The 144,179-nt window shown below is 41.8% G+C and overlaps 1 long non-coding RNA gene across 2 annotated transcripts; it reads left to right on the top strand.

Moving 5' to 3' along the window:
- The first annotated feature begins 66,501 nt into the window (after positions 1-66,501).
- Positions 66,502-129,954, top strand: LOC141108607 (uncharacterized). 2 transcript variants are annotated; one of them, XR_012236094.1, is made up of 3 exons: positions 66,502-66,925; positions 115,694-115,778; positions 129,283-129,954. It is a non-coding gene; the product is annotated as an uncharacterized lncRNA (long non-coding RNA). The 2 variants fall into 2 exon arrangements; XR_012236093.1 differs by lacking the exon at positions 66,502-66,925 and adding an exon at positions 66,933-68,898.
- Positions 129,955-144,179: the final 14,225 nt, after the last annotated feature.

Below are 144,179 nucleotides of genomic sequence, written 5' to 3'. Positions count from 1 at the left end.
TGAAAGCCCTCGGGCTTTTACATTGGAGAGACAGGAGCAGCTCTTTCAGGGTGCTTTGCAGGCGCTATTTTTATCGCTGTAGCGCCTGCAAATCGCCCCAGTGTGAAAGGGGTCTTAAAGACAACAGACTTACTGGCCAGATTACCAGATGAAAATAAAGGCACAGAAGCCTAAAAAAGAAAAACAAATACAGCCATCACATCGAAGAATTGGTAAGCTGCAAAATAGTAAACGTTTGCTTCTGGGTTTAATACCAATTTAAGAGCATGTGCATTAACTCCTCAGTGATGAGCCTGCATTGTATGTATTGTATTATTATATTATTATGATTATACATGATTTACATAGCGCCAACAGTTTGCACAGTGCTTTACAACATGAGGGCAGACAGTACAGTTACAATACAATACAGGAGGAATTATCTGTTGAACTAGATGGACTTGTGTATTTTTTCAACCAGACTATGTAACCCCTCAATAACCACATAAGCATTAAATCACAAAAGAATCAAAACCACTTGCCGACTAACAATCTTAAGGGCCAGTTCACACCACTGAATTGCCATCCAGATGCTCTTCAGATGCTTTTCTGCATGCACGTTTTTTATGCGTTCCAGTGCATTTTTGATGCGTTTTACAGCATTCCAGTACAGTCCAGTGCAGGAAAAATGCAACATGTATTTTTTTCTGGAACTGGAACGCACTGGAAATGCAATCAATGGTGTGAACTATGCCATTGAAAACCATATAAACTACTTTCCATGCAGAAAAAAAACACACTGGGCTGCATGTGGTGTGAACTGGCTCTCAAGTGTTTCTTTTGAGCTTGACATATGTGAACTGTATCATTAAAGAATAAAGATGGTGCATTTCTATGTCCATTATCAAAGCCACCATCAGACAGAGCAACGTGCATGTATGTAGTGTACATTAGAGAAAGCCTAGAACTGAAGTTGTGCTGTAATAATGCAAAATCTTTCTGTCTGCAATGTAATCTTCCCTGACATATTGAGTCTATGCTTTGCCTCCAGAACTCCACAGCTGTGCCCTCATTTTTTTTTTCTTGTTTCACTTCAGTTTTTCCAGCCACAGCTATTTCAGGTCACCCTGGAAAACATTTCATTGGTCAACTCTAGGCAAATTAGAGAGAAAACTGACCAAGACAAAAAACATGAGCCCAGTGGTTAGGACATGAGAGGAGAAGCTTAGGGAAATAAAAGGATAACAATGTGTAGAATAGAAAAACAAACTAAAGCAATACCTTAGCTTGTTATGATGAAGATCAAAAGCTGATCCATAGCTGTGAGACAATATTTTTGCAAAAATAAAATATACACAGTTTAATAAGTATATATTACATAGTTTATTTCCAAGACTTGAATTTGTTTTTAAAAACAGAATCAATGTTAGTATCCATATTCAGAGAACAATGGATACAATAAGTTCTCTAATTGCACAAGTTGGAGACTGTGATGCCATCTGCACCTCCACCTTCCACACCTCCACCTTCCACACCACCTCGCCCAGAGAACAACTTCATACAAGAAAATACAAGAAGTTCTCTGAATGGTGGTGGGGCAGAGCGAGCAACTGATTCCCTGTGTGCATTGTGGAGAAGAGAAGCCACCGGAGCAGCACCCCGATGTTTATGACTTTCACCATATGTAGCACAGACTATAACAGTGATTTTCAGTGGCCCTCTAGAGATATCAGAAATGGATATTTACATCTAGTTAAGCTGGAGCAATGTAAGATCGTAGTAAAGCCTACCAGCTAAAAGTGTCATTTTCATTCCAGTGATTATATTTCTTCACTCGACAGTCTTGAAATCTAAACTGCTATAGTTGTAAATATCTCCATTTTGTGAATGATCCTGAAAGTGAGCCTCTGCAAATGCAAGCCATTGCATTCCCTTATTCCACAATTATACTCTCAAAGCCCAAAGCAGATTTCCCCACAAATGTTGAATCACTGAATGGAGATTGCACAACGCAGGATCATATGACAGGACAACGCAAATCGGCCCTGGATTATAGTGAAAAACCTACTCAATCTGTCTACGATGGATTATTAAAGGTATACTAAACTGACTTTATAACTGAGATTCTGCAACAGTTGCAAAATTTCCTGGGTATCATCTGCATTTACTGATTTCATTGTTGGCTGACCTCTCGTTTATCATACTGAGTGATTTATAAACATTGTTACTATGGCAAGAAATTAGAATATTAAAGTGATCCTAAAGGCTTAGGCTCGGTTTCCACTACTGCACGATTTTGCCGCGACTTTAAGCAATGCCTGTGTATTCTTGAGGTCTATGGACCTCAAGTCGCATCAAAGTGGGACCAAAGTAGTGCAGGGACTACTTTGAAGTCGCACAGATATGAATGGTGCTCATTGGAAATCATGGGGTATGACTCGCCATGCGACTTTTTAGTCCCAAGTCGCACGAAATGTCACACTAGTGGAAATCGAGCCTTACTTTCTTTACCTAAAATAAATTAAAAAAAGGTTTATACTTACCTACCTGATTTGCGCAAAAATATTGCACAGAGCAACCCTATACCTGGAGTCCCCTGCTGGCGCTCTCTGCTTGTGCCCCCATAGCAAGTCATGCATATATGCCAGCGTGCTACTTAGTCAGGCTGTGTGCATCCACAGACACACACAACAGTTTGGCCATGACCCTCACTCCCTCCTCCAAAGGTGCAGTGCAATATGTGTCCTGTGAGAGCAGGCAAAGAGGCCAGCGGTCCTGCAGATGGGCACAACACTGGATTGAGAGAGGACTCAGGTAAGTATTTAGGATGGGGAAAGAAACAGCAAGTGGAAGGTTTTTTTACCTTAATGCATGTAATGAGTGTTGACCTGCTGTCCAGTTCTTATCTTTACACAACAGATGTCCTTGTATGGTTTATGGAGATGTTATATTGTCATTATAAGTTTTCTTTAACACTGACATTCGTTCTCTGGCTCCCCTTGATTAGCTATGGCCTTAGGGAAGCACCAAAAACAAAAAGGGGAACACCCACCTTACAGCCTTCCATTGGAGAATCCTAGTGTGTCCAAGATGGGCTCATTGTGTAATGAATGTAGCCACGCTCAGATCGAGGAATTGGAGCATAGATGCCGGGTGTACACAAGCATCTATCTCTCTATTTTCCTCTCCTTAGCTAGATAGAGTATTACCAGATGTAAAAAGACAATGAAGAATAGACACACTTCGATATGGTTTATATTATCCAAAGTATTCTCAGACTCTTTACAGAGAGAATCATTGGTGTCTATCCGTAAACGATCTGTTTGGAACAATGTAACAAATACAAGGCAAGTGATACTTGGTAGTGTAGGGACCAAAACAAACTAGATCACATAATAGTGTGTGTGTGTGTGTACACAGTATATTTGTATTAAATACTCAAAGCTTGCATCTTATATGTGAGAAAACATTTCACTGTGTGCATGCTAAATTGTCACTGAATGGTTTCAATTGTAAAAGTCACATTCACAAATTGTAAACACTTAGCATCGCACACACTTTGTGATAAATATGACCTATGAACGATTAAACAATATGGGTCTGAGAAACAAATGTTAACTGACTGGACCAGCAGTGACTTCTGACTCCTTTCAACAAGTAAATATGCACCCCCCCCCCCCCCCCAATTCTATCCAGAAACCACATTCAAATGTGCAAGTTACAGAGCTCAGTCCGTCTGCCTTCGATCTGGGGTTTTGTCCCTGGATTGCATTCTCTTGCAGCCAGACAGGGAAAGCCTTTCACAATGGCCCTGCATCGTCTTGCCAGTCAATCTCTATGCTTTCAGAAAACTCCGGTGGGACTGTATTGGGATATGAATAATTCTCTCAGAACAATTAAGGCAGCATGCTGCCAACTGTTCCTTTGTCTTTTTAAAAGGCAGCTGTACCTTTCTATAAGTTTTTAAAAATGCAAAGCTATATTGTACTAACCCCCAGCTGCTTACTTACCTTGTCATGGCCACCCTAGGTGTTTTGGAGCCTGTTCTGATGAAAATTTCACCAGCCTTGGCTGTGCCTGTGCACAGAGTCTATGGTGACTTGAATGGGGCCATATTCCAAACCGCAGATTGTTGGTATGCCGCACGATTTAGGCTAACAGGGCAGACGGGACCAGCACTAAACAGATTAAATCAGAAATTGGGTGCCACTCTGAAACTAAGGTAACCAGCTGAGAAAGGGGGTAAGTGCAGTTTAGTTTAGAGGGTGGCTTAAGTAGAAGCAGATTATTCTTTAAATTAATTTTTATGTTCAATGCTGACAAACTGTTCATCTCCTGTTCTAAAGCAAAAAATATGTAACGGTCAAAAGAATTTTATACGCCGAAACAACATAAAAAAAAAAAAAGTTATTTTTAATGCCAATTTACCACTTGCCGACCGCCTACCACATATTTACGGCGGCAGGTTGGCTCTATTGTGCGAAATCACGTACCTGTATGTAACCTTGTGTAATAGCCACTGGGTGGCGTGCACGCGCCGCTGGAGGCCTATTTGCACGCTGATTGGACACACGGGATGCCAATCAGTGGAAACTGAAGTCGGGCGGGCACCCGCGATCATTCACCAGAGAGGCAGAAGGGTGATCTCGTAAATAAGGCAGATCGCCATTCTGACAGGGAAGATGATGGAGATCCTTTGTTCCTGCTCAGCAGGATCTCTGTCTTCATCCAGTTAGAGCAACCCCCACTAAATTAGAACGCACTCCCTAGGAGCACACTTAACCCTTTGATTGCCCCGATGTTAACCCCTTCCCCGCCAGTGCCAGTAAAGTAACAGTGCATATTTCTAGCACTGATCACTGTATTGGTGTCACTGGTCCCCAAAAAAGTGCCAGTTAGGTGTCTGATTTGTCCGCCGCAATGTCGCAGTCCTGATCGCCGCCATTACTAGTAAAACAATAAATAAAAATTCCATAAATTGGAAATTGTAGATGCTATAACTTTTGCACCAACCAATCAATATACGCTTTTTGGGATTTTTTTTTAGCTGAATACATATTGCCTAAACTGATGAAGAAATTAAATTTTTTAAATTTTTTTTATTGGATGTGTTTTATAGCAGAAAGTAAAAATTGTCGCTCTTTTTTTATTCATAGTGCAAAAAAATAAAAACCGCAGACGTGATCAAATACCACCATAAGAAAACTCTACTTGTGGGGAAAAAAAGGACATCAATTTTTTTGGGTACATCAATGCATAACCGCGCAAATGTCAGTTAAAGTAACAAAGGAGCCTTATCACAAAAAATGTTGTTCTAGTCATTAAATTGGAGTTCCACCCAAAAATGGAACTTCCACTTTTTGGATTCCCCCCCCCTCCGCTGTCACATTTGGCACCTTTCAGGGGGGAGGAGGGAGCAGATACCTGTCTAATACAGGTATTTGCTCCCACTTCCTGGCATAGATCATCGCGGCGCTTGCGGTGACCTACGCCACTTCCAGCGCCTACACTCTCCTCCACCGCTGTATTCTGTGAGACACAGAACACAGCAGGGACCAGAGAGGACGCGCATGCGCAGTAAGGAACCAAGAAGTGAAGCCGAGGGTGGCGGCAGCAGCAGCCGAGAGCCGAAGGACGGATCAGCTTCGGCTGCCGACATCGCGGGCTCCCTGGACAGGTAAGTGTCCGTATATTAAAAGTCAGCAGCTGCAGAATTTGTAGCTGCTGGCTTTTCATTTTTTTTTTCAGCGGACCTCCGCTTTAAGGGCCACATCAGCATTACGTTGTATCTGTAAGATTAGATGTCCAACGCATCCCCTCCCCTTACATTAGATGTCAAGAGCCACCCTACCATCAGAAGTTGAGTCCCCCACTCTTGCTTACATCACTGTGCACCCCCCTTTCCTTATGCTGCTGGTAAGAAGCTGGATGCATTGCTTGAAAGCAGAACGTAGGGGTCTGGAGGAGGACCAGAGCGCTCCTGCAGCTGCAGAGGTGCGAGGGCCACATGAAATTGCCTGGGGGGCCGGATTCGGCCAGCGGGCCTTGTGTTTGACACTTGTGCCATAGATCAATCAGAATTTGGCCGGTCCCTTCTGAACTGGTGATTTTCAATCCTATTATGGCCTGCTTAAGAAGACTGTGTCACCTATTTTTGAAAAACAGTGAGAAATATATACGGGTTATTTTTCTTTTCACATACCGAACTACCAAACACTTAGATCCTTCCAGTATTCAGCAACATGGTGTATATCTGTGCATAGTGTACATAAAAACACATTTAGGAAATAAGGGTAAAAAAAAAAAAAAGACATGGCACCCTTCTATACAATTTGTATAAAATACTTCAAGTGCTGATAACTGATTGGCTAAGTGTTGCAGGTTTTCGTTAAAGCTTTAAGTTTGGCAGCTCTGCTCAGACTACACATGATGTCACTCCATTCTGTGTTGCTCTGCAGAAACCGCACAGTTCTGCTGCCCTGCTCTGTCCTGCTTTGACCTCTCGATGTGAATGCCTGCATACAGTAGCAGGCAGAAGTGGGACGAAGAAAAGAGTAGGCAAGGCAAACTAACTATTTTTTTTTTCTTTCCTTGTGACAGCAGCCCACTGCTCCAAACTCACAAAGTTCTCCCCATCCCAGAAATCACCTGAGATGACTCCCAATATAATTATTAAAAAGATGACAGAAACAATTGAGTACTGTCCGTGATACTTTTTTAATTTGCACGAACTTAATTTTTCAGAATAAGCTTTTGGGGGGTATGTCCTCTTCAAAGTCCGAGCATTACTAATGCAGGCCATACATGGTGGAATTTTCGAATGCATTTTATTTTGAAAATCAGAAACTTTTTCGTAGCTGGGAATCTTCTTTTCTTTCTGGCAATTGTCTTTTCTTGTGTTCTTGCACATTTCTTTTTCGATTAGGTTTCCACCACAATTCTCCCATCATTATTTAGAAAATCGTTTGTTCTTCAAAAAATTTCCAACACGCCCGAGGACTCAAATACGATGGCCACACACAAATCATCCGTTGCCACTAATGGTGCGAAATTTTAATGAAAATTCTTAGATAAGGTTTTTTAAAGAAAATTCTTTTGAGATTCAACCCTTGTATGGTATTCACTAAAAAGTTTTAGCAGAAAGTAAAAAAAAAAATCTGAAGACAAAAAAAACCAAAGACTCAGTATGTGTGGGGTGGACAGTCACAGTCATAAAACTGTTGGATAATGAGTAAAGCCTGGTACACACTATGAGTGGGTTGAACAAAAATAAACTGTCAGTTCCGGTCAGAGCCACTGTACTAACTATGCAAAGTTAGTACAGCAATCTCCCCGACTGAGCTGTTGTGTTCTGAAAGGGGGACACCCCCCCGCCAGAATGCCCCAATCAGTGTTCTCTGCCATTGGCTGAGAGGGCTGATCTGGTTTTCCAGCATGCCCAGCCAGCTTCTGTCAGACAGGATGGCATACACACAGGCCGAAAATCCATTTCTACATTCAGGCCGTTATCTTGTGTGTCAAATAGAACTATCATTCTACTTCAAAAGTTTCCCTTTCCTGAATAGTTTTGAAATTATCTTTAATAACTTAAGCTGGCCATACACGGATAAAAAAATAGTTCGATACGCCCGATCGTTCAACTTTTGAAACATTAGTGGGCACACTTCGATTCCTGAAATGCAAAGTTTTATGCCAAAAGAAAGATCCGTGATGTAGGAATTTTGTTGCGTAATCAAACGATTTTCTAAATATTAGTAGGGAAATTGATCGTAAATTGTTAAAAAACAAACAAAAAACGAACAAAAAAAAAAAACAGCACATGTGAAAATGTAACCCCGAAAGTACAAGCAACTAAAAGAAAGATTGTTCTACTTGCAGAACTATAATTTATTTTATTCATACAAATAAACAAAAAATATTGCAGTTGTTAAGAAGTGTGTTCTCCAATATGCTTATCGGAAATAAATTTACTAAACTTGAAACCATTGTCCCTGTATTGAAAAATCAGACACAAGAATGTTTTTAAAGACAAGGAAGACTGTATTGTATTGAAGGTATATTGTGAGACTAGACACCTGGCCTTAGACAAAAAATGTTACCATTTATGTCGTAATATGTCGACAAATGTGGAAAACAATTCATAGTTACATAGTAGGTGAGGTGGAAAAAAAAACAGTCCATCAAGTCCAACCTACAGTCAGGTCCATAAACATTGGGACATCAACACTTCTAAACTTTTTGGCTCTATACACCACCACAATGGATTTGAAATGAAACCAACAAGATGTGCTTTAACTGCAGACTTTCAGCTTTAATTTGAACGGTGTAGGAATTACAACAGTTTGTATATGCGCCTCCCACTTTTTAAGGGACCAAAAGTAATGGGACAGATTAACAATCATCCATCAAACTTTCACTTTTTAATACTTGGTTATAAATCCTTTGCAGTCAATTACAGCCTCAAGTCTGGAACGCATAGACATCACCAGACGCTGGGTTTCATCCCTGGTGATGCTCTGCCAGACCTCTACTACAACTGTCTTCAGTTCCTGCTTGTTCTTGGGGCATTTTCCCTTCAGTTTTGTCTTCAGCAAGTGAAATGCATGCTCAATCGAATTCAGGTCAGGTGATTGACTTGGCCATTGCATAACATTCCACTTCTTTCCCTTAAACTCTTTGGTTGCTTTCGCAGTATGCTTCGGGTCATTGTCCATCTGCACTGTGAAGCGCCGTCCAATGAGTTCTGAAACATTTTGCTGAATATGAGCAGATAATATTGCCCAAAAAACTTCAGAATTCATCCTGCTGCTTTTGTCAGCAGTCACATCATCAATAAATACAAGAGAACCAGTTCCATTGGCAGCCATACATGCCCACACCATGACACTACCACCACCATGCTTCACTGATGAGGAGCAGTTGGGCATTTTTTTCAGCTGCTCTTGAACTCTCCTCTATGTTATCTGATCGGTACATGTACACAGGCTCATTTATAGACATTTCTAGGCAGTTGAGTTCAGAAGCATTTTTTTGGAAAGCAAAAAAAATGCGTTCAAAAACGGATGTTCACAGGCATTTGAAACGCCAAAAATGCCTGTAACAGTTACTGTGTAAATGCGGTAACTCACGTTTAGCCGGGTTACTTTTATAGGCGTTTTTCATTTTTGACTATTTGCAAAAAAAAAAAAAAATGTAAAAACGCTTCAAAAATGCAAACTCGGCTAAACGTGGTACGTAAACGTGGCAAAACAGACGTTTTTAAATGTCGGTTACTATCTGTCAAGTTAAATCGTTCAGGAGAGGTTTTAAAATGTCCCATGTACATTAAGCCTAAATATTGTTGGTGTTATACAAATGCCTGTAATAATTTAAGAGCACAAAACTGTATACTGTACCAAAAACTTCAGATCGCACAAAGGTACAGATTTAACTGTTGAACTGCATTTTGTCTCTTCAACAGACAAACTCAAAATGCAGTGTAGCGGAGATAGAAGGGAGACACAGACCTTTCATTGCTTGCAATGAAAGAGTAAATTAATCTTACAGGCTGATTTAAAATGGGAAAAAATACACATTTAAAAGTGATGTCCTTCTCACTTCAGGTGTGGTGAAATGGCCACTGGCTATAGAGCCGAGTTGTAAAGTCACACTAAGGCCAACACCCAATTATGCCATATCGTATCTTCTTCAAATTCCCTGGTTCAGTTTCAGTGTTTATAGTAAGATAGACATTTAGGATACATCTTTTCTATACAAGTATATATCATGAGACAATATCCAATTGTAATGAGAAAAAAAAAAAAAATAGGATTTTTAAAACAGCTTACCTGTAAAATCCTTTTCTTGGAGTACATCATAGGACACAGAGCCTCAAGTAATTACTTGGTGGGTTATGGGCCTACCTTCAGGTGTTGACACTGGTATAACCAATACAGGAATTTGACTCACCTATATAACCCCTCCACCTTCCAGGAGTCCTCAGTTTTTGTAGCCAAGTAAAATAAGTAATATACTCTCACCCCATAAAACAGAGGTTCGGGAGCTCTATGTCCTATGATGTACTCCAAGAAAAGGATTTTACAGGTAAGCTGTTTTAAAAATCCTATTTTCTTTATCGTACACCATAGGACACAGAGCCTCAAGTAATTACTTGGTGGGATGTCCCACAGCAATGCTACTTGAGGGGAGGGAGACACAACCCGTAGGGCACCCCCAGACCTTGAGGAATTATACTGCTGCCTGCAGCACACTGCGCCCAAAGGCGATATCCTCATTCCATCTTACATCTACTTAATAAAACTTTGTAAATGTATGTACTTTAGACCAAGTTGCGGCCTTGCAGATCTGAGACATGGAGGCCTGGTGACACACTGCCCAAGAAGCACCAACCGCTCTGGTAGAGTGCGCCTTAACTTGAAAAGGGGGAATCTTTCCCCTTAAATCATAAGTTTGAATTATAACTTGCCGAATTCACTTAGCCACAGTGGATTTTGACGCTGCCTGTCCTTTCTTAGGACCCTCTGGCAGAATAAATAAGACATCAGTCTTACGAATCTGAGCAGTTTTCTTTAAATAGATCTTCACTGCTCTCACCATATCAAGACAATGTAGTGACTTTTCTTCCTTGGAAGATGGTTTTGGAAAAAACGATGGCAGGACAATATCTTCATTCAGATGAAAGCCTGAAACCACTTTTGGCAAAAAGCCTGGACGAGGGCGTAACACCACTCTGTCCTCATGAATAATCAAATATGGCTCTTTACAGGAAAGAGCAGCCAATTCTGAAACCCTCCTTGCTGAGGATATAGCAACCAAAAATATCAGCTTCCTAGTCACAAGGACTAAGGGAATATGCTGTAATGGTTCGAATGGCGGTTTTTGCAACACTGACAAAACTAAAGTCCCAAGGGCTTAAGGGTGATCTAACTGGCGGATTAATCCACATCACTCCTTGCATGAAACCCCAGACTAAAGAATGCATAGCAAGTGGTCTTTGAAATAAAATTGATAAGGCTGAGACTTGGCCCTTAATAGTACTCAGGGCCAACTTCATCTCTACGCCTTCTTGTAGAAAGGCAAGAATTCTGCCTTTAGATCCGAGGGTGCCAACCCTTGGATTCACACCAGGAAACATAAGCTTTCCAGACTCTATAATATATAGCTCTAGAAGCTGGCTTCCTATCATTAAAGTAGAAATAACTGCCCTGGAAAGCCCACGTCTTTTCAGAATGTGGGTCTCAATAGCCAGGCCGTTAAATTTAGCATTCGTAAAGTAGGATGGAATATTGGCCCCTGTGAGAGCAGGTCTGGCCTTAGTGGAAGGGACCACAGATCCTCCACTGCCATCTTTACGACCTCTGCATACCATGACCTTCTGGGCCATGCTGGTTCTGCCAGAATTACTGGTTTTCTTTCCAGCTTGATCCTGCAAAGAATTCGAGGCAGTAACTGAATAGGGGGAAATGCATAGATCAGTAAAAGCTGATCCCACAGTATCACCAACGCATCTGTTCTGCATGCGAATGGATCCTTTGTTGTGGACACAAAGTTGACTAACTTTATGTTGCACTGGATGCTAGAAGATCTACATCCGGAGGCCCCCATCCTTGACAAACAGCCCGAAACATGTCGGGGTGAATAGACCATTCCCCTGGGAATAATCTGCTGGCGGCACATGTAGTGCGCGTGCTAATTCTCTATTCCCGAAATGAAGACTGCCGATGGGCACTGAATATTTCTTTCTGCCCAAGTTAGAATATGGTTCACTTCTCTCTGCACTGAGAGATTCTTGGTGCCCCTTTTGGTGACTGATATAGGCCACAGCCGTGGCATTGACGGATTGGATCCTATCGGGACAATCCCTTAACCTGGAAGTCCAGGCTTTTAGAGCCAGACGCACTGCCCGAATCTCTAGGATGTTGATGGGCAAGGCTCTTTCGGTTCTTGAACACTGTGCTTGGACAGTTGTCTTCTCTGTCATTACCACTTTCCAGATAAGTGGTCTGAAGGATTTACCCTTTAGTACATTCTTTAGTAACCAAAAGAGGCTTTGGGACACCCTTGGGGACAGCCGCATTGGCAAGTCGAAAGCTTGGATCGTTTTGTTCCAAGCAAATAGAATACTGTTTTGCAACAGTCTCGAATGGAACTGGGCAAAGGGAACTGCTTCAAATGAAGCCACCATCCTTTCTAACAACCTCATGCAAAGGCGAATGGAGGGACCTCCTTTTGACCTGACCATCCGCACAAACTCTTTTATGGAGTTGTGGTTTTTTTTTGTTTTTTTTTTCTGGGCTGTATCTATGATCAAACCCAAATACTGCAGCCCTTTTTTAATGGAGACTTTACTAGGTTGAGAACGCAACCCAGACCATTCCAGGTAACTGGTTGTAATGCATACACCTTACTCCGCACAGCGATTGGTCTATTAGCAAATAGATTGTCTAGGTATGCCAAGACTGTTTAAGCCCTGTGCCCTTGACCTGGCTACAGGTGGGGCTAGCACTTTTGTGAACACTCGAGGTGCTGTAGATAGCCTGAAGAGCAAGGCTATAAACCTTTGGTGAGCGAGAAATATATGGACATGCAGATATGCATCCCTGATGCCGATAGGCGCCAGAAGTTTTCCTCCTTGCAGGATAGAAACTACTGACTTGATCGACTCCATAGAAAGGAGCAGATCTTCAAGAACTGATTTAGATTCTTTTAGATCTACAATAGATCTGTTGAATTTCTGTGTGTCTCTGTACAGGAAACGCATGAAAAAGGCAGTGAAAGGTTCCAAGGAACCTAAGAAAAAACAGAACTATCAGATGACTCTACTAGAGGTAGGTTGAAAGAGTCACAAATCATCTCTGTAAGAGGTTTGTACCAGCAATTTCTCAGATTGCGAATCTGAAAAAAAGTTCAACTCTAGTTGTCTCCTCTGCAGAGGAGTACTCAGTTTGCCTTTCTTCCCGATTACCTGAGGGTAATCCTTCATCCTCTACCCACTGTTCCCTTGATAAGGGATCTCAGGTGGGGGAGGGGGATCTAACATGCTTCCCATCCTTGGATAGCGGATGCGATTAAAGTCGCTAATTTTCCTTCTAGGCCCTGCAGGGAGGAGGAAAAACGCATTTTCAATCATGTATACAGGGGCTGAATATTTTCTCCTCTTAGGCTCAGTTTCCACTATTGCAACCCCAAAGTTGCGTGATTTTGCCGTGATCTTTTGCCGCCGAGAATATGTTGGGTCACGATTTTGATGCAACAGGAAACAATGCCTGTGTATTCTAGAGGTCTATGGACCTCAAGTCGCATCAAAGTGGTACCAAAGTAGTGCAGAGACTACCTTGAAGTCGCACAGATCTGAACAGTACTCCTTGGAAATCATGCCCTAGAGTCTGACGGTGGAGGCCGTCACTGCTGCCTAGAGGCAGCTGCCCCTGCGCAGGGGAAGGAATCCGTTTAAGTGACTTGTCCAAGGTCACAAGGAGCCAACGTGAGGACGAGGTCCCACGTCTTTCAAGAAGCCTCCCATGGCTACGCTGGCCGTCAGAGTAGTTAACCTGTGAGGAGTGGCTCCTTCACTAGTGAACGCCGACATGTGGATCTGAACCCATGTCTGTCAGGAAGTCTCCCATGGCTGCACTGGCCGTCAGAGTACTTAACCTGTGAGCTGTTGTGGCTTCACTTTAAAAAAAAGGACATTTAAACCTTCTACTGGACAAAGAAGCTTTACTGCTAGAAATCATTTGGATGTATTTCAACAAACCTTCCCCAATGAAAAGGGAAACTAGTCAGACACCCTTTTTTGCAAGATGCTTCGGCTGACCAACCCTTTTAACCACAGGATCCTAAGCATGTGTTTTAGCACAAGCGCAAGGCGAGACGCCTGGTGGATAGGGTCTTTCATGACATCTATGGCAAAACATAGCGCCATTGGTAGGAGGATTTTAACCAAAAAAATGCCGACTCCTTATTTGTTAGATGCTTAGGCAATTATGCATCTTTATTGATGCTGGAAATCGCAGCGTCTATTGCTGGTACTTTCCAACCTTTGTGAATTTTTCCTCCATGATAGAGAACTGAGAAACTCTTTGGAGGGAAAAAATGCTTATCCAGATGATCCCATTCAGCATAAATAAGCGCTGTAGAAAAGGTTTTGTTTTTTTAAAAACCAAAGAAGGGACCTGGACTTTCAGCTTACTCTGTTAGGAGTAGTATAAAACGTGGACTGAACCAGCTCTGTAAGAGTTTGTACCATCAATCTGTCAGATTGTAAGGTTGCATAAGGTTCATCAACTGTTTCGTCCACAGAGGAAAAATTTCCCCGTGATCACCTGAGGATAACACCTCATCCTGTGCCCACTGTTCCCTTGGAAAAAGGGGGTTTGAGGTGGGGGAGGGGGATCTAGCATGCTTCCTATCCACTTGGATGGAGAATGCGATTAAAGCCGCTAATCTTCCTTCAAAGCCCAACAGGGCAGAGGAGAATGCATCTTCAGTCACATACACAGAGGCTGAAGTGTGAGAAGCAGTTGCACCACCAATTGCTTCCAATGACTCACCCTGGCTTGCCATGTCAGGTATCTCCGGAGAGGATGACAGTGTGGAGGCATGACTGGAGTTCCCAGCGCCTGGGGGTGGAATCCTTGGTACCTTTGTGGTACACTGGAAATCAAGTGTGCTAAGCACAACAGCAGAGGCACTTTAACAAATTATGGTATTTGCTGAACAACAGTTTTAGCAAAAGAAAACAATGTCACCATAAGGATCAGCCTTTGATGCTGAGTAACATAATATTTCCTGTGCTGGAAATGCCTGTTTACACATCTTTACATGCCCAGCGCTCCTGTGTCTTAGTGTGACAGACTTCTGTCTTCAGCATATGAACTGAGAGCGTCTGTGTTGAGCCTCAGGTGAGAACCTGATTACACATAAATGTCAGCTGTTACTGCACCTCTCCAGGAGGAGAGTGGAGGGGGAGGGGAATTTTTATCAGCAGTGTTTGTTAGGCTCCTAGTTTTAAAGGAAGACTTCACTGTATACAAAAAAAAAAAAATGCAAATGGCTGGTTTTGTATGTTGATAAACTACTGCTGTAACCCCTTTAGATCACTCAGAAGAGGAACACCATCTGTTCAATTAAGAACTCCCCTCTGGCTGCAGGGACCACACCCGCTGCTATAGCCAGACACAGAGCTGCTGAAAAAGGCATCGTAATAGGTAAGTGTAATATACTCCCTCTAGAGGAGACAATTTAAGGCATACAGTTATACATTTTATACATGTATTTTTTGGAGAAAAGGGCATAGGTGGACTTTTTACAGTTCCTAGGATTCTCCCCTTACCTTATCCTCGCTGCAGGATACTGCTGATTTACCAGACAGATCCAACTTTCACCCATCACGGCGGGCAGCGTAGTTAAACCTTCAAAGACTGGGGCCCTTTTTAATAGGGGTTCCACTCCTTTGGACCTGTATAGCACCCCTCAGGAACAACTTTAGGTAATATGAAAAAGCAAAAAGAGTCCTGGATCCTAGGGTCCAGCTCTCAAAGAGAAGCTTACAAGCAAAACCTCGTTCTTCAATGCGAGGCCTGGGTACCATCCTATGGCCTCAGTGGCGAGGATGGATCCGGTTGTGGAGGTTTTTTAAATCCAGCATGGATCCCTCCCTGGAGCTCCTCAGAACACATCTTCACTCGTGACCAACACCTTAGACACTGGCAAAAAAACTGAGGACTCCTGGAAGGAGGAGAGGTTATATAGGGGAGTCAACTTCCTGTATTGGTTATACCAGTGTCAACACCTGAAGGTAGGCCCATAACCCACCAAGTAATTACTTGAGGCTCTGTGTCCTATGATGTACGATAAAGAAATATCGTATCGTCGAGAACCTCATCCACTTCACAGGCAGATTTTATATGATGTTGTACAAACTGTGTGAGAATGGCACAGGTTTATGCATTTGATATCTACATTATAAAGAGCACGATAGTCACGCTCCTGGGTGCCCATCTTACATGGGTAGCATAGGGTTGACGCCTGTCCGGTATTCACCCGTACAGTCCGGGTTTTGACACAAGTGCCCGGTTTCCAGTGTACCTGAAACCCAGACACACTTCTCTGCTGTCAGTTGGGAGGGGAAGTAGGAAAAGCGACTATTATTCAGAGGGAGGTGGGATAAGCTGCTCAATGATGAAGGGTGGGTGAGAATTGAGGGGTTTGTATGGGTGAGGCTGTTCTATACTGTGTAGGCGCTTCACCCTATGGGATACTTGGCAGCGTGATCTCTACATACTGCACCTCTCTGTGCAGAGCAGCCCCCCCCACTGCGGCTCCCGTCTGCTAGACTGCTCCTCTCATATTCTGCACCTCTGTGCAGAGCAGCTCCACCCCCCCCCGTCTTCAGCTCAAACGTCTTCCCTTCAGCCATGCTGCTCCTGTCAAGCTTGTAAGGTAAGAGAGTCTCTTGCTACTCTTATGCCCTGTACACACAGTCGGATTTTCCGATGGAGAAAGTGCGATCGGATTGTGTTGTTGGAAAATCCGATCGTGTGTGGGCTCCATCAGACTTTTTCCGTCGGAATTTCCGACACACAAAGTTTGAGAGCAGGATATAAAATTTTCCGACAACAAAATCCGATCCTTTAAATTCCGACCGTGTGTGGACAAATCCGACGCACAAAGTTCCACGCATGTTCAGAATAAATTAAGAGATGAAAGCTATTGGCTATTGCCCCGTTTATAGTCTCGACGTACGTGTTTTACGTCACCGCGTTCAGAACGATCGGATTTTCCGACAACTTTGTGCGACCGTGTGTATGCCGTGCGTAAGACAAGTTTAAGCCAGCATCCGTTGGAAAAAAGCAGATGGATTTTGTTGTCGGAATGTCCGTTTGTGTGTACAGGGCATTAGGCTATTCCCGCCTGGTTGCAAGAACTAGTATATACACTGCAACAGCAGATTCCTGACTCTTCTACACGGTGCCCAGTGTATAGTGTGTGTCCTACAGTCACCGTGCCCCCCTCCTGTCACACTGCGTCCCCCTCCTGTCTTACTAATGTAATGGGAGATATCAAAGAGGGGCTCTTGATTTAAGGAGGGCTCCTGATGTAAAGGGGCCCTTGATATGGGAGGAGTTACTGATATAAAGGGCCCCTGCTGATGTGAGGGAGGACTCTTATGTGAAGTGGGGGCTCCTGATGTAAAGGGGGACTCTGATCAAATAAGGGAACTACTGATGCTCCGTACAGAGCTCCTAATGTATAGGGTGACTCCTGATGTATAGGGAAATCCTAATGTGAAGGGGGGACTCCAGATGTAAGAGGGAATACTGATGTAGAGGGGGGATCTTGATGTAAAGGGGGAAACCTGTTGAAGGGGGACTCCTGATGTGATGAGGTGACTCCTGATCTAAAGGTGACTGATGTGAAAGGGGGGGGGATTCCTTATGTGAAGGATAGGGAAGGTGGTATTCCTGGTGTGAAGGGGAGACTCCTGAAATGAGGAAGGGACTCTGTGTGTAGGGGGGCGGTAAAATGCACTTTTGTCTATGTAAACAAAAATCCTTGCAACAGCCCTGCAGAGAACTAGTATGATGTCTGTCCAATCGCATTATCCTATAAAATATGGGTCGGTTCACCTGCAGCTGCCTGGCATATGCTCTATCTTCTCGGGGGGGAATCATACCGTTTCCTGTGCAGGAGGTTCATCATTGCTGTCCACTGAACGCACTGTGTGGAATGACAATAGTAGGAGGATGGCAGGGTTACATTGGCTAAGCCTGCACTGCACCTTCCAGACATATGGGGGGCGAGGTGCAATGTGACATGGGCTCTATACTGCTCTGTAATATTGGGGAGAGCCAGAGAAATGCAGTTACAGCTATATTATATCACAAGGTAACACAGACATATGAAGGAGTATTTACATTATTATTATTATTATTATTAATAAACAGGATTTATATAGAGCCAACAGTTTGCACAGCGCTTAACAAAATGAAGGCAAACATTACAATTAGGTACAAGAGGAATCAGAGGGCCCTGCTCGCTAGAGCTTACAATCTAGCAGAGAGGGTCAATTGATACAAAAGGTACTAGCTGTGGGGGATGAGCTGATGGAGAAAGTAAAACAGTGCATTAGTTACAAGCAGGATAAGCTTCTTTAACCACTTCAATACCAGGCACTTAGACACCTTCCCGCCCAGACCAATTTTCAGCTTTCAGCGCTGTCGCACTTTGAATGACAATTGCGCGGTCATGCTACACTGTACTCAAACAATTTTTTTTATCATTTTGTTCCCACAAATAGAGCTTTCTTTTGGTGGTATTTGATCACTTCTGCGGTTTTTATTTTTTGCGCAACAAATAAAAAAAAAACGAAAATTTTGAAAAAAAACACGTTTTTCTTTGTTTCTGTTAAAATTTTTTGGAAATAAGTACGTTTTCTTCTTCAATGACGGGCACTGATGAGGTGGCACTGACTGGTACTGATGATGGGCACTAATAGGTGGCAGTGGTATGCGTCACTGATGGGCACTCATAGGTGGCACTGATGGGCATCCGTAGGTGGCATTGATGTGCACTGATAGGCACAGATGGACACTGATGCCAATAAGGGTGGCATTGCTGGGCATCACTGCTATATAATGGTGCCAATCAGTGCCCATTTGTGGGCACTAATTGCCACAGATTGGGCACTGACTGGGCACATGTGGATGGCCATGGGGTACATACCTGGCCATCCACATGTTGCCCCCTTCCCTGGGGGTCCTAGTGGCGATCCCTGGTGGTCCAGTGTGGTGATCTGAGGGGGCTGTGCTGATAAACAATCAGCACAGACCCCCCCGTCAGGAGAGCCGCCGATCGGTCTCCTCTACTCGAGTCTGTCAGACGCGAGTGAGGAAAAGCCGATCAATGGCTCTTCCTATTGACATCATCCGCCGGAGGCTCTTTACCAAGATCGGTGGAGCGGTGTGTCAGACTGACACACCGCTCCACCGATCGCCGCGATGCGCGCTCCCGCATGGGGGTCTTTAAGGGGGGCACTGATATAAAGGACTCTCATCTAATGGGGGTCTTTAATCTAATAGGGGCGCTGATAAGGGGACTCTGTTCTAATGGGGGTTCGCTAAGGAGAGGGGAAAATATGCTGTGCACTGGTAAAGTGTTCAGGTTTAGCTTGAAGAAAAAGGTGGCAACCAGAGGGTAGCAATATAAGAATAGTGTGGGACTTTGTCAGCCTTCTTTTATCTGGGATACAACCCCTACGTGGACATTATTCCAGTGCAATACTTAACATGCGTCTTTTTCAGAAAGAAACCATAGCTTGTAGTACAAGGTGAACAAATTGCAAATTATTTCCTCAAAGTTGTCAACATAACGTTTAAAAGGGGGGGGGGGGGTCAATAAGTCCGTGAAGGAAGACACTTTTGGCCCTCAAATGGAAAGATAAATGGAATAGGATGTTTATATCCCTTCATCTAGCCATGCAGATACCTCAGTGCAAAGCCAGGTAAGATTAGGTTTATAAATGTTTAGGTACCAGTATCACCCCCTCACCCCCCTCCTATACAGTACTTGAGTTCTCACTCAATCCAGCACTGTGCCCATCTGTACTGGCTCTTCCTGCTCTCACAGGCTTTTCTGAGGAAGCGGGAGCCAGTGGATGTCAATCAAATCCTGTGAAAAGGGAGCAGGGCTAAACCACACTGTCTGTCTATGGAAGCAGGCAGTGCGGCTCAGAAGCGAGCCCGCAGGTGGTAACCAATAGGAAGTGGCTTCCTATGGGGTACTTCCAAGAAGACATGGAGCCAGGAGTGCTGGCTGGGGTTCAGAGAAGAGGAGGTTTGGGTCCGCTCTGTGCAAAACCATTGCATGGAGCAGGTAAGTACATAGTTAGTAAGGTTGAATAAAGACACCAGTCCATCCAGTTCAACCTGAGTGAGTGTGGGTGTGTGTCTACAATTATCCCTATTTTTATTTAAGGTACCCATATAGCGCTTTCAATTTACATAGCCCTCCACACATACAGCGCACACTCACATTGGTCCCGACCCTTAAGGAGCCCACAATCCAAGGTTCCCAACTCACAATTTACTAGGGCCAATTTTTGGACAGAAGTCAATTAACCTACCAGCATGTCTTGTGGGAGGAAACCAGAGTACCCAGAGGAAATCCACGCAAGCACAGGGAGAACAAGCAAACTCCAGGCAGGTAGTGTCATGGTTGGGATATGAACCAGTGACCCTTTTTACTGCTAGGTGAGAGTGCTACCCACTACACCACTGTGCCGTCCCTGAGTAGTGGATGCCGTGATAACAGATAAAATGTTTGTACATTTGACATGATTGTCCATGAGATCTCCTGGTTAAGGACAGGGATTTTTTAAGCTTACCAAGCAATATACGCTTTTTTCTTTTTTTTTTTTTTTTTTTTTACCAAAAATATGTAGTAGAATACATATTGGCATACATTTATATAAACATTTGACTTTTTTTATTTTTTATTTTTAGTTAGGGCACTAAAAACTGACCACAGGGTGGCAAACAATGAACAAGGAATTACACAAAAATGCAATTGCCAATATAAGTGCTAGAGGCAGCACACTCCCAGTCTGTTATCAGACACCACTATATTTTTAATAACAGAAGGACAATTATGTGATAGCAATTTGCAGAAGAGGTCTTAAAAAATCTGAAAACAAAAAGAGAAATGTGCATATGATGTAACATACAACTTTAGGGCAATGTTATATGGTGCAACATGTAGTGTCGGCTTAATATCCTAGGCACTTCGGGTCCTAATGTGATAGTACAGTCCCTACTAACTGCAGATGAAGCAAATTTCAGTCCCCAAAGGGCAAGAGTAATATTTGTTCAGTCATTGGCCTGATGAAAGTTTTAACAGTACAGTAACACTGTGCTCTCAAAATATATTAAAACGTTATTAAAAATGTATTAGAACCTTGCTCCAAATTGTGCAGCTTTACAACTTTACAATTAACAACACCATCACCTTCCACAATATAGTTCCAAAAGGTATTTGCCTTTTTAAATAGAAGGCGAAGTATGTCTGTCCAGCAAGAATAAATCAAGATCCAACTGGTCGGACAGCAACAGACTCACTCTTGATACTTCAGGATGTACCTCTGCTGATCAATACTGCTCCAAAGAATCATTTGCCTAACTGAAGGTACAATAGTATTGTGAGTCTGGAAATTATTTTGATTCTCTCGTTGTCCAACTAGTTAGATTTGGAGACTGTAATCCCCCTGGACAGACATTGTCCTCTAATTTAAGAGTGGAGAATACCTATGCTGTTAATTATAATTTTGCGAAGCTGCATAGTTTGAGTCATGGTTCTAATACATTTAAATACCTTTTCATGTATTCTGAGAATACGGTATTTAGTTTACAAAGAGGGAAAAGGAGTGCAGGAGTGTTTAAGTTTTATAGTGTGGGCTTCCTGGTGTTGCCATTTGTGACTGATGCTCGGCCATAATTCAAGCATGGTTCATTTTGTTGCTAATCTTAACTGAATCTTTCTTGCAATCTTCACTGCTATCTTGTGTAATTTGCCATACTAGGAATGTTCTAAATAGTGAGCCCCATCGGTCTGTCAAATCTCGTAGAATATTGGTCTTTCAGGAGGTCAAGTTCTCAAACTTGTAGATTGGGTTTGAGATGCTGTAATTTTCTGCATTCTTGTAGAAGAATACAATATTCTTCTTTGAGAAATTTTAGAAGCAATTGGCTAGGTGTTATACACACATACTGTGTCTACTGCATTCATGTGCATATCACCATAAGAATGTTGCACAAAGATGGTGGTATAATATGCGGTGCAGATTAGAAATATTTTATGAGATATCAGGATTAAAGAGTAACTCCACTTTTGTTGAGAAAAAAACATTCCCCTCTGGGTGATCAATGTACATTGCAAGGATTATAACAACCTTTGTTGCAGATTCCTACCTTTTGTTATTCTGGAGAAATCCATGTGCATTTGTGTCTCTTGGCTGAGTGAGTCTAATTGGAGTGGTTTCATAATTATCAGTCAGCTGTGGCAGCTGCAAGACACTAATGAGGAAAGCTGCTGGGCCTGCATCCCTAGACGTGTTATTGGAAATATCTCACCAAAATTTACATTTATGTTGCAGGGGATGCCTGAAATCTGACTTGTATCTTAGGCAGACTTCTAGGAGAATCAGTGAGCCAATCACACAAGCAGGAAATCATGTTTCTGGGGAGTGGTCAGTACACATTCTGTGTACAGAACAACTACATGTAGCCATATTGCTTTGCATTTATAGAGCATTAGGTGCAGATTGAAAAGGAAAGGTAATTTTTAATAACATTCAATTACAATATGACTTATATTGCAATTGTATACGCTATATTATTTTTTCTTTATTTGCTTTTCCCCACAAAAGTGGAATTACCCTTTAACTGTGGTATAGTGGAGAAGGAGCCGTCCCAAGTTTTTGGGTAAGAAGAGTAAATATAGCTGGGGATCCTGGATCTGTTGACACATTAATAACATATTCTAAAAACATTCAATTACAATATGACTTATATAGCAATTGTATACGCTATATTATTTTTTCTTTATTTGCTTTTCCCCACAAAAGTGGAATTACCCTTTAACTGTGGTATAGTGGAAAAGGAGCCGTCCCAAGTTTTTGGGTAAGAAGAGTAAATATAGCGGGGGATCCTGGATCTGTTGACACAAACAGTCTTGAATTATTAATGGCAGGCAATTCTACCAGGAAGGTGGTCAAGGTGCTCATATGTAAACCTTGTGGAACTAAAGCAAATGAACATGGAATCCAGTATTCTATGTGTGATGCCCATCATTCTGTCCCATGTACAACCATTGTCAGCTAAATAGTCTGGGATTAGCTTATCGTTTTTTCGTTTCATAGTTGGTAAGGTTGGATAAAGAAAACAGTCCATCCAGTCCAACCGGTGTGGGTGTGTGTGTGTGTATCTATGTCTCTATCACTTCCCATATCCCCGTATATTTTGTTCAATAAGATGCCTATGTAAACGTTTTTTTTTTTTTAATTAGCAACACGTCCCGCTAAAACCACCGATCTTGGGAGTTCCACATCCTTCTAACATTAAAGAGCCCTTTACATAGTTTAAAGGCTAAAACGCTTCTCGTCCAACTTCATTGAGTGGCTATGTGTTTTCTTGAGTGACCTGAGACTGAATAGTTTCCTCCCAATGTTGGAATCACCATTAAGATATTTGTATATCGCTATCATATCTCCTCTTGGGTGTCTCTTCCCCAGCTTAGAGTCAAGCTGTAGATCTCAGGGGGCTCCAGTAAAATTAGTTCCACAGTAATATCTTAACAGACTTACTGTGACAAGGAATCGCCTTAGAACAGGGGTAGGCAAACTTAAAGAGGTGGAGATCTACCTGAACAACATAGGCGAAGTCAAAGATCACTGGCCACAGTGTCGCCTCCTCACACCAGATTTAAACCTTTAATTGCCATACTACAGAGTAATAAAAGATAGAAATATGTGGCGCTAGTCTAAATTAGCCAATCATCATACCTCTCCGAAGAAATCTCAATGTTTCCTTGATGCACAACAACCAATAATATCTTCTCTCATTAGGGGGCAGCTAAATAAGCCAAAATAATAAATACCATAATCCTCACATTAAATCATCCTAATAAATAATGGGTTCCTCAATCAAACTAAGTATAAAAAAATGTGGCCAAAATTATTAAGTGATACTAGTGGGAATTCAACAAAGGTTCCTCAAGCTGTGTCATAAATAGTGCTAGATTTCCCTCACCTTGATCCATAAAAATAAAATTACAAAATACATAAATGAATAATGCTGATAAATAAATAACATGCAATAATAAATATAAAGTGCAACTCAATATCACATATGTGATGCAATAATAAATATAAAGTGCAACTCAATATCACATGTGTGAACAAAAGTGATCAAATGCAAAAAAGTGATGGTAGTGCAAAGCTGTGCATATATATAAAAAAATCAGATTCCGAACTGCACTCCAATAATCTATATATAGAGCACCTCTTCCACCTGAAAATTAATTCTTAAAATCTGAAAAACTGTGACATAAACTGTGATCAAGTCCAAAAGTAGTAATGCTTCATGCAGTGTATTTTTAAAATGTCCAACCTAATGGTTAATAATCCAGTGCCAGTAACGTGACTTTGTGCTGGATTCATTCACTTGACAAAAACTGGTGCAGCACACAGGTGTTTCCCCCAGCCTCTCACCTTAAACAGCGGCCCCCATTGGGCCAAGTCAGGCAGATAGTAAATGTTTAGCCGTGAGGGATGATGATCCAGCAGCCGTCCCCTTCCTCCAACGGATGTGCGTGGGTCAGATTTTCACTAACCAATCACCAACACTCTCACCGACCCCAAAATGAAGAAGGAGATGCTTCCATAGTGCAGTAATTTCAATAACGTTTATTGTAAAAACATAGTAACTTACATGTATAAAATGGAACTGTCAGCAGAAGTAAACCGCAGAGACAATACAAGCTTCCGGGTACGGCCGTCCCCTGGAAGCGTCGGCACCTGGCTCCTCCTACCCTGACGCGTTGCGTCACACCACGTGACTTGATAAAGTCACGTGGTGTGACGCAACACGTCAGGGTAGGAGGAGCCAGGTGCCGACGCTTCCAGGGGACGGCCGTACCCGGAAGCTTGTATTGTCTCTGCGGTTTACTTCTGCTGACAGTTCCATTTTATACATGTAAGTTACTATGTTTTTTACAATAAACGTTATTGAAATTACTGCACTATGGAAGCATCTCCTTCTTCATTTTGGGGTCGGTGAGAGTGTTGGTGATTGGTTAGTGAAAATCTGACCCACGCACATCCGTTGGAGGAAGGGGACGGCTGCTGGATCATCATCCCTCACGGCTAAACATTTACTATCTGCCTGACTTGGCCCAATGGGGGCCGCTGTTTAAGGTGAGAGGCTGGGGGAAACACCTGTGTGCTGCACCAGTTTTTGTCAAGTGAATGAATCCAGCACAAAGTCACGTTACTGGCACTGGATTATTAACCATTGGGTTGGACATTTTAAAAATACACTGCATGAAGCATTACTACTTTTGGACTTGATCACAGTTTATGTCACAGTTTTTCAGATTTTAAGAATTAATTTTCAGGCGGAAGAGGTGCTCTATATATAGATTATTGGAGTGCAGTTCGGAATCTGATTTTTTTATATATGCACAGCTTTGCACTACCATCACTTTTTTGCATTTGATCACTTTTGTTCACACATGTGATATTGAGTTGCACTTTATATTTATTATTGCATCACATATGTGATATTGAGTTGCACTTTATATTTATTATTGCATGTTATTTATCAGCATTATTCATTTATGTATTTTGTAATTTTATTTTTATGGATCAAGGTGAGGGAAATCTAGCACTATTTATGACACAGCTTGAGGAACCTTTGTTGAATTCCCACTAGTATCACTTAATAATTTTGGCCACATTTTTTTATACTTAGTTTGATTGAGGAACCCATTATTTATTAGGATGATTTAATGTGAGGATTATGGTATTTATTATTTTGGCTGATTTAGCTGCCCCCTAATGAGAGAAGATATTATTGGTTGTTGTGCATCAAGGAAACATTGAGATTTCTTCGGAGAGGTATGATGATTGGCTAATTTAGACTAGCGCCACGTATTTCTATCTTTTATTACGTTACCCCTTAGGGTGGGTGAGACCACCTCTTATGTTGGCAGCTTCTCTAATCTGTGTACCCTTGATCTTTTGAGAACGTGGTTGTGCGCATTAGTTTTCTATTATTTCATACTACAGAGTAGCAATTGCATGCAATGCATGCCAATCATGGGTTTAAATCAGGTAGTGAGAAGGCAACATATTGCCTCCTCATCACTTGTCAAACACACTCCGATCACTTTTTAGAGGAGCAGCAGTGCTGAATGAGCCCTTAGGTTCATTCGGCAGCAGAACCTTAGGGCAAAGTTGGGGGGGGTCATAAAACCCAGCTAAGTTGCAGCTTTACCACCCCTAATCCCTACCCCCTTTAGCTGCTGAGGCAGCAGCCAAAGGTGTGCACATGCCGTAGCAGGAATTAAGCCCTCTGTTGCTTTGGTGGGTGCCATAACCTACCAATCACGACCCATTCAGGTAAATTGGGCCACTCTGCAAGTGCCTCACAACTGCATGCTTCTGCTGGGTCCAAGAAGTTAAAGCAGGTGGTGAGAAAGCAACACAATACTGTCTGCTTTAACCCCTTGTTTGTTGTACTGCACAAGGTTGCAGGGCACTTGCAAAGTGGCCTCATTCACTTGTGTTTCAATATTTTTATTGATGTATTTGACAAGAAAAAATAAAAAAATTAAGATAAAGAATGCATTTCTTCCATAATATAAAATACTGAATGGGTAATAGGTCTGAACAGTTTCAAACACAAAAGAACATATAAAAAGGGCATTCTTCCAGTTAGGAATCTTCACAGTCATTACAGATTGTATACTCAATGTGGGGTGACCCCAGAACTTATTCAAAATTCTAGATTTCATTTACGAAGCACTTCCCAGGCTTATTGTACATTAAAGGACAGAGCAACTACTTATTGCATTTCAAGCTTGGGGTCAGCTCATAAACCCCAATGACTGGGGTGTTGCACCTAATAACTGTATACGTCCCTGGAAGAGGACCTATACTTTCAAGAAAAGGAAGCCACCCCCCTTGTCAAGTAGGAGGCGGTCTTGGCCTCATTCACTTGAAAGGGTAATGCCGGCAGGTGCTACACCCACCAACCATTACAAGGCGTATAACTCCTGCTGCGGCATGTGTATACCCCCCGGCCACTGCAGCTAAAGGGGGTGCGGTTTGGGCGGGGGTGATAAAAACATGTCTTAACTATGGGGTTTTACCAACCCCTAAACTGCAAATGTAAATGAACCCTTACTATTCTAAACCCCCTATTAGGCTTCTTTCACACGGATGTGCTGTGGTTTACCTGCACCGCGGGTGCAGAGCAGTACATCTGCAACTTTCCTGGGTTAGCTGCGCTTTGAAATAAATTCTATTATATTACGCAGGTGTGGTGCACTTTCTGAAAGCACACCAAAACTCCTGCATTCAGGAGTTTTGGTGTGCTTTCAAAAAGTGCACCAAACCCGCAGAATATAACAGAAGTCTATGGCTAAGTGCAGCAAACCCAAATGGAAAGCAGTTGGTACACTGCGCTGCACCCCTGGTGTTGGTAAGCCGCTGTGCATCAGCGTGAAAGCAGCCCTATACTATTATGCCCAGTGTATTGCTTCACACCGACACAAAGATCTTTTTTCATGCTGCTGGCACCATTCTGGCAACAGCTAGCTGGGATAAGATGTGCAGCTGGTATCACTCTGCATGGGACAAGAGCCAGCACTACAGAGGAGGTATTGGTTTATGCTCTTGCTCCATACTACAGCTCCAACTTTTCAAGTTGTCCCTCTGCAATCTATCAGTCACCTGTCCTCGATCTACTGGTAGATCAAGATCTACAGGTTGCTGACCCCAGCCTTAGAGCATTGAGGAAATCCACAGATCTGCAGATTCTAAAACATCTGCACACACACTCACGCAGGTGAACACCATTGTCCGTCCTTTTCTCTTTTTTATCGCCCCAGGTAAGTTCTGCTAGCATTTATGGCCCCAAAATAGCTAGACCAACATGAGAAAAGGGTGGGTCATCACTTAACTTGTCAGCTGGCAAGTCTAACATTCGTTGTGGTTTCCATCTTGATTTGCGCTGCTGAACTCAGCGCATACACGCAACACCGAGTTTTGACTTCAGGATGAATCCCTGAATTATTGTCAAAGTTTAATTTGAAGACATCGGTAGCAGCTGTTTTCTCTGCATGATCCAGCTGGAATTCAGGACGTGTTAACCCTGGCCTGATGGCATGATCTGCAGAATTCATTTCAGTTGGAACATAATGCCGTTGTTAAGGCTTGGAGGTTTTCCTAATCCTTTCTACTCGATTGCTGACAGATGTAGAAGCAGTTGGTCTGACTGTATATGTAGTCTAGAGCAGTTCTGCTATCTGTATAGAACTTGGTCATCTACATGAATGTCTAGCTCATGCAGTGAAAAAAAAAATTAGCAATTTCCACAGCTAACACAGTCAAGCCCAGGAATAGTAGGCTCAGGCTTGAGTAACAACTAGCTTTGCTAAAGATAAACCCACGTGCATTTGAGCATGGCAACCGCAACTATAGCCTTAGTGAATGCATCTGAGAAAATGTGAATCTCTTTTCATTGATGTGCAGCAAAGGAAAATTAAGTGTAGCAACGAGGTATGTTTATTGAAGGCATGAAGATATTTTTTCCAGGATTCCTATGATGATAGTATATACAGTTGGTAGCTGAGAGTCTCAGTCTTTGGTAGTTTCTGAAAACTGTCTCAGTGAGGATCTGCCTTTTATAGTGATAGGAGCTACAAAACCCAGTGACTATGATAGGTTGTTATTCATTGAAAGTACACTACCATTTGGTAAATGGTCTGTAAACCTAACTTGAAAGCCAAATGAGTGTTTTATTTCCTCTATAATATCAGACTTCTCTGTATTTTAGGTTTTTGGGCAAAATTGTCTGGCTGGAAGGCTTTCATAGCAGGAGAAGTGTGAGGCAATTTTAAGGCATCGGAGGTTGGCTTCAGAAAGCGTACCTTGTTTCTTTTGGAGCAGGTCAATGGCTTTCCCATTTATGGGTAAATATTTAACTCTGTCATTTACCTATAAGTCTTTCTCAATGAAATTCCAAGCATCTGCTCCATATTTTTTTTCAACATCATGTGTGAGCCGTGGCATCAGCAAAATTTCTTTCACCGTCATGAGTGAGCTTGTCCTTCACTTCATGATGAGGGCATGGTCTAAATTGAGTTGTAAGATATTTCTTCATTGCAACAGCAGGTGAGGGACTGTTTCTGAGGAAAATGGGAGATGTTCAATGAAACAACTGTTCAATGTCAGCTGTTGTTTCTTCTAAACCTCATAGGTACTCCTACAAGGTTGTTGGATAGATTAGGACTAATGAGATGATCATTCAAGACTATGCCTTGATACTTGGCACTGGAGTCAAACAGTATCTGATTTGCTTAGTTTCACATAGGTGATGCACTCCAGAGTGACCTTTGCAGCATAAAGGAGTAAAGTTGCAACCCAGCTGTTAGAATCCTCCTTCAAGAATACATTGTTCATTATTCTGATGAATTCCCTGTCCTCAACTGACAGAGCTATTCTATTGGCATTATGTGTAGTACAAAACATCGTGCTTCCTAAGCTGTCATCACAAAGGACAGGAGTGACATTGGGTACTTTAATGATGTCCATAGGCTTATCCTTCACTTCATGATGGGGGCATGGTCTGAATTGAGTTGTAAGCCATTTCTTAATACATGAATTTTAAAGGAGTTGATGGTTTGCACATCTTTTACGAATATACATCACCCACCCAGCCCCAGCCTAGTTCAAGTATTTGTTTATATGAGGCATGGCACATTTTATGTACTTTGAGAATGTCTTTTCCCAGCAAGACTAATATTTGAGCACTTATGTCCATAGCAGGAATCTGGCCAGCCTGAAGTAGGGGTGGTAATATGCAGTTTTCAGATTAGGAATCTTTTTACTGTTAAATCAATGATGGCAAGGAAATGTGCATATCTTCCTTGATTGTGACAATGTACCCAATAGCCCTTGTGCTGTATTGCAACCCTCCATTTTTTTTTTTTTAATCAACTGACAGACTTGCTTTAAACCTACAATGACATGCAAAGACCACACTAGTTCAAAACAATTTCAACACTTACATGTAGAGTATATGCTAACTGAGCCCTCCGTTTCCTTATTACAGGTTTTAAATTTATTAAGTTTATTATTAAACTGGTTTTAATAGAGTAATTTTGTTCTGTGCAAACAGTGGCAAGCCTCTGTATTATAGTGCTGTATCATTTACACTTGCCAGTGCACCTTTATGACGCTCACATTTTTATTAAGCTTACGCGAGATCTAAAGCATACAAACCAAAGGAATAGATCAGTTTCATCTCCTGGGACAAATTGCTCATCTAAACATCTCAGGCACAACAGGAAAAATTAGTACAATTAATTCAGAATGTGATCTATTTGTAGATTACGGGATCAAAACTGTAGAAAAGTGATTTTACTGGCATGGCTTTTTAAATGATCCCTCACTATTCTTTGTGTTCATACAGAGCAGATCAGAATATACATATCAAGCACTTGTACTTCTGTTTTGTATGAAAAGCGTGTTGTGCTTCTGTATGAATATATAGGGATATTCAATTGTAAGTTCCTCTGGGCAAGGGACTGATCCAAAAGTTATTAACTTACAGGAAAACAGAAAATAAGCAAGCATCTGATATTTTCCTTTTCAATGGATATCCTGAAAATGTAGAGAAAGGTATGTCTAAATTAAACCACTGACAAAAGGGCATCATGAAATGTTCACAGCCAGCATTCAGTACATTAAAGGAACACTGCAAGAAATTAAAGTGAAAGTTTAGTCAAAATCGAACAATAAACCTACTCTAAACCACATTCTAAGCCTAACCTTGTAAAGAAAAGCTATACTTACCTATTCTGAAGCCGCTCTGGTCCGGTCTCCAGCGGCTGCTGCTGTGTAGAGACAGAATGCTGACAATGACTGGGAAATGCCTGGGAAGAGATGTCACCCATAGAATTACTATGGGCTTCCACTGTCAGCTGTCCCTCCTTTACACAGCAACCGCCGCTGACAGCTCAGTGTGGGACAGGACTGAATCGGCTTCAGAATAGGTAAGTATAGTGATCTCTTCTTTACAGGGTTAGATAGATTGGGTTTAGAATGTGGCTGAGAGCAGGTTTAGCGTTTTGACTAAAATTCCACTTTAAGCAGCTTTCTCAATGTTAAACATGTTCATTTTGATCTTTGTCTATAAAGACTAGAACCTGGGTTCAACCTGGGAGGACCTTTCTTATAGCTGCCAACTGGTCAAAAAACAACAATATATTATTTTAGCCTAAACAATGATGGATGGATGCTTGTATAAATGCTTAGGAATATACACAGTGACAGAGTGTTGTACATTGCTAGCCATCAAAGTTTGAAGTTGAACCTAAATTATTAAAGATGCAAGTTTTTCAAACATGTTAGGTTTCTTTGTTAGTTAGAATACTGAGCTAGTCAAATAAGAGAAACTTAAAACTCCATTTTTTTTTTACAGGAAATCACAAAAATATTAATGAAGTTACCAAAGCAAATACAGGCTAGTCCCGTGGTTTCCAAGATATACATTGAGCCCTGAAACAATAAGCAGTTGGATCTTCATAGAAGTGTCAGTAAAGAAATTAAAAGAATTGGTTTAGAAAATATCTTCAGAGGAGAAGATGTCCATGACCTAAGCAAAATACTTGAGTACCACAGAGTATATGAGGGTTCACTGGGGTGAGGGATCCCAGCAAAGCATTTGGCAGTGTCCTGTACTGTACAATTAAGATATTACATTTATCTATTTCCAATACATGTAGCTGCAACGATGGCGCTCATTTCTTACAGATATGCATATGAAAAGGACTTACATGCACTTATGAAGATTTCATATTTTGGAATCATCTATCCTAGTTGTTTGATAACCAAGCAATTATCTGACAATCTCAAATGTCAGCAACAGAACCTCTCTTAAAAATGACCTTTCAATGTAAATAATCAGCCAGTGCATCTACAAAGTGTGCGAGAAGAGCAGCAAACTGTAAGCTGTGCATTACACACTAGTGAATGTGAGCTGTGCTTTTCATTACAAACTCCTGAATGCTGTGGTCTTTAAGCTGTGCTATACATTACATACACCTGACTTCTATATTCTGTAAACTGTGCTGTACATTACATATTCTTGAATGTTACACTCCGCAAGCTGTACTATACAATACTTACTCAGGATCAAAGTGTTTACTGTCTCAACAGTTGCTGGTTGTTTTATTACTTCTTTAAAATGATTATATATATATATTATATATATATATATATATTCTCAAACAATAATCCTTACACATCCACTACTTACTGGTCCTGTTAACTATATTTCAATAAATGTATTAGGGTGCTTTTCTGCCTCCTTGTAACATCCTCTGTGAGCTCCTGAACCTCCCCCCCACTCTGATTGTTTGGAAGGAGTAGTGCGCGTTACTTGCAGTCACATACACTGCTCTATACACCCTGCAAATACCATTGTCCATAGCCCCTAGTCCATCTCAGGGTGGAGCAAGAGAGGTTAGCCATGTTGCTAAATACAGTGAGAATATGGAGAACAAATCTAAAAAATTAAAACAAAACCTGTTAACAGAAAGTTGGATTATAGCAGCTTCAAGATCATTTTTTTTTTAAACCAGACTTTAGTGCCATCTTAAAGAAGGCTCTAACAAAATGATGATTATATGCCTATACTCTGTGTAGAAAAGCTTATGTAATGGGGACATTTTAAATGTTTTCTCGGCTTTTATATAACCGCCTCCCCTCTAGTCACTTTACATAAATAGCAGGACAGAAGCAGCACAGATGCGGGTGGACGTATCCGTACGTCTTAGAACATGCAATGGCACGATTTGTGATCACCGATCATTGTAACGGGTCACTATGAGCGACCCTGGTACTACGTAATCAGTTACAGTAGTATACAAGGACCCCCATCCTAGATTCTCCCAGAGGTTCTCCCCCCCGTGTATAGATTGCATTCATATTTTTGCCACCCAAATGCAAAAATATGTGATCCGTGATGTGCCGAACCCGAGTGCCCGGTAGACAACATAATGTTCGGCACTTCAGGTCTTTGTTACAGATTGGCCTCCCTGTCCTAAGAATTGAGTCCCCTACCACCAGAATCTGTCTTTCCTTTCCCTTCGCTTCCCCCCCACTCTCGCTGGAGGAGTTCTTGCCCCGGCAGCTAGGGGAGTCCCTCAGCTCCAGCAGTGCTGGTCCCTGAATGGTTTCACCAATGTCACTCCATGGAGCGTACTTATTGAGATGCTCCAGCCCTGGATCGGCCTCCCTGGCACTTCCCCCTCTATCCTTCCTGGCTGTCACACATTTACTCTTTGCTAGTGCCTACACCTCTTTGTCTCCACCCGCCTCTGTGCTGGCCCCTGCCGTGTACGTTCCTGGCTCTCCTTTAGTATGGAACGACTTCTCAGTGCTGACAGTTGCTTCCCCAGATTCAGAACCTGGGCTTCCAGGGAAACAATGCGCTTACATTTTGCACAGCAGTATTCACCCTCGATCGGATGATCAAGGAACGCATACATGCCGCAAGATGCACGAGTCGCCTCTCCACACCCGCCGGGCATCGTACCTATTAAATTTAATGAGGATTGGGGATTATACCCTGTCCAAATTACCTAACAACTAGCTTCCTGACACTAATACTCAACAAGACAATACACAGGTACTTGCAGACCTACGTGCACCCGCAGACCTACGTGCACTCGCAGAATCAGGTGTTGATGACACTTACCATACAGTGACAGTGCTTTCCATGGGATTATATTTGTATGTAAGGTATATACTGCATTTGCCCATTGTGGCCTTAAGGTGCAGAATTGCCACATACAAGCTTTCTGTTGATGATTGGGTCCTTTGATTCCTATGGACTATAGGTCCCTTTAGCGTGCAGGTGCCTATATCGGGGGTTCCAGTTTATACAGTCATCTCTGTCTCAGCTTCCAATGGGAGGGCTTTAGTGGGTTGCTGTGCTTAGGAAGGGGGTCACAGAGTACTGGTTTGGGAGGGTACAGATTACTGGGGAGATGGTGGTGTATTTTAGTATTTTAGGAGGGAGGGAGGTACTAGTATGTTGTAGGAGCTTTTTTGCTGTTTTCAATGCCCTTTTTCTTCAATAAAATATTTTTATGAGGTAGTAGCCTTTGGGTGGTCTATCCTACCCCCCCCCTTTTCTGTTTTTGTAGTATATGCACATACTGAGACACCATTCCCTTAATTGTGGGTGGAGATCAGGCTGCCAGGTCCATACCTCTCTTTTTCTGTTGAAATACTGGGAGCATATAGTCTGGTCAGAAGAGACCAAAATGTAACTCTTCGGATGCCATAATACACACAATGTTTAGAGGTCAAATGGTACTGCACATCACCCCAAAAACATCATACCAACAGTGGAGGTGGGAACATCATGGTTTGGAGCTGTTTTTCAGCATACGGTACTGGCAAACTTCATGCCATTGAAGGAAGGATGAATGGAAAAATGTACCAAGACATTCTTGATAAAAATATGCTGTTATCTACCAGGTTGATGAAGATGAAACAAGGTTGGACATTTCAGCAAGACAATGATCCCAAACACAAAGCCAAGAAAACTCTACATTGGTTTCAAAGAAGCCTCTAGAATGGCCCAGCCAATCACCTGACTTGGATCTACTAAGGGGACCAAAGTGTACCATGCAAATATTCCCCACACCATTACACCGCTACCAGGCTTGTGGTGGTGGTGTAATGGTGTGGGGGATATTTGCTTGGCACACTTTGGGCCCCTAAGTACCAATTGAGCATTGTTTAAATGCTACAACCTGAGTATTGTTGCGGACCATGTCTATCTCTTTATAGGTACATAGTCGGTAAGGCTGAAAAAAAAAAAAAAGACCAGTCCATCCAGTTCAAGGTGTGTGTGTGTGTGTGTGTGTGTGCACGTGTGTATGTCAATAGTACATCATATATCCCTGTATGTTGCGATTGTTAAGATGCCCATCTAATAGTTTTTGAAACTATTGACGCTCCCTGCTGATACCACTGCTTGCGGAAGAGAATTCCACATCCTTACCGCTCTGACAGTAGAACCCTCTAATGCAGATTACGGTTAAACCGCTTCTCTCCCAATTTCTGTGAATGGCCACGTATCTTTTTAATCCCCCTTTCACTGAAAAGTTTTTTTCACATATGCTAGGGTTACTATTGAGGTATTTGTATATAGCTATCATATTCCCTCCCAAGCATCTCCTCTCCAGAGAGAATAATTTCAAAGCTTGTAGCCTTTCAGCATAGCTGGGATCCTCTAGTTCCTTTACTAGCTTTTTGCCCTTTTCTGAACTCTTTCCAGTTACAGCACATTCTTCTTGAGGACTGGTGCCCAGAACTGGACGGAATACTCCAGATGTGGCTGGACCAGAATCTGGTAGAATGAGAGAATTATCGTTTTCTCTCTGGAGCAAATTCCCTTTTTAATGCATGCTAATATTCTGTTGGCTTTGCTTGCAGCAGATTGCCATTGCTGAGCATGTCATCTACTAGGACCCCCCCGGGGTCCTTTTCCATCCTGGCTTCCCCCAGAGGTTCTCACCCTAGTGAGTAATGTGTTTGTATTTTTAGCAACCCCCAAATCCATTACCTTACATATTTCAATTATTATTTTACTCGCTAAACTGCAACTCAATTTATAACATTTGTTGTATGTGTTTTTTCTGGATTTTTGGTTGATATTCTGTCTCAAGCATTTAAAATACACCTATGTTAAAAATATAGACACTTCATTTCTTTGTAAGTGGGCAAACTTCTGCAGGGGATCAAATTTTCCCCACTGTATCCCCATTCCCTTCTAGGTAGATTATCTGGTCTTGTTATACTGGACAAATAGATTGGCTTACTAATACAAATAGGAGAGGAGTGGCTGATCCCCTATCGAGGCTTATTCTAGTGACACTATATAAACACAGGTTAAGTTGTTTGAATAATGGGCCTGTCCTGTATTGACAGCTGATATATGCTAGATGGTGTGTGACTTCATGATATAGAATTGTAGGTTGGTCAATCCTGCTGGAGAAATGTTGGTAATAATATCTCTTGTAGACCCTTTGTATTGATCCTTCTGCACTACAGTGGTGTAATGGGTGTAGTGGGTAGCACTCTCGCCTAGCAGTAAAAAGGGTCACTGGTTCGAATCCCAACCCTGACACTACCTGCCTTGAGTTTGCATGTTCTCCCTCTGCCGGTTTCCTCCGGGTACTCCGGTTTCCTCCCACTCTCCAAAGACATGCTGGTAAGTTAATTGGCTTCTTTCTAAATTGGCCCTAGTATATGAATGTGAGTTAGGGACCTTAGATTGTAAGCTCCTTGTTAAAATGCTTCTGTGATGTAAAAAAAATGAGACAAATCATTATTTCAGAACTTTTTCCACCTTAATGCGAACTATAAACTCTACAGCTCAGTTGAAAAACAAACTAAAATCTTTTAGGGAGGGGGGGTGTAAAAATAAAAAAAAACTAAAATAATGCGGTTGCATAAGTATGCACAGCCTCTTATAACTGGGGATGTAACTGTGTTCAGAATTAAGCAATCACATTCCATCTCATATTAAATAGGAGTCAATACACACCTGCCATCATTTGAAGTGCCTCTGATTAACCCCCGATAAAGTTCAGCTGTTCCAGTAGGTCCTTCCTGACATTTTCTTAGTCGCACCCTACTGCAAATGCCATGGTCCGCAGAGAGCTTCCAAAGCATCAGAGGGATCTCATTGTTAAAAGGTATCAGTCAGGAGAAGGGTACAAAAGAGTTTCCAAGGCATTAGATATACCATGGAACACAGTGAAGATAGCCATCAAGTGGGGGAAAATATGGCACAACAGTGACATTACCAAGAACTGGACGTCCCTCCAAAATTGAGGAAACGACAAGAAGAAAACTGGTCAGGGAGGCTGCCAAGAGGCCTACAGCAACATTAAAGGAGCTGCAGGAATATCAGGCACGTACTGGCTGTGTGGTACATGTGACAACAATCTCCCGTATTCTTCATATGTCGGGGCTATGGGGTAGAGTGGCAAGACAGAAGCCTTTTCTTACCAAGAAAAACATCCAAGCCCGGCTAAATTTTGCAAAAACACATCTGAAGTCTCCCATAAGCAAGTGGGAAAATATGTTATGGTCTGATGAAACCAAGGTTGAACTTTCTGGCCATAATTCCAAAAGATATGTTTGGCGCAAAAACAACACTTCACATCACCAAAGAACACCATACCCACAGTGAAGCATCATGCTTTGGGGCTGTTTTTCTTAAGCTGGAACAGGGGCCTTAGTCAAGGTAGAGGGAATTTTGAAGAGTTCCAAATACCAGTCAATACTGGCACAAAACCTTCAGGCTTCTGCTAGAAAGCTGAACATGAAGAACAACTTCATCTTTCAGCATGACATCGACCCAAAGCATACATCCAAATCAAAATGGCTTCACCAGAAGATGATTAAAGTTTTGGAATGGCCCAGCCAGAGCCCAGACCCGAATCCGATTGAAAATCTGTGGGGTGATCTGAAGAGGGCTGTGCAAAGGAGATGCCCTCACAATCTGACAGATTTGGAGTGTTTTTGCAAAGAAGAGTCGGCAAATATTGTCAAGTCAAGATGTGACATGCTGATAGACTCATACCCAAAAAGACTGAGGGATGTAATAAAATCAAAAGTTGCTTCAACAAAGTATTAGTTTAAGGGTGTGCAAACTTATGCAACCATACTATTTTCATTTTTTAGTTTTACTTTCCTCCACCTAAAAGATTTCAGTTTGTTGTTTAACTGAGTTGTACAGTTTATAGGTCACATTAAAGCTGGAAAAAGTTCTGAAATGATTTATCTTTTTTTTACATCACAGAAACCTGACATTTTAAACAGGGGTGTGTAGACTTTTTATATCCACTGTATGTTATACACTTAAAGGGTAACTCCACTTTGGTGGGGGGAAAAAAATAGCAAATAAAGCAAAAAATAAAATAGCGCATATAATTTCGACACTAATCATTTTGTAATTGAATGTTATTAAAAATTACCTTTCCTTTTCAATCTGCAGCCAATGTAATTTTCTGAAAATACATTGCAATATGACTGCCTGGAGTTTTCTGTACACAGAGTGTGTATTGACCACCCCCAGAAACATAATTTCCTGCTTGCATGTTTGGCTCACCAATTTTCCCAGAAGTCTGCCTAAGATACAAGTCAGATTTCAGGCATCCCTTGCAACAAAAATGTAATTTTTTGAGAGATACTTTCAATAGGAACCCGTCTAAAGGGATGCTGGCTCAGCAGATTTCCTCATTAGTGCCCTGTAGCTCCACACCTGACAGTTAATTATGAGACCACTCCCATTAGACCTACTGAGAACAGAGGCACAGAGAAACATGAATGGATTTCTTCAGAGCAAAAAGGTAGGAATCTGCAACAAAGTTTGTTATAATCACCCAGCGGGGAATGTTTTTTTTTTTCTCAACAAAAGTGGAGTTACTCTTTAATCCTGATATCTCATACAATATTTCTAATCTGCACCGCATATTATACCACCATCTTTGTGCAACACTCTTATGGTGATATGCACATGAATGCAGTAGACACAGCATGTTACCTAGTTTCTTTGTTAAATGCAAATATTAAATGTAAATGTTTGTGCAAATATACAAACAATTAAACTGACAGTGCAATATGATGATGATAGCCAGTGATTGGCACCTGCAAAATAAAAAAAAAAGAGAATATATTGTACAAAACAGTGATACATCATGGTGTCCATCAAACAAACTAGAAAAACGTGAGTAGTTCCAAACAGTTGTGGGAAACTTGAAGTGAAAAAAAGTTCATAAACTGAGGGATGAATATTCTGCCTCTATGAAGGAGAGCCCCCATGAAAAGAGTATGTATGCTATGCTCCTCGAGAAGGAAACAGCCATGGATAGAGTTCACCATCCAATGTGCAACCACCACCAAAGTAATCAGTTACTCTTACTAAATGGTGTGGTGTGTGCTGGTGGTTGTTGCACATTGGATGGTGAACTCTTGCCATGGCTGTTTCCTTCCCGAGGAGCATAGCATGCTCTCTTCATGGGGCTCTCCTTCATAGCGGCAGAATCTTCATCTTCCTCCGTTTATGAACTTTTTTTCACTTCAAGTTTCCCACATCTGTTTGGACCTACTCAAGTTTTTCTAGTTTCAGTTTGATGGTCCCATGATTTATCACTGTTTTGTACATTATCATTTTTAATTATGTTGCAGGTGCCAATCACTGGCTGCTATCAAAATATTGCACTGCACGTGTCAAATCGCATGCCAAATTGGCCCGATGTGAACATGGGCTGAACCTCACTTGCCATGTAGTTGCCCAACCCATTATTTCACTTCGGTCTTCTTGTAATGTTTTTGCAGCCTGTGCAGAAGTTATTGCCCTGCTTAGCTTTGAATCATCTGCAAATATTGAGCTGTTTATCCCATCCTCTATATAGTTTATGAATAAATTAAACAGAATTGGTCCCAGGACAGATCCTTGGGGGACCCCACATACCACGCCGGACCATTCCGAGTATTCGCTATTTATCACCACCCTTTGGACCCGCCCCTGTAGCCAGTTATTTAACCACTTCAATACCAGGCACTTAGACACTACCCAAGCCAATTTTCAGCTTTCAGCGCTGTCGCAATTTGAATGACAATTGCGCAGTCATGTTACACTGTACCCAAACAAATTTTTCATCATTTTGTTCTCACAAATAGAGCTTTCTTTTGGTGGTATTTGATCACCTGTGCAATTTTTATTTTTTGCTTAACTAAAAAAAGACCTAAAATTTAGAAAAAAAAACAAGTTTTTCTTTGTTTCTGTAAAATTTTTTGTAAATAAATACATTTTCTTCTTTAATGATGGGCACCGATATGGCTGCACTGACTGGCACTGATGAGGTGGCACTGATGATGGGCACTGATAGGCACTGATGGGTGGCACTGCTGGGCATCACTGAATTCATTTGTTCCATAATGGTGCCAGTCAGTGCCCATTTGTGGGCACTGATTGGCATAGATTAGGGATTCATTTGCACATGTGGATGGCCATGGGGGATGTACCTGGCCATCCACATGTTATGTGCTTCCCTGGTTGTCCAGTGTGGGCTTCCGAGGGGGGGGGGCTGCGCTGATAAACAATCAGCACAGACCTCCCTGTCAGACGCGAGTGAGGAAAAGCCGAACAATGGCTCTTCCTGTTTACATCATGATCAGCCATGATTGAACATGGCTGACCACGTGGTAAAGAGCCTCCGGAAGGCTCTTTACCGAGTTCGGTTTAGCGGTGTGTCAGACAGACACTGCACCACCGGGCGCGTGGCAGCTGTTATCCTCGTCATATGACGCTCAGTCAGGATAACTGAACCACCGCCCGGCCGTCATTCTGCTATAGGCCAGGCGGGAAGTGGTTAATCCAGGTACATACCCTATGATCCATGCCAACAGACCTCAGTTTGTAAAGTAAATATTTGTAGGGAAATGTATGGAAAATCCAGATATACCACATCCACAGGCCTACCTTTATCTAGATGGTAGCTCACTTCCTCATAGAATGGCAACAGATTGGTCTGGCAAGAACGATCCTTCATGAAGCCAAAGCCAAAGCTAATGATATTGTTTTCATTACTAAAATATTGAATATAGTCCCTGATCATACCCTCCAGTAGCTTACAGACTACTGATGTTAGGTTGACTGGCCTGTAGTTTCCAGGGATATAGATCAGCCCCTTTTTAAATATGGGTACAAAGTTGGCTTTTCTCCATTCAGCTAGTAACTGGTAATCAGCTGGTAGTGATTCCAGTCAGTAAACTGTCCGTAAAAATTAGGAACATTCAAGCTATCACCTGACTGAGTTCCTTAACGCAGAGCACAACCCAAAAGGTGAAGCTCCGCTTGTTTTCTTGCTCCCCCCCCCCCTCAGCTGCCACATTTTGCACATTTTGGGGGGAGGGGGGGAGACGCAGGTACCTGTTTTTGACATGTACCCATCCCCACTTCCTCACCATGGCGTGTTACCTCGAAAGTTAGGCCCCCCTCCTCCTCCTCCCCCCACTGCCGTGCCAATCACAAAGCTCAGTGCAAAGCAGCAAGGCTTCACTGTCAGTGCCAACATCGCGGGATCCCTGGACAGGTAAGTGTCCTAATATTAAAAGTCATCAGCTACAGTATTTGTAGCTGCTGATTTTTAATCTTTTAGTGGGAGAGCTGGAGCCCCTTTTTAAGGACCCTCACGTGTAAGCCACCTGGTTCTGGTGATTTATTTGGGTTCAGTTTTTTTGGGTTCAAGTCTATACTGGTATACTGATACTGGCTTCTGTTAGCCACGATGGTACATTCTGTGACATTTTACGAATATAATATTACAGTCTTGCTTACTATATCCCTCTTTTTCCTTTGTGAAAACGGAGGTGAAGAATGCATTTAAAACCTTTGCCTTCTCTTTTGTAACCAAATTCCCTTCATCATCCCTTATGGGGCCAATATGTTCTGGTCTCACTTCCTTACTGTTAATAGATTTTAAAAATTTCTTGGGATTTTTTTTTACTCTCCTCTGCTATGTGCTTTTCATGGTCCATTTTAGCAGACCTTATTGCGCATGTACATTTCTTATTGCATTCTTTGTATTGTTGGAATGCCGACAGTGACCCCTCAGCCTTGTATTTTGTGAAGGCCTTTTATTTTGCATTTATATGCATTTAATTTTATCTCTTTTATACTTATTTCCCATGGGAATGCACTAGCCAATACCTTTAATATGCTCTCCCTTTAATAGCACTCCCATTTTTCTTCAGGTGTTACTTGTTCCTAGGATTTTATCCCATTTAATATCACGTAGTAAAGAGCTCAGTTTAGGGAAGTTGGCTCTTTTGAAATTCTGTGTACTTGTACTCCCCTTGTGCTTCTGTTTTCTGTGATTTATATTGAATGCAATTGACCTGTGATTGCTGTTTCCTAAGCTGGCCCATATTTCCACATCCGCGATCAGGTCTGTATTGTTTGTGATCAGTAGGTCTAGTAATGCATTCTCTCTTGTTGGTGCATTCACCAGCTGACCCATGAAATTGTCCTGCAAGACATTTAGGAAATGGCGAGCCTTTGATGAGCAGGCAGTTCCTTATGTCCAGTCGATAATTAAAATTCCCCCGTATAATGACATTGCCCTGCCTTGCTGCCATTCCTAGCTGTGATAGAAGGTCAGCCTTCTCCTCCCTCGGGTTAGGGGGCCTGTAGCAAATGCCCACTTTTACTTTCCCATTATTTTCCTCCCTTTGGAGCTTCACCCACAAGCATTCCACCTCCTCCCTAGCTCCATTAGTAATGTTGTCCCTCACGTTCACTTGTACATTATTTTTGATATACAGGCATACCCCTCCCCCTTTCCTACCCTCCCTATCCTTACCATATAGGGAATACCCCTGAATGGTTGCCAACCAATCATGTGAGCTGTCAAACCAAATTTCTGAAATTCCCACAAAATTGAAATTCTCCTCGTACATTAGCAGCTCCAGTACTCCCATTTTTTTAGATAGACTTCTAGCATTTGTGCACAAGCCTCAACATTTTTTCCCGTTGCATACTATTTCCTTGTTAGTTGTTATGAGGCTGTAATTGGGATTTGCCAACTTAACTTGTGTTTCAGTATTCTATTCACCCTACCACCAATGCCCCCCAATATTACCTGTTAATTTTTGTTCATTGCTGACTAGCACTACATCTGTAACACCTAGTTTAAAAGTCCCTCTAACTTTTCAGCCATATTCTCTCCCAACAGAGCTGCACCCTCCCCATTTATGACTACAGTGTACCCACCTTCTGAAGGCTACTTCCAGCAGGATAATGCACCATGTCACAAAACTCAAATTATCTCAAACTTATTTCTTGAACAAGACAACGAGTTCAGTGTACTCCAATGGCCTCTACAGTCACCAGATCTCAATAGAGCACATTTGGGGATGTGGTTGAACAGGGGATTCGCATCATGGGTGTGCAGCCTGACAAATCTGCAGCAACTGTGTGATGCTATCATGTCAACATGGACAAAAATAATTGAGGAATGTTTCCACACTTTGTTGAATCTATGTCACAAAGAATTAAGGCAGTTCTGAGGGGAAAAGGGGGTCCAACCCGGTACTAGTATGTGTACCTCATAAAGTGGCTGGTGAGCACCATAGTTTGTAGACTAACTTTCACACAGACTAATAAAAGAGAAGGGTGATTTGGGACTTTGAATGAAGCACTTGGCTATCAGGTAATGAAAAAATATATATATATGTTTATTGGTACATATTCACATTTTGAGTCATAACAAAATGCAGTAAATAGTATTGCTTTTATCAAAAAAAGACCAGGGAAAAGTCCAAGGAAAGATCCAAGCTCTGCTTACCGACCAGCCTGCCACCAACCAGATTAGCCTAACAGTACAGTATGCATTTAAAAAAAGGGGTTTATTTGCACAGATTTGTAAATGCATGCATATAAGCTACAGGCCCCGGCATGGCACCCTGTGATCTGTAGAGGGCAGTGGCTAATGTTTTGTACATGTATATACATTCATATTGCCCCACCAGCATGCTGTGGGTGGTGTTGGTAGGTGACCTAGACCTCTCCAAATGATAAAAGAAAATACATTGATAGATCACGATTGTAAAAGCAAGTAATCGATAGGTTGGTAGTGATAAAGTAGCATCAAAAAGGGGCTTTTTGTGTTTGGTGGGTTCTTTCCACTCATCAGGAGCCGATGCGGGGTACATATACTTGTATCTGCAATAAAGTGCATATATATGTAGTCTGATGTTTGATACAAAGAAAGAGAGGGGAAGGAAAAGGGAAAGGGGAAGAGTCCCCCCTGGTTTACTCACAAGTCAGATATAGATTCCAAATGGGGTGCTGAGAGCCAAAGATATGATGGGGGAGTCATCTCCTGGAGCTGTGACAGTGGTCAGCGGCACGAAGATAACACAAACAATGGTGAATGGATTACCATGGGAGTGGGGTCCCCATTAGAAATCAAAACTGATGCAATGTGTCTCTCAAAGGACACTCTGTAGAGAGTATTAAAATATATGGCAATGTAAAAAGTGTGTGTCTAGTGATATAGTAAGGACAAAGCCCAAAGCATGATGTCAGTAAGAGTGAACCCAGCTGAGGAATCGAAGTAGATAACATAGTAGAATGAAAACATGTAGCTCTCAGCAAAGGAGTATCTTCTTAACTAGTATACTGGGATGAAGGCACACGGCTATTTATTTCATGGTTAACCTAGTTCATGCACAGTCCCATGCATGAGTAGGTTCTTTCCCCCCCCCCCCCCTTTGGCAGAGGGATGGCCACTTGGCAGGTTGTGGGGGTTGGAAATCTTTTCAATGCATGTTTGACATACATCACAAACACCATTTTAGGTGACATTTAACAGCTTTCCTTTCCACATGGAACTGGATGCTGGAGACATTGGGGCTTTCATACATTCCCAGGAGCTACGATGCCCACCTGTAGCCTCCCCCCCCCCTCCATTTTATCCTTGCGCGGGGGCACTGGTGGGCACTCAACGTGCGACGCCACACCTTCCGCGCCATGTGCATGGCATCACTTGTGGTGCCAGCGCGCTGTTGGTCATCTGCGTACTGTATCGAGGTGGTGACTTCTTTGGCGCCACGTGCCAAGCGAATATGGCCACTCAGGCGCTTATGCCCCCCCAGCTGAGTATGGCACCGTGGCGTTAGGGAGTGGTTTAACAGGGTGACCTCACTATAAATATCACTTCCAAGTTGAACACTTCCTCTGCTTCTTGTTCTGCTTGTTATACAACACACCTGTTTGGGTCATGCTCCCTCACCTAGGATTCAGGTATCACTTGGCTACATTGTTCATTTTGGCTGTTTTGTTTTGCTTGATTTCTTGGTGCTTTTTCCTATCACGTACTCTTTTGGTGACAGATACATGTTTTCATATTATATGTTATGGTCTACTTTGATTCCTCACCTGTGTTCACTCTTACTGACACCATGCTTTGGGCTTTAGTCCTCACTATATCACTAGACATGCACTATTTACATTGACATGTTTTATTACTCTCCACAGAGTTTGAGACACACATTACATCACTTGATTTCTAATGGGGGCGTCTCTCCCATGGTAGTCCATTCACCATATAGCCGTGTGCTTCATTTAAAATCCCAAATGTCCCTTCTCTTTTATATGTACCAGGGATGGAGGCATATGACTCTACCCAGTCACTGCCTCATTAAAAGTCTCCCCCCCCCCTTCTTAACTTTCACACAGACTAAATTTATAGTGATTTGGGTTTTTTTTAGCCATAGAAATGTATCAGAATGCATTTTGAGCTAAACTTATGAAGAAAATTTTGTTATAAAAGTTTGTAAGTGAATCTAAAAAAACTTGTTTTTTTGTGGGGGGGGGGGGGGGGGGGGTGGTATTGTATGATTTGTATAGCAAAATATTTCAAATAAAAACAGTGGTGATTAAATACTACCAAAAGAAAGCTATATCGGTTTCAAAAAAATGATACAAATTTCATTTGGGTACAGTGTTACAAGACTAAAGTGTGACAGCACTGAAAAAAAACTAAAAAATGGCCTTACTGGAAGAGGGTGAAAGTGTCCAGACTTGAAGTGGTTAAAGATGAGAGTAATTACAACTAAAAGTTGTCAACTTTGTCGAACACTCCAGTGTCCTAAAAATCAAGGTTATGTGCAAAACATGTAATACAGCAATACAATTTCTTGATCAAACATATCAGATCATCAGTAGCTGGTTGTTTTCAGAGGATTTACTATCAGCCGTAGACTGATGGCAGCTCCTATAAGAAGTATTACTGTCAATACATTAACCGCTTGCCGACCGGCTCACGCTAATATACGTCGGCAGAAGGGCACATACAGGCCGATTAACGCACCTGTACGTTGCCCTTTAAGAAGCGGTTTGCCACACCCCCCCAGTTAGAATCACTCCCTAGGACACACTTAACTCCTTCACTGCCCCCTAGTGGTTAACCTCTTCACTGCCAGTCACACCCCCTTCACTGCCAGTCCAGAAATATTTAGACAGAATAAAGGTGGATTAAAGCACCTGGACCTGATGGCATCCACCCACGGATCCTAAAAGAATTGAGCTCTGTAATTTCAAAGCCATTGTATCTAATTTTTAGGGACTCATTAATGACGGGAATAGTACCACTGGAATGGCGCAGGGCGAACGTGGTGCCTATATTTAAAAAGTGATCAAAGTCTTTACCAAGTAACTATAGACCTGTTCGATGGCTTTAGTTCTGGAAAAACAGATTAAATCCAATTTGACATACTTTCTCCCTTATGCTTTGTTGAATTCTCTCTATCTCTCCCTTTTTTTCATCCTTTTTTTCTCCTATTCGATGTAACCAGCAGGTAAATAGCTGGAATGATGATGTCTATTGGGGTAGTACATATTCAGTTATAATAATATTTTTTTCTTTTTCTTTTTGGAATTACATTTTGTGGATGAGATATGCTCTATGGAATCACATCATGTAAATGAAATTCTTTTTGTGATATTTGATTACAATATTGCTTTTTTGTTTATTTTCTATTTTTGTATGACAAAATGGGTTTCCCATGTAATCTCTGCTTTCATCCATCCCGGTTTATGGTCATATCATGCACACGGCACAGGGGGCCCCCACCTTTTGGTTGGGGGCCATTTCTCCTCCCTTGCTGCTAGTGGTGCCCTTGGCGCCAATTATCAGTTTATGGGTGGAATTTCTTGTGTCGGGGGTTTTTAGTTTCTCCTTCCGAGGGTTTATTTCTTCCCGTTTTTGGGGTTTTCCCTCTGATGTCCCGGCTCTAGACTGGATATGGGTTATTTCCTTCTTACCCATCAAGTCTTACACCAAGATTGTCTTTAGAAATTAGGATCTTTCCAATCTATATATAAATTCACAATTTATTAAATTTTGGCTTCATATTTAGGCAAGAACCACTTCCTTATTGTCTGGATAAGTCCCGGGTTGTGGAGAGATGGAGTGGAGGTTAATCATACTTCCCTCGAATCCAATGTGGGGCATGATGGTATGGTACTGTCAGCAATGTATGTTCTTTTTTTCTTCTTGGTTACAGAGGATAGGGTGATAGGCGTGGCCAGTTGCCGGCCTTACTCCCCCTACGTCTTGCCGTCAACACACACTGCCCGTGCGAGCGGAGGAAATGATGTCACCACTGTCATTTGATGCGGCGTCATTTCCCGGGCAGTGCACGAGCCTGGGCCATATAAGGAGAACGCCGGGGACCCCTGAGCCGCCAGCGTCATCCTGACAACCCTCTCTCGGAGGATCAAGACAACAGGGCGCTTCTATTTTTTTTTCTGCTAAACTGAGGGACCTTCCCTATCCTTGGAGCCGGTTCTGTGGATCCTGGGCGGTTTTCATGCCCAGATGTGGGAGATACACATAGCAAGCTTGTGGTAAGCTGCAATTATTTTTGAATATATTGATTCATTCATGCATTTTTATTGGTTTTCACTAATTTGAGATTTTGTTCTCCTTGAGAAGTTCACATTTTCTTTGGGGGATTTTCATGTGATCTCCTGCATGTGGTTTTATAACCAACTTTCCCTATTGGTTGGAAGTGTGTAGTTGGTGTATATCGTTCAACCATTAAAAAACCTTTTATTTTGGGAAAGGTTCCCCTTATGTTTTTCTGGGGACCCCCCCTTTTTTTTTTCTTTTTTCTTTGTTCATTTTTTTTTTATATAATTTTTGATTTTTGCATGTTCCATTTTTTTATTAATTTTTCTTTTTCACCATCATTGTCCATGTTTATTTTTTTATATACATTTTTTGTCAGGCATGTGGAACGTACAGATATAGCTCCACATTAAATTTAGGTGTGTTTATATATATTTTTCATCTCCACCCCATAACCTATTTTTCTAAAAACTCTTTTTAGGGTTGGGACTCCCTATTTTCATCCGGAGTCGTGCAAATTTTGTTTCCTTGTATTTGAAGCATTATTCGTCACATACCTCCTGTTTGGAACGGCGCAAAAATTCCTTTCATGTAAGGTTTTTGGTATTTTTTTTTTTTTTTTTTATATGTTCATCACTTGCTATGTGTCCCTTCCACAGATTCTACGATACCGTCCTTCTCAATCTAGTCTAGCGGTGTGCCGCTTCTTTCAATTTGGTGTCTCTTTTTGGATTCTAGTATCCTGGGGGTTCTTTTGCATGACTAAAGACCTGTACGAATTGGGTGAATGCTTGATGATCCATTGGAAACCTTTTAGTCAATCACTACTATGTGAGTTTTTTTCTGTATTTCAGCATAGATTTTTATATATATGCTAAAATATATGTATATTTATATTACTGGGGCGGCACAGTGGTGTAGTGGATAGCACTCTCGCCTAGCAGTAAGAAGGGTCGCTGGTTCGAATCCCAACCACGACACTACCTGCCTGGAGTTTGCATGTTCTCCCTGTGCCTTCGTGGGTTTCCTCCGGGTACTCCGGTTTCCTCCCACACTCCAAAGACATGCTGGTAGGTTAATTGGATCCTGTCTAAATTGTCCCTAGTATGTATGAATGTAAGTTAGGGACCTTAGATTGTAAGCTCCTTGAGGGTTAGGGACTGATGTGAATGTACAATGTATATGTAAAAGTGCTGCGTAAATTGACGGCACTATATAAGTAACTGAAATAAATAAATAAATTACTCTTTGTGCCTTTCAGATAATGGCAAAAATTTATCCCTGAAGAAGATTACTAAAGTTAATTATTTTGAAACGCGTTGGATTTAATAATTTGTCATTTCTGTAACACATCACAATTGTATTTGTCTGTGCATATGTGTTTTTGTACAAATGTGTCCTTTTAAAAAAAATTTTTGTATAAATAAAAATCAATTTTTTTAATTCTTTGCTAATAATTTTGCCCTTAAAATCCCATCCATATGAGGTTCTTTTCTGTATATCTAGGGATGGTGGCAATTCTTCACACTTATCTTTGAGAGTCTATCTGTACATAGACCTGTTCGTTTAACTTCTATAGTTGGGAAGATACTGGAGCATTTAATAAAAGACCACATAGACGAGTTCTTACTGGAAAAAAACATTTTAAGCAACAGACAGCATGGGTTCATGAAAGACAGAAGTTGTCAGACAAACCTGATTTCTTTTTATGAAGAGGTAAGTAAAACCTTGGACAGAGGGGTGGCTGTGGACGTGGTATACCTGGATTTTGCAAAAGTGTTCAATACAGTTCTGCACACCCGGCTCATGTGTAAGGTAAAGTCTACAGGCTTGGAAATATCAGTTTGTAAATGGATAGAAAACTGGCTAAAAGACAGAATTCAGAGAGTAGTGGTTAATGATTCTTACTCTGAATGGTCTAAGGTTATCAGTGGTGTACCCCAAGGTTCAGTGCTGGGACCCTTACGCTTTAATATCTTTATAAATGATATTGGGTCTGGGATCAAAAGTAACATTTCTGTCTTTGCAGATGACACCATGCTATGCAGTGGAATAACGTCCTTACAGGATGTCTCCAATTTACAAGCTGACCTCAATGCCCTGTCTAATTGGGCGACTATGTGGCAGATGAGGTTTATTGTTGAGAAATGTAAAGTTATGCACTTGGAGGCTAAGAATATGCATGCATCATACATGCTAGGGGGAGTACAACTGGGGGAATCCGTAGTGGAGAAGGATCTGGGGGCTTTGGTAGATCATAAGCTCAATAATAGCATGCAATGACAAGCTGCGGTTTCCAAAGCGAGCAAAGTCCTTTCTTGTATTAAGAGAGGTATGGACTCCAGAGAGAGAGATATCATTTTGCCCCTTTTCAAATCATGAGTAAGACCTCATCTGGAATATGCAGTTCAGTTTTGGGCACCAGTTCTCAAAAAGGATATCGGGGAACTGGAGAAAGTGCAGAGAAGGGCAACCAAACTGATAAGAGGCATGGAGGAGCTCAGCTATGAGGAAAGATTAGATAAACTGAATTTGTTCACTCTTGAGAAGAGGAGAATAAGGGGGGATATGATCAACATGTTCAAATATATAAGGGGTCCATATAGTGAACTTGGTGTTGAGTTATTCACTTTACGGTCAACACAGAGGACAAGGGGGCACTCTTTACGACTGGAGGAAAAGAGATTTCATCTCCAAATACGGAAAGGTTTCTTCACAGTAAGAGCTGTGAAAATGTGGAATAGACTCCCTCCAGAGGTGGTTCTGGCCAGCTCAGTAGATTGCTTTAAGAAAGGCCTGGATACTTTCCTAAATGTACATAATATAACTGGGTACTGACATTTATAGGTAAAGTTGATCCAGGGAAAATCCGATTGCCTCTTGGGGGATCAGGAAGGAATTTTTTCCCCTGCTGTAGCAAATTGGAGCATGCTCTGCTGGGGTTTTTTGCCTTCCTTTGGATCAACAGTGGGTATAGTATTGGGTATATTGGATTGTACAATATTTTTTTTTTTTTTTTTAGGTTGAACTGGATGGACTTGTGTCTTTTTTTCAACCTGACTAACTATGTAACTATGTAACACTTACACAGTAATCAATGCATTTTTAATTGCACTGATCGCTGTATAAATGTGAATGGTCCCACAATCGTGCCAATAATGTCCGATGTGTCCTCCATAATGTCGCAGTCACAATAAAAATCGGTGATTGCCATTACTAGTAAAAAAAGAATTCTTAATAAAAATTCCATAAAAAACTTCCCCCTATTTTGTAGACGCTATAACTTTTGCGCAAACCAAACACTTATTGCGATTTTTTTACCAAAAATATGTAGAAGAATACTATTTTTTTGTTTATAGCGCAAAAAATAAAAACCGCAGAGGTGATCAAATACCACCAAAAGAAAGCTCTATTTGTGGGGGAAAAAGGACGTCAATTTTGTTTGGGAGACACGTCGCACGACCGTGCAATTGTCAGTTAAAGCGACGCAGTGCCGAATCGCAAAAAAACTTCTCTGGTCTTTGGGCAGTCAAATGGTCCGGGGCTTAAGTGGTTAAAGCAACAAGTGTCAGTTTGCAACTTGAGGGGAGAAGACCAAGTTGTCACATGACCACTAACAGGGCAATAGATAAGCTTTGGCTGGTTGTATTCACCCTATTTGTCATGGTGACCATTATCACAGAAAGATGTTGGAAATCTAAAATATTAGACTTGTCAGCAGAACAGGAGGTAAGGGTAAATAATCCATTGAAGAAACTTGTTGCAGTGACAACATTGAATGAATGCCTGGTCACTTTGTAGCGACTTCCTGCTGCTTCTTTAACCACTTCAATACAGGGCACTTATACCCCCTTCCTGCCAAGACCAATTTTCAGCTTTCAGTGCGCTCTCAATTTGAATGACAATTACTCAGTCATGTTACATTGTACCCATACAAAATTTGTATCATTTTTTCACACAAATAGAGCTCTCTTTTGCTGGTATTTAATCATTGCTGTTTTTTTTATTTTTTGCGATATAAGCGAAAAAAAGAAAACATTTAAAAAAAAACACACTTTTTTTAAGATAAAAAAAGTAATGCTAATAGGACATTTTTCTTCATAAATTTGGGGCAAAATTTACAATGCTATATATCTTTGGTAAAATAGCCCAAATTAGTGTATATTAGACTGTGTGAAAATTATAGAATCTACAAACCAATCATTGAAAATTGATCACACCTGATATACCGACGGCCTATGACTGGTTTCACACGGGCGTTCTGTTTTTTTCATTCTGTTCAGTCACGTTTTTTTCTTGTATCTGGTTACTAAGGAGGGGGTCGGGAAGCTGGCCTCCACATCCCTAACAACCGTTGAGTTAGAAAAAAAAGAAAAAAAAATTGCCGGAAAAAAGAAAAAAAAAAAAAAATGCGAAAAAATATGCATAGGGTTCCCCCCCCCCCAAATCCATACCAGACCCTTACTCGAACATGCAGCTCGGCAGGTCAGGAAAGGGAGGGAATGAGCGAGCGCCCCCCCCCTCCTGAACCATACCAGGCCGCATGCCCTCAACATGGGGGAGTGGGTGTTTTGGGGCTGGGGGGTTCTGCGGCCCCCCCCACCCCAAAGCACCTTGCCTCCATGTTGATGGGGACAAGGGCATCTTCCCGACAACCCTGGCCGGTGGTTCTCGGGGTCTGCAGGCAGGAAGCTTAATCAGAATCTGGATCCAGATCCTGCCCGCCCCCCCATGTGAATGGGTATCTGGTACATACTACCCCTACTCATTCACTAAAAAGGTAGTGAAATGTAAAAAAACCAACAAGAGCCAGTTTTTGACAATTCCTTTATTAATAGCTGTCTTCTCCCGCTGTCTCTCCTGATGCCTTCTGCTGCCGTCTCTCCCACCGCCGTCTTTTTCCTTGTCGCCAGTTACCCTCTAAAAAATGAAAAAGCCGTTGATCTTTTGTTGCCGTCTGCTGTCTGGCATCCATTATATAGCCATGGGGCGCGGCTATGCTGTGACGTCACCGGGAGAGCTCACCATTGTGACATCACAGGGGGCAGGCTCTCTAGGTGACGTCATCTGATGGCTACGCCCGTGTGAGAGGAGCCTATCTCATTTCTTGAGACCCTAACAAGCCAGGATAGTACAAATACCCCCCAAATGACCCCTTTTTGAAAAGTAGACAATTCAAGATATTTAGTAAGAGGCATGGTTTTTTTTAAGTTGTGATTTTTTTCCCACAATTCTTGGAAAAATTAATTTTTACACACAATTGTCATTAACAAGTTATTTCTCACACACAGCATATGCATACTTGCAATTACACCCCAAAATACATTCTGCTACTCCTCCTGAGTATAGCGATACCACATGTGAGACTTTTATACAGCCTGGCAACATACAGATGATGTCCAACATCCAAGTAGCACCTCCAAGCTAGAAGCATAAATTACACATCATTTCATTCCTACCTATCACACTTTTGAAGGCCCTGGAGCACCAGGACAATAGAAACACCCATAAAATTACCCAATTTTGGAAAGCAAAAGGCCAACATATATTCTATGAGGCATTATGAGTCTTTTGAACATGTCATTTTTTGCGTTCACAAGTTTTTTGGAAAACGTGGAAAGAAAATTAAAACGTATTTTTGTTTTGCACAAAGTTGTTTATATAACATTTCTAACACATAACATGTACGCAGCAAAAATTACACCCCAAAATACATTCTGCTACTCCTCCTGAATATGGCGATATCACATGTGAGACTTTTACCCAGCCTGGCCACATACAGAGGCCCAGCATCCAAATATCCACCTTCAGATGTTCTAAGAGCATAAATTTTATATATCTATTTTCATGACAACCTATTGCATTTCTGAACGCCCTTCATATTTCTAACACACAGCATGTATATACCTATTAAACCCCAAAATACATTATGCTGAGCAAAGGGTAAACAAAAGATTACCTGTGGTTTTAGTAGTGCAGTGGCCCACAGAGGGGAGAATCGGTCCAGGCAGCAGGCAGGGATGTGGTCAGCGACAGCAAAAGCAATCGTCCAGGCAGCAGGCAGGAATACTGCCCATAGTCAGTACAGGCAGCAGGCAGAGATACTGTCAGCACAGCCAAAGGATTGGTCCAGGTAGCAGGCAGAGATGTGGTCAGGAGCAGCAAAAGGAATCGTCCAGATAGAAGTACTGTCCATAGTCAAAAGCAGCAGGCAGGGATATAGTCAATACAAAGTATTGGTCCAGGCAGCAGGAAGGACAGTCCATCAAGCTTAGGGCCTCTGTCAGGAAAGAATGGGGACAGGGGTAGAGGCTTCTTCCACCCAAATCTCGTTGAAGCCCCCCGACTCCAGACCCTGTTCTGGGAACACAGAAAACCAAAAAATGGTTTCCTCTACTATTCTAAAGACCCTCACATATGTGAGACCCCTGTGTACTAAAGTAGATGGGCAAAAGATCAGTCCAAGTGGCAGGCAAAAAACATGGTCGATAAACAGGCCATGGTCGGTACAAGTGGAAGTCAGAAACGTGGTTTAAAATGGCAGGTAAAGGCATCGCCGGTAAACAGACCAGGGTCAGTTAACGTGGAAGGTAGAAACGTGGCACCAAGCAAATGATCTGAACAGGTATTTGAAACGGGGAAATGGAAGTCTGTTAAAAATAAGGGGAACAAATATCCTATGGGTGTATGATAACTTCTAAAGCATTCTCTGATGCATAGACCAGGTTGGAAGGGACATTGGGGACAATGATAACTAGTGTCTCTTCCAACTCCTCCTCTGCTGCATACACATTTCTTTTGGAGCTTTCTTCCTGATTCCATTATAGGGAAAATGTTGCTCATGAATTCGACACACTATCAGAGTGAATGCTTTCTGCATCGGGTCCTTGCTCGTAAACCAGGGCAGTGACAAAATCTTCAATATATTTGAGGTAGGTACTGGGTTGGCTTTCTGTTGACTTTTGATAGCAGACATACAAATTATACATGTCCATATGAAAGATAAAATGCAACTTTTTAATACCAGTAACGGGACTTTCAGGTTGATAAATATGGTTGTAGCATCTGGTGGTTTAAATTCACACCACTATGCGGTAGGGTCGGCTGCTGAGGATGTGACGCACTAGAGTTGGGGGGGCGGGGGGCTGACGGCGGTGGTGTGGAAGCGGGTGGCTGACTGGCCCACGATGCTGAAGATGCCATCAAGCGTAGCGTAGGGCCGTCGACCTAGGGGCCGGAGCCGTAAGCAAAACAGCTGACTCGGCAATCGCCAAGGTTAATAAGTAGGCCTGGCGCGGGCTGAGCACTCCACCCTCCCTCCCCCTGGTTGTCAGTCCGGACCTGGTCTCGGAGTGAGTCCCCCCTAAGCCTCCCTGGGCACCCCGGAGCCGCCCTCCCGCCCCGCTCAGCTCCCCGGGTATGGCCGTAGTAGAAGCGTACTTGAAGCTGCCCACTCTGCATCTCAGTTACCTCCGAGAGCAGCTGGTGGCAGCGGCGTGCTGGGAGCCAGCTCTCCTGTTCCCTTGGATTTCCACAATTTGGAGAAGCATCTGTAATAGGAAATACTGGGGAGCTTGGCCATGCTGGGTACTTCTTTGGGTTATTATAAACAGAATTTAAGGAGCTGGATGAGTGAAGATATGTATCAAGATATGTGCTAAGATCCTTCCTGCACTTTAAAAAAAAAAAAAAACTCATTACTCTAGAGGCTGGTTGTATAGATCGCAGCTAGAGGAGGCACTGGGCAGGGTAAGTGTAATTGCTTACATCCTTGAAATATTAGTGTTCCAACCCATATCCAAGGTTCCTGGAGTGAAACTTCCGATTGCTGGGACCGCACTGCTATACGACTAACGCGCTCTACGGGAGATTAGGAGGTGTAGAGCGAAGAGAAGAGAATAAGGAGAGCTGCGCAGGGGAGAGAGGAAGGGCTGGGGTGCTGGCGAGGGGGAGCGAACATGCAAGGACGCCCTCAAAGTGGGGAGGAACCAAAGAAGCCGAGAGAGAGCCTAAACTCTAACTCTATCCAGAAGTTCTTGAAAGAGGCAAATCCAGGAAGCCCAAAAAGCCCAGCGCAGGAAATCGGACAGCAGGGAGGAAAGGATAAGAAAAAAGACCCAGGGAAGAACAAAGGCGCTTATGGCGGAATATCTAGAGAAGTGAAAGATACTAGTCTTGAAGAGGAGAATATCATGGAATCACTACCAACAAAAACTGAATGTTTGCTAAGCTGGAAAACGTAATTAAATCAGAAATTCTAAATGTTAGAACCGACATGGGCTACCTGCTGAAGCGAGTGGAAACAGTGGAGGAGGTTTCTGAGCAACAAGACAGAGTAATAGCTGATTTAAAACAACAAATAAGGAATCTGCAAATGGCTCAACGGGACATACTGTATAAAATAGAAGAGCAAGAAAATCAAAGTCGCAGACAGAATTTAAGACTGCGAGGTATGGGGGGATGGGGGGGCTGGGGGGAGGGAATTTGGGTATGGGGGGGAAAGGGGGGGAGTTGGTCTTGCAGAGGCTCCATATAGGGGGTCAAAGAGCACTTGCAACACTAGAACGCAGTTCTATTTAAAGATCAGATGTCAGAGTTTACCTGTCTCACATACAATGTTAGGGGGTTGAACTCTCCCCTTAAGAGACACAAGGTGTTAAGAGAATTAGAGCAACTCAAGGCAGACGTAGTGTTTCTTCAGGAGACCCACCTCTCACAGGACACACATGTCAGATTATTTTCCAGTTGCTTCCCTAATGATTCTCCTATCAGGAGGGCCAAAAGGGGTGGCAATTGGGTTCTCAAAAAGGACCAGGTTTGCGCTCTTGGAGAGGAGCGTAGATATGGAGGGCCACTACCTCTTTTTGAAGATGAGGGTGGGTGAAAGGGTTCTTACCCTGGCAAATGTTTATTGCCCTAATAGAAATGCTATTGATTTCTTGTCTCAGGTACTGAATAAGCTGATGGATTTTAGAGCAGGGGAGGTGATCTTAGCAGGAGACCTCAATTTTTGCTTGGACCCAACGTTAGATAGCACTTCTATTTCACAGGGAGTGGGCAGGAAACTCTTAAAAAAAATAGGACAGAAATTGCATAGTTGCCATATGACCGATGCATGGAGAATACTGCACGCGAAGGATAGGGATTACACTTTCTTTTCTTCAGTCCACGGGTCGTATTCAAGGCTCGATTACTTTATGGTGGATCACTGGTTGTTAGAACATGTTAAAGATACGAAGATTGGAGTAGCCACGCTGTACGACCACTCCCCGGTCGCGATGAGGGTACGGATCCCGGGATTCCGGGTGTCCCCATTTTCATGGCGTTTAGATGAAAGGCTCATCGAGATTCCGAGTATCAAGCAGTAAGATGCGGGAAGAAATCGAGGGTTTTTTTTTTACAAATGACACCGGTGAGATTTCCGGATCAGTCTTGTGGGAGGCCTTAAAAGCATATTTAAGGGGCATTCTGATTTCATTAGGGGCCAATGTGAAAAAAGAAAATATATAAGGAGGAAAACAGAACCTTTAGAAGGAATCTATCAGCTCGAACAGCTACATAAGGCCGCCGGCGGTAATCAACTCTATCCTACACCAACTAATCATAAAAAGAGAAGAACTTAAAGACTTAATGGAGATCGATTCCAAACGTATTTTAAATAACAACTTAAAAGACAGATTTAGATGGAGTAATAAGGTGGGGAAGCATCTGGCAACAGTATTGAAAAGGAAAAGAGGGACTAACTTTATAGATAGGATTCAAAATAAAAAGGGGGTACTAAAATATACTTCCAGAGACATAGCCGAAGAATTCCTGAGTTACTTTTCATCCCTCTATAAGGTGAGGCAAGGCGGGTTAGGTACCCCGGAAAGAGAGGAAAAAATAGATGTGTTCATAAGGGAGGCAGGTTTACCAAGCCTCTCTGACAGTGATGCTGAAGAACTAGAGCGTCCGATCACCGCTGAAGAGATCATGAGGGCTTTGAAGGCATCTCCCTCTGGAAAGACTCCAGGGCCTGATGGTTTTACTTCCCATTTCTACAAAAAATTTAAGGAGCCCCTGATCCCCAAGCTTTGCCAGATTTGGAATGGGCTAGGGGGCCAGGAAGAGTTATGCGAAGGGGCACTGATGGCCTCAGTAACTCTAATACCAAAAGAAGGGAAAGATAGCTCGCTGTGTTCAAGCTATAGGCCGATAGCACTGCTCAACGCTGATATTAAATTATACGCCAAGGTATTAGCCAGTAGATTAAAGGATAAAATGTCGTACTGGGTCCATCCAGACAGGTTTTATACCAGGGAGAGAGGGGAAGGACAAGGGCGTTAGGTCGCTCCTGGTAATGTCAGTTGTTTTAAATATCAATATTGATGGTCAACAAGCATCTAAACTTAAGGAAAATTTCCATTTTCCGTGGAGCAAAAAAATCAGCTACCTGGGAGTTACATTAGCAAATTCCATAAGGAAATTTTACCTATTAAACTTCATCCCTCTCCTTGACGAGATCAAGCAGGAAACGAGAAAAAGTATGCATCTTCCGATCTCTTGGATTGGTCGAGTAAATACTGTTAAAATGACCCTGGCCCCGAAGATCCTGTACAAAATGCAGCTACTCCCAATCCCGTTAGCACAGACATTTTTTAGGGTATTGAACAATATTCTCACTAGATTCATATGGAAAAATAAGAAGCCACGGATTGCCTACAAGGTCCTGAGTAGGGATAAAGCACAGGGTGGTCTGGCTCTCCCGGGCTTAAAATATCACAGAGCGATAGTATTATCACGGGTGTTAGATTGGGGAAAGGAATCGATATATAAAAGATGGGTAAGCTTAGAAAAAAATATGAGTAACGCAAATCTTCATCAATTAATTTGGAATCCCCCATTAGGCCCAAATGCACATAACATAACACGTTACACTTTAAAGATATGGGATCAGTTACATAAGCAAAATGCCTGGGAGTTTAACTCACCATTTATTTATTTAAAAGACAAGTTTTTTCCACCAGGGTTGAGGGAAGTGGGAGGGAATTGGATAAAAAAGAATTATACACAACTGATATTATGAATAATGGTAAAATTGGCACATTTCAGGAATTAAACCTACTCAAGGACCTAATGAAAATAGACACATGGCGTTATAACCAGCTGGTGCTCTTTATTAAAAGCCTTCCTGGGCCCATTAGGGACAAGAAGAACCTCAGCTCTTTGGAGAAATTGTTTTTGAAGAACAGAGTTATAAGAAAAACAAAAGAACTATATAAAATAGTGCGGGAGGAGGGCGAAGTAGTGAAACCGTTATATTGTAACAAATGGGAATCCGAACTGGGATCTTTACCAGTGGAGTGACTTGGGAGGTCATCTTAAACGCAACACATAAATCAGCAGTAGACATGAGAATGGTAGAATCAAATTTTAAATGTTTAGCCAGATGGTACATGACACCAGATAGAACAAGATGCAACCAGAAAGTTCTGGAAACTGCTGGAGGGGATGCTCCATCAGGGGAACTATGGCACACCTTTAGTGGGAGTGCCCTATTATCAAAAAATTCTGGCAGGATGTGCTAAAGATAACACTGGAGATAACGGGTATGGAGATCAAGTAGGACCCGTGGGTGTGTTTGTTTCATGGGACGGAAGGTCATACTAGCAGGTACAATGCATCTTTAACTCCGGTACTACTCAATGCGGCCAAAAGTTTAATACCAAAAAAAGTCAAGAGGTTGAGGGCCCAAGCATTCGTGATTGGCTAGTGAGGGTCAACGAAACCTATATCTTAGAGGTGGGTGTGGCAGAATATATTAGGCTAGAGATAGAAGAGGATTCGGATGGAGTAAAGTGGGCTAAGTGGATATCCTTCAAAAAAACAGGGAGATTCGCCAAGAATTTCATGCATGCTTTACTGGGAGCAGGTCTGCAGGATGGGGGGGGGGGGGGGGTGTGTTGTGGGTTAGAGTTTGGGATTGTAAGTGGTATATTGGGGCGTAGTATTAGTAGTGGGATTTTTAAACCTTTGTAAAGAACAAATAAAGATTCCAAAAAATAAAAAATAAAATTGAATAAAAAACGCCTTGTTTCTGCTACTATGATGTGACGAGTATGAGACTGGGAAAAAATGAGCCATAAATGGTGATTTTAATCCTCTCAATGTAAACGCTGACGTAGCAAGAAAAAAAAAAAAAAAATCCACACCACTATGAATGGATTATAATCGTGGACACATTGGGGCCGTGTCTTCTGTGAATCTCCACCACTTCATGGGCAACATTTCCTCATTCCTAAGAAATGTGGATTCCCCCCCTTTGTAGCCATTTTGTGACTAAATTTTGTTGTCCTGTTTTTTTCTAGGAGGTACCACAGGCCAGAGTTTTTTCATGGTACAGGTGACGAAAAAGGGGCGTAATAATTGCCCACATTATATATATATATGATAGCCTTTTTTGAACAAAGGTATATGCCATGTCCCAGACAATTTTTCCACTGGTTCAGATATATGTTGATGGTTAAATATGAACAGCGCTGCAAACAGGTGTACTATAATATGAATAGATCCCTGAAGGACCCACATAAATGTCAGAGATGAACACTAAACACAACCTATGTGATATAGAAAATAAACAAACAATAAAGAAAAATCACAACAGTGAAATAAAGTCCAAATATAAAATCCCAATGATGTCCAATAAGGTGCAATAAAGCTAATAAATCCTTCAGATGACACCATGTAAAAGAATCCACCACCAGGTAAAATAAACGTTTACCAAAGGCAAGCTGTGAATCAACCAAAAAGACGGCTCTCCATTTTTACTCTTTTTGGGTCCTCCCTGCTGTTTGCTTATTGATCCACTGGACGGAGCCACCCTGGTCTGCCTGGTCAGTCTTTCTCCAAATTGTGAATCGTATCAGGACGGTATCACTGACTGTGCACCTGGTTTATTTACAAGCTGATTCACAGCTTGCCTTTGGTAAGCATTTATTTTACCTGGTGTATATTTGTGTATATTAATGAATTATATTATAACATTATTATGAATTTTATGGTATGTAAATAAAGTACCTTGTCTTGACCCCTGACAGGTGTCTACGTGCCTCACTCAAAGTCCCGCACTGTCTCCTTTATTTTGTCATATATACAGGGACGGAGGTATGAGACCACACCAGGTCTCTTCCTCATCTAATGTCCCAATTTTTTCCCCCCTTTCCCCCCCTTTTTTTTCAATTCAATGAGGGATGGAAGCACGTAGACCTTACAGTATTGGGCCTGACATCATCAGTCGGTATACTATATCTGTAGCTGGTTGTAATCCGGCCAGCTACTTCAATTAGTTCTTTGTCAATTTTGGTTCTTACTTTCTAATTTGTTTTATGTTTTAGACACCCACTGTGTTGATTTTTGATAACCTTTTCATTTAATTTAGATCCATCTATTTTGCTTCACATTGCGTGCTGGCAGTGTTTGTTTGATCTGGATCCTTGGGCGGTTGCCCATGTCACTTCCGGGAGCTGCAATGCACACCGCGGGATCTCCCATTTCCCCTTTTGGGAGCCTTGGCGCTGTGCATCGACGTCACGTCATGTGCAGCGTGTGCGTGGCGTCTTCTTTGCGCTGTCACGCAGCTAGTCTAATCCATCTGCGGCTCGTAGGGTTTCTCTTTTCAAGCTCTGGACGGCTCTCCGTTCTGGTGTTGGCTCCTTCCCCTTACTGAGCACGCCGTACATGGCGTTTGGGAGTGGTTGTGGCATATGGGTCCCTATAAGTCTCATTTGGAGCAGACTGTCCATCATGCGGGTCCTCCCTGACATCTTGGCGATACACTATATATCTCATACCATGGTTTCTTATGGTCGAATACCAGGTAATCTATACAAGTTTTTTTGTGCTTACAACTCCAGGTTGCTGTTATCATTTTAGCACCTAGTAGCTGGCACTAATGCTAGTTACAAATCATATATTGATATTCTCCATAGAAGTCTCCTAAGATGAGCCTATTTACCTCCCACAACTATACCTCAGGGACCATCGCTCTATGGATATTTGTCTTCTCCCTACGTGGCTATGCGGGGGCCATGCCTAACACTACCACAGCTCCCGGAAAAGATGCCCTAATGGTGGGTTTCCAGCTCTCATTTTTTGCACTGTCACATGGCGATTGTGAGTATTTTTCTGACAAGGTTAGATTCCTTGATCCACACTCCTCTTGTAATTGTGGTTTTATTGTTCATTTCTTCCTAGGCAGTGACTTTGAAACCCTTGTGTTTCGTTTCATTTCATTTCAGATATTTACATTGCTGCTCCTGAAGAGTGGATATAAATACTTCATGAAATGCTTAGAGCCTTTGTAATGCAACGTACAAAATTATCTGGTTATTATTCATATGTATAATCTTAAATGTTCATGAAGTTCAATTATTCTGCTGCAATAGGAAGTTCTCAGGTTGTGTAGGCTCAATCCCTTTCCACTGTCATGTTCAATCATGTTCCTTTTGTGTATATTTATGAATTATATTGTAACATATTTATTGATTATTATGAATTTTATGGTATGTAAATAAAGTACCTTGTCTTGACCCCTGACTGGTGTCTACGTGCCTCAAAGTCCGACACTGTCTCCTTTATTTTGTCATATATTCAGGGATGGAGGTATGAGACCACACCAGGTCTCTTCCTCATCTAAAGTCCCAATTTTTTCCCCTTTTCCCCCCCCTTTTTTTTCAATAAAGTGCATTAGGGATTCGTCCACAAAATATTTTGGTCTGGGACATACACTTCAGCAAATCGCTTGGAAATAACTTATTAGGGGGCGTAGTTTATAATTTATCATGGTTGGGATGATCTCAGGGAGGGCACTGTGAGTTGTCATTAAAATGTAGGAAGCACATACCAACCATATAATAGCGTGTCCTGGACATGACAGCAGAGTAAATCGGCATGTGGTGGATGGGGTTGGACCAGTAGGCATGCACTTAATTTTACTTTGTAAGCCCCATAATTAATGTAATGCCCAAAAACAATCCTAACTCGTCTAGTGTGAGATGTTGCCAATTAAACATACAGGCGTGGGAAGAATTAGGTTTAGAGGCAATACATTTCTCTGCAAAGAGATTTGTTTGGTTCACCATATGCTGCAACAAATCTTGTGTGAAAAACAAATAAAAATAATCTAATTGCGAAAAATTAGTAGTATTGGGCTGCACACCTGGCTGTGCGGTGAAAGGGGGGATTATAGCTGACCCTGAGCTGGCCAGCAACCATAAGGGGTTTGCCAGGGCATATGGAAGGTAGGTTTAGGCCCAGATTGTTCGGTTTGGGGTGTTATTCCAGTGCTGGTACTGGGCTCCTCTGATGCTGCTGGTGGTAGGCAGGCCTTCTGATCTTGTTCTCCTTATTCTTTCAGGAGGGACTGTTTACTCCTCTGATTCGGTCCCGTATCCACTACTCTCTACTGGCTCGAATTCCGAACCAGAATTGGATAATGAGAGCTCCCCACTGCTCTCATCATCCGACATAATAAGGATTATATATGCCTCCTCAAATGTAAAAAAATCTTTTGGACTGATGGCCTGTGTGACAGGTCACTGATGGTAGTACTGATGGCCTGTGTGACAGGGCACTGATGGCAGTACTGATGGCCTGTGTGACAGGGCACTGATGGCGGTACTGATGGGCTGTGTGACAGATCCCTGGTGACAGGTTCTCTTTATTGGACGGCATGTGGTAATTACTAATGAAACTGAAATCACCTGTGAAAAATAATGGTAGGCCTGAAAACATGACCTGTTTGGGGTACTTGAGGACTGGAGTTGAGAAACATTGACCTAAGGTACACCTAGTGCTATAAACACCACATACCTGAGGTTTAAGATTGTACCATATACTCCTATAATGGGTCAGTCCTTACATGACGACTAAAATGCTCAATGCTACATATTTGCCATTTGCTGTATATAACATGCTTTTGTAAATATAGTAAACATGAATATAACTCCTCCCCCAGAAGTTACGCATTGTTTTACCTATGTAGAAGGCCCCGCATTTATATAACTTAACATTTGTCTTGCAGCATTGGATAGGGTCTATGAAGACCCCAGAGGAGGAGACTTTGATAAAACATTACAGAGAGAAGCCAGACAGATATATAACCTAAAAGCCACTGTTCCTCCGGGTTTAAAGAGGAAGTAAAGTCTTATTTTTTAAATGTACCTATAGGTAAGCCTATAATAAAGCTTACCTGTAGGTACTGTGATATCTCCAAAACTTGCACAGTTTAGGAGATATTCAGAGTGCATGCAGCCGGTGACATCATCGGCACATGCTCTCCGAAGGTCTGGCTTATCATGCAGGACCTTCAGAGACTGTGCCGTGAACAGCGACTCCCGTGCGCATGCATGGGAGTGACGTCAATGCAGCTTCGACCACTTACAGCGCTGGAGCACATGAACCCAGAAGAAACATCGGGTAAGATGTAAGTTGTAGCGGTGTGCGGGTGACGCTGGAAGGCTTTGTGCTAAGGTAAGTATTTCATAATGAGCTAGTATGCAATGCACACTAGCTCGTTATGCCTTTGTCTAACAGGTTTTTTTTTGTTGTTTTTTGCTCTGGGTTTACAACCTCTTTAAATCTTTCAATCAAGTGCCAGGCTTTAAACCTAGTCGATGGCACTGAGGGATGACATCAATGGCCATGATTTCGGAGGTGGCCATGGTATCTCCCCTGGCTTGGCGCCATTTGTTAGATACTGTATAAGGGGGAAGCTTTCGGGGGCTTCTATAATCCAGCTCTTTGACTTAATGGCAGCAGGTTCTTGCAGCAAGTGAGATAAGGATGATTTTGGATAGATGCAGTTGGTTTTGCTTGACGGTGGCATGGCTTGATCATATAGCTCCGATTTTTTGTTTTTAAGATTGGAAGCCAGGGCTCTATACTGGGGAATTATTACCATAATTTGCTTTTCTGAGAAGCATACAACTTACTTTGCTTATGTTAACGGAGAACCCTTTAGCAGGTATTATAACATATACATTATAGCTAACCTGCTGAAGTGTTATCACCCAGGGGGCAGTCTGTCTTAAGTAGTAACTTTTTTCATTTATGTTGATGTTTTATGCCATAGTCTACGAGTTGTAAGGACTGACCCCTAATGGGAGTATATGGTACAATCTTAAAGCTCAGGTATGTGGTTTTTAAAGCACTAGGTGTACCTTAGATGATCCATTGTGGGCAGGGTCAGCCTAGTGGTTACTCGTTTTTTTGGGCCCCTCTTTACAGTACATTACTCCCCTTGGATGTAGATCTCCAGATGTTCCCATGATTAATGGATAACAATTGAGTTTTTTTTAACAGGAATTATATTTTCAGTCCATGCCATCATAGGTATACGATTGGTTAATTCGTTTTTTCTTTTCTTTTCCGCCTAGTTGCATATAACGCACAAACTGCTATGTGGCCCCATTGGATATGTGCTGTATTATATTGATACATCTATTTAGCGTGAAGTAGCCATTGGCTTCCATTAATTGATACCCCCAGCTGTTACTCTGAAGTGGCATGTGAAGTTGCTCTCTCCTGGTTCCAAGAAAAGGTCCTGAAGAAGCACTATACATCAAACGCGTTGACCTCTTGGACTTTTCAGACAAAGGAGTTATGTATAACCAAGTAGAGTATGTATCTGTATACAAAGAATTATGAGAGACCACATGCTTGGGATTTGTTTCCCTTTATTTGAATTTTTGTATGTTTTAAAGAGCTAACAAAATTGGATAAAGATTTTATATATAATTGTGTTCCCCTGGCACCAGTAAAGTTTGCTTTTTATTTTTATTTTTAATTATAATATTAGGATGTGGTACATAAGAAGGCGGCAATTTATGGAATAAGCTAGAAATCCCAAGTTTGCTAGAAAGGGTACATAATGTGCAGAGCTTTTGGTTCATCCGGAATTTTTTGTGCCTGCATAGCAAGCTGCTTGCTATGGGGGCAGACATGCGAGCTCCCTCCTGATGCTGCCTCTGTGTCCTGTGAATGCTAAGAGCTACTACAGCCTGAAAAAGCTACTACAGACTGGCACAGGGCTGGATCAAGCGAGGTATTTGGGGGGAGTAGATGGGAGGGCATACTGTTGCTGGAACATTTTTTACCTTAATGCAGGGAGAATGCATTATTGAATAGCGCTGCGTAAACTGTCGGCGCTATATAAATCCTGTATAATAATAATAATAATAATGCATTAGGGTAAAAAATAATAGGACTATTATGACTTAAAAACAAATAACACTTACATGTACAACCATTACTGAGTTCCTGAACAGAATATCGCTCACACAGTCACTGGAATGCACGCTGTGCACGTAATGACATGGAGGAACGTGATGTATTGCTATTTGCTCATGTGCTGTGTACCTATTGTGGTTGTGCAGGCTTGCTCCAATGCACAGTCTGGATGTAAATGTGATATTTTCTCAGCCTTGGCAGCTCCAAGGAAAGTAATGTGGGGGTCACAGCAACTGACCAAAAAAATTAATAAATAAAAACAGAAAAAAAAGCATGTTTATTTAATATTAAGATGTATTAATGTAAAGATAAGAGAGCAACAAACATTTACTTGGACAAGTGGATTTGTGTGATGCCTTTGTATTCTTTTTGTTTAATATATTTTTATTAAGGTTTTCATCATAGAAATTTACAGAAGAGAAAAAAAACTCAATTAGCAACGTGAAAATATACAGAAAAATCCATAGGTGCCCTAAGTACATTTAGTAATCTATCCATAAATATTAACCTGAGTTGTAATCTTTTTGAGCTACCAGTGGCAACAGAACAACCTGATAATATTAAAAACCCACAGGCCACATACAGTTACTGTATGTGACAACAGTGTCTTCTCCATGCTTACAGATTCCTCAGTACAGCTTTAATGACATAATTGGTGCAATCACTTTGATCACCCAGTTTGAGGATCATCTCCTTTAAAAGGCAGACTGGCTGGAATGATGCACAGTAGAACAGATTCTTTCACAGACACCATCAACATTGTAATGATCATTTTGATTTCGTATGTTAATCTGCACACAGGATGTATACAGAATGCAAGCAATTTTTTTTAATCACAGCTAATGTGACCTCTGGCAGTAGAAAGGTTAACCCCCTTTTTTTCTTGTACAGGTGTCATGTCTGGCTAGATAAACCTGCAACAGGAAGCAATACTTCTTAATTAAGGCTGTAACTGGAGTCTAAGCAGACACCCAAACAGCCCAAGCAGTAAGCTGCAGCCTCTGAATGGGTCATGTTTCAGCGACAGGAATAAGGGATGAGATGGGGGTAAGAATAACAAGAGGAATGGGTAACCAATGAGAAGGCTGCAATCCCCATCTAGGACTACTCCAACAAATAGCTGGCTTTCGAGTTCTGCACATGACTGCGTTTGCTCCTGTCCATCAAACTGGTCATATATAGTTCAAAGCAAGTGCAGAAGATAGGGGAGAAGATAGTGCAGTTAGCAGGCATTCCAAAAGATCTGAGTGTGTTCTTCTACCGGTTAATTCATTACAGCACACCCCAGGAAAGACATCTGCTGCCGAGGCTTCATTCACCACACCGGTTGAAGACCCTGCATCTTCATGTGAACTAGCCTGCTGGGGATTCCCTTTCCTGCTGGGTGAGTATTTCTCTTTTTCTGCTGTGTTAACTACATTAAGAGTCAGCAAGTTGGAAACTGTGGAAAAAATGAACTGTTTGCTTAACTGCACTTGCTTTCTTTGTTCTTCTAATGCCATCTGTGATCCTGTATGTATATTCTGCAGGGATACACAGCTAACACAATTATTTCTTCTGGTCAAGATTTTCTTTTCTTACTATATGTAAGATTTCATTAAATGGCATGAATCTTTATGGACATTGCAAGTTTTAAAGAACACAAAGCTGAGCTTGGTAAGAGCAAGAGTCCTGAAAGATGTAACCAAATACTCTGCTAGCCGCAGGGCTGGTTATACTAGACAGGGAGGGACTGAGCCAGACAGGGGGACGGGGACAAAGCCAAACCAACTCAATACCAGCAGTTTGTGTCCTCATAGGTGTGCACACAGGGGTCATGTGGCTTTTGTACAAGAGACAAAATGTAGCTGCAATTAGTTTAACCTCTCCTATGCCTGATGTCTACTACAGAAAAAGAAGCTGCGACTTCTGGTCACAGATTGGGACAATTTCTATATTTCTGAGCAATTTTATTTTTGATCAGCTGAAAGTTAACAATGGTGGGTATTTTAAGTAATATACGCTAAACAGAAATGTAAATAACTGCGTTCACAAAAAATGCAATAAAACAGTTAAATTATGTTTTCTTTATTGCCAACAATGCAACAATAATGTGGAAAATCAAACCAATAGCAAGCAGATTGGTACACCAGGCTTAAATATGGCTTGCCCATAGGAGAGAGAGGGGGGGCTAGTCATCCAAGGTGATGGTGGAATAAGAACAAAATGTGAATTTGCTATCATTGATTGAGACAAGAGTGAGGATTGGAGGCTAAAATACACATCAGCGGGACGTTTACACATCCGCATCTTCCAATCCTAGCCATTAGCTGAGCTGATCATCTTTTGGCCTTGACGATGGTCCATACTTGGCCCAGACATCCTTTTTCCATGTCTAAAGCTAATTTGCAAGGTATCTTACATGTGCATGGCCAATGTAAGGACAATCAAGACAACTGTAAACTCCCTACGTATTGTTAAAAGGCCATTACATCTGCAAAGCAAGACAGGGAAAGTTTACTTTGAAAACTTAGGGAACGTTAAAACACTTACAAAAGTAATAACTAATTAAAAAATATACCATTAAGCCCCCTTTGGTTTAAAAGTTTTTTTGTTTTGTTTTTTTGGAAGGGAGAGGCCCAACAAAAAGCCTGCCAGTCATCCAACCATCTTTCATTGGTCTTAGTTCGGATATAAGAGTTCTGGTCAGTTGCTTTGGGTTACTGCACCTAGAACATGACGACTGCTCTTTCCAGTGTGGTGCTTTACTAAATAAATTTTATTAGTTTTTCTTATTGTGTGCTGTACCTTACTGCCTGAGTTTTGCTCAGTAATGCCTGACAGAATGTGACCTTGCACAGCCAACCTCACTTGAACTGTTGCTTTCCGAAAAACATCTGAAAAATGTTGCCAGCAGCTGCTGCCATTAATGGCACAACTATCCACCGATTATACTTGGCAGAAGAAGAGTTAATCTGCTTAGCTGCTTGTGAACCCAGGAAAGTAAGCGTAATCACAGCAGACAAAAGAAAGCAAATCAGCAACCAATGCAAAAACTAAAAACCCTCAATGAGTAAGTAATACAGAGCGTAATGCCCCCTCGCCCAAATTTCCCCCCAGACGAAGTGAAGAGGAATGTGCTAAGTGACAGGAAATGTTCCCAAACCTGCCCACTGCCCCCCCTTCTATCCTCCTCCCCTCCAGTCGCGCCTGCTTTTGTCTACAATGATCCACACACACACACGGCTGCAGGAGTGTACGTCTGGCTTTAAGAGTCTACACAACACAGAGGGCAATGCTGCAGATTCCTGAACTCTGATGCTTTTTTTTAAATAGGCTGCTGAATAGCTGCTGATTTTGGGTCTGGCCAATCAACAGGTAAGCCATCATACCTGCTAAAAAGGTGACCTGTGAGGACTGCACCCCAAATTTCCAGGATTAGCTATACAATCTGCCAGAGCTGTAGGGGATGGGGCTTTGCTTTTAAATCTAGACTCCTGTGGTCGACTGCACCAGCTGCAGGATGTCACATGAGCGTCTGGCAGGGAAGCAGTTGAGGACATGGGGCAAATGCATGCGTAGAAATCACAGCATGTACTAGAGCCTAATGTGGGAAGGTGTGCGATAAAAAAAAAAAAAAAAAATTACAATCGGACGTCTGCAAAGCTCACGAGCATTCCCTCTACTGGGCTTCTGCTGTGATGCAGTCTAGACATATGAATACATTAAATAAAATACTACACTACATAATATATATTATTGTATACATCCTGTGCTCACAGATACTCATTGTAAAAAAAAAAAAAAAATATATATATATATATATATATATATAATTTGAGTCAAACAACATATGCAAACAGTGATCATTGGCAGACTGTACATATTATGCACACAGATCTATAGAAATAAATATATTTATATATAAATAAATGTATATAAATCCATCCTAGAAGACATAGTATAGAATTACATTATTGTAACCATATAACATATGCAGACCGTGATCAATGGCAAAGTCTGTAATGTACATAAAAATATATTATGCCCACAGATTTTATATACATATATATACACACACACGTTAGTAGACATAATATAGGACAATCAATATTTTAGCCATTGCAAAAGAAATTTTAACCGTTGCTTATTAGTTTTCTTTAAACTTGATCATTTACGTAGGCTGTTATTTTTTTGCTTGCGTGTTTGCTGTTTACATTGGTTGTACTGAATGTAACTCGTCTGGATTTCAGCTCTTCAATTGTAAACAAGCCACTGGGTTCAAATAAGGATTCTACACAATGTCTATATAATGCAGGTGCTGTATTATTCCCCTCCTTGTATCAATAATGCATATCCATAGGTTTATTTAGTACTATGTACTGCAAATTGTGGCCTGCAAGCCCTGCTGCCTCATGATGCAGTTGAAGCGACAGGCAGTTTTTTTTTTTTTTTTGCTAATGTGCTCAGTGCAGTCTGGCTGTACCCTATAGTCCTTTGCCAAGTCCCTCACGTAGCCACTGGAACAGTCTCTTTCATAGATACAGCTACCTGGATTTGAATAGAAACCAGACAGCAATTCTTCAGACCCCGCCAGCCCTCTATGCTCTGGACAATAGAGATTTGTTAGCACGCAGCCACAATCCATAGGACACAAAGCTTAAAGCACCACAGACATGGGAGGGAGGGGGGCGCTCAACAGGAAATTACAGCTTTTTTAATGCCTCAATGGCAGGTCTGCTACAGGAGGAAAGACAGCTCAGTCTGTGCAGTCTTACAGAGGTAACTTGGGGAGAATTAACCCTTTTATCCCAAGATGCCTAGACAGCCACATTCCCTTACTATTATTGTGGCTTTAACAAATCCGGCCATCCAGTTACTATTTAACACGTTCACATCATCGGAATACAAAGCCAAATTTAAAAGAAAGAAAAATCCTAGCATTCTACAAGATTCTGGATTATAAAAAAACAAAAAACACAAAAATGGCTCATTACCGACAAAAACAATTTTTAACAGAAAATGACAAAGTCGTTAACTGTCCACAAACAACAGATTTCAGTAGGATATTTACATAAGACTTTAAATGCGCTCAGCAGATATCCCCTTCAGAGCTATACTCTGAATAAAGGGAGAAATAAGCCACGAAATTCATCAGCCTTTCCAGCGAGCCAAGAATCAGATTTTAGTAGAAGTGGGTGTTCGATATTTCTCAGTATGCTAGTAACTTATTTTGTTTTCGAGCATGCGCATCATACATTTTGTGGCCTGCATACAGCTCCATTAAACCTTTTTAGGTCTTGGTCAGTATAAATAATTGGAATCCTTCACAAATTGTTTTTTGGTTCTTTTCTCAAAGATAAAAGTAGCAACCTTCAGCTACAATTATTTGCTCAGCCGTTTAATATTTTTTAGAACCAAGTGGATGCAGCCCTAAGCAGACCTAACATGTATCTTGCGTATTTATTTGACCCTGTATAGAACCTCACACCATAAAAATGTGGGCAAATGAACATATTTCCAGGACAGAGGACAAGGCATTTTTAGACTTCAGCAAAACCACATAAAGAAAAATAGAAATTAAATATGTACAGCACGTAAAGCTCTGAGTAAATTGACAGCGCTTAACAAATACCTGCAATAAATAAATAAAAATATATATTGTAGCAACTATGTAATTCCTATCGCTTGCAAAGTAGCCAAATATTTGATCAATAATGGACTTTATTATTTATCTTAAACATTCTTTTCTAGGTGTTATAGTTGGTTACACTTATAGATTTAAGGCCTAGTTTGCTGTGGAAACCAGCTACAAAGAGATGATTATTTGACACGGTCATGTGATAATACCCTTCCCTGCCACTGTGCACACACATGTGAAATTATCCTAAATTCTGGTGTGAAATTCTGCAAAGCAGATTTCTGCATTTAAAGCAGTTTCAAAGGAACATAGCAGGTCCTTTTCTATTAAATATACGATTAGGCAAATACTGGACTCTAATATTTGGCACTGCACAAATGATATACATAATATTATCTCTTAAAGTGACACTAAATGATATCCTTATGGGACCGCAGACACCAGGCCAAACCTGAAAACATGCATAACTTATCAAGAAAAACACTCCACACATAATATTTGGAACAAAATAGGCCGCAGTCTGGTTTATTGGTTTAAATCAGGATTAAACTTTATTTACTTAAATAATTTTATAAACCAAAATCATACAGAATTCACCAAAGCTCAACCCAGCCACTAAGACTCGAGCTGACCATCATCTCTTTTTAAACATACTCACATATCCCCTTTGATTACTTGACCAAAGGGACCCACCACATAAACCGGCTGCGACGGGGGGGTGGGGGTGGGGGGGTTTGGGAGGGAAGCTCTTTGCGATGACTCCTCTCTGGAGACTGGCAAAAATTCCTGTCAGGGAGCCCCTCAAATAGACCGAACCCGGTACTAAGGCTTACCTGTAGGTACTACGAATATCTCCTAAACCGTGCAGCTGGAGATGTCACTGGCGCATGCGCTCTTAAGGGACGATTTACCCATGCTGTCTCTTCAGAGCTCTGTGCCGCGGTCCGTGACTCTCGTGTGCATGCGCAGGAGTGACGTCATTGCGGCGCAGCCGGACGACGCAAACCCGGAAGGAAGACCGGGTGAAGTTGGAAGCGTCCGTCAGAGCCAACAACGCAGCAGTACAGGGCTTCGTTTTAAGTTAAGTATTTCATAATGTGCTAGTATGCAATGCATTCTAGCACATTATGCCTTTACTTTGCAGAATTTAAAAAAGAAGAAAAAAAAACAAAACAAAAACAAAACATTTGCCATGGTTTATTCCCTCTTTAGGGACCCTGTAATTAATTTTTCATTCATTTCCTACTATGTTTTTCTGTTTTGTAACATTCTCCTGACCCTTTCTTTTTCCCTTTCACTTCTGTTTGGAAGGAGCAGTGCTCACTAGTTGTGGTTGCTGCTCAATGCACTCTACAAATCCCACAGTCCTTGGTCCATCTCAGGAGCGAGCAAGAAAAGGGGGGCTACATTTCTACAAAAATTGGGGCCATAGAGAATGAACATAGCCACTCTCGAACAGAAATCAATTCGTATCAGCAAAAAAAAAAAAAAAAAAGCTTGCACTCTCAAATGAATATTAATACAATAGGATTATTAATAAAGAAGAGTGTGGCACAGATACAATCATGTAAACTTTTTGTTGTGGCATGTGGAAAGCTTCAAACTCCTAACAAGTTTTTACGGCTGACTCTCTTAAACTGTCCATAAACTGATATTATTTTGGATGGTCCAGAAGGTACCGGACGAACTTTGATCAGTGTGTGGCCTGGCCTGCTCAAAAGAAGATGCTTTAATCAAGTATGGTTGAAGGGACATGTTGGAAAAATTCCCAATGATCAGAAGCTATAGCCCCTCATCAGTGTATTCTGACAGCAGCGAATACAATATGCCAGTGTGGGGTGGGGAATTTCTCCATTAACTTGGTTGGTGTGAATGGAGGAATTTGTTCCCGACTGGAAAAAAAAAAAAGAACCATGTATGGCCAGCCTTAGAGAGATTTCCCTTCTGCTACAGTTTCAGAGCTGGGTTGCTAGAGAGGAAGTGAGGAATAATCAAAAGCAACACAGATAGCAATAAAAAAATTTTTATTAGTTGTGTAGGGGAAAGATTAGAACCTCAGTCAGATTTGTATTGCTGCCATGGGCTGAAAAGTGCAGATGGAGGAATCTTCGCTGCCAGCTATTGTATTCATACAGCTGCAACACCTCCGGCTGCTTGAATACCCAAGCAGTGACTGCATCCGATGGGATGCAGTCACTGTGCAGCTGACATTTTTTTCAATCCAAGGTTGTCGAGCCAGGTGGTGCTAGCAGGGCCGCCTGCAGTTAAAATTTTGGCTGATTTAGCAGGAATCGCCTGAAATCCAAGCAGTGCATGGCCAGCTTAAAACCAATGAATTAAAAAAACACTTCACACGAATAAAGAGGTTTCAACTTAGTGGATTTTTATTTTACAGGTCAGGATCTGGCAAGGTCCAGAAGCAGTGATCCAATACTGCTGGGCATGCAGAGCGGGCTCTCTTGTGGCAACAAAGTCTTTGTTGTTTGTACTCATCCATTTACTTTGTGCTCAGTGGAACTGCATAATTAATGATAATAAAGACAATTCATAATAAAGACAAAAACTGTCAAATCATAAAATAGGAAGATGACAATGGTATAAGAAAAATAGGTTGTAAAACACAGGAAATATATGTAATATAATACATATCTTGTTCCTGGTCAGGATCTTAGAAATTGTTTTGCGAGAGGCACAAATAGCAGTTTCCTCCTGCCTGTGCTGGCCACAGGAACAATATTCTATCATGTTTTAGGACTACAAAAAAAAAAAAACAATAGAATGTGTCTATGGCAAGCAGGACTTTTTTTATAATCGCACTTGAAACTAAGCAATGCAGTGCAATTCAACATTACGCGTTTCCAGGGTGGACCATATTAATCAATATAAAAAAACACTAACAGATAATTAATAATACATTTTTTTTCCCATAGAGCTCTACAGCGAATATCACACTGGCAACTTGTTGCCAACAGCAGAATCACTAAACTACAACTTCATTTTAGCTTATGGACATTGCTCCCTCGATGGCCAGAATTCTGTAGAATCTTGATTATTAGCAAACCGACCAGAGCCAGCAAAGGAACAATGCCACACAAGACAGTGAATGAAGTCTTCGCTATTTAGTTGCTGGTAATTTGTTGCCCTAAAAGAGTTGCTGTTTTAGAAGGAAACAGGACAGAGGTATCCAAGTCATAAACAGAGGTAGAGCTAGGAGCTATTTTCTCAAAAAAAAAGAATATATATCCACAACAATCCAACAGTTTAACAAACATACAAAACTAAAAATTCATGTTTTAATACCAACGTATCTGGGTATTATACATGTAGCCTCCTGGGAACGGGATGTATTACTTTTGTGTTTTAGGGACAAAGGCCACTCTATAAATTTCTCTGCGGCACCACCATCCTGAGACCAAATTAATTAAACCTGATTTTTTAATTTTTTTTTTTTAATTACATTTTATTGTGAGAATGCAATTAACAAGAACAAGTTAAATAAAGAAAGACAATATACAGTATGTTGGTATAAGTTGAGAGACACCTAGCAGTGCTGGGTCTAGTGGTGTACATCAACCACTTCACGACCGTAGGACGTCCTTAGGTTGGAGTGGTTGTACCGGGATGATGCCTGCGGTTTGCCACAGCCGTTTCCCTGTAAAGCATAAGTGATTTGAGTGGCTGTACAGCCACTTGAACGCTTCTGCGGGTAGCGGAATAGGGGCCCCCCCTTCCGCCTCTGCCTTTCACAGATCCGGGGAATTATGCAACCGGCAGCACTACACAGAGTGGAAATGATGTTGTTCTTCCCACTCTGTGATGCTGGAAAATGGAAACAATGAAGATTTAGTAACTTCTGGTTTTGGATCTTTGTTTACCTGGTCGTTAGTGGCCAGGAAAGCAGCCGATCCGACCAATCTGTATCTGATCAGTTGCAGTGGAGGACAGAGGTATGGAATCTAATAAATCTCAGATCGCTCCATAAAGAGGACATGACACAATCCATGCTGTCACAAGGAATGTTGTTCATCCTTTGTGATAGCAATAAAGTTAATGCAAAAAAAAAAGCGCCCCCCCCCCCCCCCCATGCAAATTCAAGTCCTGTACGCTAATGTAAACGGTGATCACACCACACTTGTGAGGTATTGTCGCAAACGTTAGAGTGAAAGCAACAATTCTAGCACAAGACCTCCTATGTATCTCTAAACTGGTAACCTGTAAAAGGTGTTTAAAGCGTCGTCTATGGAGAATTTTAAGTACTGTAGTTTGGTGCCATTCCACAGGCAGACGCAAATTTTAAAGCGTGACAAGTTAGGTTTCTATTTACTTGGTCTAACATTATCTTTTATATGTTACAGAAAAACTGGATATTCTATTTATCGTGAAATTGTATTAAAAAAAAAAAACACTGCACAAATATTCTATAGGGCCTCTTCTAAAAAAATATACATATGTAATGTTTGGGTGTTCCAAGTCATTTGCTAAGAAAAAAGTAGATTTTTACATGTATGCGAGAAGTGTCAGAATTGGCCTGGTAAGCAAGTGGTTAAGAAATATTTGAATGGATGGAGGTCTGATTAGTAAGTTGCAAGCAAAGAGAAGAAGGGGAGGCCTCAGTTTTTAGAATAACACATGTAATTCAATCTAAGAGAAGTGTGGAACGTCAATTGGAGGGAGTCTGAGTAAATACCATTTAGTATGTTGAAAGCATTGCATTATAGTTTGTCGCGTTTCTACGGGCAAGGTTTGAATGAAAGATTGCTAAATGTTGAAGAAATTTTGAACTTTGGTAATTCCTTATGCAGGGAAGTCTCCACGCATTCCATGCAAACAAAAGTAAGATTATTTAGCTAAAAAGAAAGCAATAGTAGGTGGTTCTGGGTAGATCCACTTATGTAAAATAGTCTTCCGTGCCACAAGGGATATGATAGTAATCAGTGGCTTGTAGCCCCTTGAGATTTTAATGCCTGGAAATTATTTTAATACAATCTAACGTTATGGGATAATCTAGGCTGTAGCAGACACTTACATATTACCCAGATCATTTATAGCGCCATACAGAATGACCCATCATGGGATACTTTTTGATTTACTGCTAGCAATTTGAAGTTGTACAATCAAGCCCATAGCTAGGCTGTGTGACCTGCAAGCCATAAAAACACTGACCATAGTAGTTAGGACACTTCTGGCCCCTGGCAGTGGAATGGAGATGCATCATTATTGCTGCATAACAAATACAGCACAAGTGTCCCTTTCACCCCCACATATTTTACTTATGAATTGATGGACTTTGAACTATGTAGATGCCCACTCAAAACATAGAAGGAATGACATCTGCTACAACAAACATTACATTTGTGTACATCACAGTCCCGACAATTCGTGGGGCAAAAATATGTCACTTATCTGAGGGATGCTTAAAGACTAACCGAACAGATGGCCTGATAAATTATTACTGCAAGGCACACATAACTGGGATACATTATGAAATCTGAGAATAATGTGGATCCCAACAATTTGTATGGGACACAACAGACTAATAGGTTACATGGAGTAAATCACTAATGTGTAAAAAATATTCTAATCACATAGCTGTTTTAATAGCTAAAAGCCAATAATTAATCGCAATTTTATACATCCGAATGATTATCCAAAACTGAGCAAAGTAACATTTGATTAAACAAATAAGACTTATGTTGGTGATATTTACATATTGTTTTGGCAGTAAACTTATACTTCAGCCAGAAAACATAATGATGGAGTGTCTCTACTATTCACCTTGAAATAATGAAATTTGTTCCTTTCTGCCTCAACTAGCCAAATCTCTACAGTTATTGGCCTTGAATTTGAGCGCGAGAACATGCTTAGGAATGCTTAGTTCCCCAGTTCCAACCCCACTTTATGATTCTTGTTGCCTGAAGAAGCTTCAAATTCTTAAAGTGATACTAAAATCTCATTTTATTTTTTGGTTAAAAATAACAAACATGTTAATAGTTAACCTGCTCTGTGCAGTGGTTTTGCACAAAGCAGCGCAGATCCTCCTCATCTTGGGTCCCTCGCTGGCACTCCTGGACCTTCCCTCCTGCTGAGTGCCCCCATAGGATATGGGGGCACCCGAGCTGAGCCACTGCTCTGTGTTGTCCATTCAGACACTGTGCCGCGGCTCAGCGCTGCCACCTCTCTCTCTTCATTGGTTCACAGCAGCGGGCACTAATGGCACCCGCTGCTGTGTCTCAGTCAACCAGGAAGGAGAGTCCTGGACAGTCGAGTCTATCGTGCAACATCGTTGGATTGAGATGGGGCTCGGGTAAGTATTAGGGGGCTGAGGGGGGCTGCTGCACACAGAAGGTTTTTTTATCTTAATGCATAGAATGCATTAAGATAAAAAACCTTCTGCCTTTAGAACCACTTTAAATTAAACCTGTACAGGGTGAATACAGAGGCCGCCATTGCTTACATTCTGAAATGCTGGATAACTGGTGGTTTTTTACATCAATACTTTGAGACAATGACTTGGAACGATCATGTAAATCAGACATAACTCTTAACCAGCATATTTGTTCTTAGTCAGTAACTTTCAAAGTACCAACACCAATGGATCAGCATGGCAGGCAGCAAGCAAACTAGTATTTTCATAGGAGCTCAGCAATGACAGCTTCCATACTTTCTCCCTACAGTTTTACTTTAAAGAGACCCTGTCAGTGAACTGAAGTATACTGCGCAATACTGCAGGTATGTGCATTTTATGTATTGCAGTAGTTTGCAGTCCTCTCAGTGACAGGGTCTTAATTTGTGATTAGAGTTTAATTCTACAGGTTCCTCTGAGCATGTGAGCAAAATAGAATTTTGGATCTTCTCAGCTGACATCTTTGTTTCATACATTTTGATGCTGCCCAAATATATGACAATATTTTAGTTTTATAACTTGCATTCAGTTATAAAATCAAATACAACTGAATGGATTAAGGTAACTTACCACCTGCAGTTAATATGTTTTCATATACAGTGCCTTGAAAAAAGTATCCATACCCCTTGAAAGTTTCCACATTTTGTCATGTTACAACCAAAAACATAAATGTATTTTATTGAGATTTTATGTGATAGACCAACACAAAGTGGTACTTTATTGTGACGTGGAAGAAAAATGATAAATGGGTTTCAACATTTTTTACAAGTGAATATCTGAAAAGTAGTTTCAATTAGTCACCTAATTAATAGAGTCCCCCTGTGTGTCATTTAACCTCAGTATAAATACAGCTGCTCTGTGAAGCCCTCAGAGGTTTGTTACAGAACCTTATTGAACAAATAGCTTCATGAAGGCCAGGGAACACACCAGACAGGTGAGGGATAAGTTGTGGAGAAGTTTAAAGCAGGGTTAGGTTATAAAACAGTATCCCAAGCTTTGAACATCTCACGGAGCAATGTTCAATCCATCATCCAAAAATTGAAAGCGTATGGCACAACTGCAACTTTACCAAGACCTGGTCGTCCACCTAAACGGACAGGCCGGGCAATATTTTCTCCATTAGCTCATCCCCCACAGCAATTACCCTTTTGTATAACTTGACCCTCCCTCCTATATTGTAAGCTCTAACGAGCAGGGCTCTCCGATTCCCCCCTGTATTGAATTATATTGTAATTGTACTGTCTGCCCTAATGTTGTAAAGCGCTGCGTAAACTGTTGGTGCTATATAAATCCTGTATAATAAGAGCATTAATCAGAGAAGCAGCAAAGAGGCCCATGGTAACTCTGGAGGAGGTGCAGAGATCCACAGCTCGGGTGGGAGAATCTGTCCACAGGACAACTATTAGTCATGCACTCCACAAATCTGACCTTTATGGAAGAGTGGCAAGACGAAAGCCATTGTTGTAAGAAAGCCGTAAGAATTCCCGTTTGCAGGAAGCCATGTGTGGGGACAAAGGAAACATGTGGAAGAAGGTGCTCTGGTCAGAGGAGACCAAAATTAAACTTTTTGGCCTAAAAGCAAAATGCTATGTGTGGCAGAAAACGAACACTGCACATCGCCCTGAACACACCATCCCCACAATGAAAACATGTTGTGGGGATGCTTTTTTCAGCAGGGACAGGGAAGCTGGTCAGGAGGATAGGAGGATGGTTGGAGCCAAATAGAGGGCAATCTTAGAAGAAAACCTGTTAGAGTCTACAGAAGACTTGAGACTGGGGAAGAGGTTCACCTTCCAGCAGGACAACGACCCTAAACATACAGCCAAAGCTACAATTGAATGGTTTAGATCAAGGATATGCAATTAGTGGACCTCCAGCTGTTGCAGAAGTCTACAGGTCCCATGAGGCATAGCAAAACCGACAGCCACAAGCATGATACCCAGAGGCATGATGGGACTTGTAGTTTTGCAACAGCTGGGAGTACACTAATTGCATATCCCTGGTTTAGATCAAAGCATATTAATGTGTAAGAATGGCCCAGTCAAAGTCCAAACCTAAATCCAATTGAGAATCTGTGGCAAGACTTGAAAATTGCTGTTCACAGATGTTTTCCATCCAATCTGACAGAGCTTGAGCTATTTTGCAAAGAAGAGAGTGGGCAAAAATGTTACTCTCTAGATGTGCAAAAAAGCTGGTAGAGACAAACCCAAAAAGACTAGCAGCTGTAATTGCGGCAAAAGGTGGTTCTACAAAGTATTGACTTGGGGGTGCTGATTACAAATGCACGCGACACTTTTCAGATATTTAAAAAAAAAAAAAAATTGAAAACCATTTATCATTTTCCCTCCACTTCATAATTATGTGCCACTTTGTGTTGGTTTATCACATAAAATCCCAATAAAATACATTTACATCTTTGGTTGTACAAAAATGTGGAAAATGTGGAATACTTTTTCAAGGCACTGTATGGAGCATGGATAGTGGTATGTTGTGATGTTTTGTTTAATCAAAATTGTACTAGAAAGCTGAAAAATGGTGTGTGTGTGTGGCCAGAAAAGAGAACATCTGTAAATTCGTGGTGCTGGTATGTTTAGTGTTTTATTTCTCATGTGCCATCATGTTAAAAATGCTTTAACAGCCACTAACACATTAATATAAAAAGGACATGAATGTTTGTCACACTGGATACCTACATGTCAAAGAGTGGCCAAAAACCTTGAAGGGTAATTAACATGCATGTACAATGTACCAACCCTCAAGCACCAACACAAACATGTCATATCAGCTTGGTGGAGCCTCATATTTTTTACCATTAGAAGAGAGAGGGTGATGAAATGAGCGAATGACACAATATGTGGCGCTAGTATTATTTACTCAGAAATATATATAACAAAATACAGAAAAAAACAAAAAGAGAGAGAGAGAGAGAGAGAGAGAGAGAGAGAAATAAATATAAAGTCCAAAATAAAGTGCAAGTGCTCCGTGTATTGCACACACCCTCCACCAGGTGTACCCTCACCTAAAGGGCTTTATAAATAAGTCTGTAGTTAATATCAACAGCTTGAAAGATCCTCCTGTAATTCCTTGTTCTTATGGTGGTTATTTAACTTAAATACATATCACAGATCACTTCCTCCTCCTGGTGATAGCGCAGATTGAAAGCCACTACTCCTGGTGTTTCAAAAAGCCTCCTCATTCAAATCACATGAAGAAAACAACAGAGCCGTGCAATAGCTTGATATTGTTTAAAAAGGTTTAATTGCAACTTAGACTCCACATACATTTACACTCACATTTCAATAATAAAAACAAGCTTATAGTATACTGGTATGCTGAGGGGTGATAGTGTCACCTGAAGTCCGGTTCTGCAGCCCCAGTTCACGGTGTTCACCCGTCCTGTGCCTGCTCTGCAAAACACTTCCTGCAACCTTACACGTCAGCCAATCAAGCTCCTCCTACCGGTTTCGTCACAATCTCGTGACTTCCTCTGAGATTTCTGCTTAGCAGTGTTGGCAGCTGTCACTAGTTTAGTTTAATTTTCACTTTAGATTTTAGTTTGGCAGCTTACAAGGCTTTTACCTATTTCATGAAATGAGTGGCCTTTCTGCCCTTGCTTCTTATCATAGGGAGGACCAATAACAATCAAGGCTAGTTTTCTAACTTGCAGTGCACTACAGGCAAGCCTTCCAGAAGTGATGTTAGTTCCAGGGCAGAACACATCTCAACAACAATACGCACATGCCTCTGCCAGAGCCAAGACCACTTCTAAAAAGATGAGCAAAAGCAGCCTCCAGCTTTGGATGATAGCCTTGGTAGCAAGTAGGTTACATTTTAATGTAGACTATGTTATAGATATTCTATAGGTAGTCACTAGCTACATATGATTGTTTTGTTTACCAAGAATCTCTTGTCTGCGAAAGGCTGCAAACATATTGGTTTCCTAGAAACAAATGCCCACATGCAAGGTTGCAATGATACAATGTGCATGTGGCAAAGACTTCACGCAATGAACAGCACTTTACTTTTATCTGATTCTTCCATCATCTATTTATTGAAGATGAAAAAAATTGTGTGTGCATTATATATATATATATATATATATATATATATATATATATATATATATATATATATATATATATATATATATATTTATTTATATATATTGTATGAAAACAGTTTAATTTTCATTTCAGTATCTGTCGATACACAAAAATGATTGTAATTATTGCATATACTGTGCATTTCTATACCTTTTTGCACATTTTTGTATAATGACCAAGAAACACAAGCTACTATGTAAGGGTGCCGGTAGCCCTGCATTTACATCTGAGCAAAATGTATTGCTGGTGATTTTTAAGCATTTGTTTTCAGATGTTTTAAAGACCTTTTTGCATGTACATCAACTTTTTCAACTTTTAAGAGCTTGTTTCCTGGGCTGGGCAAGGGAAGGAGAATAATTCTATAAGAGAGGTATTCTACAGGTGTGAAAAAAAAACTTGTGAAAACATGCGTACCACACGTTTAAAGGCGTTCCTATTAAATTCTATGGAGTTAAAAAATGCCTGAATACGCTCAACATTTAAAAAAAAAAAAAAAAAAAAAAAAGCTCATGTACTTTTTTGAGCTTAGGGTGCAGGTTAACTTGGCGTACAAGGTACAAGTGTGAACATGAACAATTAGAAAGAATGAAATCCTGCGCACTTAGATGTAGAGAAACAAGCAGAAAAATTATCTAGTGTGAATGGGGGCTAAGACAACGATAAACTATTAGGATTTCTGGCAATGCACGAGTTTTATTAGATTTGTTGGGTTTTCATAGACAGAGCATAATCCAGTGTGTCATTGGTGCATAATTTGTGAAATGCCAAAGGGGTATAGTCCAATTGCTCATCTGGCACATGCTTGAGGGTAACAGAGCTCAGAAGGGTAATTAGAGCAGAAATGTCAGTGAAATGCGTCAGCACCCAAAAGAACTATGAGTAACATTTACTGATATCTTAAGAATGGTCACTTTGGGCCATATCATTTCTTGCTACATTAACCTCTCTGTTTCTGATATATGTCCTAAAATGTGTTTAAATGCTAGCTGGATTGTGTTATGTTTTACTTTTACAGGCAAATTATCTGTCAGTTTGAAATACCATAAAAACTTGTTTTAAAAGGCTATTGTGAAAGTCAACCTAATATTAGGTACAGTTTAACTAATCCTAAACATACCCCCTTCCAGGTTTGAACAAATTCCAGGGGTTAGGTAGCCAAATTACAGCATGCATTTGGCACCTTACTTTAAGTAATGCTTTCCGCGTTCTTCGATAGCGTTGACGTGTCTTCTAAGGTCTACATTATTTTGACCACCCCTTTCCATCACAAGTATTTAACTGTATTTTACAGTTCACAACTTTATTGCCAAATGAAAAAAAATAACCGGACTATGTGGACCCTCCCCTCAAATTTTAACAGGAGTTGCAGTGACTGGCCACGAACACTCAGACCTAAAGCAAGAATTAATTTGATATGAAAATGAGGTAGAATGCAGACACCTAAGCAACTATGGTTCTACTAAAGCAGGCATGTCCAAAGTCCAGTCCACGTTCTGGTTTAATACGGCCCCCCTGGTAATTTGGATATATATTTTTTGTTGCCCCAAGGGTCACAAAAGATATATACCATATTTATTGGTGATGTCTCGGAGGGGACAAGGAGGGGGTGGGACGAGTGCCATTAGATTACATACAGAAGAATCTCCCGTTTACTCGGCAGCGTCTGTAAAAGGAAGTCCCATCTCCTGGGCTGCCATTGTATGACTGTTCTGTCTATCATAGAAGGTGGGAGTTTGTATTAAAGAGGCTACTGAGTAAACAGGAGATTCTCCTCTATGTAATCTGTCTGCGCTTGTCCCGCCCCCCTCCCTGTCCCCTTCTAGGCTGCAGATGGGCATGGATCAGGCTGCACTCATGGCAATGGTGAGGCTGCAGATGGGCACTGGCCCTTATTTTGCTTCACAGTTCTTTATTGAAAATTACATTTTTTTTCCTGAAACTTCCCTCTTAAAGCGAAGGTGCTTGTTATACACCGATAAATACGGTATATCCAAATAGCATGCCCAAGCTCATCCTTAGTCCTGAGCGGCGCTCGGGGATTCGTTGGGGGCCACAGAAGATATTATATATATATCCAAATAATATGCCCAAGCTCATCTCTTCACCACAAACAGCCACAAAGGCAAGAGAATTCTTGTTGGGCAGTGTATTAGTGCTTGGACGAACACAATTAGACCGAATTTTAATGGTTCAAAGAATGTCAGGCAAAATGATCGGCCCTCACGCATGTTCACTTCATCAAATCTGGGCCTCTTTGAAAAAAGTTTGGACACCCCTGTACTAAACTTTGTAAACATGTAGGCTTTGATAAAACAACCCAGATGACGATCAATGATGAGAAGCAGAGCAACCACCATTTTTAATTTTGTGTTAAGAAAAATAAAAAAAATATATACATTCTGAACCCACAAGTACAATACTTACTGGTTCAAAACTATAGAATACGTATGTAATGAACCAGCTAGCTCAGGTGCTGATTGGGGATTTTCAGTCCATGATCTGTATTCGTCGAACACAAATGAGGCATGAGGGTTGTAATTCACCCCTGGTTTCTCTATAAAGAGAACGTGCCACATCAAAAAGTTCAAATAATGAAAACATACATTCTGTCCTAACTTGCCCTCTCACACGTCACATCAGTGGTCATAGCCTATGTGCACTCCTCTCCCACACACAGTTCTTGCATCATACTGTCTGCACTTCTCTCCTGCACATACCGCCCAACACTATACCCTTTTGCACATACAGCCCATTTTCAAATGCTCTTTGTCCCTATTCTGCAGATACTGCCTGCTGCCATATCCATCAAACTCCTATCTGTACAAACTGCCTGCTGTACCCTACACAATTCTCTTCTGCATATACTGCCCACTGTTGTACAACACCTCAACTGCACATACTGCCTACCGTCATACCTTCTACAATCCTTTGCTGCACATGCCGACTTCTGTGATACCCTCTGCACTCCTTTCGTTTGCATTCTGTACACTAAAACACCTTTTTAACATTGTTCGTTATATCCCTAGCTTTGCCCATTCTAGTAAATAAAAAAAAACATGTATTAGCTTCCCTTTGACACAAACACATAAATGCCATTGGGAAAGGTGTACATACATAAATGCCTTTGCCCAGTACATATTAGATGTCCCCATGCTCCCCCGAGTTAACAGAATCATTTTAGAGCCATTGTTTTTGGATCCAACAGTTTTTCACCATTTCGTAAGCACAAATTTGTAGCTGTATATATGTGGTACTTATTTAAGCAACAGTCTTATCTTTTATGTTTAATTAAATTGAGAGATTATGTTTGCGTGAAAAGATTTTTTTTTTTGCTCAATCTGGCTACTTTTTTAGCTGAAAAAACTCTCAGGAGAACACAAGAGAGCTTTACGGCAGATTATTCACAGCAAGAGTTAGTCCTTAAAAATGATTTTAGAACATGAGCACATGGGGACTTTTCAAATCATTACGATCATTCTCATTCGCTTTATCTTATCCTCAAACTTCTTCCGTTGGCGGCTGTTTTTTTTTAGCATGGCTAACAGATGCGATAATCTCCTGTAAGTGGAAATTTAGTCAATGGTTATTCAGGTATTTAAATAATTGTAAAGTTGAACTCTGGGAAATACTCTTGAAGTAGGGCTATCCCTGTGATGGAAGGGTTAAATGCTCAGTTTGATTAGGGTACCAGGAAAAAAAAAAAAAAAAGACTTATTTACCAATACCGCTTTCCCCTGGCAGTTGACTTCTTCTCTCCGAATGCTCCGGATTGTGGGTGGCCCTCAGTGTCCTCACTTACAACCCAGGACCTTTGGTCCTGCATTGTATACAATAACATCACAGCTGAGTCAACCAGCTGTGGCACTGTAGAGTAGAGGCTTTGGGAGATCGGTTGCATGAAAGAAGAAACCTGCAAGAGCAAAGGATAAGGCAACTAAAAATGCTTTTTACCGATACCCTAAGCAAAAATTAGCATCAAATCCTTGTAGTGCAAGGGGAGCCCCATGCAAAAGTAGTAATTCAGCTTTACTATCTCTATAGATGGAGAAACTGTGGCGCAATTACTGTATTTCTCATATTTCACAGCAAAAAGGACTAAAGTCCTTTTGACTACCCCAGCTAAGTTTACCCTACTTTCCCCCTCATAACTATGACTTAGTCTTCCAGTCCACTAATCTCTCATGTAAATTTGAAGAACCTCAATCCTTTTGTTATCTTTGAAATTGCATTGCTTGATGGTACCTGCAGCTACAGGGCTTATTTTAAAGTTTAAAATATGTGATTACGTGAATGTCCCTTTCTGCTACTGTGTACCACTGTACTTTCTAAACAAGTCCTTAGTGACCATCAACAGCCTATGTTTTCCTGATCTTTTCAAAGGATTACAGGTGACATGATTAGTTTGCTTCTTGTAACCCAAGATTATTTAGCATAGCTGTGCAAGCGTCCGGGAAAAGTGACATGTCAGTGGTACTTCAGGACTGGAGTTAGGAAACACTGAAGTACCTGTAGAACATTTTGTGGAAGCTTAACTCTAGCATTGGATAGATTTGTCAATGCAGGCCAGATATACCAATATTCACATACAGAAATGTATTCACATTAACACATGTATTCACATGTAGAAATCGATCTGGTTTTGTTAACTTTTTATGCAAACCTGGAAAAGGTTAGAACATATTAGGTATTTTTGTAGTGTTATCTATACCTGTACCTTCATTACAGAAATTTCCTTTATTACTTCTGCCACTGACCACTGTTACTGGCACAAAAAAAAACAAAAAAAAAAAAACAGCCCAACAGATATTCTAACGATCCCCTGCTCTGCTTGTCTTTTCCAAAACGATCAGAAAAAAAAACCTGACAAAAAAAAAAAAAAGGGACAGAATTCTACTTTAAAAAATGTAAAATAGCCCTTAAGACATTGATTATATGTTCTCAGTCTAAAGAGAGAGTGCTTAAGCTGTGCTGCCGATTGGCTGAATTTGCGCAAAAGTCAGTCCATGAAGCTCATTCAGTTGTGATGACCAAATGCCTAGGCATAAAAGCTCCTAAGCAGTGTTAGTGGTTGGAGAGTGAAGAATAATTATAATAAAGGATTTATATAGCGCCAACATTTTGCATAGCACTTTAATTATTACAAAGCTTCTTTTTTTTTTTTTTAAACATTATTTTAAGCGAGCAGCGTAGTGCAAATTGGATGAAAGCGTTATTTTCACTATAGGTCTGTTTCTATGTGTATGTTAAGCCAAACCTTATTTTTGAAGTTTACAAAAAATTGGGGAAGGCTGAGCTTAGAGGCTGTGACAAGCGAGAGCGTGCTGTGCACATGTGCAGAGTACTGAACAAGGACATCGTTCACTTCTATGATGCTGGGGGAAAGTGTCCAATGGCTGACTTATTCAGGCAATGGGACAAGACAGAAATTTGGGAGTTTTTTGGGCAGGCTATGGTGAGAGTGCAAATGGCCTATAGGGTATGGCAGGTACATTAAAGCGGAGTTCCACACAAAAATGGAACGTCCCCTTTTCGGAACCCTCCCCCCCTCCGGTGTCACATTTGGCACCATTCAGGGGGAGGTGGGTGCAGATACCTGTCTAAGACAGGTATTTGCACCCACTTCCTGGCATAGATTCCCACGGGAGTCTACGCCTCTTCCTGTCCCTCCGCACTGTCTCTCTGGGAAACACACAGGTCCCAGGAGACAGCGGGGACCAGTTACGACGCGCAACGCAACTCGCGCATGCGCAGTAGGGAACTGGGAAGTGAAGCCGCAACGCTTCACTTCCTGATCCCCTCACCTAGGATGGCGGCAGCAGCTGCCAAGAGTCGAGCGAGTAATCGGCGTCGGCTGCCGACATCGCTGAACCCTGGGACAGGTAAGTGTCCATTTATTAAAAGTCAGCAGCTGCAGTATTTGTAGCTGCTGGCTTTTAAAAATTTTTGTTTAGGTGGACTCCTGCTTTAACGAAGATTTTTAAAAGCAGCTTATTTTATAGTACCTTACTGGGGCTTTTTGATTAAAGGTTTTTTTTTTAAACAAAGAAAAGTAAAATATGAAGAAAATAAAAACAATTTGTCACACTCCAGCCTTCGCTCTGTTATTGTCTATTATTTTTATGGGGACTGTTCCTTGAATATTTCCACATTCTGTAAATATCCTGAACATACAGGAATCCTTAATCACAGGCTCAAACTCGAAATGACTCACAATTCACCAGGGAAAGCAAGTCTTTGAAGTAAAAGAGATTGGAAGCTGTGTCAACATCTTGGTGCCCTGATTATCTATTAATAGAAAATGAAACTGTGGACACATAAGTGAAAATCGTTGGCGTATTGGTCATGATGTAGAGCTTGCAAAAAATCCCTAAAGTTTCTGAATTGTTTTGCAATAGAAATAGATCTAAGGTGCTAAAAGTAAAGAAAGGCAGGTTGTAGAGAACTAATAAAATCAGTCTATTGTAGAGAACTGTTTCTTCTATACCTACTGAGGGCTAGCAAAATAAATCAATTCATTTGTCCTCTTTGCATTTCCCAGCTATACCTAGATTTGTACAAACACCCTCTTTCTCATCAATTATTTGGGCATCCGTGGATATCTTCAACATTTGGTATCTATTTTCCTGCAATAAACCCATCCAAACTATGACAAAAACTCCACATTCGCTTATTTTCTCCATTAGCAGACATTCTTCCTTTCATGAGAACATCATTGATGCCATGTAAACAGGCTAGAAACTGAAGTGAGCACAAATCCTAAGCATGAAGTGGAAAAATAGGTGCAGCGCTATTTTTCACTTCATGACTTTGGGTTTTGTATTGTAGACTCTTGGTGCTGGCAGCTCTCCTTTCTTGATTTATTTCAAGTTTCATATATTTATTTCTAGCGCAGCGTTTGGCCTTCTGGCCTTTGTTTCCAACAAATCCTAAGCAGCCAGAGGAATTTGGGAACTGAAATTAGCTGTGGGACAAGAGAAGTACCACCGGAGAATCTTTAGTGAGATCTAGTTTTGCCAGACTAGGGGGTAGCCATACAAATATAGATTTCTCTTGTTCAGCCCACAGATTTGTCCTTCCCCGCTGACTATTGTATTCATACAGGATGCAGCCATTGTCCAGCCAACAGGACCACCTATGACTCAAATTGTGTCCCATTTACCTGATAATACCTCAGAAAAAGCAATGTAATATTATTGTTACATTTTATTTATTTGGTTCCATTTATATTCAGATACATATGCAAGGGTGACCTTTGATTTACATATGATGTCAGATAACAAAAAAAAAAGCAAGGTTGCTTTAACATTTGTTAACTCTTTGTTCATCCTAAATTATCCAAATCATCCCTAGCTATTGCCCCCCACCTAACTTTATTTTTTCCCTTTCTCCTTTTATAAAACCTAAATTTAAATTTTCCTTCATTTTGTGTTCATTTCAGATTTTGTGTCTCTAAAAAAAAATAATAATAAAAAAATAAAAAAACTTTGACTCAGGTATCAGGTGAAAGGTGACATACCCATACTCTCAGAATTCAGCGTATACACAATCCCAAGTCATTCATTTTACTTTTTGCTCCTTGCAGATTATGCATCCCTAAAGCCGGTCAAAGATGGTTTGAAACTTGGCTGGTTCAGCAGGGACCGGCCAAGATTTGAACCATCTATGGGCAGGCCGATTGTACCCAAGTCAATCCATCGATCGACTTGGGTACAACCAGCATGTTGAATTTTCACATGTAATCAATGCCAGAGGTTATAGCTGCTAGCAAAGATTGTGTTCTCCCAGCAGGGACGGCTCCACGTACCCCCTCGCCAGGAAAACACAATAGCTCTGCAGAAGGGATTCCTCATCAAAACTGACTTTGTAGATGGGGGAACAGGGCGATTTCCTTTCTATGGCATGTCTAAGGAATACCACATAAAGATCAACATTTTCCCTTGATAATTATCCTCACTATCCAGGGCCGCTGATAGAAACCATGGGGCCCCGTACAGCCTACCTGACAGGGCCCCCTTCAGCCCAACCCAACCCCACCCATGACCCCTGCCTTAAGAGTCACCAAAAGGGCTGAGATGGGTGGAAAGGGGTTAATGATGCCAAGAGGTGCCCATGTCATATTTTGTAAACTTACAATCTGTTTATGTGCATTGTATTAAAGTATGCAGCAAAGTCAGTATAACTAGCAGAAGATGGGGGGGGGGGGTCAGTAGAACAATGGACAGAGTCCCCCATTTCACAGCAGAGCCCCCCACCCCATCACAGCAGAGCCCCCTCCATCACAGCAGAGCCCCTCTCAACATCAGTCCCCATTTCAGTGGGGACCTCAGGAGGTGTTAGGATCATTTACACTTTTCTGTATGTGATGTGTCTGTGCTGGAAGGCCAGATGCAGTGTCAGTGTGCTTTTCTAATCTGTTCCCATTTGAGAGAACTCTCCTGCACATCAGCGTGTCCCTTACCTCGGAAACTCCTGTTCCAGGCTGCTAATCTTCAGAGCCAAAATTCAGACTTCTCTCCTCCAGCCAATGAGAGCAGCGGAGGGGTGTGGTCTGGGGAGAAGGCAAACTAGAAGCTCTGGACTTAATTACAGAGCTCAGCGGGGGGGTCCTGGGAGACACAAGGTGGATCAGACCTGGATTCTGCCCCCTGGAGCTAAATACAGGGTTGCTCTGGCAATGCCTGCACCCCTTTATGCTATGCCCATGGTATTAACACAAAACCCCCTAAGCTAGTGGGAGCAGCTGAGCGGGGGGTGTAAATTAGAAAGCTTTTTTTGTTTTTCTCCACTGAACTATCATTGAAGCTGCAGGCCCCCCCTCCCCCTGCTGGCCGGGCCCGGTACAAAAGGGCTGGGTGTACTGGCTTATCAGTGGCCATGTCACTATCACCATTCTTATCAGACAGGGAGAGAGAGGAATTATTCCCACTATGATATTTGTATGATTTTATTTATATATGTGTGTCTGTGTGTGTGTGTGTGTGTGTATAATGCTGGAGCAGAACATTTGCAAAAGAAGCCCATGTAAACTGCAATGATGGCATAAATAGAGGAAAGGTGTCCCCAGACCAAACTTTATTGAAACTTCCCCTTTCCCTAAGCCAATAACCACCCTTCTCTGCTTCACCTAATTGACAGTCACCATAGAAACAATCTCTTCCTTTTCTGAAATTTCTGAACTAAATAGGTGGATCGCCAACCCTAGACGAATATCACAATGCATTTGCCTACCTGATCATCCCTGCTGTCCTTGGATGCAAAAATAATATTAGTAGAGGATCCGGGGCATGGTAGAGAGATTCAATGACCATAAAAAGAATATGGATATAATAAAATATGGCTACTGCAAAACAAAAGTTCAATATTTATCAAGAAAGGGGTAGTACTGTGGAGCACCCTAGCTTCAAAAACACTAATGGATAGTTTCACTACAAAAGCTCTTGGGTTAAAATAGACAAACTTGAATAAAGTTCTATACAATATTTCATACATATCTGATCTGGAGTAGGTTGTCTGTACTGAAATTGTGAGATGTGGCTGCAGTCTCAATGGGTCATATTCACATAGGCTGGCCATACATGGTTCGCACATCAGCCAGTTCGGCAGGAACCGGCCGAGATTCAAACTGTTAATGAGCAGACTGAATGTACAAAGTTGATCAAGCGATCAACTTGGCTACAACCAGCCTGCCGAATTCTCTTGCGATTATCACTAGAGTCTGCTATAGCCACTATTGATCATCACCGTCATCTCCCCATGGGGACAGCTTCCCCAGTCCGCCCCTGTGCCGGGAGAAGACAATTGCTTGACAGGAGGGATTCCCCTGTCAGCATTGTCTGTTTTTATTAGGGGCATTGTGCAAGAAAAATTTGCACCGTGTATGGCCTGCGCCAGGTAAAAAAGTACCCATGAGGACAAGACATTTAAAAGATATGCCATCTCAACTGATTGGGTTAATGGAAAGGTCATGTCATTTTGACATTATCACTGTATATTTCCTTTAATAGAAAGGTACACTACAGGCGGTCCCCGGGTTACAAACAAGATAGGGACTGTAGGTTTGTTCTCAAGTTGAATCTGTTTGTAAGTCAGAACAGGTACATTTTTTTTTAAGTGTAGCTCCAGCCAAAAAAACTATTTTTAAGCTTTTTGGATAGCATAGGGAAGGGTTAACACCCCTGTAACATTTGTTTTGCTGTCTGTGTCCATGTTCGGAAGATTTCACCTCACTTTCTGTCCCAATGACAGAATGTTGTGGAAACAAGCCTTGGTGATAAAGCTTCAGTGAAGGTACCTTTTTCCCATAATACCTTTTACAGAAGTGACTTCCCCTTCTTAGGGGTAGATTTCCTCTCACTTCCTGTTGTCTCCCTCCATTTGCAAGTAGGAGTCGTTTGTACGTTGGATGTTTGTAACTAGGGGACTGCCTGTATATGGCCAAACATGCTTGTTGACACCAGACCATCACACCTAGATAAGCGATTTCAAAACTGTGGCAGTAATATGGCCCATCTGTGGCTATAACAGCCTCCCATCTTCAGTGAAGGTTTTTGACAATTTGGATTTTGTCTCTGGGAATTTGTCCCCATTCAGCACAAAGAGCAGCAGGTTATGGTTGAATATGTACACCTGGCTTGCAATTGGCATTCTAGTTCACCACAAAATGTATTCAATAGAGTTCAGGTCAGTGCAGGTATGTTGAGTGAATCGGAATACAAACATTTAGTGGAGGTTTCTCAAATGTGATTGCAAAAGTGGAGATAACTTTAAGCCATGCCCAATATCAAAGCAAATGCCATGTCAAATATTCTGCGCTGTGCAAAAAGTGTCCCTTCTTTTCAAATTCTAATGTTTGAATATATATATCTGTAAATGTACATAATGTTCACTGGGCTGAGCAGTGTTCTATAGTAATAGAATGAAAAGTGTATGTGGCCCGCCTCGACTACTGCAACTCCCTCCTCATTGGCTTACCTCGAAATAGGCTATCCCCACTTCAGTCCATCATGAACGCTGCTGCCAGGCTCATCCACCTCACAAACTGCTCAGTGTCTGCCATACCCCTCTGCCAATCCCTCCATTGGCTGCCACTCAGTCACCGAATTAAATTCAAGATACTAACTATAACTTACAAAGCCATCCACAACCTGGCCCCCAGCTACATCTCTAACCTAGTCTCAAAATACCAACCTAATCGTTCTCTTCGCTCCTCCCAAGACCTCCTGCTCTCAAACTCCCTTGTCACCTCATCCCATGCTCGCCTTCAGGACTTCTCCAGAGCCTCTCCCATCCTCTGGAATGCTCTACCCCAATCCGTCCAATTTTACACCCAACTCACTTGTTTATCAGCCATTCAGGCAACAGCTTGCTTTCACCCCAATAGTCCCTCTTAGCAACTGCACTGGATGCATACTGGAATCTAACTTACACTTTTGAAGGCCCCGGAGCACCAGGACAATGTTAATACCCCAAAAATGACCCCATTTTGGAAAGAAAACCACCCAACGTATAATCTATGAGGCATAAAGAGTCTTTTGAACATGTCATTTTTTTCTACAAGTTTTTGGAATATGCGTAAAGCAAATGAAAACGCATTTTTTTTTTTTTTTTACATTTTTTTTACATATTTTAATATTTCTAACAAATAGCATGTACATACCAAAAATTACACCCCAAAATAGATTCTGCTACTCCTCCTGAGTACGGCGATACCACATGTGGGAGACTTTTACACAGCCTGGCCACATAGAGACACCCAAAATGCAGGGAGCACCATCAGGTGTTCTAGGGGCATAAATGTCAAATATAATTTGACTACCTATTACACTTTTGTGAGGCACTGTAGTGGCATGGATGAGAACTGATGTGGCATGGATGAGCCATGAATGGGGATGGATGAGCCATGAATGGGGATGGATGAGCCATGAATGGGGATGGATGAGCCATGGATGGGGATGAATGAGCCATGGATGGGGATGAATGAGCCATGGATGGGGATGAATGAGCCATGGATGGGGATGAATGAGCCATGGATGGGGATGGATGGGGATGGATGAGCCATGGATGGGGATGGATGAGCCATGGATGGGGATGGATGCGCATGAATGAATATGCCTGGGTACGGCTGAGTGCGGCTGAGTATGGCTGGGATGGTTGAGCATGGATGGATGAGTAATGCGGAGTATGGGTGGATGGATGAGCATGGATGAGTATGGAAGAGTATGGATGAGTATTGCTGAGGATGGAAGGATGAGTATTGCTGAGGATGGAAGGATGAGTATTGCTGAGGATGGAAGGATGAGTATTGCTGAGGATGGATGGATGAGTATTGCTGAGGATGGATGGATGAGTATTGCTGAGGATGCATGGATGGATGGCTGGAGTTGTCACATATCAGCGCTGTGGGCACTAGACATCCAGGCCACAGCGCTGCTGCCTCTGATCTCTCTCCTCTCAGTACCGATCGATATAGAGAGGAGAGAGGTACCGGACGTGACGCCTGTTTGTTTAGTGATCACTCCGTCATTTGACGGAGCGATCACGTGTTAAACGGCCACTGTTAGCAGCCATTCACCAGGATGTGTTGGGTCCTGTGGACCCGGCGGTCACGGAAATTCCCGGGTGCGTGACCCAGGGGGAGCGATTCTGGGTGGACGTCAATGTACGCCCTCCCAGAGTTATCCAACCACGCTGCAGCTGTCATTCGGCTATAGCGCTGTCAGCAAGCGGTTAAGGCCTAGTTCACACCTATGCATTTTTAGTGCTGTTAGCATTTTGTAGCTTTGCACTACAGAACATGTTCCATAGGAAACCATGTTAAATGGACTGTAGTGCAAATCTGCAAAATGCACTAAAAATGCATAGGTGTGAACCAGGCCTTGGTGTCCAATCCCTGGATCACTCTAGCTTGCTAGGTTCTTATAAATCAGCTTTATTTGCCCATACAACAAAATAAGCAAACTGATGTAACTGAAAAAAGAGATGCTGAATAAATCACCTATAAAGTACCTTAAATTATGAAGTTTCATTTGTGCAAGAGCTAAACACAAAAAAAAAAAAAAAAAACACACACACACACACACACACACACACCTATAGCAGCACACTGCCTATATATGGACTGTCCATCTGCGCCCATCTGATCTCTTTTCCTCTAGCAAAGATGAATGTGGCTTCAACATATTTTCAATTTTCTGTTCAGTGAATATCGAGGTCAATTAGGAACGCTGTTTGCTTTCTGTACCCTAAGCAGATTAGACAGACCCCCTCCTCATCCCCATAGCATTGCCGATCTCTGTCGCCCTGACCCACATTCTGCTGAAAATCTGCTCCTGTGTGTTTCTGCATTGAAAGCTACATACAATTGGTATTCTTTAGCTTTCCTTTAGATGCTGCAATCCCTGTTACAGATCCTGGGTTAATTAATTCAATTACATCAAATATAAATTAGATACACACATAAATGGGTAAACTCATATCACATGTTGATTTTGATTTATATTGAAATGAATGACCATCGGCTGGAAAAAAAAAAAAAAAACGGCCATTAAGCTAAACCAAAAAAAAAAAAAATTCCCTAAAGCAGTGGTAGGCAACCTTGGCCCTTCAGCTGTGGTGAAACTTTCCAATGACACCATTGCAAGACCCTGACAATCACATGCATGACTTCTAGAGGCAGAGGCATGATTTGTTTTTTTGCAGTTTTCACCACAGCTTCAGTGTCAAGGTTGCCTACCCCGGCCCTAAAGGATCTCTAAATAACTCCCAGGTTAGATTCAAACATATTCTTTCATGTATTAGCAGTCATTTTTAGGTTGTGCACTTAGAAATACACTCAGCCTTACAGGCTCCTTTAGACATGCTTGGAAATTATAGATATCATGGATTCCCATTAACGCACCTATTGCTTTAAGATGCGTTATGGACGTAATTCGTACGTGTTTTTTGACATGTTTGCATCATGTTAAATGACACTTTCAAGACTCCTCTATGTGGGTTTTCTATTGTATGGGTTCTTCTACTATCATCTTGGCTAGTAACGTTTTCTAAACGCATCTCAAATGGGCTGTAAGGCAGGCCCATACACGGTTCCTTCTGAACTGGCCAAGATTTGAACCGTCTATGGGCAGGCTGTTGATCAAGCAACTTGGGTACAACCAGCATGCTGGGTTTTACCAGCAATTATCACTAGAGAAGACAATGGCCCGGCAGGAGGGGTTCCCGCATCAGCAGCGGATGCAGGAAAGAAATTTGCTCCATTTATGGCCGGCGTTATCATAGGAGTGTTTGTGACATATTTGTGGAGCAATTACATTGAAATGAATGAAGGCATTTGGGGAGCAGTAAAGCCAGCCGAATGCTACATGTCAGACGCAGCCATGTGAACAACACTGTCTGCTGCAATGCATACAATTTACACAGAGCATGGACAGATGTTTAGGAGTCTTCAAAAATGCAGATGAAACACTGGCTTTTAATGTACAATTTGCCTAAGGTAATCTACTGACCCAGCTAGAAGCAGTTCCTGTAGAAAGCTAGTACACCTTTTCCATGGCCTTGCCTCCAATATCCTGCTTATTGTGTCTAAATATGATAACACAGTGCAACAGGCCCTAGAGTATAAGCATTCGCTATACACTTATTAAAGTAACTGCCTACATAAAATTACAAATCTGCCCAAATTTAAGACTTGTTACTTTTTCTGTGCACATAATGGAAGAACCGCAAATTGTTGAAAGAAATTTTATGAGCCCACCGCAATCAATACTGCTTAAACTCAATTATCTATTTTCTCACTAACAAAATCAAGCTATATATTGCCGTAGCCATAGACATGGGTATAAAACACAAAGATTTACTACCAGAAATGTTTTTCTACTTTGATACCCATTAACAAGTGAAAGAGAACCTTCATTTGAATAGAGAACTAGGCTCATTATGGGTAAGCTGCATGGGTTGGGGTAGGGATGCACCTAATTCGGCACAGGGGTTCTACTGAGTGTAGCCATACACTACAACTTTCCCAAGTGATCCACTGGGTGTATTCAGTTGTGACAATTGGGTACTTTATTAAGAATGAGTGATCCTAAATAGAGAAATTGATCATCAGATCAGCGTTAATTTTGTCAACTAAAATACTACTAAAACTAAAACAATTCAGATGACTAAAATACGACTAAAACTAAAATGGGATTTTAGTCAAACTACGACTAAAATTTAATTGAACATTGACGTCAAAATTAACAATGCATTAGATCAAATTCATTGGAACAGGAACAGTTATAGATGGATAAAAATTTGGCTGGTCCCTGCTGAACTGGCCGAGTTTTGATCCATCTATAGCCAGCTTAAAGTGGTTCTAAAGCCTTTATGTTTTTTTTTACCTTACGGCATTCCATGCATTAAGGTATAAAAACTTTATGAGCTGCAGGACCCCTCCCCCTCTCTTGTACTTACTTGGGTCCGATCCAGCGATGTGTACAAGAGCAGCAGCTCTTACCACTGTCTCTCTCCTTACTGTGCAGATTGATAGAAGTGGGAGCCATTGGCTCCCACTGCTGTCAAGCAAATGATGTGACAAGGGAGCAAGGGGCCAGGTTGAGCCACCCAAACTGTGGACGTAGACATAGATAGGGCGACTCTGGAGCAAGCCCACATAGCGGATTTCTATGGGGGTGTTTCGTCAGATTAGGTGACCCGTCAGAATTTGTAACAGAAGTGACGTTCTGTCGCCGCCATCTGAGAAGGGGGCAAGTGGACATCTTACACCCACTGGAGTTTTGCATTTCACTTATTTTTAACAGTAAACGGTGCTTATAAGGTCAAATACAGTATTTAGAAATCCGACGGACTGTTTAGAGGTTCACTTTTAAAAGCAGCAGCAAACCTGCTGATGTCAGTCACAGGTTTGCTAATCTGACAGAACACCTCTGATTGTATAATTCAACATGTAAACAGTCAGATGGTTTTCTAAATATTGTCTTTCACCATATAAGCTCTGTTTACTGTTAAAAATAAGGCTCGATTCACACAGGGGCAACACGACTTCAACGCGACTTTGCAACGCGACTTCAACCCGACTTCAACACGACTTGTGGATCTGACTTTCAATGAACGGGGATCCGACTTGGATCCCCGCCACTGTGTTTGGTATGAATCTTTAGGGGGAACTCCGCGCCAAATTTTAAATAAAAATCCGGCATGGGTTCCCCCCCCAGGGGCATACCAGGCCCTTGGGTCCGGATCTGAGGGGAACCCCCCTACGCCGAAAGGACGGCGTGGGGGGTCCCCCCCAATCCATACCAGACCCTTATCCGAGCACGCAGCCCGGCCGGACAGGAATGGGGGTGGGGACGAGCGAGCGCCCCCCCCCTCCTGAACCGTACCAGGCCGCATGCCCTCAACATGGGGGGGTTGGTGCCTTGGGGGAGGGGGGCGCGCTGCGGCCCCCCCACCCCAAAGCACCTTGTCCCCATGTTGATGAGGACAAGGGCCTCTTCCCGACAACCCTGGCCGTTGGTTGTCGGGGTCTGCGGGTGGGGGCTTATCGGAATCCGGGAGCCCCCTTTAATAAGGGGGCCCCCAGATCCCGGCCCCCCACCCTATGAGAATGAGTATGGGGTACATCGTACCCCTACCCATTCACCTAGGGAAAAGTGTCAATTTAAAAAAAAAACACTACATAGATTTTTAAAGTATTTTATTAGACAGCTCCGGGGTCTTCTTCCGACTTCGGGGGTCTCTCCGGTTCTTCTCCGCGCTCTCCGGGTCTTCTGCCGGGCTCCTCCGCTCTCTTCTGCCGCTCTTTTGCTAAAGCGGAGGAGCCCGGTCTTCCGTCTTCTGCCCTCTTTTCTTCTGATGTTGACACGACGCTCTCTCCGGCTAGAATGCTCTCTGTGCGCTCTGCTCTGACTTATATAGGCGGTGACCCCGCCCCCTTATGCCGTCACAGTCCCTGGGCATGCTGGGACTATGACTGCATAAGGGGGCGTGGTCATTGGGCGATGACCACGCCCCTAAAACGTCACAGTCCCAGCATGCCCAGGGACTGTGATGGCATAAGGGGGCGTGGTCACCACCTATATAAGTCAGAGCGGAGCGCTCAGAGTGCATTCCAGCCCCAGAGAGCGTCGTGTCAACATCAGGAGAAAAGAGGGCAGAAGACGGAAGACCGGGCTCCTCCTCTTTAGCAAAAGAGCGGCAGAAGAGAGTGGAGGAGCCCGGCAGAAGACCCGGAGAGCGCGGAGAAGAACCGGAGAGACCCCCGAAGAGAAGAAGGCAGCAGACCGGGCTCCTCCGCTATAGCAAAAGAGCAGAAAATAGCGGAGCAGCCCGGCAGAAGACCCGGAGAGCGCGGAGAAGACCCCCGAAGACGGAAGAAGACCCCCGGAGCTGTCTAATAAAATACTTTAAAAATCTATGTAGTGTTTTTTTTTTAAATTGACACTTTTTCCCTAGGTGAATGGGTAGGGGTACGATGTACCCCATACTCATTCACATAGGGTGGGGGGCCGGGATCTGGGGGCCCCCTTATTAAAGGGGGCTCCCGGATTCCGATAAGCCCTCCGCCCGCAGACCCCGACAACCAACGGCCAGGGTTGTCGGGAAGAGGCCCTTGTCCTCATCAACATGGGGACAAGGTGCTTTGGGGTGGGGGGGCCGCAGCGCGCCCCCCTCCCCCAAGGCACCAACCCCCCCATGTTGAGGGCATGCGGCCTGGTACGGTTCAGGAGGGGGGGGGCGCTCGCTCGTCCCCACCCCCATTCCTGTCCGGCCGGGCTGCGTGCTCGGATAAGGGTCTGGTATGGATTGGGGGGGACCCCCCACGCAGTTTTTTCGGCATAGGGGGTTTCCCTCAAGGTCCATACCAGACCCAAGGGCCTGGTATGCCCCTGGAGGGGGAACCCATGCCGGATTTTTATTTAAAATTTGGCGCGGAGTTCCCCCTCAAGATCATCTGAGCACAAGTCGCATGCCGAAGTCGGATCATGCGAGACGGCGAACCGACTTCAATGATAGTCATAGGCTGAAGTCGGATCAAAGTAGTACAGGGAGTACGCTCTGAAGTCGGAGCGACCTCAGTAGTGTCTATTAAGACGCTCCCATTCACTTAAATGTGAATCTCTTTCTGGGGCGACTTGAGGGCATACAAGTCAGATCCCAAGTCGCCCCAGTGTGAACCGAGCCTAAGTGTGAAATGCAAAACTCCGGTGGGTGTAACAAGATGTCCGTTTGTCCCCTTCTCATTGTATCCTTACTGTGGAGTGTGGGCTGTAGCAAGATGGCGACGACAGAAAGCCACTTCCGTTACAAATGCTGACAGGTCACCTAATCTGACGAAACGCCGGCACTTGCGGATGAGGAGGAGACCGGAGTGCCAGCGGGGGGCCCCAGAAGGAGGAGGATCGGGACTGCTTTGTGCAAAACCAGTTCACAGAGCAGGTAAGTATAACACATTTATTATTTTAATTAAAAAATAAGGTTTAATGTTCCGTTAAGGTTTAAGCCGAAAAAAAGCGAACCACTGCTTTTAACACAGTAAAGAGGAATAGAGATAACTTGGTACCACATGGTACTTCCCTGGCTGTGGTAATAAAAGATTTTTCAATAGGATTTGCAAACTGGATAAAAAGAATGGCCAAGATATAAAAAATCTGTCGCTTTACGATTGGAAATATAATGGTTAAGCTTAATAAAAAAAAGCAAGGGCTTGTTGTTAATATTCCAAATAGCATGCTAATACCTACTGTATATGCACAGCATTATATCCTTTTCCCTAAAATGATGGGAGTGCGGTCAATGAATTTACAATACACTCTAAATTCATTGTAGACAACAGAGGGAGAAAAATCACTAGCACATGAAAAATTAAACACACATGAGAATTGCACTTTCCAAGCTGCACTACCAGAAATAACTCACAGCAGCCAGAGCAAAAAAGATGCCCCAGAGCTTAAATTCCAAAGCTTTCACAATCCACCCCCTCCCCAAACATTAACCCAGGAGGAAATAAAACTTCCTGCCATCTGCACATATTAACCCTTCTAAAACTAGGGGGGGGGGGGGGGGTTTAAGACACAGATGGCTTCCGTGCTGTCTATTCATTGCCCCTGCTTGATGCCAATAGTAGGTCAGCATTATTATTATTATAATTATACAGGATTTGTATCGCGCCAACAGTTTAAGCATTAGACTCTTCATCCCCTAATCCAAGAGTTCCTAAACTTTACTGGGCAGAATCTGCTATATCTGTGAATCAGATTATACATTTATTTTTTAATTTAGTTTTAACTATCTCAACTCGTGTACCTGTATAGTTTTTAGCGACTACAGCAATTTTTACATTTTCACTACGGGTCTGTTTATTCAGCAATCATTTTCATACAAACTAATACATACATTGTTTTTTTTTTTTTGGAAAACAAAAAAAAAAATGATTATTGATAAAAAAAAAAAATTAGAATCAATTATAATGATCAAGTAATCAACTAGAATGCATTAACACAATAACTAAAGGGAGAAAGAAGTTAATACAGGCTGTTAAAATAAGGTTAATCAGGAATTTATTTTATTTAAAAAAAATTTGTTTACCTGTTTATTTTATTTTACTTGGAAGGTGACTTTATCTGATGTCATATGCAGATGAAAAGTCACAATACCTTGTTCGATTGTATTTACTCGATGATATTTGTAGACTATTTGCAAGTGTCATTTAACACAGGAACATTTTGACAGCCACACTTTCTGTATAATACAAAACAATTCCTGACTGTCATTTTGACAGCCAGTAATGCCAGTAATAGTGTCAGTATGTCCTAAAAACTTTAACTTTTTTAGGATATATCTCCTATGTTTAAATTCTAAACATGTTCTACTTACCTGCTCTGTGCATTGGTTTTGCACAAAGCAACCCGAGCCTTCTTTTTTCAGATCCCCCTCTTGCCAAGTGTCCCCATAACAAGCCACTAGCTATGGGGCATTTGTTCGTGGTCACTTCCAAGCCACCTCTGTTTCCATAAGGCACACAGAGCACAGCTCGACACCCCCCCACACACACACTCTCTCCTCATTGGTTGTGATTGACAGCAGTAAGAGCCAATGGCTCCGACTGCTGTCTCAGCCAATGGGGAGGGAGAGAACCAGGAAAACCATTGCTCTCGTGCACATCACAGGATCAAAATTGGGCTCAGATAAGAATTTGGGCGGCTGGGGGATGCTAGAAGGTAAAAAAACCTTCAGCCTTTACAACCATTTTAATATAGTATGTCTACTACTACCAACTCTAGTCCTAAGCTGCTATCACAAGTCAATATGGCGTTACATAAAATAAAATGTGGAATTTAGGCGGTCATAAAAGGACAATCTGTTACTACCATTGTCAAGGCTGCCACGTGAATCTCAGATTTAATCCCCCCCCCCCCAATCTCCTTTGCTAAAGAGAGTGTACAAATATTTCCACACTCGGTAGAAAGGAGTTTCATCTCATACGGCTGCTCATCATTATGTACATGTTATCACGCTACCACTTGGGTGCCCCCATAGCAAGCTACTTGCTCTGGGGGCACTTGGCAGGAGCCAGGCGTGCCAGCAGGGGACCAGAGAAGAGGAGGATTGGGGCTGCTCTGTGCAAAACCGCTGCCCAGAGCAGGCAAGACATGTTTGTAATTTTAAAAAAATGTCTTATATTATTACATTAATGCAGTTTTGTTAGAGCTGACTTGTGAGCACCCCCACTGCATCTTATACTATGATAACCTCCTCATTTCCTTGCCAATAGGTCGGTTGTACACAAGTTGCCGAAGAATGCCCATACATGTATTGAAATTTGTCCAGCCCCTGCTGAACTGGCTGAATTTCGATCCAAGTATGGTCAGCTTCAGACTAAAAACTCTTCAACTCTTCATTGTAATTGGGCACAGGCAGACTTCGTTAGCTGTCCTTAGTAAACAGACAGAAGACCAACACAAACCATCTTATGCAACTGGCTTTAAAATTAAAACATTTCGAAGGCTGGGTTCAGACTTTTGTGAATTGGATGTGGGTTTCCCTGCATCCAATTTGCATGTCAAGAGATTGCGACCAGCTCTATATGGAGTCTGTTCACACATCTCCGGAGCGGCTCCAGTGCAAATTGCACAGGAGTCCTGTGCGTCTTCTGGTCCAGTTCAGGTCAGAATTCAGCCAAAAATTTGAGCTGGAAGGGTGAACGGGGATGCACTGGACCCCCAAAGTTTTTCTTTGTTTCGGTTATAAAATTTTGTTTTCGCCTTCACTGACGGGCACTGATATGCAGCACTGATGGGCACTGAGCGGCGGCTGTGATGGGCACTGACAGGTGGCTGTGATGGGCAGCACTGATGTTGAGGTACTGACAGGTTTTACTGCTGGGCACTGAGATGGGCACTGTGAGCTGTGTTTTTATGGGGCACCGACTGACAGCTTATGGGTACATTTTAAAAGGTGTTTTGGCACATCTGAGGGGGCTGTGCTGATAATCAATGTGCGGATTATCAGTACAGACCCCCCTCTGATTGGGAGAGCCGCCGATTGGCTCTCCCTGTCAGCGCAAACCGAGAAATGCCGTTTACCGGCACTTCCTGGTTCACGCGATGACCAATCACAGCTGATCACGTGGTAAGAAGCCTCTGACAGAGGCTGCTTATCACGTTCGGCGATGCGGGGTGTCACAATGACACACCGCAATCGCCGCGCGCGCCGGCATGTTGTCCTGCTAGACGTCATATGACGCCTGGTCAAGATAACAGAACCACTTCCCGGCCGTCATTCTGCATACGGCGGGCGGTAAGTGGTTAAAAAAAAAAAAATAGCCTTCATCACTTTACCTTTAGGCTGCTTTCACACTAAGGCGCTTTACAGGCACTATAGTATTAAAAATAGCGACTGTAAAGAGCCTCACCTTTCACTCCAATGTGAATGCCTGAGTGCTTTCACACTGGAGCAGTGCGCTGGCAGGACGCCCAAAAAAGTCCTGCAAGCCGCATCTTTGAGGTCCTGTAGGAGCGGTGTATACACTGCTCCTACAGCGCCCCTGCCCATTGAAATCAATGGGCAGCGGCGCCGAAGTGCTGGCAAAGCGCCACTGCAGCAGCGCTTTGCGGCCGCTTTTAACCCTTTTTTGGCCATTAGCAGGGGTTAAAAGCGACCCGCTAGCGGCCGCAAAAACTACAGTAAAGTGCCACTAAAAATAGCAGAGCTTTACCGCCGACGCCCCAGTGTGGAAGTAGCCTTAGTGTATATTTTACTGAAATTTTGCACTTCATAAACCACTGAGCTAATATCGTGCCATATAAAAAAAATTAGAACTTTACTACTTTTTCTCACTAGGTTGTCTGCTTTTAGAAATTATATAATGTTTGGGGGATTTAGGTAACCTTCAGGCCTAAAATGATGTTTCTAAACATGTGTGCAAAAAATGCAAACACAACTGTCAGTGAAAGGGTTAATGAACAAGTATTACATAAAATGTGTGCTCTATATTTATATTGACTACAATGCAAAATTAACAAATGTTTGGAGAGTTGTAAATGTTACACGGTCATTATGTCATGTCCATGTGAGAGGTGAAGACAGCAAGCATAGGGGGTAAATGACTTCACTGGAGTCTACAAGAGCTATAAGAATCAAGTGGGTGATTCATCTCAATAGCAACATCTAAACATAACAGTTTTTACCTGATAGCCAGAATTGAAATATATTTAAAAAATATAAAACATTGTATTGTTAGCACAGATCTATCAATATAAATAACATAATATAAATAACACACACACAAACACGTGCACATTATAAAATGTACACACTTTAGAGCACATACCTTTAGGCTGCTTTCATACAGAAAGAGCCAGCCGTTAGCGGTAAAGCGCTGCTCGTTTTAGCATCACTTTACTGCGGTTTAAACTCTGTTTTTGCGCCGATTTTAACCTCAAAGAAGGGGTTAAAAACTCCCATGTTGAGCCACTTCCGAAGCGCTTTTCAGATGCTGCCCATTCCTTGCCCCAAAGATGCTGCTTGCAGGACTTTTTCTAACGTTCCGCAAGCGCACCGCCCCGGGTGTGAAATCACCCATTGCAATGAATAGGAGGCAGTTTTCAGGCGCTACTTCTAGTGCTAAAACGCCTGAAAATTGCCTCAGTGTGAAAGGGGTCTAACCTAGATCCCCACCACTGACCATAGAAGCATAGGCTTGGAGTTGCCCAGTTATGGACTTATACAGAGCTATTTACTCTCTCAATGTGACAGCGATGGCACTGACACAGGGAGTGGGTGACATGCGCATCAATACTTGGAATTATAATTTTCTCTTCACTCCTAGTAGCTTAACAGAACAGCAAGTGGAATGAAGGCAAATATGAGATACTGAGGAGGAAGATTAAAGCTTAAAGATTAAAGAGTAAACCTTCACATATACCCAGTGAAGTAACTGGCCTCAGGTGATACACAGAGGTGAAACAAAACCTCCCTACATAAGTTGTACCTGATTATCTGCAGTCTTCTCTTCTCTACATCCATTCAAAGTCCAAAATTTACACAGCTTCTCTGAGCTTCTAGAAAGCAGGGACGGGGAGCTAAAGTCTTTTTTTTAGAAGAATGGGCAGCAGAGAGAAATGACACTGGGTTTAACACTGTAGAGGGATATGCTCTGTTCATATTTCACGTCTGAGGTTTAGAACCACTTTAAAGCTAACCTGTTGCTCTACTCTGCGTATACAAAATGATAGCTTTGTTATAATATACTGCACATCATTAAATTAGGACTTCTTAATCTGCACATACAATACACAGTCTTTTCATGTGGGAAAGTTAAAGAGTAAGTTAAAATGTTATCTGATTGTACAGCAATGCATACAAGTGTATTAACATCACCAGAGACCAAAAAACATTCTGCCCAAAGATACAGAGAACTTTTGTCTACTGCATATCTCTAGCTAATGAAGACTATGCTAATGTGCAGTGTGCACCAAAACCTACACTGTGACAGCAGCAGAGAAGATCCTTGGCATATCAAAGCTTTAAAGGTTATTTCAGTCAATATGAAATATTGCCCAACTGAACTAACTTTAAACCTAATCAAACTGTAGAAAGTGGATAGCTGTAATCTTGCTGCAGTACCACTCTCTATTATACCTTACCCTGGCAGTGTGTGCGCATGTATACAGTATACCGTGTAAATATATATATTATGGGTACATGTAAAGATTTACAATATACTAACTTCAACAAGATACAGTGGACAACATATATGTTTTTTGTTTTGTTTTTTCACATACTTACAAAAAATGTTGCGGCCACTGAAATACAAAAATAAAGGAATTGATCTAATGCATTGCAAAGAGCAGTAATATGCAGTATTAGAATTAACAGCATTAATCCAATTGGCTGTTTGACCACTTAATTCAAGATTGCACAAGGTTACAATTGAAGGATTCCCGGAGCTGCTTCTATCTAGATATGGGAGATGCATGAAAGAAATAGGAAAAGCGGCACAAAGAGGTTCAAAGTGACATCCATGGTCTGATCAGAAGTGACAGCTGGCAATGATCTCAAACAGCCAGATGCTTCCTTAAGGGAGACTGCAAGCTCAGTACAGGAATCAGCAACTGTCCATAGAGAATTAGGGAGGCCGCAAGCCTTAGCCTTCTCCCCTAGCAGCTGACAGATAAATCTCATCTGGCCAGGAGCAAGTGCCAACACGTAAATACAAAGCAATGAGTGGAATGAAAAAGGGTCAAAAAGAAAGTCAGAGAATTACAAACATGAGATTACACAGATTTGTTTTGTTTTTTTCTAAAGGACAAGGTAGAGTATTTCAGATGATTGATAGCAGGGATTTTCTGCTTTTGGTCTGAACACTCTTGGTGATCAGATTGATTCATGGATCCCTGAGTTGGTTGTAGCTCCTTTGGCTCTATCACCAATTGGCTGCCAGAAGTAGTGGCGGTAGATTCCTGGTCACTTATTAGCTGGAGAGGCGAGCTTGTGCTGTAGTTGAGAGAGGAATGGGGAAGATGTATGGACTGTGCTCTCCTTCTCCAGCTGCTCCCTGGTGATCCCTATATGCAGCTGGCTAGAGAACTGGAGTAAAGTTATAGGAGGGAAGTTCTGACTTGGTTTTAGTTAGTGTATCACAGATATTTTTATTACCCACCTATTGTCACATTTTCCCATTTGTTGCCCATACAGTATATTGTCCCAATTATCAAGATGGTCTCTTTGTTGTCTACGTACTGTCATGATTGTCTCTCAGCTGCTCTTGTGTTGTCATATAACTGCCTGTATATTGTCACAATACAATGTTATTAGCCCATGTATTGTAAAGATTGATAGTTTTTTTTTTTTATTATGTATGGTCAGTGTTGTTTGTTTAGAGCAGCCTTTTTCAACCAGGCTATCTTCAAGGTTCCTCAGGAGTGCTTTGGCAAAATGCCTAAAAATTGTCCAAAAATTGTATACAAGCCAGCAGGTGGATCACGTTTACCTTTTGGTTACACAAGGCCACAGGTTTTCATTGTGCACCATTACAAACCTTCTAACAACCAATGACCTCAGTTGATAAGGATTATGACGGGCACTTGCTTTGCATCCCCATTTGGCCCTTCTCTGCCACTCTCCGTCACCACTGGGGTCACATTAGCTGAGTGAGGGAGAGAAAAAGAGAGAAGAGAAACATTGGAATACTAATCAGTACCAGTGTGCAAAGGTGTTTTTGCTTTGGAAGAATAAATCACCTCTAATGTTGGGTGTCTTAAGTGTGGATGTTGCTGCTTTAATGTTAAACTACTGGTTTAGTTGTTTTCATTTTAGAATGGGGTTCCTTGAGATTGCGCTTAATTTTAACAGTTGGTATAGAGGATCATATCACTATAATTTCATCCCCTGAAGGCCTGCCACCATACAACACCCCTAAAAAAATGCAATATATTGGCCCCTAATCTCAATTCACTACCATGTGCACCACTGTTAACCTTTAACTAGCTATGACATGCTATGCAAACTATTATACCCCAGTTCATCCCCTTCAGAATCCCAGTGTAGGGATGACCAAGGAGCAGGAGGATTGAGCACATCCCACACCTCTTACCCAATCTCTCTTTTCCTACAGCACAACTTCACCTTGCTGGCCAATGGGTGACAGAAATAGTGACAATTATCTCACGACTCCTGTCAACCAATTGGTGGTTGAACCAAGGGGAACCGCAGGAAGCCCAGAGATCCAGTAATCAGACTTCTAAAAATTTTCAAGTTAGAAAATTCCACCTTTACAACCTGGTCAAAGGCAAAATATGGTACTCGGCATGCAAACAAAGAATTAGCTTCCCCAGCAGTGTTCTGGGGAACAATGAAAATGCTAAAATCTGGCTGACAGTTTATACAGAATTTAGCAAATAGACACATGAACACCAATGACCGTGCTAAGAATACCTTCCTGCTACCTAGTCAACAAGTAGTACACTAAAAGTACAATGGCAACTTTTTTTAAGGAGTGGAGAGGGATTAGAACACCTGTCAGATTTTTTTTTTTGTGGTTTGTGCCCCCTATTGACAGCAAAAATGACAGCAAAAAGCACCAACGCATAGTTGTGAACCAGGCCTATGACGTTTAGTAGTAGCAGCAGCATGCTTTTTTTGTATCGCCTATCATCATGGGGTTAAAAAAATAAATAAAATTAGCCCTTTATAGTACAAAAAAAATGGATAATCGCTACTATAAGGGGTTCATTTATACTATATATATATCTCCATCCATCTCCACTTCAATACCGCCCATTGTCATTTGATGTCCGCAGATGGGATCTCCCATCCTGGGCGGGCGTCATATGACGTCCTCGGCTTCCTGGCAGTATAGGGGGCGCGCGCACAGCGTCACCGAAACAGCCAAAGCGCATGTCCACCGGGCACTCGCGATCGTTCATGACAGAGCAGGAACGTGGATCTGTGTGTGTAAACACACTGATCCACGTCCTGCCAGGGGAGAAGAGACAGATCGTGTGTTCCTAGCACATGGGAACACCGATCGGTCTCCTCCCCTAGTCAGTCCCACCCCCCCCCAGTTAGAATCACTCCCTAGGTAACACATTTAACCCCTTGATCGCCCCCTAGTGTTAACTCCTTCCCTGCCAGTGACATTTACACAATAATCAGTGCATATTTGTAGCTCTGATCGCTGTATAAATGTCAATGATCCCGAAATAGTGTCAAAAGTGTCCGATATGTCCGCCGCAATGTCACAGTTACGATAAAAATTGCAGATCGCAGCCATTACTAGTAAAAAATAAATAAAGATGCCATAAATCTATCCCCTATTTTGTAGGCGCTATAACGTTTGCGCAAACCAATCAATATACGCTTATTGAGGGGTTTTTTTTACCAAAAATATGTAGAAGAATACATATCGGCCTAAACTGAGGAAAAAAATTGTGTTTTTTTTTTAAACTTGTCGCTCTTTTTTTGTTTATAGCACAAAAAATAAAAACCGCAGTATTTGTGTGTGTGTGTGTGTGTGTGTGTGTGTGTGTGTGTGTGTGTGGGGGGGGGGGTGATAACAATGTCATTTGGGTACAGTGTTGCATGACCGCGCAATTGTCATTCAAAATGTAACAGCGCTGAAAGCTGAAAATTGGCCTGGGCATGAAAGGGGTGAAAATACCCAGTACTGAAGTGGTTAAAAATACACCCAGGAGTAGGATATATGGGCATTATAACTATGAGTCGGACATGAATGAAGGGTCAATCTATATGAAAGGTGGAAGGGAGATATAAATCTTTTAGATTAAAGGAATACTAAAAGCTGAGACTTTTTTTTTTTTTTTTTTATGAATATAATCATTTTAAATATAATGCAAAATACTGGTAAAAGTGTTTACTTTAAATGTAATTCTAATGCCTTATATTACCTCCAGTCTATCAGCCTTCACCTTCTCTAAGTTCAGATGCTGATGTTCCCTGCACAGAGTCTTTAAAGTAATTTTTTTTAAACAAACATGTTATACTCACCTGCTCTGTGCAATGGTTTTGCACAGAGCAGCCCAGATTCTCATCTTCTAGAGTCCCCCACCAACTCTTCTGGCTCCTCCTGCCTTCAGAGTGCCCCAATAGCAAGCTGCAAAGTGTAATATAGTGCCCTATAGCAAGGTAAAAAAAAATCTTACTTTAAAAACAACTCACTTCCTGCCCAGGACTACATGAGGCATTGCTCCTCACACATTCACAAGTTCTCAGGCACTTACGGACATGTATGGAAGATGTACTGAGCTGTCTGTGTGCTGCACTGTACTTCCCGATATGTAAATAATGCATTCTGTATGCAGGCCAACTAATCGGCTGGCCAATCAATTATGAAAATAGTTGACATTTTCATAATCGATTAGTTGTCTTGGCCCTAGTATTGACTATTATAGATGGTGCCAATGTGTGCCACATATTTTGCTGATGAAAGTTTGCCAAGGCTGGTCTTTTTTGTACTTGCTGTCATAAGTTTCTTAACCATTTCAATACCAGGCACTTAGGCACCTTCCTGCCCAAGATAATTTTCACCTTTCAGCACTGTCGCATTTGAATGATAATTGCGCGGTCATGCTACACTGTACCCAAACACATTTTTTATCATTTTGTTCCAACAAATAGAGATTTTTTCTGGTGGTATTTGATCACCTCTGGGATTTTTATTTTTTGCTCAACAAATAAAAAAAAGACCGAAAATTTTGAAAAAAAAAACAAGTTTTTCTTTGTTTCTGTTAAAAATTTTTGTAAATAAGTTTTCTCCTTCAATGACGAGCACTGATAAGGCGACACTGATGGGCACCAATGAGGTGGCACTGGTATGCGGCACTGATGGGCACTTGTAGGCGGCACTGATAGGTGGCACGGATGGGCACTGATAGGTGGGCACTGATGGGTGGCATTGCTGGGCATCACTGATGTGTTAATACATACTGGTGCCAATCAGTGCCCATTTGTGGGCGCTGATTGGCACAGATTGGGCATTCATTTGAACATGTGGATGGCCATGGGGTACATACCGGGCCATCCACATATCGCCCCCTTCCCTAGTGGTCCAGTGTGGTCATCTAAGTGGGGGGGGGCTGCGCTGATAATCAGCGCAGACCCCCCACCAGGAGAGCCGCCGATCGGCTCTCCTCTACTCGCGTCTGTCAGACGCGAGTGAGGAAAAGCCGATCAACGGCTCTTCCTATTTACATCGTGATCAGCCGTGATTGGACATGGCTGATCACTTGGTAAAGAGCCTCCGCCAGAGGCTCTTTACCGAGATTGGTGGAGCGCTGTGTCAGACTGACACACCACCGATGGCCGCGATGCGCGCCCCCATGGGCACGCGGCGGCTATTATCCTGAAGGACGTCATATGACGCCCAGTCAGGATAACTGAACCACTGCCCGGCCGTCATTTTGCTATAAGCTGGGCGGGAAGTGGTTAAAGTGGAGCTCCAAATGAAAGCGGAAGCCCCGCTTGTTTTCACCCTCCCCCTCCCCTCCACTGCCACATTTACCACTTTTTGGGGGGGAGCAGGTATTTGGGTTTGACAGGTACACGCTCCCACTTCCTGGTAAGATCGCTGCATGGCGATCTACGTCCTGTGCGGCCTCCTCCTCCTTCCCCCTGGCTGCTTTCTGGGACCTGTGTGTGTCCCAAGAGACCATGGGACCATTCCGAAAGTGCAGCATGACTCGCACATGTGCAGTAAGAAACCAGCTGTAAAGCTTGAAGGTTCACTGCCGGTTTCTCTTGCTTGCAATGCCTGCACCTGCAGCCGATGGGATGCCGACAGCGCGGGATCCCTGGACAGGTAAGTGTCTAAAAGTTAGCAGCCACAGTATTTGTAGCTGCTAACTTTTAATTATTCTTTTTTACAGGCTGGAACTCCACTTTAAACTCGTCAACTACAATTTACTATGCAATTAACGTACTAGTAAAGTAGTACACTTACAGTACTGTATATGGGCAACAGTTTTTTTTTGGATAGAGTGGAGAGGGATTAGAACATCTGTCAGGTTTTAAGTGTTGTCTGTACCCCCTATTAGAGAGATTCAACCCATTTGCCATGATTACTTTCATCACCGTGATTTGAAAGAAAATCCAAAAATATGGGTTGTCCCAAGAAAAGTAATAGCGGAGAAGTATTCTAATGGGGACACTAATTCTGGTGGCAGCCAGGGATTCCCTCACTTCGGAGGCATTCCCTCCCAATGGGACACAGATAGCAAAAAAAACCTGTCAGGGGTTGTAACTAGTGATGCACCAAAAAATAAAAATTTTGGTACCGAAAATTCAGGATGCACTTGGCCGAAACTGAAACCAAAACTGACAGTTTAAAAAAAAAAATATGGCGCCTGGGTAAAACCACGCCAACAAGTAGAAATGCAAGAACGCATCAAAAATGCACACGCGTTGCTTTTGATGCATTTTTTGAGTCATGTGAGCATTTTTTTTGAGTTCTATGAAAAAAACACCATAAGCAAGATCAAATCACAGTAAAATCACAGCAAAATCATGTATCGGTATTTTTTTCTTTTTGCCTTTAGTTCTACTTTATCTGAAGGCATTTGAACCAATATTTGTATTTGGTTACCATGTAAATTATTAGGCCTCATGCACACTGGGCGCTTTTACAGCTGGTGTTTTGGATGTCAGACCTTTTTTTTTTTTTTTTTTTTTTTTTAACGGCCTCTAAACTCCCCTACATGTTTAACAGAGGTTTTTTGGAAGCGGATAACAACCAGCGAATAGCCCAAAAGGTCTGGTATGGATTCTAAGGGGAACCCCCACGCCAAAACAGAAGGAAAAAAAAAAAAAAAAAAAAAAAGGCCCGCGTGAGCGCCCCCCCCCACCTCAAACATACCAAGCCACATGCCTTTAACATGGGGGGTGTTTTGGGGCAGCCCCCCCCCCCCATAGCACCTTGTTCCCATGTTAATGGGGACAAGGGCCTCTTCCCCACAACCCTAGCCTCTGGTTGTGGGGGTCTGTGGGCCCTCAGATCCTAGCCCCCCATATGAATGGGTAGGGGTACATGGCCTTACTCCTTTACCCAGAAGAAAGTGTAAAAAATGACAGCAGGCAGTTTTTCACAAGTCCTTTATTTAAAAAAACAATAATAAACAAAAAGTTCCCCAGTGTAGATCCATCATCAATCATTACGCGCGCCACCACTGCCGACCCGAAAAAAGAAAAGGAGCCTCCACTCCCGACAAAGGCCCCCATCAAATAAGTTCCTAAATACCTTAAGTCATCGATTAGAGGCATGCTGGGTGACCCCTTTTGACGTCACTGGCTGGCCCCTCCCCTTAGTTATTTAAGAGCTGTCAGACAGCGGGAGCAGAGGGGTTTTTTTTTTCTTCTTTTTTTGGATCGGCAGTGGCAGCGGGCATGACAATGGATTTACACCTTTTTCTTGGTCTGGAATGGGTTTTGGGAGGGGGACCCCCACGCCTTTTTTTTAAAAAACTTTGGTGCAGGGGTCCCTCCCAAAATTCTTAGCAGACCTAAGGGTCTGGTATGGATTTGGGAGGGGACCCCATGCCGTTTTTTTCACAATTTATTGCCAGCAATGTTAGTTTTTTTTTACATTCAGCTGTCAGCGGGGAACCCCGCCGACAGCTGATGACTCATCTGTTAAGGATGTGGCGGCTGGCTTTCTGGCCTGCTCCTTTGCAACCAGCTAGTCACTGGTTGTTAAGGTCACTGGTGGCCCCGACCCTAACGCTACAGCTACTAAACGTAGCTTACACACTAGGCTAACCGCGTCAAAAACTTCTAAAACATTTGCGGTTTTTGTCTAGCATTTCTAAAGCAGTTTTTAGCTTTTTAGTGTGCATGATGCCCTATATTTAAACACCATAAAAAAGTTGATATGTTGCACAGAGTGATCAGTCAAATGTTTGTCCAGGTAGAGTAGTGTGCAACAAAAACTTGCCAAGGTTTTTTTTTTTTTCCCTCATAAAAACTTACCACCTATTTTCATCCTCTGTTACATCCCATTGCTGTTGACCTCTTGCAGCCTCTTTACATATCTACATGCACTATAGAAATAGTTGTACTGGCATTTGTCAGGGCAGGTTTCCCAAATGTAAGATTCAAGAAGACCATGCTTGCATAATGCCTGTTGCTATGGTCACCTGTAGTCTTTACTGAAAAGAGAAAAGGTAGAGGCGCCCATAGTCTTTACTGAAAACCTGTGTGACAGGTTGACAAAATAAACCTATGTGACAGAAAGTTGTCACACTAAGCAAGAAAGGGTCTGAACAAGGACCTTTGTGGCAAGATCACTAGGCATTCTTTTACTGAAAGCAACAGATATAAAAATATTGAAAATTACATTAACTTATAAATTTTATATGGGATTTAGTTATTAGGATTGCATGCACTACAGAAAATATGAACCAGTGTAGTTGGGGCAAAGGATACCTGTGATTTAGGCCTCTTGAACATGGCCACAAGCATAAATTTGGGCATAATTCTCTGCCCAGGAGTGACAGATAGGGATCAATCACTTCTGGGCATAGAAAAACAAACGTATGGCATATGAACCTTTTGCAGCTGCATGCAAGAGGCCTTATTGTTTTTTTACCTCCCAACTGCAAGTGCAAACCTAGTCTTAGACTGGCCATACACCTATAGATTATCTGCAGATTTTCTGTGGTCAGATGGAAAAAGTGGGAGATTCCTCCATCCACACAGTTTAGCGTACATGGAGAAATCTGTTGCACTTTTTCCATCTAACCATAGAAAATCTGCAGATAATCTATAGGTGTATGGCCAGTTTTAGAGTCCTTCCCTCCAGGCGGACTCTGCCTGCGAGCTGCTTGGTCCGTAGGGGACCTGTCTGCGGATCCCGCTGAGCGGGGACAATACGCTCTCCTCTATGGACGGTTGGATGATAACTGACTGCCCGTCCATTTACACACGACTTCCATCGGATCCACTGGATGGAAGTTTTTAACAGATCGAATTGGATGTAGGAAAGCATAAATGGACACGTGTCCATTTATACCCACTACTCCATAGAGGAGAATGGAGTTTCTGATCAGATCCACCTGAAAAAACGGGCCCGATCAGAACACTCATGTAAAAGGGGCCTTAGAGTGTCACGGTACTTGACTGCAAAGGAGCTGACTTTTATAGGCTGCTAGTTCCTTGGATATCATGCTTAACTCATAGTTTTACAGATTCTAAGCAACTAAGGCCGACCATAGATGCCACATCATTCTTCGATTAGCCAGAACAAAAAACAAATTGATCCCCCCATCCACACATGCAAGGTGGATGTAAGATTACTCCCCGCTGTCCTTTAGTATTCTGATAGCGGGACTCCAGTTGATCGACAAAAGCTCTTCCAACAGTCAAATTTATAATAAAAAGTCATAAATGGCATCACCTAGATTGCTAGAATAACAAACCTCATTAAAAAAAAAAACTAATAATCTGGCAGTTTACTTCTGCTTTATTAAACCCCCCCCCCTACTGTATTCCAGAACCAGTAACCAAAAAAAAAAAAAGTGTCCCTAAAATTAAAAGCCAATTAGTTATGATCACCTGAAATTGGAAAAAAAAGAGATCCAGCTGAAGTCATAGATGAGGAATTGTTATCAAATCGCAAAACAAATAATTAAGTTAGGTTAATGTTTACACATTTGGTTATCACTGCCACACCTCCGAAAAGCGATCTGCAGTCAGACTGCTTTTCAAATACGTTTAACACAGAGGCATTGCACGTGGTTGTGGGGCGGTTGCAGTTGGCGTTCACTTAATAGGGATCGGGTTCGGCAGGAGGGACAATCATTTGCAAAGGAATCATGACCACTGCATGTATACACAACCACATCTGAGCCCTTACCTCATCTCTATAAAACATTAGATTATGAAAAAGTAAAAGTAGCAGAAAAGTCTAAGCACAGACCTCTATAGAAGCAGCAACTATTTTTATAGCTAACAAAAGAACGCAATACCCTGCAGCCTATTACTTTTAATTTTTTTTTTCTTCTCTGTCTCCAACAGCAGAATTAAAGCCAAGCCAAGCAAGAGATGTCGGCTTTACTACCCCTACGCTGCCGCTGAATTTGTTCAGCAACCAGAAAATGAGGTCAGTGCTTGCACATATATAAGGCCTGTTCAACTCAAGCGTTGCCTTAAGAATCCCCCGTCACCTTAAATGACACTGGCTTTGTGCCATCACATACAATCGTTTAGGAGTTCTCCGTCTCTATTTTACTTCCCTGTTGGCTGGAATGAAATAGGCATGTGCGGTACATTATTAGCAGTCAGATTTCATTCTGAAGAGAAGTCTGTAGGTGGAGCAGACTCCTGGACGGGCACTGATCATTTACAACTCCGTAACGCAATTAAGAGAGGAGCTACGGATTGAAAGTTTTTTTTATCAGCTGGCAGGTAATATTTCTTGTTTGCTACAGCAGAGGGTGGCAGGGACAGATTACCTATAAATAAAGGGTAGAAACTTTTCCTATAAAACATACTCTAGAAATGGATATAAAAAACACCAGTTTTGTTAATTGTAGCATTAACAATAAAGTAAATTGATCCCCAACTGGATGACATTTGGTTTGCCTAGCACTGTGTATCATTAATGATTGTCATTGTTTTTTGTACCCCAGTGTTAGTGATCTCTTCTAGCCTCTTTCAGCAGCTTGCTGTTCACATGCACACACTCCAGTGTGGGCTACATATCATTGTGTGTGCTTCCTTAAAGGATCAGTGGTGGACTATGCCTGTGTAATGTGGGGTGGCACTGCCACTTGTAGTCTTCCCCAGGGGTGTATGTGACATGGTGACAACACAAGAGCAAAATTGGGAAACCATTTCATGTCATAACAGGCAATGCCTGAACAAGGACCTTCATGGCAGGGTCATAGAGTATTCTTTTAATAAATGCTGCATATTTAAAAAAAAAAAATAAAGCAGCATCTGAAATTACATTAACATGTTAAATAAAATAAGATATTTCAGTTATTGGGTTCAGTTTTCACTTTAACATCATTATACACTCTCGCCTTGAGGCGATTTAGTTCGCACATGTAGTGCTATACAAGTTATTCATTCATTCAAAGTGGAGGTCCGCCTACCGCTGAAAACCAGCAGCTACACATACTGCAGCTGCTGACTTTTAATAATAGAACACTTACCTGTCCTGGAGTCCAGTGATGTCGGCACCGCAGCTGATGTTTCCATCAGCTGTCGGGTGCTGCTACCGCCGCCATATCCATTAAGAGAACACCGGTAGTGAAGCATTACAGCTTCATGCCAGGTCCCTACTGCGCATGCACCCGCTGCGCTGTCCTACTGGCCCAGCGGCGGGGGAAGGCGGAAGAGGGAGCCAAGCGGTGATGTTAACGGCTGCGCCCGAGACTCCCAGAAGTGGGGACAGGATACATATACACACACACTTACTTACATACACACATATACACACACACACACAGTCGTGCTCAAAAGTTTGCATACCCTGGCAGAAATTGTGAAATTTTGGCATCAATATTGAAAATATGACTGATCATGTCAAAAGAAAACATCTTTTATTTAAGGATAGCAATCACATGAAGCCATTTATTATCACATAGTTTTTTGGATCCTTTTTAAGTCATAGATTGTAAGCTCTAACGAGCAGGGCCCTCTGATCCCTCCTGTATTGATTTGTATTATAAGTGTACTGTCTGCCCTCATGTTATAAAGTGCTGCGCAAACTGTTGGCGCTATATAAATCCTGTATAATAATAATAAATAATACTTACATAGCAGGTGAGGTAAAAAAAAAAAAGACACGAGTCCAACCTGTGTGTGTGATTATATGTCAGTATTACATTGTATATCTCTGTATGTTGCGGTCATTCAGGTGTTTATCTAATAGTTTCTTGAAACTATCGATGCTCCCCGCTGAGACCACCGCTTGTGGAAGGGAGTTCAGTAGAGAATCCTTACAGAAAAGAACCCTCTGCGTAGTTTAAGGTTAAACCTCTTTTCTTCTAATTTTAATGAGTGGCCACCAGTCTTGTTAAGCTCCCTTCCGCAAAAAAGTTTTATTCCTATTGTGGGGTCACCAGTACGGTATTTGTATATTGAAATCATATCCCCTCTCAAGCGTCTCTTCTCCAGAGAGAATAAGTTCAGTGCTCACAACCTTTCCTTATAACTAATATCCTCCAGACCCTTTATTAGATTTGTTGCCATTCTTTGTACTCGCTCCATTTCCAGTACATCCTTCCTGAGGACTGGTGCCCAGAACTGGACAGCATGCTCTAGGTGCGGCCGGACCAGAGTCTTGTAGAGCAGGAGAATTATTGTTTTATCTCTGGAATTAATCCCCTTTTTAATGCATGCCAATATTCTGTTTGCTTTGTTAGCAGCAGCTTGGCATTGCATGCCATTGCTGAGCCTATCTTCTACTAGGACCCCCAGGTCCTTTTCCATCCTAGATTCCCCCAGAGGTTCTCCCCCCAGTGTATAGATTGTATTCATATTTTTGCCACCCAAATGCATTATTTTACATTTTTCTACATTGAATCTCATTTGCCATGTAGCTGCCCACCCCATTAATTAGTTCAGATCTTTTTACAAGGTTTCCACATCCTGCGGAGAAGTTATTGCCCTGCTTAGCTTAGTATCGTCCGCAAATACAGAAATTGAACTGTTTACCCCATCCTCCAGGTCATTTATGCACAAATTAAACAGGATTGGTCCCAGCACAGAACCCTGGGGGACCCCACTTCCCACCCCTGACCATTCCGAGTACTCCCCATTTATCACCATCTATCACCACCCTCTGAACTCGCCCTTGTAGCCAGTTTTCAATCCATGTACTCACCCTATGGTCCATGCCAACGGACCTTATTTTGTACAGTAAACGTTTATGGCGAACTTTGTCAAATGCTTTTGCAAAATCCAGATACACCACGTCCACGGGCCTTCCTTTATCTAGATGGCAACTCACCTCCTCATAGAAGGTTAATAGATTTGTTTGGCAAGATCGATGCTTCATGAATCCATGCTGATTACTGCTAATGATACCGTTCTCATTACTAAATCTTGTATATAGTCCCTTATCATCCCCTCCAAGAGTTTACATATGTTGTTAGGCTAACTGGTCTGTAATTCCCAGGGATGTATTTTGGGCCCTTTTTAAATATGGGTGCTACATTGGCTTTTCTCCAATCAGCTGGTACCATTCCAGTCAGTAGACTGGCTGTAAAAATTAGGAACAATGGTCTGGCAATTACTTGACTGAGTTCCCCAAGCACTCTCGGGTGCAAGCCATCTGGACCATGGAGGTGCTTCCTGTGATGTGTCATGAGGATAAACACTGCAGTTTTGGTTACTGAAGCCCCTCGATTCCCTTGTGAAGACCGAGGAGAAGAATAAATTCAATACCTTCGCCATCGTCCCATCCTTTGTAACCAGATGTCCTTCCTCATTCTTTATGGTGCCAATATGGTCTGTCCTCCTTTTTTACTGTTTACATACTTAAAGAATTTCATGGGATTTTTTGCTCTCCTTCGCTATGTGACTTTCATGTTCTATCTTAGCCATCCTTATTGCACCCTTACATTTATTGTTGCATTCTTTATAAAGTCTGAATGCTGATGATGATCCCTCAACCTCATATTTTTTGAAGGCCTTATTCTTTGTTTTTATATGCATGTTTACATTGGATTTAAGCCATCCAGGACTTTTGTTCACTCTTTTAAATTTATTACCCAATGGGATGCATTGGCTAATGCCGTTATTTAATAAGCTCTTAAAGCAAACCCATCTCTCCTCCGTGTTCTTTGTTCCTAAGATTTTATCCCAATTTAGCTATTCTAGCAAGGTTCGTAGTTTAGGGAAGTTGGCTCTTTTGAAATTCAGTGTCTTTGTATTCCCCCTATGTTTCCTATTTGTGTGACTTATACGGAAGCCAATTGACCTTTGATCGCTTTTACCTAAATTGCCCCGTATTTCCACATCCGTGATCAGGTCTGTATTGTTGGTAATCAGTAGATCCAGTAACGCTTTATTTCTAGCTGGTGCGTCTACCATCTGACCCATAAAATTGTCCTGCAAGACATTTAGGAACAGGCAAGCCTTAGATGAATGCATGGTTCCCTCCGCCCAGTCTATGTCTAGATAATTAAAATCCCCCCATTATCATAACACTTCCCATCCTTGCTGCTAATCCAAATTGTGATAGGAGATCTGTCTACCCTTCCTCCCTCAGGCCTATAGCATACTCCCAGTATTATTTTCCCCTTAGCTTCATCCCTTAGGAGCTCTACCCATAAGGATTCCACCTCCTCCCTAGCTCCCTTAGTGATGTCATCTCTCACATTCACTTGTACATTATTCTTGTTATATTAGGCATACCCCTCCCCCTTTTTTACCCTCTCTATCTTTGCGATAAAGGGTATACCCTTGAATGGTTGCCAGCCAATCATGAGAGCTGTTGAACCAGGTCTCTGAAAATCCCACAAAATCCAAATCCTCCTCGTACAACAGTATCTCTAGTTCACCCATCTTGTCTCCGCCAGGCTCCTGGCATTGGTGAACATGCCACGTAGTTTAGACCAGTCGCATATTATCCTCTTATTGGGTGTTCCAAGATTGCAACTAGGACTTACTAACCATGGGTTTATGTGCTTTGGTCAACCTACCACTAATGCCCCCAATACTACCCTCTGAAATATGTTCCACGCTGACCATCTCTACCTCTGGACACACCCCCCCCACCCCCACCCCACCATCGCCTAGTTTAAAAACCCCTCTAACTTTTTGGCCATCTTCATTCCCATGTCATAACAACAGAAATCACCCAAACGGCCCTGATAAAAAGTTTACATACCCTGGAATGTTTGACCTTGGTACAGACAGACACACATAAGGTGGCACACACAGGTTAAAATGGTAATTAAAGGTTAATTTTCCACATTTGTGGCTTTTTACATCACAATTAGTGTCTGTGTATAAATAGCCAATGAGTTTGTTAGCTCTCACATGGATGCACTAAGCAGGCTAGACACTGAGCCATGAGGAGGTAGAAAAGAACCGTCAAAAAACAGGCGTAACAAGGCAATAAAACTTTACAAAGATGGAACTGGATATAAAAAGATATCTAAAGCCTTGAATGTGCCAGTCAAAGCTGTTTAATAGCTTATTAAGAAGTGGGAAATTAGGGGCTCTTTTGATACCAAGCCAAGGTCAGGTAGACCAAGAAAGATTGCAACCACAACTGGCAGAAGAATTGCTCAGGATACAAAGAAAAACCCACAGGCAACCGCAGGAGAAATCCAGGCTGCTCTCCAAAAAGATGGCGTGGTTGTTTTTAAGGAACACAATTCAACGATACTTGAACAAAAAAAAGAGCTGCAAGGCTGAGCTGCCAGGAGGAAGCCTTTACTGCGACAATGCCACAAAAAAGCCAGATTCACGTCAAGGTGTTGTTGGGCATATTGTAACCAGGCTATTTTGTGGAACTTGTACAGTAAAGGCTTCTTTCTGGCAACTTGACCATGAGGGTCTTTTTTGTTCAAGTATCATCATATTGTGCTCCTTAAAAACTACACCATCTTTTTCCAGAGCAGCCTACATTTCTCCTGAGGTTACCTGTGGGTTTTTCTTTGTATCCCAAACAGTTCCTGTGGCAGTTGTAGCTGAAATCTTTCTTGAGCTACCCGAGTCAAATGAAATAGACATTTTTACGTATTTGTGAGATCTCAATTTCTTTTCCAGAGCAGTATTTTTAAGTGGAAGTCCAGCAAAGATTTTTTTTTAAGATACGGTGGAGATGGGTTAGGACCTCTGATATTTGATGCTTTCTGTATCACTGTGTTAAGCAGATTTTCTGTTACTACCTGTCCAATTTGCATCCTTTCATTGTCTAAAGACAAACCCAAGCAAAAAAAAAAAAAAAAAAAACTTGCAGCTTTCCTGTTAAGAGTGATTTCACCTCACCTTCTGCCCTGTAATACGACAGGGCACCTCACATAGCCATAAAGATTCTAATTAGCCCAACTATAGTTCCACTATATTCCCAAAGACATTTGATAACTGTTGTATAATATGAACAGTTTTACTGGTATAGCTGCTGATCTATGAGCACTTTTAGACATGTGTATAGCCATCACTGAGTAGTTTGATTATTGCATACATAGTTACATAGTTGGTAAGGTTGAAAAAAGAAAAGTCCAACATCTGCGTGTCCTTTTTTGTCAGTATTACATTGTATATCCCTGTATGTTCAGGTGCCGATTTAACAGTTTTTTGAAATTATCGATGCTCCCCGCTGAAATCACTGCCTGTGGAAGAGAATTCCACATCCTTACTGCTCTTACTGTAAAGAACCCTCTACACAGTTTAGGGTTAAACCGCTTCTCTTCTAATTTTAGTAAATGGTCACGTGTCTTTTATCCTTGCATAGTCCACCAATCTTTCTAACATCCATCACAAGACTAATGCCCTGTACACACGACAGGATTTTCCGACAACAAATGCTCGATGGGAGCTAGTTGTCAGAAATTCTGACCATGTGTAGGTTCCATCGGGCATTTTCCGTCGGAATTTCCAACAAACAAAATTTGAGATCTGGACCTCAAATTTTCCGACAACAAAATCCATTGTCGGAAATTCCGATCGTGTGTACACAATTCTGATGCACAAAATTACACACATGCTCGGAATCAAGTAGAAGAGCCGCACTGGCTATTGAACTTCATTTTTCTCGGCTCGTCATACGTGTTGTACGTCACCGCGTTCTTGACGTTCGGAATTCCCGATAACATTTGTGTGACCGTAAGTATGCAAGACAAGTTTGAGCCAACATCCGTTGGAAATAAATCCAGGATTTTGTTGTCGGAAAATCCTATCGTTTGCACAGGGCATAATAGCGCTTTTACACTTGTTTTGTGTTACTGTGGATGCTTTGTATTGTTCAGCTTCAGGTTATTGCATATATTTTCTACAGAAACTAACCATGCCCAAACTGGCATATACATGAGATATTAGACTTAAGTGTCATAAAAAAATACTTCTTGCAACTTTATCCAGCATGAACATAAATATACTACTACTCATGAATAAATGCATTAGGATATGGATGCAGGAGTGCTTTCTCTACCAACTCTGGAGTTTGTGTTTACTTACTTTACTTTCATATTCAGGTTAACATAACCCACTCAGTACTGGAAGAGCACTCTCGATCAGGCATTCTCAACCAGGGTTCCTCCAAAAGTTGCTAAAGGTTACTTTAGCTGTGGCTGATTGGCCTCCTATTTGATGGTGCCTGCATTGCTTTAAGTCCTAAGCCACTTGGCAAAGCCAGCAGCATGCCACCAATTATCTCATACAAGTGAAAATCTGACCACCACTCTAAGGCTCGGTTCACACTAGGACGACTTGTCAGGAGACCTAGGTCGCCTGACAAGTAGCGTCCCGTTCAGTACAATGGAACCGTTCTAATCGGAGCGACACAAGTCGCTCCGACTTAGAAAAAGGTTCCTGTACGACTTTGGGGGCGACTTGGGGCGACTTGCATAGACTTCTATACAGAAGTCGTTTTGCAAGTCGCCCAGGCAGTTGTGTGCAGGTCGCCTCGGTGAGGCGACCTGCAAGTCGTGCCGCCTCTGGTGTGAACCGAGGCTAAGGGTTGCATCCTTCCTATGGACCATCAATGTAAGGAGCAATTTTGCCATTGCCTGAATAAATTGGCCTTACTAAGGTTTCCCCAAGGCCTAAAAACTTTTTTTGGGGTTCCTCTTGGGTAGAGGGTTGGGAAAGGCTCCTCTAGATAGTGAAAAGAAGTGTTTGGAGCCTGTGTAATTTAGCAGATGAACATTTTCTGTTATCTTCTCTTCCAATGCCAACTTCAACAACCTACAAATGCTGCCCCTTATTTATCCTACTTAGTAAGCATCGTTTAACTTGCTGTAAACGGGCCTTAGTGCAAAAAAAAGGCACCACGAAAACGGGTACATACACATACTCCAACAAATATAAGACATCATCAATGCAGGCACAGATTCAGAACACTTTATTAATCCCAAGGGAAATTATTGGCACATTCAGGTAAAATAGCATTTTTTGTACTAACCGTAAAATCTTTTTCTTGGAGTATGTTGGGGGACACAATATAGTAATTCTTATTAGCCCTATTATATGCAACTGCCTACAGGAGGACACTGGCAAACAGAAAAAAGGTTGAAGGCCCTCACACTACAACACCATGTACGAACAGTCAGCTTCAGTTTTTGCTGGAGTCTCAGAGGATTGCAGCTTTCTCCCTCATTTTTCTTAATTTTTTTTCTTCTTCATCTACACTAAAGTTTCATCAATCAAGAACTCCAAAATACTGCTTGAGCTAATCTCTATACAGCAGCTGTCCGGACTCCTGAACGATTTAACTTGACAGCTAGCATCCGACATTCAAAAACGTCCATTTAGCCACGTTTACATTCCGTGTTTGCGCTTTTTTTTTTTGTTAAAATTAAAAACGTCTAAACAAAGCACTGCTAAAGGTGAGTTATTCCATTTAGCAGCATTTACAAGCTGTTACAGGCATTTGGTGTTTCAAATGCCTCTGAACATCGCCCCTGAATGCATTTTGTTGTGTTCCAAAAAATACTTCTATACTCAACTACCTGGAAACTACTATAAACGACCCGGTGTACATGTACTGATAAAATAACAGAGGAGAGTTCAGGGGCAGCTGAAAAAAATGCCCAATGTCCGTTTACCAGCAGCAGTGTACATGAGGCCGTAGGGGGGACTCGGGAAGCTGTTGTACACAGAAGGTTTTTGGCCTCATGCACACTGGGCGTTTTTACAGCTGCTGTTTTTGTCTTCAGGTGTTTTTTTTTCTGCAGCCAGTAAACTCCCCACCATGTTATCCTTTGTGTCCATGCACACATAGGCTTTTAACAGTTTTTTTTAGCAGGGGTGTTTTCTGGCTGGAAAAAAAAAAAAACAGCACTAGTGGGTTTTAGAAGGAGTTTTTCAGATGTAAAAAAGATCTAACTCTGATAAAAGCTTAAAAGCGTGGCTATTCTGCGTTTATCAGCATTTTTGATCCATAAGCTTTTGGGGGGTATAGTTTAAAAAAACAAAAAAAAAAAAACTCATGCTACAGCTTTCTACAGCTAATGCTACTGGCGTTTTTATAACATCCAGTGTGCATGAGGCCTAATACTTACCTGAGCCCCAACTCGATCCAGCAATGTGTACAAGAGCAGCAGCACTCCTGGGTCTCTTCCGCCAATGGCTCCCGCTGCTGTCACTCACAACCAGTGAGCCAATGAGGAGAGTGTGAGGGCGGGGTCGAGCCACGCTCCATGCGTGAATGTTAACACAGAGCAATGGCTCAGGAGCGAGCCTGCTGGGTTTCCCCATAGCAAGCTGCTTGCTCTAGGACCACTTAGTAGGAGAGAGGGGCCAGGAGCGCTGGCAGGGGAACCGAGAAGAGGCGGATCGGTGCCGCTCTGTGCAAAACCACTGCACAGAGCAGGTTAGTATGACATGTTTGTTGGAGGACACTAGCAAAAAACTGAAACCTGATGGTTAGGGGTAGTAATAGGGAATCACTAAATTCCTGTATCCCTCAATGGACAGTATTGAGAAAGGATTTCCATAAAAGTAGCATATCAGCACATATGCATGCTAGGTCCAGATAAAGAAAAAACATTGAATATATATATATAGCTATCTCTCTAGATATATATAGATATCTATCTACATATATATCTATATAGATATCTATATATATATCTCTATATATAGATCCCTATATATAACAAGCCCATGTTCTCAGCATAATTATATTAGCAAATATTCAAATAGAATACTGAAATCCCTGTGGGTTGAAGAGCCGCGTGTATGCTATATTTTTAGGACAGCTCATAAGAGCCTAAACCAGCCCATTAATATTCTTACATACATCAGTTCTCCTGGCAAGCACCAAACTGCCAGGTTAGACCTAAGGGTGTATGTACACCCAATGAAGAATAAAGAACCACAAGGCTCATACTCACAAGCTTAACAATACAGTACATTGTCTGGCTATATACAAACACAGGTAGCTTTTGTCCAAGTGCTGTACATCTTGTTTAATTAGCACAGATGCACCATACGTACAACTGCGACTATGGTAGACACCTCTCTATGGTAGTCCCTGAAGCTTTGAACGCATGGGTACTCAGATACCATTAGATGTAATGAGATCGGTAAGCACAATAATCTAATTCATTTTTTTACACAATCATTTGCTGGCATACTTTAAAAGAGGAAGAACGTATACAGTATTTGGAGACCATCTCCAAAGGGAGGATACGACAACTCATCGTTACACTTCGGCACTCCATATAAGTGTTTAGCCCCACTGAGAGAGGTTAGGTTAGTGACTGAATTATAATGAAACAGCTTGAATCTTTAACAAGATCTTTGCCTCATCAAAAATAAGATCACTTACAGAGCAATCTTTAAGAAGCAGGAAGCCCTGCTGAGAGCAGATAGGCAGCATCAGAGACAACACAGAGAAGGCTCCCCTGAGCTAGCTCTTTTATGTGGTAGCTTTTGAACAATCGGTTTGATTAAGATGCATTCTGTGATGGAACCATTTCCCCCTCTGCTTTCTAGGTTCTGCCATTCCGAGTTAACAAGTACCTGGCACAAGTTCGGAGTGTGTAGCCCAGCTACGGCTGAACCTATGAGCTGTTATTGGACACTGAAATGGTCTTGTCTTAACTCCAGGTCCTAGACAACTGGCAGCGAGCCAGCCCACACAAGGGCGGTATGTCAAACACATGATAGGGGGTGGGGATCACTGGCATCCAGGACAGACACAAAGTCTGAAATAGGTTAAATGACATGCCAGACAGCACAAAGCCGCTAAGCTCACTTCACTGATTTCTAGAATGTGCTCTGTAATACAGTATACATCTAATCTTTGTGGTTCAGAGGAGTTTTTCTTATTTGATTATTTAGAGAAAGGATGAGCATGTTAATAAAGGCTCTGTCTCTCTTCCAGTGGTTCTTCACACTTAATTTAAAATTAATTTTGCTAAATTTTCAAAATACAACAAAATCCATGGGCAATCAGGAGAATTCACGTTTTCAATAGGACCTGCTGACCCCCAATTTGTTGCAATGCGAAAACATGCCATATGCTGCATTCTGAGCTGACCTGAATTTTGCCACTTAAGATCATTGGCTTAAATCTGACCAATGTGCATCAATACAGGTCAGTTTGTAGCAATGTAATGTTTACTACCTAATGTATGAATCCAGCCTCAATGAATGCAGGAACAATGCATTCTTTAGGTTTGCTTGTAAGTGACATCCCATGAGAGCTGGGTTCACACTAAAATGTAGTGCTAGTGTTACCGTGAGGTGTGTCGAAATGTATTGCTTCATGTTAAAGTGGTAGTAAACCGCACCTTAAAAAAAAAAAAAAAAAAAAAAAAAAACCCTTGAAGACAATGACAATGTACTAGTATGCATCGCATAGTAGCACATTATGAAATACCCTAGAAAGAAGCCCCCCAGCAGCGCGCTGTCACCACTAACAGGGCTTCCGTCTTTACCCTGTCTTCCTGGCAGGTTTGTGTGTTCTGGCCGTCTGATTGGCCGAGCCACTATGACATCACAGCCAGGGGAAGGAGATCTGAAAGGATGGCACGGGTATGCATGCAGTGTGAATATCTCTTAAAGAGTGCATATAAGGCTTTCCTGTAGGTACAATTTACAAAAAAAGAGTTTACCACCACTTTAAGTACTAAATTCATGTGATTTAAATGTAGATGCCAGCATACAGAACTTTATTTCTTTACAATGCATGCGTTGCATTGGGGTGTGTATCGATGCTCTGGAAACAATGTATTTTGTTATGCAATAGTATCTTGTCTGTTCAATTTACAACATTTAAAAGGCTGGTCAAGGTTACTTCACTTCCAGAAATCCAGTGTTCTCCTAACTTCCTATGCATGCTGCTGCACTAAAATACCAAGGAGTGTTATCAGCTCTGTCCATCTCTCCTCTGTGGGCTACAAAACACCTCCCCTATATATTATGAAGATGGAGACAGAGGGAGGTGTCCATCAGAACATAATTGGGCAGAACTAATAATACGGCACTAAATGTCACTTCAGCAAAAGCCCTGTGTTAATACTGATGCTTAGGCCTCATGCACACTGGACGATTGTGCCGATGCTTCTAGGGGCCTCAGGAGTTATTTTTCTTCCTGCCTCTAAACACCCCTCCATGTTAGCCTAGGAGTCCATGCACACAGGCTTTTAGCAGTGTTTAGTGGCAGGAGCATTTAGAGGCAGGATCAAAAACCCACTGCCAGTGCATCCAGGAGCGCAAATAAAACACTTGATGCTGCTAAAGGCGCCTGGCAAATTTCTGGCCAATGAAATGAATGTCCAAGCTCTTGACAACTGTAAAATGCACCTAAAAGCTTTAGACACTTTTACAAGCATCAGGCTTTTTCTCTGCCAAAACGCTGCTTCTGGGAGAGTTTGCAAACCGTCCTGTGTGCATGAGGACCTATAGTTATCAGTAGTGATGCACCAAAATGAGGATTCAAGATGCACTTGACCGAAACCGAAATCTACTTTTAAAAATATATATACTGTATATATCTTTTTATAAATATTTGTATTATATTGTATATATTATTAATATCATCAATGAATATGAATTTGTCGCCCATTATCGGCACCTTTTGAAGCGTTTCAAAAATCTGCTTGCTGCATTTTTGGTACATATTTCTCCCCCTTGAAATGCACTGAAAATGCTGCAAAAACAGCACCCATATCACATTTTTGAGTGACATTACCAATGACAACCCCACCATAAGCAAGGTAAAATTGTGGCAAAATGGCGGGTGCCAATTTGGGAGCCATTAGTGGCACTTTTTTTTTTTTTTTCTTTCTGCACAAGGCTGAATATTTTCAGCTGATAATTTTGGGTGGCCGAAATTTCAGTGTATCACTAGAAATCAGCGAAAACAGTAAGTTAGGAGCTTACCAGATTTTGGCCAGATCAGAATTTTTTTTGTACTTTTTATGCATTTAAAAAAAAAACAGAACATGGGTAAACGTGCAAGCAAGTGTAAATGACCACCTTGTAAAATAACCCAGTTTAAAATAGAAAAGCAAGGCAAAACAATTTTGTAAAGATATAAAAAAAACATTATAAATATCTTTTATCCCTATTTTAAACGTGATCACATGTCCACGTTCTCAGCTGAATAAGACCTGGGGGAGGAGAAGCTACAGGACACTGATCTTCCCAACGAACGGCTGTGAGGGGGCGAGGGGGAGTGTCAGGACAAGTCTGATCTTTGCAGGCAAGCATACAGTTCCAAGCATAGCTAGAGAACTGACACACGCTGTGCTCTTCTGCTTAGTGCGGTGAGTTTTTAATAGGAAAGCAGAGGAACTGGCAGGAACACCAGGGATTTTGCACAAAGAAAGCAATACAAAGAACTGGATACTTTTCATTGGTACAGCAGGCACATTTCATGAGTTATTAATTTCGAGAGCCATAACTACAGCTAGCCTCTACATAACTTATACTTTTGTCCCTTTTTAATTTATTTTTTTCTTTTGCAGGCTTATCACCTAAATATCAATGATGTTCATCAAACATTGCAGATGATCCAACAGACCACACAGCAAATGAAAGTGTTCCATCTTTCCTTTGTAATCTTCAAAATGAAATAATGGACACAAGAAAGGCAGCACCTTGTTCTTATATTGCAGAAATAACTGGTTTTGAACGAGTTAACGCTTTCCAATCCATCTGAGCTCCCTGTAACTAAATCGCCGATGACCTAATTGAGCTGCTGGAATGTGCTGAACTCGACAGACTTTCCTCTTCTCTAATAGGGTGTGGGTCTCGTTTATTCACACAAGCCCCTGATGGCTTCAGAGAACATTCAACGCTGTCGGTGAGTTTGAAAAAGTGTAAAAATATAAACCATCGGCCGTTGACTGTACCCTGAGGCTCTTCATTACACAAAAGAAAAGTAAATAAATGACAACATGGGAAGAAGCGATCAGACCAGTCACCTTTTATATACCCAATAACTGGGCATCATTAGAGGTAAGTTTTCCTGCACAAATAAAATCCCTACTCACCCCCCAAAAATAAATATCAATACAAAGGTTTAACCAAAAAATTACTAATTCTTTTACCAATTTGTATATTATGGTTCTCAATTTTCTAACAAGTGGGAAGCCTCAACTATCAATACGAAAGTAAATAATATGTCTCCACCCTGAGCATTAACATCTCTGGTCTTTACTATATATATTCATTCTAAGGCTGGCAGGATGATTTTTTTTTGTAGTACAACAAAGTTTCAACTAATGATCTTTGACCAGTTTGTCATGCAGAAAAAAAATTCAAAATGATCAGGAAACAATTTTGGCAAATTTACCATTTTTGTACAGGATAGAAAATATATTTTTTTAGACAATTGTTAACGGCAGATTTGCAAACCGCATCTCAGTTTATTTTGAACACTCTAAAACATGGTAAAATTTAAATCATACTGGTTGAAAAATGGATATTTATGTATTCTTTATAGCTATAGGTAAGTGGAGATTGCAACTTTGGTGTACTGCAGCTCTCCAGCAATAAATCATCTTTCTTTTCACTGACGCAAACGTCAAGTCATTTTTTTAACAAGAATAGTTACAAACTTATTCCAAGGTTAACATAATTAGGGAGAGTCTCTTGCATTCTGCAGTAATTGGGCAAAGGGAGAACAAGGAACTCCATTGATTCAACATAGTGCATAACAGCAGCAGGGTCTTAAATGAACATTTGATGCCTCCAGCACTCCAGGTGATGCTGTTACCTATTCTACACAACAGCAGGAAGCATTCACTTTACTGTGAGGATGGAACCACATAGTTAAGGAAATATATACATGTAATCAAAGCATTAAGGCTGGGTTCACACTAGTGCGAATTGGATGCGGGTTTCTTAGCATCTAATTCGCAGGTCAGGAGCCTATGACTGGCTCTCTATGGAGCTGGTTCACATATCTCCTGGGCAGACGTGGAGCGAATTGCACAGGGGTCCTATGTGTCTGACTCCGTTTCAGGCAAAATTTTGGGCCTGATTTGTCCCTAAAAACGGAGAACAGGCACACACCAGACCTCTGCTGTCAGCCGCATCCGTTTCAAGTGTGAACCCAGCCTAAAGGTTGTCAGGACATAGAATACGAAGAAGAAGAGCAATGGTTAAAGAAGCAAACTATAAGCGCATTGGTTATATACAAAAAAAAGAAAAAAGTCATGTAAAAGCCTACAGATAACCAATGGCGATTGTTTTTTTTTTTGCATGAATCTGATTCATTCATTTCATTTTCCACGTGATTTTACCGTGATTTTGACACATTTTTGCTGCGATTTTGTACAGATCAAAAGGTTACCAATGTAACATGTAGAAAAACGCCCAAATCTGCCTAAAAAAAAAGTTCCAGAACTTGCTTGAGCTTCAGGCATTTTTGAGCGGAGATCTCCATGGAGAATAATTGATTTTTTTCCCCTCCAGCGTTTCATAGCTTCAGGCTTCAAGCTATAAAACGCTCAGGTGTTAATGGGGCCTAAAAAGTTAACTTTTAATACACCAAAGAATCAGTTTAAATAAATCTAGTCAATCACAAAACATGTAGTCTAGACAAAAGACAAACAAGAAAGGCTTGACCTTCATCAGGCAGATGCAACTTCTGAAGCCCCAGTTGGTCAGAGCTATACCATGTCAGGATATGCCCAGTACTGATATTATACCATACTCTTCAGTTTAAGACTAAAATATCTCCAGGTCTTGTTTAAATCCTTATAACTTGTTTCCTAGTTTTCCATTTTGCAAATGTAAAGAAAATATGAGACAATACAAGACAGATTAGCTGGCCAGGTAAGTGCAAAAAATTAGTTTATTAACACATTTTGCTTAAAATTCAATATCAGGTGGAAAACCTATCAACCAATACAAACCTGAATCTATGTTTGGATTGATTTCCTCAAGAAAGAAAACATGTTTGGCTTAGAACAAACTGCAAATATACATTGTATGCAGAAAAAAAAATATGCCACCATATCCTGATTTTTATTATACTGCTGGATGAAAAATGAACCTTAATGAACATTGACACAACTAAACACCCGACCAACAATAATGGCTGCAATCAACATTCATTGCTGTCGGTGGGTTGTAGTTTAGAATAGCTCATTGATCAATGAATGCAAACTGCAGACCACACACCAAAAGGGTGAGATGGACAAAAACATTAATTTGCTTTGAATGTGTATAACATCAACCAGATCAACGTGGATACATCACAGTTCCTGAGAGACATCAAACAATTCAGCAATTCAACAATTAAGCAGTTGTAAAGCAATCTGACCATGCATGAAGACGTATGCAAAGCATCAAAGATAAACAGTTGGTTACACTTTAGGACAAAGGTATATTTAGTACCGATATCTTTTATACAAATAGGTTCACTATTTGTAACATGTTACACCCATATTCAGGGTGTAACATGTAGCATGTTATTAAAGCAGCCTGCACCCCACTCACTGTGACAGCAGATGGGGATCCCCTCCCCGCACCCGGTCACAATTTAAAAACAGCATACCAGCAATCAGGGTCATTGATACACCTTGTTATTTTGCGTCTCTTCTTCCTTTGTTCCTCTACACATAACAGCTAACAAAATGCCCAGTTCAGTATCTCTAGTAGAGCACACCTTCATAGATATATGAGCATACCTGGTAGAAAATGAAGGGTGGAGGGGACCTGCCCTAGGCCTTGTTCACACTACGTACAGATGCGTGCAGGGTCTAGTTCTGCATGCATCTGTATGCAGCATTAATAAAATAAATTTAGTCATTCAGCCCAGGTGGGTTAGGGCCAATGTGTAGTGCTGCATTTAGCAGTGTAAAAAAAAAAAAAAAAAAAAAAAAAAAGGAGCAGGGATGTACCCATAGGAGCACAGATTTTGCATTTTTACAAGAGGTATGCGTGCAAACATGCTTAAGCACTTGTAAACATGTCTAAATGCATTTAAACAAGGCGGACATAAACATGTCTAAGTACGTTTAAACACAACAGATAGTAACATGTTTAAAGCGGGGGTTCACCCACACCGCCAAAAAGAAAAAATATTAAAAGCCAGCAGCTACAAATACTGCAGCTGCTGACTTTTAATACATGGCCACTTACCTGTCCCAGGGTCCAGCGATGTCGGCAGGGGACGCCGAGAACCCGCTTGGTTCTCGGCAGCTGCCGCCGCCATCCTAGGTGAGGGAATCAGGAAGTGAAGCGTTGCGGCTTCACTTCCCGGTTCCCTACTGCGCATGCGCGAGTCGCACTGCGCGTCCCTAGTGGTCCCCGCTCTCTCCTGGGAGCTGTGTGTTCCCAGCAGACAGCGCGGTCGGGACGGAAGAGGCATAGACTCCCATGGGAGTCTATGCCGGAAGTGGGTGCAAATACCTGTCTTAGACAGGTATCTGCACCCCCCTCCCCCCTGAAAGGTGCCAAATGTGACACTGGTGGAGGGGAGGGTTCCGAAAAGAGGAAATTCCATTTTTGTGTGGAACTCCGCTTTAAACTCGTCTTAATGCATGTAAAAGGATGTGTTTTTCTGCCGTCTGGAACCTGCATGTCCGCCCAAAAAAGGGGCATGTCCATGTGACTGAAGCCTTACTTTTTTGGAGCAAAGCTTTTGCTTTAGTCTTGGTACTATCTGTGATACAACAGGTACAAACTGAATTCACCTAAGGAAATTCACCTATTAAATGTTGATCTGATGTTTATCCAAGTCTAACGATAATAAATACAAAAACCACACACATGGCATTTCATTTTGTCTTATCTTTATTGAACAAATAGTTTTAACAACCATGATCATTTATGACACAAGTATGTGAACCTTTTATGCTTGGGAACTAGTAAAATGTCCTTTCAGAAGCTTTCAGATTCTGCTAATCAGATCTATCTAACAGTTAGGAAGTATTTTAGTCTGTTCCAGTGGCAGCTCATAATGCAGGAGCGCCACCGTCTTAATCAATGCGTCCGGACACCCAACCTACATGGTTTTTTTTGAAGCACGTGTTTAGAGCCAGAAGCTCTAATAGGCTTCAAAAAAGGGTGGGCTCGGGGAGCAGCCCCCCAGTTTTGTGACAATAGCGAATTAATATTCGCTATTTTCTTCCTGATTCTCCTCCCGTCCCGAGACCCGTCACCCGATTGGCCAAGAGGAGAAGCGATCCTATTGGCTGCCAAGGAGGAGGAGGGAGGAGACACAGGGGAAGCCACAGTGAAGCACCAGGAGGAGGAGACGTCGCCCAGGGGAAGTGCTGCCCGCGACCTAGATGGGGTAAGTGCAGGGCAGGTGACTGACCCAGGGTGGTAGGGGGTGTTGGTGGCAGGTGGATATTGGTTGCCACCCCCTCAAAAAATATACCCCCAGTCGCCACTGGTCTGTTCAGTTATGCAGGAAGATTCAGTTCATGTATATTTTTAGGGTGTCTTATTTGAATAGCTTCTTTTAGATCCTACCACAGAGCTTTAAAATGACCCAGGTCAAGACAATGATTTAATTATGATAATACATAGTACTTAACACCTGGATCCCCCGCCTGGCCGTCATTCTGCTACATTAAACAGGTAAAAAAGGTGCAATGCAACAATACCTCAATAAAGTGTCCCTTATAGTCCAAGGGGGCAGAAATGGGTATATATATATAAAAATATACATAGACGAGTCTGTCAGGGCTGCCACCGAGAAGACCAGAAGCAAGGTCCAAAGGGCTAAGAAAAAAGGAGAGGGGCGCCTCTGAATATATATCAATACAGCAGTTATTAAAAAGACAATATCCACTCACATGAAAGACTGCAAGTTGCGTTCAAACACGTCTCTGGACTGGAAGAGAGGACGACGACTGCAAGTCCGTATACAGCTGGCAGCACATCAGATCTGATGAGGATAGGGTGAGATAGTAGGACACAGTGGTTTTTCCTTTAGCTCATCCAGATAGCACACCAAGTTTAGATGAGGTCAATGATGAAATCGTCCGGCCGGGTGTGGGTTCCGGGAATAAGGGGGATCAAATGCCAAAGCCTGTCACTGGCTGTGTTGAGGTATCTGCAAATCTCGTATGGCATCCGTGGTGTGGGAATAACACACCCTTGAAAAAGGAGTGCTGCTATTCTCTCCGTCGATAGCGTGAATACTCTAAAATGCGTCGCATATTTGTGACGTCACAGCCCGGCGCCACACTCTGCTGTGCTTCTCAAGCCTAGTTCTGGCTCCTCATACACAGCCGTGTTATTCCCACACCACGGATGCCATACGAGCTTTGCAGATACTGCAACACAGCCAGTGACAGGCTTTGGCGTCTGATCCCCCTTATTCCCGGAATCCACACCCAGCCGGACAATTTCATCATTGACCTCATCTAAACTTGGTGGGCTATCTGAATGAGCTAAAAGAGAAACTGCTGTGTCCTACCATTCCACCCTATCCTCATCGGATCCGATGTGCTGCCAGCTGTATACGGACTTGCTGTGATTTGCAGTCCTCCTCTTCTCTTCCAGTCCAGAGACGTGTTTGAACACAACTTTGTAGTCTTTCATGTGAGTGGATATTGTCTTTTTAATAAATGCTGTGTTGATATATAACTCAGAGGCGCCCCTCTCCTTGTTTTGTCATTCTGCTATAGGCCAGGCAGGGGTTCCATTGTTCTGACTGGACGTCATATGGCGGCCTTCAGAACAGCGCGGCGATCAGTGGTGACGTATGTGCTTTACCACGTCATCAGCTGTGACCAATCACAGCTGATCAGTGTAAATAGGCATTCCTCTATCCACGCCGATAGGGCCAATGAGGGCCGATGAGCGACTCCAGACATGGGGGGTCTGCACTGATAAACAGTGCATTGATTATCAGTGCAGCCCCATCAGCAATGCCTGCCAGTGCCCACCAGTGATACCCACCTGTGCCCACCAGTGATGCTTTTCAGTGCCTCCTCATCATTGCCCCCCACAAGTGCAGCCTCATCAGCGCACATCAGTGAAGGAAAAAAATTACTTTTTTACCAAACTTTGTAACAAACTAAAAAAAAAATTTTTTTTTTTTGTGGTATTTTTTCATTTGTTTAGCAAAAAATAAAAAAGTGGCGATTGAAAACCTCCAAAAAAAAGCTCTGTCTCAAAAAAAAAAAAATTGTTTGAGTACAGCATTGCATAACAGTGCAATTGTCAGTCAAAAAGTGTGACACTGCAGAAAGCTGGCCTGGGCAGGAAGGGGGTGAAAGTGCCCAATATTGAAGTGGTTAAACGGCAAACGGAGCAAATTTCTTTGCTGCAACCATGGGCTGCAGTAAAACAATTTGCTTGATTCCCCCAGCTCCAGCTGAGAGAAGACAGTGATTTTTAGCGGATATAGGAGCCACTAACGATAATCGCAAGTAGAACCTGGCATGCTGGTTGTACCCAAGTTGATTGATCAACTTGGTACATTCACCCTGCCCATACACTGTTCAAATCAGTGTATGGCCTGCTTTATTGCCTTACAGCCACTCCTTTGATGATTTACCATTCTGCTTTGAATCATCATTTACCTTCTTTAAAGAGTAACTTTTTTTTTTCCCTTTCTCAAAAAGGAGACTTCTTGCAATGTACATTGATCACACAGAGAGGGTAACAAATTCTGTTGCAGATTACCACCCATTTCTGCTCTGAAGTAAAAGCTGTTTGATTATGTCAGTGTGTACAGTGAATCTGAATGAGAGGGACTTTTTTATTATTATTAAGAACATGCAGTGCTCTAATGGGAAAAGTTGTAGTGTCTGCATACCGTTGGAAGTAATTAACCTGTAATCAGAAAGCCAATCACACAAGCAAAAAATACATTTTAAAGGCAGTTCTGTAAACCAATACAGAAGGCCTCCAGATTTCCATAATGCATTGAATTTTATAGAACATTTCAGCACTGCAGTTAAAAAGGAAAGGTAATTTTCAATAACATTCGATTACAATGTGGGGTGTTCAGCACTTGTATATGTTATAACAGGTTTTGTTTTTATTTGCTATTTTTTCCTAAGGAAGTGGAGTTATCTTTTAAACTTTAGTAGACAGATCGCACAGTGGCTAAATGGTTAGCACTTCTGCCTAAAAGCATTAGGGTCAGCACTACCTGCCTGGAGTGTGCACATTCTCCCTGTGTGGGTTTTCTCCAGGTACTTTGGTTTCATCCCACACTCCAAATACATTCTGGTAGGTTAATTGGCTCTTGTCTAAATTGGCCCTAGTATGTGTATTTATGAATGTGAGTTAGGGACCTTAGATTGTAACCTCCTTTAGGGCAGGGACTGATGTGAATGTACAATATATGTGTAAAGCGCTGTTTTAACTGACGACGCTGTATAAGTACCTGTAATAAATACCCATATATTCTGGGGTATATTTTTTGATACAATTTGAAATCTAGTTTTTCCCTGAGTGATTGGAAACCATTATGGATTTTGCAAAGCAGATTTTCCATTATGGAAGAATTTCCTCATCCTTCTGTCAGGTGACAGCCATTAAATTGTGGGTTTCCCATCACTTTCTGTATCATTAACAATGGCCACAGGGCCAACTAGAGAGGGGACATAGATAGCAACGAAAATCTGAGGTTCAAACCCTTCCCTACTCTTTCCAAAAGCCCCAAAAAAATGTTTGGGCTAGATACACTAAGACTGTCTTATCTGTTATTGTTCGTATGGCCTACTGTTGTACCAACGTATGTGTAATATGCATTCCTCGGGAAAGTTGTAATGGAAACAATTTCTTCTACCTGTCAACCTGACTGAGGAATGATGGTAAAAAGGTCTTCAAAAGTCATTCTTTAGGAGTCTGTTCACAACAGCCTCTTTCCAGGCACCTTGCAGCATTGCTTTCAGTATGTCCTGTTCACACTTACACGATACATTGCAGAGTGCTGTGAAGAGTATTGTACAGTGCCTTGAAAAAGTATTCATACCTCTTGAAATTTTCCACATTTTGTGATGTTACAACCAAAAATGTAAATGTATTTTATTGGGATTTTATGTGATAGACCAACACAAAGTAGCAAACAATTGTGAAGGAAAATGATAAATGGTTTTCAATTTTTCTTTTTTTTTTACAAATATATGTGTGAAAAGTGTGGCGTGCATTTGTATTCAGCCCCCCAATCAATACTTTGTATAACCACCTTTCGCTGAAATTACAGCTGCAAGACTTTTGGGGATGTCTCTACCAGCTTTGCACATCTAGAGAGTGAAATGTTTGCCCATTCCTCTTTGCAAAACAGCTCAAGCCCTGTCAGATTGGATGGAGAGCATTAGTGAACAGCAATTTTCAAGTCTCGCCACAGATTCTCAATTAGATTTAGGTCTGAACTTTGACTGGGCCAATCTAACACATGAATATGCTTTGATCTAAACCATTTCATTGCAGCTCTGGCTGTATGTTTAGGGTTGTTGTCCTTGTTGGAGGGTGAACCTCTTCCCCAGTCTCAAGTCTTTAGCAGACAGGTTTTCTTCCAAGATTGCCCTGTATTTGTCTCCATCCATCTTCCAATCAACTCTGACCAGCTTCCCTGTCCCTGCTGAAGAAAAGCATCCCTACAACATGATGCTGCCACCACGTTTCACGGTTCAGGGTAATGTGCAGTTTTAGTATGTGTTAGCAACACATAGCATTTTGCTTTTAAGCCAAGAAGTTTAATTTTGGTCTCATCTGAACAGAGCACCTTCTTCCACATTTTCTGTGTCCCCCACATGGGCTTCTCGCAAACAGCAAACGGGACTTCTTATAGCTCTCGTTCAACAGTGGCTTTATTCTTGCCACTCTTCCATAAAGGCCAGAATTGTGGAGTGCACAACTAATAGTTGTCCTGTGGACAGAGTTACCATGGGCCTCTTAGCTGCTTCTCTGATTAATGCTCTCCTTGCCCTGCCTGTCAGTTTAGGTTGATGGCCATGTCTTGGTAGGTTTACAGTTGTGCCATACTCTTTCCATTTTCGATGATGGATTGAACAGTGCTCAATGAGATGTTCAAAGTTTGAGATTTTTTTTTATACCCTAACCCTGCTTAAAACATATCCACAACGTTATTCCTGACCGGTCTGGTGTGTCCCTTGGCCTTCATGATGCGGTTTGTTCACTAAGGTTCTCTAACAAACCTATGAGGGCTTCACAGAACAGCTGTACAAGCATACCCCACTTTTAAGTACACAATGGGGTTAATTTACTAAAGCTGGAAAGTGCAAAATCAGGCTTCCCTTCTGCATAGAAACCAATGAGCTTCGTAACCCCAGCTTGTTCAATTAAGCTTTGGTAATAAAACCTGGAAGCTCATTGGTTTCTATGCAGAAGTAAGCCCGATTTTGCACTTTCCAGCTTTAGTAAATAAACCCCATTGTGTACTTAAAAGTGGGGTATGCCTGTATTTATACCGAGATTAAATTACACACAGGCAGACTCTATTGACTAATTAGGTGACTTCTAAAGGCAATTGATTCCACAAGATTTTAGTTAGGGGTATCAGAGTAAAGGGGATTGAATACAAATGCACACCACACTCTTCACATATTTGTTAAAAAACATTTATCATTTTCCTTCCACTTCACAATTATGTGCCACTTTGTGCTCGTTTATCACATTAAGTTCTAATACATTTACGTGTTTGGTTATAACATGACAAAATGCAGAAAATTTCAAGGGGTGTGAATACTTTTTCAAGGCACTGTATGTTGCATTTTGGATGCACTGACCTGAATCTCATCATTCAATTTAAAAGACTATAATGCAACGTACAGTGCCTTGCGAAAGCATTCACCCCCCTTGGCATTTTTCGTGTTTTGTTGCCTCACAACATGGAATTAACATGGATTGTTTGAGGATTTGCATCATTCAATTTACAGAACATGCCCACAACTTTGAAGTTTTTTTTTTTTTTATTGTGAAGCAAACAACAAATAACAGAAAAAGTCAATGTGCATAACTACTCACCCCCCTAAAGTCAATATTTTGTAGAGCCACCTTTTGCAGCTATCACAGCTCCCAAGTCGCTTTGGTTAAGGCTCTATGAGCTTGCCACATCTTACCACTGGGATTTTTGCCCATTCCTCCTTGCAAAACTGCTCCAGCTCCTTCAAATTGGAAGGTTTACGCTTGTGAACAGCAATCTTTAAGTCTGACCACAGATTTTCTATTGCATTGAGGTCTGGGCTTTGACTAGGCCATTCCAACACATTTACAGGTTTCTCCTTAAACCACTCAAGTGTTGCTTTAGCAGTGTGTTTGGGGTCATTGTCCTGCTGGAAGGTGAACCTCTGTCCTAGCCTCAAATCAAACACAGAGTGGTACAGGTTTTGCTCAAGAATATCCTTGTATTTAGCACCATCCATCTTTCCCTCAAATCTGACCAGTTTCCCAGTCCCGACCACTGAAAAACATCCCCACAGCATGATGCTGCCACCACAATTTTTCACTGTGCGGATGGTGTTCTTTGGGTGATGTGATGGGTTTGCGCCAGACATAGCATTTTCTTTGATGGACAAAAAGTTAAATTTTTGTCTCATCAGACCACAGAACCTTCCTCCATACATTTTGGGAGTCTCCCATATGCCTTTTCACAAACTTAAAAGGTGCGATTTTGTTTTTTGCTGAAAGTAATGGCTTTCTTCTGGCCACTCTGCCATAAAACCCAACTCTATGGAGCGTAAGGCTTATTGCCATCCTATGTACAGATACTCCAGTCTCTGCTGTTGAACTCTGAAGCTCCTCCAGGGTTACCTTAAGTCTCTGTGCTGCCTCTCTGATTAATGCCCTCCTTGCCCGGTCCGTGAGTTTTGGTGTGCGGCCGTCTTTATGATAGATTTGATAGTGCTCCTAGGGATCATCAAAGATTTGGATATTTTTTTTTTATAATCTAGCCCTTACTTGTACTTCTCAACAACATTGTCCCTTACTTGTTTGGAGAGTTCCTTGGTCTTCATGGCAGTGTTTGGTTAGTGGTGCCTCTTGCTTGGGTGTTGCAGCCTCTGGGGCCTTTCAAAAAGGTGTGTATATGTAATGACAGATCATGTGACACTTAGATTGCACACAGGTGGACATCATTTCACTAATTATGTGACTTCTGAAGGTAATTGGTTGCACCAGAACTTTTTATGGGCTTCATAACAAAGGGGGTGAATACATACGCACATGGCAATTATCAGTTTTTTATTTCTGGAAAAAAAAAATTATGTATATATTTTTCTAATTTTACTTCAACAACTTAAACTATTGTGTTCAGATCCATCACATATAATTCAGATTAAAAAACATTGAACTAAACGCTGTAATGTAACAAAATAGGTAAAAAAGGCAAGGGGTGTGAATACTTTTGCAAGGCACTGTATATGAACAGCCAGCAATCTTACACACAACAGATATAACTGTTTAGGGGTATCCTTCTGACACTCATTGAAATTGAATAAGTGACTTGGAGGAGCTACGAAATGTATTTAAGTGAACAAAAGTCTATCTGAATGTTGCTAACCACTAAAAGCTCAAGCCTACAACTGAATCCAACATAAATATGTTTTAGGAACCATTTATACTGAAAGACAGGTAATTCCTGGTGGAGTGCAAACTTATTTTTACAAATGATGTTTTACCCAATGTTCCAAAATGTAAAAAAAAAAAAAAAAAAAACAGCATCTGTACACAAAGTGTTAAAGCTGAACTGTGGGAATGCGACAACAACCCTTGCAGTACAGGACTTGTTTAGTCTCAGGGCCGGTTCACATAAGAGAAACACAGTCCGGATGGGATTCTGCATGTAGGTTTACATGCATTTTTGACACTTTTGTTTTGCATTTGAGACATGTTCGTCGTTTTTTGTTTTTACAATTTTCTTAAATTTAACTTTTTTATGTAATGCGTTTCAGTGGGTTTTTGATGTGTTCCAGTGCATTTTGCTGTATTCAAGTACAGTTCCTTGCAGAAAAAAAATGCAGCATGTTCTACCTCTGCTGCACCTACTGGAACACACTGCAATGGTGCAAACTCTCCATTGGAATCCATGTAACCTACTGTCCATGCATTTTGATGCAGAAAATAGCACTGGACTGCATGCGGTGTGAACAGGCCCTTAGGGAAGCTGAACAGGCATTAAGTACCTGACTCTTCGCTCCAGCCAGCTCTGGGGCTTTCCTCCACTCCCTTAAGTTTCAGTCTGTGGGCAGGGCCTTGGCATCACCACATGCAACTCAGGGTTTTTTACCTTGCATGTACATGGTGGGGGCGAGCATTTGATCTTAGCCGAAACACAATAGAAGAAGAAGCTGCCGGGTGACTGTTTGCAATACTGGGAGGAGCCTGCTGGAGCCAGGAGTATTTCCTCTTATCTGTGCACCCTTCCTGCTGAACTGTCTGAAATTCAAACTGTTAATGAGCAGGCTGAATGTACCAAGCTGATCAATCAACTTGGGGACAGTCTGTTGGATTCTCTTGCGATTATCGCTAGTCACTGTCTTCTCCTGCCGGGCATGGCTTCACCCACCTGCCTGCCTCAACCAGGAGAAGACAATGGCTTGGCAGGAAGAATTCCCAAATCAACATAGTGTTGATGGGGGAATCAAGCGAATATCTTTCCTGCAATGTATGGCCAGCCTTAAACATAAGCCTTTAAGCCTAGCAGTATGGGGGGGGGTTCAAGCATGCCTGTTTGAAAGAAGCTGGTAAACAGACAGCTGAACACATGTACTGAAAGTTGGCTGGTTCAGCACCGATTTTCAGCCCTTGTATACCAGGCTGTATGTATATCAGGAAATTCAGCGTAAAGTCAGAATTATTTATCTGCATGCTTGTTCTGAGTTAGGGTGTCAAAGTATTGATAGCAGAGGGTTATCACAACAGCCTTTTGCAAAATAAGGCCTCATTCACACAGCTACCTGGGGCCATATACTAGATCAGTGTATTTCTGTGGTGGGTATGGCCAGGTGTTTGTGAACAGCTACAAATAGGAAAATAATACAAATAAATGACAGACTGACACTGTTATATTGGTGGGTTTCATCTTGCCAGCAGCTGAATGGTACCAGTTTCATGCCCTCTGGGGCCTTTGGTTAGATGAATGTCTTTTTAACGTATGATTAGGTCAGGCAAACACAGTTCAGTACTAACCACTAACCTACAGATTGCATGGGTTTTTGCTCAAATTGTAATGTTGTTTGCAGTTGTAACAAACAAAATGTGCCATTATTACCCAATAAAGCTATAGTCTTGCCAAGCCCAACACATTTAGTTTCAGAGTCTTTATTTGAGAGGTCCTTCTTGGAACATACATTCATACACACTTTTATAGACTAGCAACTCCAACTCCATTTATATATATATATATATACATACATACACACACACACACACACACACACACACAGATCAGCCATAACATTATGATCACCCAATTAATATTAAGTACAGCCTCATTTTGCTAAAACAGCCCTGCCCCATTGATGCATGGACAACAAATTAACATCCACATAAATGGCTGGACCCAAGGTTTCCCAGCAGAACATTACCCAAAGCATCACACTGCCTCTGCCAACTTGCCTTCTTATACTGCATCCTGGTGCCATCTTTTTCCCAAGTAAGTGACGCACACGCCCATCCACATGATGTAAAAGAAAACGTGATTCATCAGACCAGGCTACTTTCTTCCATTGCTCAGTAGTCCAGTTCTGATGTTCATGTGAAAATTGTAGCCGCTTGTGGCTGTGGACATCATGGTCACCATGGGCTTCACAGCCCCATACACAACAAACTGTGATGCCCATTTTTTTCCTGCTTTCACCACATCAACTTCATGGACAACATGTTCACTTGCTTACTAATATATCCCACCAATTTTCAGATTCCATTGTAACGAGATATTCCCCTTACCTGTCAGCGGTAAGGATGTTTTGGCTGATCAGTGTGTGTGTATATATTATATATATATATATATATATATATATATATATATATATATATATATATACACACACATATATATATATATATATATATATATATACTCACAGTATCTCACAAAAGTAAGTAGTAAGTACACCCCTCACATTTTTGTAACTATTTTATTATATCTTTTCATGTGACAACACTGAAGAAATGACACTTTGCTACAATGTAAAGTAGCGAATGTACAGCTTGTATAATGGTGTAAATTTGCTGTCCCCTCAAAATAACTCAACACACAACTATTAATGTCTAAACAGCTGGCAACAAAAGTGAGTACACCCTTAAGTGAAAATGTCCAAATTGGGCCCAATTAGCCATTTTCCCTCCCCGCTGTAATGAGACTCGTTAGTGTCGGTTCACACTGCCGCGACCTGGGATCCGACTTGTCAACCCTCAAGTCGCCCCAAGTCGCTTGACATTGGGAATTACATTATAGTCAATGAGAGCCGTCTTA

The sequence above is a fragment of the Aquarana catesbeiana genome, linkage group LG09, assembly GCF_042186555.1.
Source record: "Aquarana catesbeiana isolate 2022-GZ linkage group LG09, ASM4218655v1, whole genome shotgun sequence".
Lineage (NCBI taxonomy): Eukaryota > Metazoa > Chordata > Amphibia > Anura > Ranidae > Aquarana > Aquarana catesbeiana.
The sequence above is the reverse complement of the archived record's forward strand: the minus strand, read 5'-3'. Positions and strand labels throughout refer to the sequence as shown.